The sequence below is a fragment of the Anastrepha obliqua genome, chromosome 2, assembly GCF_027943255.1.
Source record: "Anastrepha obliqua isolate idAnaObli1 chromosome 2, idAnaObli1_1.0, whole genome shotgun sequence".
In the NCBI taxonomy this organism is placed as follows: domain Eukaryota; kingdom Metazoa; phylum Arthropoda; class Insecta; order Diptera; family Tephritidae; genus Anastrepha; species Anastrepha obliqua.
Genome location: NC_072893.1, coordinates 65,451,975 through 65,596,153, shown reverse-complemented (window position 1 = coordinate 65,596,153; position 144,179 = coordinate 65,451,975). Strand labels below are relative to the sequence as shown.

The following is a 144,179-nucleotide window of genomic DNA, read 5'->3' as shown; positions in this document are numbered from 1 at the left end:
ATACATAAACCAATTTTAAGAAAAATTTACAACATTGTCCAAAATACTTGGATCACTTGGCGTGGAATTGTTCCATTATGAAGTAGTTCATTAACTGGTTTAAGACTGGTGTATGGGGTAGTAGTGCTTTAACTAATATAAAGGAGCTTTCTGGTATATTAAACGTTATAATGCTGGTGCAGAGACAGATAACTCACGTTTAGTAGGGCAGCGCCATATTCAAAATACCAGTTTCTAGCATTGGCAAAAAATAGAAGGCTAACCACTGCAGCTGTAAAGCAAAATGAGAGTAAGTCAGTTGAGAACCAAGAGTGACAGAATGCAGCGCCACCTCCGCTATTCCCCTACATCGTGGCGCAGAACTAGTAGCTTTGACTGCGGGGTATGCGCACGAATGTGCACTTAAACAAACTTACACACATACATGGTTATATATAAATACATTTGTTTTAAATTTCATATACATAACTACATGCATAGTTACATTTCTTCACATAATACTTCTCAGTTTCAGAGGCAAGTTTTTATTTCCGACCTTAAGTGCTGGCGTATAGCGTTTCCTAGACCTTGAAATGTAGTAGTGCAAAGGCGGGTGTGAATGCACTTACGTATGGGAACTGTTACAGCACACATGCATTCGGAAAGGGGGGTGCAGATACGGCTGCCGCCTTTCTGCGACACATACATTGAAGCTCTCAATATAAGTTTTATGTTAGTTTGCTTGTTTGTGTTCAAGTCGCGCAGTTTTCTATTGTTTCTTTTTTTTTTTTTGACTGCAAACTCGTGACCTTCACATTTTAACGTGCCAAATGGCAAGGTTAACAAGGTCGGAATTGTAATGGGCTAAGTTACAGCAGATCATATAACCGTTAGTAAGCAGAGCATGAACTTTATTCTTAGAGCAGAGATTTTTTATTTTCAAATTTTCACAGAAATTTAAAGCATTTCGGTTAAATTAATGCACACCTGTGTTCAAAATAACAGTAGCGCGAGGAATTACCAAGTTTTAGCAAATATTATATACATATTTTCTTATTTATATTTTGTATGTTTTTATACAAGTAAAGTGCATTTTACGAAAGAAAACCATATAACTCCAGGCTAAAAGTTTGAGCAAAATTCAGATAGGTTAGGTTAGGTTAGCCTGGTTGGCAATAAGCCGCGCATAGACCTTTTGGTCCCTAGCGATACCAGATGGAGACCGACCTCTATGAATACCTGAAGTAGACATCAAGTAGGATGTCAGCGCTTTTAGCGAATCTAAGTAGGGCTGGGAGCTCCGCTTTAGAGACGTCTTCCAGACCCTCAAACAGTGGTGCTCCCAGGCATTTTAGTCGCGTTTTTAGTAATGCCGGACAAGCGCACAGAAGGTGTTCTAAAGTCTCCTCAACATCCTCTCTGCATTTCCTGCATTTGTCCGTGTTAGCAATCCCTATCTTGTACGCATATGCAGCCAGTAGATTGTGGCCTGTTAGCATACCTATGATAGTTCTGCATTCCTTTCGCGAGAGCGTAAGTACGAATGGAGTCAGTTTTTTGTCGTTAGTCCTACACATGACTTTTGCCGTTTTGCATGTGGTCAAGTTAGTCCACCTAGCTTCCACTTGCCTTTTCATGTGGTCGTCCATTTCGTTGTATATTGTGTTTAGCGGTTTTGGTATGTCGTTCTCTTGATCAAATGGTAGCCTCACAGCACTTTTTGCTATCTCATCTACTATTTCGTTCCCCATAATGCCTTTGTGACCAGGTACCCAGTAGATATGCAGCCTATTGTTTCCGGCTAGCCTTTCTATGGCCTCCCTGCTCCGTCGAACATTTTTGGACTTAATACAATATGAGCTTATTGCTCTTATTGCTGCTTGACTATCCACGTATATATTAATTGTTGAGTTCTTTCTTGTTCTAGAGTAGGCTAGCTCCGCGGCCTTCCCCACAGCAAAAACTTCCGCTTGGAAAATACTGCTGTGGTCTGGTAGCTTGATAGGCTGCCTTATTCCTAGTTTTGAGCAGTAAATACCTGCTCCCACTCCGTCTGGAGTTTTCGAGCCGTCTGTATAGATGTGAAAAGTTCTATGGCCAGGCTTCATGCCTTTGTGCCATCCCTCCTCTTCAATTGTAGTGCGAAACCTTCTCTCCCAATTAAAGTACGGAGTCATGTAGTCCGTGCCACCTGAGCTCCACTTTCCTATTGAGCTGTGACCGAAGGTTCTGCAGGTGAATACCCCCGCAGCCATTAGCCTCCTCGCGGATTTCGCTGCCAGGTTTTCCGCCATGAGGTCAATAGGTGGCATGCTGAGTATCTTCTCCAGTGCCGCCGTTGGAGTGGTTTTCATCGCTCCTGTTATGCACAGAGCAGCGAGGCGTTGAATCCTTTCTAGCGGCATTAAGTATGTCAGTTTTTTTGTCGCAGTCCACCATACTAAGGTTCCATACAGCAATATCGGTCTGACTACTGCTGTGTAGCACCAATGCATCAGAGAGGGTGATAGACCCCAAGTAACACCCAGCATTCTTTTACATGCGTACAAAGCATTACTGGCCTTCTTCACCCTCTCCTCGACGTTGTGCTTCCACAGCAATTTGCTGTCCAGTATTACTCCGAGGTACCTCGCATAGTCTTTGAGAAGTAGTTCGTTATTGCCCAGCTTCGGTAGGTTCCACGCCGGAACTTTGTACTTCCTGGTAAAAAGTACCATGTCCGTTTTTCCGGCGTTTATCCCTAGCCCTGCGCGGGATGTCCATTGGTGTATCGTTTTGAGAGTGTTGTTCATCACATTACTGATGGTGTCCAGGTACTTTCCCGTAACTATTATAGCTATGTCATCGGCATAAGCCACTAGTTTAGGTGCCCCTCCGTCAAGTTTCTTAAGAATTTCATTTGCTACAAGTAACCATAATAGCGGTGATAGTACCCCACCTTGCGGAGTACCTCTACATGCATATTTGGTGACGCTCGCATCGTTCCACTCCGCTTTTATCTTTCTGCTAGCTAATAGCTGCCTTATCCATAGATAAACCGCGGGTTGCACGTTAAGTGACTCAATGCTGTTTAGAATAGCATCTTTTGTCACGTTGTTAAAGGCTCCTGATATATCTAGAAATACTCCTAGAGCATACTCCTTATATTCTAACGCCTTTTCTATGTTTAGTATAAGTGAGTGAAGTGCAGTTTCAGTGGATCTGCCTTTAGTGTAGGCATGCTGCGCCTTGGATAATTCGTCCGGCGCAATTGTGTCTCTAATGTATGTGTCTAAAATCTTCTCTAACGTTTTCAGGAGAAATGAGGTCAGACTAATGGGCCTGTACTCCTTTGAGTAAAGAGGGTTGCTTTTTCCCGCTTTTGGAATAAACACAACCCTCGCCTCTCTCCACAATACAGGAACGTAGCTGAACCTCAGGCATCCCCTGAATATCGTTTTTAACCATGGTACCACAAGATGGCTTACCTTTTGGAGCATGGCCGGGAAGATTCCATCCAGTCCTGGCGATTTGTATGGGTCGAAACTTTGTATAGTCCATTCTATTTTGTTGTTTGTAATTATGTTCGTCGGGATTTCGTGCACAATATCTCCTCTAGGTTCGAGATCTGCAGTGTCCGCACACCCTGGAAAGTGTGTACTGACTAGGTCTTCTAGAGAGTCCTCACAGCTGTCAGCCCACTCCCCGTTAGTTTTTCGTATTGTTCTTGGCATAGACGGATTCTTGGATAACAGTTTCCTAAGTCTAGCCACATCGTTAGTGCCTTCCATACTGCTACAGAAGTCTTTCCAAGATTCTCTCTTGGCTTTACGTATCTCTTTCTTGTATACTTTTAGCAGATCCTTATACTCTTTCCAACAGAACTCATCGTCAGCCACTTTTGCTAACCTATAGAATTCATGTACCCTACGCCTTTGTGCTCCTAATTCCCTGTTCCACCAAGGAGGCTTCACCTTGCGTCTATTACGTGTTGGAGGGCAGGATCTTTTAAAGGCTTTAACAAGCGTAGTTGTAAACAATTCAACCCCTTTCTCAAGCGCGATGTTTGTCTTGTATTTCCGGGGTATTATTGGTGTTTTTGATAGTATATCCCTATACAAGTCCCAGTTCGTATTCTTAGGATTTCTAAAGGATGTAAGCTTGTTTTTTGAGCGAAATATCACCTGAAAGCTTATGTATCTGTGATCAGAGAATGAGGGCCTACTCAATACTTCCCATTCCTGAACCATAACATGCCTGCTTGTGTAGAGTGTTAAATCGAGTACATTCTTCGAGGTTGGTCCCACATATGTTGGTTCCTCACCTCTATTAGCTATTTCTAGACTACTTTGAAGAATATAGGTAAATAGTGACTCACCTCGGTCGTTTATGTCTGCACTTCCCCAGACTGTGTGATGTGCGTTTGCGTCCGTCCCTACCACCAGAGCATGCTTCTTTCTGGCAGCTGTTTCTACCAGCTTCCGAAGTTCCGCTTGTGGTGCTTCCTCATCATGTGGCATATAGCAGGACCCAAAGAGTAGCGTCTCATCCTTGCAGCCCTCCAGCGCCACAATTCAGATAAATTTAACAAAAAAAAATAAATAAAAAAAATGTTATATATTTTTTAAAAATGACAAAAAGAGATATTCATTTGACTTGAAAGAACTGCATACAAAAATTGTCAACATTGAATAAATCTCAAAATTATGATATTGTTCCTATTCACTTATACTTAGTTCCACAAATAAACTAATTTTCAGAAAAATTGAGGTGATGCAAATCAAAAGCTGTTCTATTAATATATTCACATACCCATGCTCTCACTAGCAACAACACACACTTCCTTACTAATTTTCTCCTCACCTCCCCTACTTACATATGCTCTCACATCTCTTCTTCACGTTTCTTAATTTGCTCAATTATTAACTGACCTTTTCTCTAATGGCACACCAATCTCTTCCTCTTTGGTACATAGCAACAACAACAATTCACATTTTCATGCTCACTATTAGTTTCTAAGCTCATATTTGTTTACTTATGTAGTTGTACGAGGGGTGCCTTTTATATGTCGGGATTAGAGAACAAAAACAAATTTTAATCATCGAAAATCACTTTATTGTTTTTCAAAATATTCTCCATGAAGATCTATACACTTTTGCATGCGTTTGAACCAATTGTCTAAGCACTTTTGCCACTCTGAATGAGGTACCTCCAAAACATGCATTCTGAATGCCGCAACCGTTTTTCCGAAAAAACACGCGACCATTTGCTTGGAAGTGATTCGTGCGCGAACCACTTTTGTTGGATTTGGCTCATCTTGAAACACCCATACAGTCGACTGCTGTTTACTTTCGAGCTCACAGGTGTAAATCCATGATTCATCACCTGTCACGATGTCGTAGACGTGTTTCGAAGCCCCGCGATTGTATTTTTTGAGCATTTCCTTCGACCAATCGACACAAGCCTTTTTTGAGCAAACAAATTTTTTTGACAGTCAAATGTTTATGCAATATTGAATGTATGCTGGTCCCACTAATGCCGAAGATTGTCTCAATCTCACGATAGGTCACATGACGATCTTGTAATATCAGTTCGCGCACAGCATCAATGGTTTTCGGAACAACAACTGATTTTGGACGACCTTCACGAAATTCGTCTTGGAGTGAACTATGACCACGATTGAATTCTCCATACCATCGATAAACACTGGTCCTTGATGGAGCTTCATCGCCAAAAAATGAATTAAGTTCATCCATGCAATGTTGCTGAGTTAATCCACGTCGAAAGTTGTAAAAAAGTAATCGCACGAAAATGTTCACGATTTAATTCCATTTTTGGACCGAGATGAATCTTTTAAGTTACTGTAAACAACACAAATAGCGCTGGTATTTCGAAACGTTCTGAGTACGTAAAAGCCCAAAAAATGTCAAACTTTGCGATACAGCTGTCAGTTGCCAGATTGCAACACCAGGGTTGCCAAATCCCGAAATATAAAAGGCACCCCTCGTAAGTATTGTCGTATTTAATAAAGCGCCCTTCGAAAAGAATGGAGTTTTTTATAATGCATAAAATATATATTTTTCAAAAAATTTTGGGACCACTCCCAAAATACTTTAACTACTTGACATGGAATCACTCTACTAAAGAAGTATATGCAGTTTATAGGTTTATATGGCACTCTCCCCTTTGACCATCGAAGTCATTGTCCGAAAATTGGTGAATATTTTTAACTCAGTGATATAAGAGAAGCGTCGAGGTTTTATAGGTGCGCTAAACTCGTAGTGTGCTCATTGTCAGGAATTAGATTTTTTTTCAGTGGCGTTGTGGTTCGCTACCCTCAAGTGGCCTTCTGAAGCCGGGCTAAGCGTGTTTATTTCCATCCCCTCTCGCCGCGAGACTACTGTCAAGTATTACATCGCGAAGAGGCAGGCAAGGCGATTAACTGCCGCTGCTGTGTCTCAGTTTTCCCAGACGCCTCATGTCTTTCAGAGTCTCGGTTATCAAATCGCAAGTGGAATGCTTTCGCATGTTTCCAGCGAAAGAGATTCTGCAAAAGCTCTATGGAGTTTCCTATACATCCGCTCCTATTGAGCACAGAGCTCGGGAGTTTTTTTCGACCGATTATTATAACAGCAAAAGAATTCCCTTACATTTTTCAAGAATGAAGTTGAAGTATTAGTCTTTAAATAAATAAAATAAATAATTGACAATCACACTTCTGTTAGGTGTTTGGCCGAGCTCCATCTCCTATTTGTCGCGTGCGTTTTGTTATTATTCCACAATTGGGGGGTTTTAAGCCGACTCCGAACGGCAGTTGTTTTTTATAAGGAGCTTTTTCATACGCTCCGAGGTTTGCCATTGTCTGACGAAGGGCGACCGCTATTAGAAAAAACGGAAATTCGAACCTACGTTTTTCGAATTCCGAATGGTAGTCACTCACCAACCCACTCGGCCGCAATCCATAGCATAAGTGCAGGTACTTATTGACAAATTCTGATAGTTTATTCGTTTCTCATTTAATTTTAATAATTAATAATTTTTAATGAAAATATTGTTTAGTTTCCTAGCAAAACCGTGTAAATCCAAGTCCAAACATTTTGCAAACTTAAAAAAAACTCAACAAATTCTCATCAGAATTTCAAACTTTTAACTGAAAATTAAAAAAAAAAAACGAGTATGCAATTTTATAGCTCATCAAATTTTGATATAGCAAAATGCAGTTTTGAAGTACCCGAAAACCGCATAGATTTTTTTCCGCCGGCGCTTCTGTGTATTTTCTCCACATAACGAATACTCGAAATTTTCGTTACATGGAAGAAACACTACTTATGGTACTGAAGTCTGGACACTGAAAGTTAATGATATGTATAAACCAGCCATTGCGATTTGAAAGATCCATATTGAGAAAAATCGACTGTCCTATTCGGCTTGAAAACAGCACTTATCGCATTCGTTACAACAACGAAATTCGAAACCTTATTGGTGGTGAAAATGTAATACGTTTTATTACATAGATTAGATTAGATTGATTGGCCACATCATAAGAATGCCCAACGAAAGAATCCAGAACAGGGTGTTTGGTTTGCGTCCAATTGGAGGAAGAAAGAGATGGCTTGATGAGAAATGAGGCAAGAGAGAGATTGAATTAGAGGTGGATTGTTGATGAAGCTATGGTCCACCACAGACTGTGAAGTCAAGAGAGAGAGAGAAGAAACACTAAACAGTTTCTGGAAAGGAATTGGCAAAAAATCAACAGAATTCTTGAACTACTTAAAACTTGAACTTTATTGTATCAAAAATCAATGTGTTATAAATGAGCCCTTGATTTTGAAAGTCGACTAAGTCAAAATTTTTAAAAATCGAGTTTATCAGCTACTTGTTATCTAATCCTAATGAACTAACATAATCTGAAGAGATTAGCAGTATGCCATGAAAATTAACTCGTAAAATTGAGTGTATTTTTTGGTTGTTAAACAAAATACGGAAACTGTTCATTTTGATAGTCGACTAAGTCAGTTCGTTGAGAAATTTTGGAAAATAAATAATAATTTTGTAATGCCTTTACATAACGATTCAGGTATGATCAAGTAATCATTTAAATGTAAAAACGTACTATTTATAGTTAGTTGTAGACATTGTACTGCGAAGAAGTTTAAGTAATGCTCCCAAGAAATGGAAACGAATAAGAGCAATATCGTCTTCAGATGAATCAACTGATACTGTGAAAGTGAATTCGGAACCCCTACAAATGGAAGAAATCAACATGAAATCAAGAAAGAGGAGCCGAAATCAACTTAATTATGCACAAAATATAAGAAAAATGAAGAGAAATAGTGGAGAGGAATATGAAACAAAAAAGTCTAAGCTTGTGAGTGGTAAACTTTTCGAACATAAAGATTGCCGTTGTTCCAAGCAATGTATAAATGCAATTGGATATGAAGATAGTAAAGCAAATTTTGATTTTTTTTTTTGGATATTAGCAAGTTTTGAAAAACAGAATTTGTTTCTGCACGGTTTGGTTCGAAAACTATCAATAAAGCTAAGACGACCCAGAAATGAAGAAGGATATATGAGAAAATGTAGTTATAAGTATCATATAAATTTACGGAATTCAGAAGTTTCCATTTGTAGAACTTTTTTTTTTTTTGGATACTTTTAAAATATCTTACGGAAGATTAAACGGTGCCTTAAATGCCAAATCACCTGGAATGGATTTACGTGGCAAAATGCTTGGTTCATCTAGAAAAACAGATGAAGGTAAAATTAAAGTGGTACGAGAACATATTCTGAGTTTTCCAGCATGTGAGAGCCATTACACGAGATCACATCACACTTCAGGTCCTGCATCTTAAAGCACATTCAGGACATTACCACTCAAAAGCACGTCATAGCTTACAGTGATGCCTGCACAGGACAAAATCGTAACATCAATATAGCTTTAGTTTGGTTAAAAATTGTACAGTCATCTGATAACAATGTTGAAACTGTTGATCATAAATTCATGGTATCCGGCCATTCTTTTTGCCAAATGATCGCGATTTTGGTATGATAGAAACTAAAATTAAAAAATCGAATTATTTATACATACCTGAGCATTATTATAATTTAATAGAAGTATGTAAAAAAAAACCATTTTTGGTGGTACAAATGGCTCAGAAAAATTTCATTTCGACAAAACAACTAAAAGATTCAACGAATAATAGAAAGAAAAACACCAATGGAGAAGCTGATTTCTAAAAAATTCTCCATATAAGATGTTTTATAAAACTTCCTTAGATGACAATTCCGAATTCAAAATATTAGACCTCTCACCTAAAATAGGAAGACCTAAAATATACAAAAATATTGATTTGCCTCCATTGTACACAACTATTAGACCAATAACAAAAGAAAAACATAAAGATATGATGGATTTACTACCCTATATCCCACCAATTTTTCACAAACACTTTACTTCCCTAAATATATATTAACAAATAATTTACTTTGTTACAATGAAATGAGTTTGAATAAAATGTTAATTACTAATAAAAATGTTTCCTTGGAATAAGTCATTTATAAAGTCATTCTGTTAATTTTGAAAGTCGACTAAGTCATTTGCAACCTTTCAAAAGCACATATCCAGTTAAAAATGGTTATAAATTTCACAACCATAATAAATTCTTGTTTGTTGGCACTACTTTACTGTCGAAAAATCATTTTCCATAGTGCAAAAATATTTTTTAATCCTTTAAAACGCAAAACTCTAATTATCTCGAAACAAGGAAAATATGACTTAGTCGACTTTCAAAATCAAGGGCTCAAATCTGCATTCTCAAATTGTTTCTAAAAATTCTGGTTCACAATTATGAAAGTTTAATGAGAATATTTTGATTATTTTTTTAATTTGCACAAAGTTTGAGACTTGGATTTTGAGACATTTTTGGTAGGAGAATAAACTATATTTTTCATAAAAAAATGTTTAATAAAAATTAATTAATTAAACGTTTAAATAAAAATTAAATAAGAAATAAAAATTATAATGACAATATGAAACATCTCAATAAGTCACTGTGTTGCAGTTATTTACCGTACTGTATACTTGACTGTATACCTTGACCACCCGAAGCCTAAAATGCAAAAAGATTGCCAATAATAAAATAAAGTTTAGTAAATGCATACATTTTACATTTTACTACGATCTAATTTATATTAGAAAGAAAGAGTTTAGCTTTCGAAAACCGCAGAGGTTAACCACAAATGATTTTCATATGGTTGGTTGGTTGGTTAGAGTGGTGATTCATCCAGAATCCAACTAGCGCTTCCGCACCATTTTGTTGCCACATCCTCGTTACCAAATTGTTTAACATTTATTTACAGCAGGACTATATCCAGTCTGTGCGGTTTAGGAACCTTATTAGGTTGTTGATGTCTAAGCCAGACAGCTGCTCGAGACTCTCGAACAGCGGTTTGCCCAGGGTTGACATTCTGTCCTTCCATAGGGCAGGGCATTCACAGAGAAAATGGAAGATTGTTTCTTTTTTCTCCGGTTGTTTACAACTATGACAGTATGTGTTGTGAGGGATGCCCATTTTGGCGGCTTGTTCTCCGATAGACCAGAAGCCAGTTATGACTGCCGTAAGTCTGCAGGTGTCCCGTCGTTTCATGTTTATTAATGTCGACGATTGCTTGAGGTTGTAGGTGGGCCATAACGTTCTGCTGATTTTGCATTTCGTCTGGTCTCTCCATCTACACTCTGCAATTCGAAGGTATTTTAGGGAAATTGCATTCTTGACCGCACCTAGTGGAGTGAGTACTGGTACTGCAAGAGCGCTATTCATGGCAGATCCCCCTCTTGCCAGTTCATCAGCTTTTTCGTTACCTTCTATGTTCCGGTGTCCCGGGACCCAAATTAAGGTTACGCTATGGTTTTCACTCAAGTTGGTGAGGCTATTCCTACTTTGCTCCACTACTTTAGAGGTTGTTATAGTCGCATCCAGCGCCTGGATTGCAGCTTGGCTATCCGAGAGAATAGCGATATTGCCCTTAAAAGAGAAATCTGCGATTAGTAACCTACAGGCTTCCCCAATTGCTAGTACTTCCGCTTGGAAGACGCTACTGGTATTAGGGAGACGCACAGATTTTTCAATTCCAAGTCTCTGAGAATATATACCAGCTCCGACACCACAATCCATTTTACTGCCATCTGTATAGACTGTGGTATCGAAGTTGTTTAGAGAGAATCCCTTATTCCATTCTTTTTTAGATGGAAATAGTGTGGCAAAATTCCTATTGAACGTTGCCATCGGGACGATGTAGTCAGTCCTCACCGAGGTTAACTGAGTTTGTCGCAATAATAGACTAGCGTGACCATAAGTTTTTTCTTTCCAGCGACCCGCTTCATTTAACCTAAATGCACTCATGGTTGCCGTCTTCTTTATATGTAGGTCTATTGGAATAACGTGTGTCAGTGCATTGAGAGCCTCTCTAGGACATGATCTGATTGCACCGACCGTTATTGCACAGGCTGATCTTTGTATTCTGCCGAGTAATTTGGTATTGTACTCTCTCTCTAGAGCTTTCCACCAAACTACCGAGCCATACGTTAAAATTGGTCGTATAACCGCCTTATACAGCCATAATGTGTGCTTAGGTTGAAGACCCCATCTTCTTCCAAGCATACGTTTGCAGGCATATAAAGCAATTTCTGCTTTCCTTACCCGTTCTTTGACGTTTAACTTCCAGCTAAGTTTGGAGTCCAGAATTACTCCTAAGTACTTTGCGCTGGTTGATAGTGACAGAGTTTGTCCGTTGATATTTGGTAGGGTGAAAGTTGGTACCTTGTATCTGGTGGTAAAAAGCATAAGTTCTGTTTTACGCGGGTTTAAACTTAGCCCACATCCTGTGGCCCAAGAGTTAAGCTCGCCTAACGCCCTTTGGATGATCCCACTGATCGTATTTGGACACAGTCCTGACACCATTAGCACCACATCATCAGCGTACGCCACCACTTTTACCCCACCTCCGTCAAGTTTTATTAAGATTTTGCTGATCACACATAGCCAAAGAAGTGGAGATAATACTCCTCCTTGTGGAGTGCCCCCGTGGACCTTCTTGGTTATGTTGATATTACCCATATTAGCTTAGATGATCCTGGTTTCTAGCATGGAGATGACCCAGTTACTAACGCAACTGTCCACCTCCAGGTCTATCAACGCCCGTTGGATGGCATCTGTGCTAACATTGTTAAAGGCGCCTTCGATATCCAAGAACGCCGCCATGGTATAATGTTTGCTCTCTAGAGAGCCCTCTATAGTTCGGATTACCTCGTGAAGTGCTGTCTCCGTAGATTTGCCTTTAAGGTATGCGTGTTGTGCAGTTGATATACCAGAGCTCTCCAAAGAGCTTCTGAGGTGCATATCCAAAAGTCTTTCAAAGGTTTTTAACAGGAAGGACGAAAGACTGATTGGCCTGAAGTCCTTCGCTGATTCATGTCCTCTTCTACCTACTTTTGGTATGAAGACGACCTTGACTAGTTTCCAGCTATCTGGAATATGGCCTAAGTTTAAACACGCTTTAAAAATTTCCTCTAGCCATGGTAGGATACAGTCCAAGGTTTCCTGTAGCATCTTTGGAATGATTCCATCTGGCCCCGGAGATTTAAAGGGTGAGAAAGATTTGATTGCCCATGCAACTTTTTCTTTGGTAATAATTTCATTTGCAAGATGCTGTGGATTATATTGGCTCCGCCTAATGTTTCCCCTCTCACTTTCGTAAGCGCTGCATCCCGGAAAGTGCGTGTTTAGCAGAAGCTCTAGCGATTCCTCTGCTGTAGCAGTCCAAGTTCCATCAGGTTTCTTGACCCAAGAAGCCATTGAGTGGTCTTTGGAAAGAACACGGCTGAGCCTAGCAGAATCCCTGGTGGATTCGATTGACGAGCAAAATTCCCTCCAGCTCTCTTTTTTGGCGGCCCTGATTGCCTTTTTGTACTGTCTCCGACTTTCTCTGTACAATTCCCAATTTCCCGTCGAGTAGCTGAGGTTAAACGTTGATCTAGATTTTTCCCTTAGTTTTAAGAGCTCACTGCTCCACCAAGGAGGGTGAGTTTTTTTGCTAAATTTTATGGGGCAGGACGTTTTGTAGGCCCTACTAAATGCCTTTCCCAGTGTTATGACCCTACTCTCAAGGTTTTCCGTGAGAGTGATTTGAGAGATAGGAGTCTCTCCTAACCTATTGTTTACTGCATTTTTGAACCTCTTCCAGTTGGTTCTTAAAGGATTTCGATACGGTAGGGGTGGATCTACCTTAAGATCCAAATCGTAGAGGATCCAACTGTGATCAGAAAATGACCTTTTATTGGATACCCTCCAATTATCTACCCTTACTGAGCTATTTTCAGACAGTAGAGTAACATCAATCACTTCCTCCCATCCTCTGAAGTACTCCGTACTGGGAAAGGTGAAAGTGGGAGTGTTACCCCTGTTACATACCGATAAGTTAGTATCAATAATAAAATTATATAAAGACTCACCTCGGTCGTTTGTCTCAGAGCTTCCCCACAGCGCATGCCTCGCGTTGGCGTCGCATCCGAGTAGCAGGGTTTTGTTTCTGGTTGCTTCAAGCACAAGCCCACAAGCCTCCTCGGGCGGTGCTGGCCGATCATGTGCCATATAGATGGATGCAAGTGTGATGCTGACACCGTCAGCAGCTTCCACCTCAACGGCTGTCACATCCTGTGAACTGTATGATGGGATTAAAAATATGTTTAAGTGTTTTTTGGCTACAATACATGATCTAGGATTACCTTGAGTACGCTTATAGTACAGATTGTAGTTTCTTCCAGGGAACCCCTTCACCTCGTTGCTCCGCACCCAGGGTTCCTGAATTAAGGCTATGTCAACGTTCTCCTCCCCTAGGAGAACGGTTAGGTTGTCCGTTGCAGTTTGTGAATGCTGCAGGTTAATTTGGACAACCTTTAAAACCATTTTTATTGGTTTGCTTCCGCAGGTTCGGCGTCATTTAACTGCATGCCAGTCAGCAGTTCGCTGGTGCCGTCAACCTCATCCTGCTCCTCCTCCGGATTCGCAGAACGGAATATCTTCAGCTGGGCCTTCCGTATGCCGAACCGAAGTTTATTTTCCACTTTTTGCAGTGGTTCAAGGCTCTCTTCTGTAATTTGAAGGAGGAACGACACGCTGTGCTTTTGCGGAGCCTCCGCTTTGATGATCGACCAGTCGGCCATCGGCACTGCGCGGTTGTGAGCCTGGAGATAGGGAATCAGCTGATTGGCTTCAAACTCCATGTTTGGTATCCAAATGCGAGCCCTCGGCTTTCGTGGTATCTCGCTAGCTAGAATGAGCTTGAGCCTCAAGCCATCCCAGCTGTTCTGAATTTCGCCAATCGCTTTTTTCAGGAAATGCAATGAGTACTGGTCATCACATTTGATTACCCGGCAACCGCGAACCACTTCCACCGAGTCGAAACCTGGAGATTGACCCTCCGGGTTCGCCATGACATGGTCGACGATTATGCGAGACAACCGTGCCTCAATCTCCGACCATTTTTCAAGCACAGGTTTGCCGCGGTTGGAAGTTTCGTCCACCAGTGCCATTTGAAGGTGGTCCCGTGCCACCTCACTGAACTGTTTGGTAAGTGTGGGGACAACCGCACCCTGATCTGAGATCTTGTGCTTCTTTGCTGCCCTTTTGTTTTCGTCTTGCGAACGGTTACGTTTCTTGGCCTCTGTCTTTCGGGCGGTTTGGAATGCCAGATATTCGTCCACCACCTTTTGACACCTTGCCTTGTCAGCCTCATCTTTGGGATGAGCTTTACCTTCGGTCTCGTTCTTACGAATCCTGCCAAGGATAGCGAGAGACCTCTGGTAGAGCTTGTACCTTGATGGGCCTTTATTGGCACGCTTTTGCCCCATGGCTTTAGCGGATGTTGTCGGTTTATTTATTGTTGTTGGCGTGCTGTGGCCCACAGCTTTACCCTCAACTGCTTCCTGGCTGGAGGCCAGGAGCTCATCCTCCGTGGAAGATCCGATCCCCAGTTTGTCATGGGTGACCGATTGCTTGTCCTGTAGCTTAGTTTGTGTGTCCGTTTGTTTGTCTTGTGCTGTCAGTGCGTCCGTTTGTCTTTCCGTCACTTTGTCCGTCTGTTTCTCGCCGCTATCCGATTTTGGTTTTTTTGTTGGTTTCATTATTCTGGTTCGTACGGTCACCTGCCCCGCCTAAGGGGCTGCGCATGTCGCCATGCGCGGTGACCAAGGAGGAATTAGGGGAAATAACCGGTCGACCATGGCAGCGCCCCATACCATGGCAAGGCCACCGTTACAACCTGAGGCGGCCTGATATCAGGAGGGCTCCGTTCAAAGACAGCCTTGTTTAATCCCCCGGCTGCCAAACCCACCCAATAGGCACGGGTCGCATCACACCTTGGGTTGAGGGAGTTTTTTTAACGAAGTTTACGTCTTCGGCCTGTGTGGTTCGCGGGAGACCTACTCTCCTACCTTCCATATCTGGGAGGTGTTCCCCTATCCACCACCTGGGGACGCGCCCTCTAGGGATAACAGGCTCCCCCAAGGGCTGATTTTCATATACCTAAATAAAATAACTACAATATAATCTGTTAAGTGTCTATAAGTATGAAAAAGAAGGTAGTATGTTTGTGTTAAATATTTAAATTTACAGTTTAAAAGTAATTTAAAGATAAAACAAGAGAAAGCATTTCATACAGCAATACCTGTATAAAGGCTGCAGCGGGCAATCGAAAGTACAAAAGGAAACACTGAATTGTGTTCTACAAATCGATACGACTAGACGATGTGCATACATATGTACATATAAATAAAATACACATGCAATAAAAGCAATAAATGTGAAGAATTTTTACGCATGAAAACAAAAAGAAAAACCAAATACTCGAACGTTAGAACAGAGAGGCAAAGAGTTCAAAATTGTGAGGGTAATGGGTGAGGAATACTGCAAATTTATAGGGATCTATCGAGAAGTTAACGTGGAAATTTTCAAGCTGGTTGTTTTAGTATCTGAAATTTTTTATAAAGTATGTTTCTGATATACTTCCCTTATTTCAAGATTGTCAATATTTAGTGCGTTAAAATTTCATAGGAAGGGCTTTCTTACAGTGCCCGATCAGTTTCTGCCCATGCGTACTATTGTGACTGAGATAAGAGAAATGCATCTGTGGTAAATATACAGTGTTAAAGCATCAACTCAGTATGACAGACTTTGCGAAGAAAGTGTATTTTGCGTACTTTGGACTAATGACAGACCTTGGTGATCAAGACAAGGTTTGCAAGCGATGTATGGAAGGCTTTCGTGTGGACTGGTTTAAGTATGAAAAAAAAGTTTCTGCTTTGTGGTACTTATGGATGCCTGATATCAAAGACTTCAACTCAAACTCAAATCGCGCACGTTAAGAGGCAGAAATTATAGCGACATTTGCACACAAATTAAATTAGTATCAGGTCAGTCCATAAGTTCGTGCGTTTTTCAAAGGTGGTTTTAAAATTAATAAAAAAGATGTTAATATATTTTCCTTAATTATTTACAATGTCTTTCCAACGTTTAGGCAAATTTTTCATTCCCTGCTCAAAAAAGTGTTTGTCCTTGGAACCAAAATACGCTTCGATATCCCTTTTTATAGCTTCTTTCGAGGAGTAGTTCTTGTTACTCATATGGGATTGAAGTCCACGGAAAAGGTGATAATCACAAGGTGCAATATCCGGAGAGTATGGTGGATGCGGCATTAGCTCCCATCCGAGCTCGTTCAGCTTGCCTAATGTTTGCCTTGCGGTATGAGGTCTTGCGTTGTCGTGGTGAAACAAAACTTTGCATCTATTCACTAAAGACGGTCGATTTTTTTAAGTGCCTCATTCAGGTTTGATAGCTGATGGGAATAATAATCAGCAGTTATCGTCTGGTTTGCTTCCAGAAGTTCATAAATTCACAATACCGGCCATATCCCACCAAGTAGACAGGAGAATCTTCTTGGGGTGAAGGCCATCTCTAGGGGTCGGTTCTAGTATTTCATCTTTATCTAACCATTGGCGTTTGCGAAAAGGATTATTGTAAAGGACCCATTTTTCATCACCAGTAACGATACGGTTCAATAAACTTTCGTTTTCAAGCCGTTGCAGGAGCTGAGAACACACATTCACTATTCACTCTCTGCTGAAGGTTGGCGACGGAAAGTCTATGCGGAACCCACTTTCCCAACTTTGAAACCTTTTCCAACTGAACCAGGTGCCTGTGAACTTTTCCATGCGATGAATTTAACTTCTGAGCTACCATATCAACCGTCAAATTTGGCTCAGCTTCCACGATTTCGAGCAAGGCGTCGGAGTTAAATATAATACTTCAGGACGACCAGCGCGCGAGGCATCCTCCACGTCGCAATTACAACTTCAGAATTTTGAAAACCACTTTTGCGCAGTCCTTACACTCACGGTATCCTCTCCGTGAACAGTGTTTATTTCTGCAGCAGCAGTTGTTGCATTTTCACCACTTTTATAAAAAAATTCAAAATAAGCCTTTTATACGCGTTCGAAGATTCCATTCCGCGTCTGTCCGCGATTAAAATCACTTTTTGAATGCACAATATATCAAAGAAAATATAAATAGTTCCGTTATATTCCGCGAATAATTTTTTGTATGCAAAAATCGTACAAACGTGAAATTATGGGTAAAATACGCACGAACTTATGGACTCACCGATATTTAGATGATGACTTTGATGTTTTTGCTGCTGATGCTTCGATTTTGGGTGCGGTCTCGCACATCATCCACCGTTGGAGAAACGAAATAAACGAGATGCACGTATCATATGGTGTGCATTACTACGAAAAGGAGTTGCTGACAATATTGTCGCCTTAATAAAGGTGCAATACGAAGCCTTCGAGTGCCGAATCTCTCATGATGGAACTTAATCGGATGCCATCCAAACCGACGCTGGCATAGAACAGGGTTGCATTCTGTCGCCGCTTCTTTTCCTTGTTGTTACGGATGAGATACTAACTACATCAAACGACAATGCAGGAAAAAGAAAAATGTTATGGCAGCCGATTTCAATGCAACATCTCGCAGAGCTAGATTTTGCTGATGACATTGTTCTATTCCTTAAACGCAAATCGGATATGCAAAGCAAGCTGAATGGTCGCGTAAAATACTAGACGTAAAATCAATGCGTACGCCGCTGGACTTAAAATCAATGCAAAGAAAACCAAACATTTGGCTGTACACACGAACGATGCATTCTTCAATATCAGAGAGAAAAATATTGAAAATGTAAACGTTTTTCAAATACATTGGAAGCCAATTCACTACTGCGGAAAGCGGATCCAAAAGGATGTATCTACAAAATTGCAAAAAGCAAGAGGCGCATTTCCAAATCTTCGTCCGGTGTGGCAATCCATGCAAAAGCACAACAAAAATATGGATTTTCTACTTCAATGTTAAATCAGCCTGTGAAACATGGTGTCTGTCTGCGGAAATATTACAGAAACTTCAAGTGTTCGTGAACCGCTGCTTGAGACGCATTCTACGTATCTGGTGTCCAGACAACTGAATATCTAACACCGGATTGCATCGACAATGCCATCAAAAACGAATCGCAACTGAAATAAGAGAACGCAAATGAAGATGGCTTTGCCAGGACTGGAGACAGACCTAGAGGTTCTTGGAGACGCTGATACAATGACCTGGCAGCAAGTGGAAAATATATCCGGGAATCGCACAAAATGGAAAAATTTTACTTTGGCCCTATGCTCCGCAAAGGAGACGAAGGAATGATGATGATGATGGTGATCCACTTTTGGAGAGTTATGGGTATTAATAAAGACATTAGCTGTTGCTCAGCAGGCACGCGCGGAAAAATTTGTTATCTTCTCGGACAGCCAAACAGGCTGCAGCCTAACCCTGATGCGCAATTTTTCACAAAGATACCAGCAAAGACCTGGTTCAAAAATTGTAAGCTCGTTGTTAAAGAATATTGGCTGGCCACACTTACGATGGAAGTTACTTACACATGATTAGTGCCATCGATCCGCAGCTTTGTGAGTGGGGAGAGGTAGACTCTTATACACATCAAGTTTTTCATTGTGTCAAACTTAATCCAATAAGGAGTAATCTATTCGAAATATAAAGATATTAAATCAGTGTTGTTAATTGAAAAGGAAATTTGCTTTCTTTTATTAAAGAAGCTAACATTGAGTTTTAGCATTGCCTTACACACCACGGATCTCACAGACGGTGGAATACCCTGGTATTATGTGGATTTCCATTAAACTTAAATAAAAGCTAAAACAAATCAAAGTATTCCATTTCATACCCAAATCTCTCCTCTGCTATTCCTCTTCTTTTCGATGATGCAGAAATACCTGTGCCAACAAAGCGCACTGCTACGTTTGAAAAGATACGAAACTTATATCCAGGACCTCAAGCCTAACAGGACTCAAGCTATGGTTTTGAAGATGGCACTGGATCACTTGGTGGCCACCGTAGCCGAATGGGTTGGTGCATGACTACAATTCGAAAGTACGTAGGTTCGAATCTCCAAAATGACAGAAAAAGTGTTTTCTAATAGCCCCTCAGCAGGTAATGGCAAGCCTACGGGTGTATTTCTGGCATAAAAAAGGTCCCCATAAAAAGAATTATCTGACATTTGGAGTCGGCTTAAAACTTTACGTCGCTTCATTTGTGTGTTATTCCACAAGACACAAATAGGAAGAGGAGATCCGCCAAAATAGCCAAAAAGGATTTAAGCGCTAGACCGAGATTGTTTTCCCAGGAAAGATAAACGATTCCATGAGAGACCTGGATATTCCCAATGCTGTTGGGTTGCTTGGATCACACCTCAAGAGTGAAAGTTGATTACTACTTCGTGTTTTCTTTTTCTTTGGATCAGACATCGTGAAAAGAATTTTGTGCTTTACTTCATCCAAGAAGAAAATGTAGTATGTTGTAGCGATCTACTGGTTTTCTGGATCAATTCAAAATCCAGTATGAATCCGCTCAATGGTGTCTGTTTATCGAGTCATCGAAACGCAGCTTAGAAGCAATTTTACTCCATAATGGGGGCTTCTATGCATCCATTCCTGTTGATTGTTCTGTCGGGCTGATTATCCCAAATCTCTTGATTTTTTATATATATAGGGCAGTCGAGTTCGAAAATATTACTGGTTGATTGAGAGATGGAAGCCAAAGCGCTTGAAATTGAAATTTGAGAAGTCGAGCCAAGAAACATCGAGAAATTTGGTAACTCCTAAAACACTCAGGCTAAAACGGCCATTATATTTAAAGTTCTGGAAAGAGAAAGGGTAGATATTCCAGAAGGAAAGGAGAGAAGTAATAGAAGGAAAAAGATACGATAGAATAGAGGAATAGAGATAGTTAGACCTGTGAGTATTTTTCAGATTCTTTGGTAAGTCTGAAAATATCCTCCAGTTTGAGAGAACGAATTTTACCTATGACATCGGAACCCAAAACTCATAGCCTTGCTCTAGCAAAGGCAGGACACTCACAGAGAAAGTGCTCAGTGCTATCCGCCTCCTCCAAACATGACAAGCATACCGGGTCCTCGATGATTTCAATGGTGGTCATATGCTGACCCCATGGGCTGTGTTTTGTAATAATACCGACCATCAAGGGAGCGTCTTTCCTACCAAGTTTTAGTAGAAAGTTTGACAGTTTCTGTTCACTTTGCAGTTCTGCAGCGTTCTAGACCCGACCATCGCTCTTTATGTAAACTGCATACATAATCGCTGATCCACTTCATGATTCTTACAGAACTGATTCCGGTTATTGAATCTGGTCTTTGTGAGGTAACCGCTGATACCCAGTTGGCCAATTTATCGGTAAGTGCAGTCCCTTGAGCTCCGCAGTATCCTGGAACCCATATTCTCGTAAGTACAAGCTTATTCTGTCTGGCAACATAACTAAGCTTCCTCTTACATTGTTGAACAATCTTTGAGGGTTGCTTTGCGTTCTCCAGAGTGCAACCGGACTGTCACTAATCTATCCTGGTACTTTCAGAATGGCAAAAATTTCCTTTGGAATACACTTGCCATTCCTCCCATAACTTAATGATAATTAGTACCATCCGCCTCCAGATCCTATTTCATTTTTGGACCCATCGGTAAAGAAAATATCCGTCAAACCTCTTTGAATGTACTCTGGATTACTGTATTGCTCCCGCAATAGGAATTTAGCATTAGAAGCGCTTACTCTTCGATACATCTGGTGGAACCAGAAAAACTTCTACTTCATTCCATTCAAATTTCTCTTAAAAGACGGAGATTTGGTTAAATACTAAATATTTCCTAAATAAAAAACAAACTTTTGTGTGATGGAAATCTTCATTTATATCATTCCTTCTGGAAATCTGTCATAATGTAAGCAAAATCTTTAACTTCCAGAAGTCTTCCGATATCTGGGCCAACAAATATATCTTCAGAGATTTTATTAAATAAAAAACAAAATTTGATGATTAATTTTGCGCCACCTTGTACATACCTAGTTTGAGGAGACAAGAATCAATGGAAATATGTATTCGTTAACGCAGTTAATATAAAAAATCAAGCATCAGCAAATCGAAGCGATTTCAATAGGAAAATTAAAAAAAAAAACAAATACAACTAAATGCACTTGAAAAGAGCAGCCATTGTAAATTATTGATAATGATGTTGTATGTATGTATGATAATGTATGTATATCGAACGCTCCTTAAGAGACGAGCAAGCTGGTTTTGGCCCTCACAGAGGCTGTGTTGACCAAGCCAACACACTTTGGATCATAGTAAAGGGTTTCCCAATAACAGGTGTTATTGGTGAATGGATTGTGCTATCGGGAGATGATTAACGATTTATAATGGTCAGAATTAGATGGTATTGATCTGGGCAACGTTTATTTCAAGACGGCGCTACGTGCCACACAAGCAACGAAACGATTGAATTTTTACGGGAAAAATTCCCAGACCGTGTTATCTCTCAAAGAGGTGATCACAATTGGCCACCGATATCTTGTGATTTAACACCTTCTAACTTTTTTCTTTGGGGGCACGTGAAAGAGAAGGTCTACGCCGACAGCCCATGGTGGATTCAAGACCTCAAAGATGGAATTCGTGAGGCTATCGAGGGCAGTCACTTTGCAATTCGGTTATGGAAAATTTCATGAAAAGGATATTGTCCTGTAAGCGTGGTCGTGGTGGCCTGATGTTATTTTCTACTACTAACGGCATACCTTCCTCTTTATAATGAAATAAACATCAGATTCAATAGCATTTTTCTTTAAGTATCAAAATAACACCTCTGTTTGGAAAACCCTTTAGAACAATCATTTGAGTGGCGCTCCCCGCTAGAATATGGTTGGGTAGAAAAGGAGTTCCCGCCAAGATAATCCGTCTCATCAAAGCTCTCTAGGAGAACTCCGAACTGGCAGTGCTTCACAAAGACGATATCAGCGATCCATTCACTAACAATGCAGGCGTAAGGCAGGTTGTCCCCTGTCGCCCCTTCTCTTCGCTATGTCCTTGATGACGTCATTAGCCAACTGGCCTTACACAAAAAAGGCATCGTATGGAGTTTCACCAGACATCTGCCCGGTGAAATTCGTCGAAAGCTTCTGCTACCTCGGCTGCATCATCACGGCAGATGGTGGAGCAGATGAAGTTGTCAAACGCAGGCTAAACAAAGCAAGGACGGCATTCGGTCGAGTGCATACATTATGGGGGAGTTCGCAAATCTCCAGGCACACTAAACTACGAATATTCGGCTCATGCGTAAAGGCGGTATTGCAGAATATTCTGACCAAACACCATCAGTAATGGCGCACTGTGGAGATTAAAGAACGAGGAACCCATCCTTAGGCAAATCAAACGCAGAAAGTGGCGATGGATAGGTCACACATTAAGAAAACCACCAGATAGCATCACGAGAATGGCACTAGACTGGAACCTGCAAGGGAACAGAGGTCGCGGTCGACCAAAAAACACTTGGAGAAGATTGCGCCGACATCTCATGGGACGTTGCAAAAACAAAAGCACAGAACCGTGGACGATGGAAGAATCTTGTTGAGGCTCTATGCTGCCGAAAGGGGATAAATGCATATCAATTTTTTTGAAATTTGCGTAATCATTTATCCCTGTTATAATCGAATCATTCAAGGTATCCATAAAGTATAATAAAAAAAATCCAATGGTTTTTTTATATCGCTGGTAATTTGTAGTCGTGCAACCCGGAATGAAATATCGAATTCAATAGGAGGAAGAAAACTATGCATTTTGAGTTGAAGCTCCTCTATATGATTCTCTCATTCTCTCTTATATCATCTTCAGATTCCTCAATATCACCTTCAGTTCTTAGTATCCTCCGCCGTATAACACGAAATCTATCATTGCCATTAGAATCGGATTCATTGTTTATTTGAATATTAAGGTTACTTTTATTATAAATTTCAAATTCTAAGTCATCGCTACCACTTTCAATAAGACAATAATTTTCACAGATTTTTTTATTTGTTTTATTTTGAATTAACAGCGTAAAAATAACAAAAAATTTGAATGTATGTACAGTCGTACGATCCACTAATGAATAACAGAAGTGACTTGAATTTCCTTTACCATTCCTATCCAAAGCATAAAATTACAGTTTCATTCACTGTTATATAAACACAAATGTTTTAAAATATTGCATTTGTTATTTGTAAACAGAATAGATGCAGTTATTACGATTTGTTTTTGTTCTTATATTATGAACTGAAGACTGTTTGCAGTGTCCCCATAGTGAAGCCGTCGAGTTTGAAGAGAAATTTTAAATGGCTCCGCTACGGAGCCCTCCAGTAGAAGATGACTTGTAAACACATTTTTTCAGTTTAAAATTAAAATCCGTACATTTTTCTTCCAATAAACATCTGTTATGCTTGAATGTATGTAACTTTTATAAGCACCTCCTCCGGCCTCCTTGCCGCCGCCAATGACACCAACCAATGTACTTTTCCAGCCACAAAGGTTTAATTTACAATGTGGTCAACATTTAAGGTAACTCCAGCGGTGGAAGAGACTATGAACCGCATAAAAGGCGTTAGCTTATAACAACAACAACAATATATGTGTGTAGGTATGTATGTAAATGACCAGATTGACTTGAAAACATATTTATCTTTATTACATTTCCACAGAGAAAACATTTCTAGCAATTTTTTCCTTAGCTAAGCCCATTTCGATGCCATCATCTTATTATTGGCACATCCCAGATGTTGCGTTCTTCACCACAACTATGCATAGAAAGGAGCCATTGAAAAGCTTTCAATATTATTTTTAGCTTGTGACAAGTTGACTATGTGATATTGCAGAAAAGTTTGTGCGGCAAGGGAATGGCAAGCAGATGTCGTATGCAGTTTAGTGGCGGCATTGCTTTGTTATTAAAATGTTCTACATTTCTCGGTTAATATTGCGAAATACTGGCTTTACTCCAAAGTATGCAAGGTCTTTCACCTTTTCAATGTTTGTCCAACCGCTTGAGTTGTACATAGCTTAGGGAAATACTTAGATTTCATATTTGCTGCAGTAATAAAGTAAGAAATTTCTGAAAATATCTATACTTAGCCGACATGAATATTTGATTATTTCGTTTTTTGCCTTTTTTCGTAGCCTTCTATTTTTCTCTAGGTAAATAGCATCTCTGAGCTTACATACAATTACAAAACATGCGTAGGTGTGTGTGTATGCATACTCAACGTTGACTAGAATTATGCGTGCAAACGAAGCAGAGGAAGGTGAAAAAGCGCTTGCTGTGAAAATTTACCATTTTTGTTGGGAGTTTGTGGCTAATAGCTCAAATTTCTTATTGAAGACTTTTTTCATTAAAATTGTGTTTGTGTTATGTGGGAATACGACTGCATTGTCTTCAAGTAGCATAAACAGCACATTTAGCTTTGCAAATTCTTTCTTTAGTTAAATTTTGCCAACGAATAATGCAATAACAAATTAGCAACATGTACACCTATGTTCGCAAAAAAAGCAGCACGACATATTGCGAACTTTTGATTTAATTTTTTTATTTTTTTTTATAAAATATAGCTTATACTACCACAAAAATTATGTACCTCAAAATTTCTGACTTTGTATAAAAATTGCAAACTTTTTAACAGTTTTTTTTTAATTTTGGGTATGCAGTTTTATAGGCCATTAAATTTTGGTATAATAAAGTGCACGCTTGAAGTGACTCAAATATTTCGTGATTTTGGGCAATATTTTTGGTGACGGTCTTGCACCGAAAATAGGCAACACCGTCAGGGCAGAAGCTTGAAATAAGTCAATGAAAATGTTAAGCCACTTCAAACTTGCACTTTATTACACTAGAATTGAATAGGCTATAAAACAACAAAACAAAAAATATTCTAGAAATAAAAGTTGTGAATATAAAGTCTGACAAAAATCGGTATATCGAAAATCACGTGACCCAAAGTACAATGAAAATGAAGTTGCTTCACGATCTGCACCATTTCTCCTTGAAAGGTTGATGGATCTGTAAAAAGTAAAAAAAAAGATATGCGTTTTACGTCATAAATGTCACACTTCAAATATGTTTATAAAATTTTTTAATGAAAATAACAAAATCGAATCTAAAGAGAAAACACTTTTAAATATTTAAAAAACAACCGCATCAAAAAATATTAAAAACTGTATGAGCTATCATGCAGGCCGTGTCGGAAAAAGTAGTTTCGAGAAAAACGACTTTAAAGTTTGAGATGCAGGAACGCGCGGACCGCTCTGTACCTAGTTAATGGGCAGTAGAAGCTATAATATTGAGAATTTCCGTATGGAAATTCCACAGCATATTCTTAAGATACTATACTTGAAAATTCTGGACGTATGTAATCCCTTAAAGCTTCAAACTTCGTACAAAATTTAAAAAAATGCAACACATTTTCATACAAATGTCAAACTTTTTTATCGCATTTTTTTTTGTTCGGGTATGCAATTTCATTGGGCTTTGAAATTTGGTATAATAAATTGCAAACTCAAGAGACTCAAACATTGCGTTGATTTTTTACAATTTTTTTTCGTCGCGGTCTTTCACATTTTCTTCATGTGGGAGTATGCATTATATGAAGAAAATAGGCAACAGCGTCAGGGAAGAAAATTGTCATAAGTCAACGAAAATTTTGAAGCACTGCAAAATTACACTTTGTACAAAACCATAAATTTTCTAGAAATAAATGTTGTGAATATAAAGTCTGAAGTTATATTAGAAATTTCATGAATGTTGGAAAATGTTGCACAAAGTTTAAAAGTTGGATTTATGTGGTTTTTATTATTTTTTATTTCAACATCGGGCATTTCTGTGTATCTTTGAGTTCTAGAATGAAGCATATTTTTATAAAAAAAACTCAAATTAATTTTGAAAAAAAAAAGTGTTGTGCCCTTATCACTTTATAATGCATCGCACTTATTTGAAAAATTTCTGGCAATGGATCTTACACATAAAAGATGAGATTCTGCTCGAACTCTTTAGTGGTTAGCACGTGTAAGCCACACTTAGCATTTGTAGGAGTATTCAATTAAGGTAGTAGTCTGGTAACGTATTTTGAAAATTTCGGATTTCGGTTTTTTACATATTTTGAAAGTGCGATATATTGGTAATATACTGTACAAATTTTAGACCGAAATTCGAAATATTGACGAAATTATAGCACATACATGAAAGCGGCTCGTACTTGCGCGCGCTAAGCCGCTAAAACTTTAAACGCGTTTTTCTCAAAACAACGTTTTTCCGGATGGCCGTCGTGAAAACAAATTTTCTATCTAACGGATTGAGCTGAAATTTAGATATGTTTTTCTACACATCAATAGTTCTGGCGGGCAGTAGATTTAATTTATTTCGTCCCTAACTTTCCATTTTTTAGTCCGATTTCCACTTTAAAAAAAGGCAATTTTCTTACGAAGTCCGCCATTTTGTTATTTTTTGTCAAAATCATTTGATCTTACTACCCGCCAGAACGACAAGCACACTGATTAATAAGCAATTTGTGTTTCAGATGACCACAAGTGACGAAATCACGCCGGCCAGCCACTGTACCTCTTTTTTTGCCACTTGCTGCAGTGTACAAAAATAGTATCAAAACATTAAAAAAAAAAATTTTTGTACACCTTCTGATACCTTTAATAACATAGCAGAAAATCAAACCGATTGAATTTTATTTTCCCTTCCAAAACATGGCCTCAAAAAACGTGTAAGTTACCAGACTACTACCTTAACTCACTTAATTTTGCTCGCGATGTGAGTTTGATCTCAAAAGCAGTATTTGAGCTCAAATAGAAAATTATTTGCCAGTAAGAAGAGTTCACTTATAAGATTAACTCTTAGCCTCCGGTGTATTAATTAACCAAAATTACCATAAATTTTGGGTATAAAAAATATTCTAAATAAATATTATAATGGTAAAAATAATATTAAAGCAAGTTATTAAAAAGAAAATCTATGGACATTGAAGTGAAAATATAGTTTAGTTAGTGCTAGATAAGTTTCTTGAAAAAAAAATTAAGAAGGGTGGTGCCCTAACAAACAAGAAGTGTATATATACAATGTGGAGCAGAATTAATTATGAAAAATTGCCTATAGGAAGATTAATAAGTTGGGTAAATGGCGTCGTACGTCAATCACATTTGGGATTTTTGAACTAGACAGCTGCAGTATACAATAGAACAAACAATGAAGCGCGAAAGGTCAAAATAGGGAATGATGAAGACCCTTTTTCCATCCAAAGTAATAAAAGGGAAATAATAAATAAAGTTCAAAATAGTGAGTGATGGAAATCTTTTTTTCATCCAAAATAATCCAAAAATTTTTTTTTTAGTAAAGAAGTCATTCAGAAAAACAAAAATTGGGTAATTAATTTTGCGCCACCTTGCATTTACGATTATCCTCTGCACTAAGCTTTCAAATGGAAAAGGCTGAAGATTTTGCTGCACATCAACCTATAACCCCATATTTTTAAGTTAGGATAAGTTAGATAAACTGCTTTCAATGAGAGTTTGTTAGCTGATCGCAGAGGCTCAAATTTTCTCTCTATTAGCTAAATTTTTAAATTAGAATGGATTACACCATATACAGAATACATACAAAGGTGGTGCCCATTTCGTACCGTTATTCCGCTTTCAGTAAATTTGACGTGAACTCTGTATATATGTCGTCAGACTTGTGCAATTGATATATTCTTTTTGTAGCTTCTGTGCCCTCTATTTCTCTCATACAACTGCACCAGTGTGACGTCACGCCTCTCTGATTTGCTCAATCTTATATGCTATCCTTCTTGGACAGTTTAGAAAAGTTAAGATTTTATGAGGTGATCGCAAATTGTCCCTCTATTATCCTATAAGTCCTTAAGCCATTCTTATATTTTGAATTCTCTATCAAACCGAGATCTCTGAAGGTTTCTCGAAATGCAGCGCGTTGGAATGGACTCTATCTTTTATATATCCCTTCAGCTTTTATAGCATCTGCTCGGCGGAGTTTACAGCCCTAATTCAATAATTTTCCAAATTCTTCATCTTGAGTGAAACTTTGAACTTCTTAGAGGAAAAACACCCACGTTCTAGTAAAAAACTAGAAATGCAGATACATTAACATTGAGTTCCAATAGAGCACATGCATCGATTTTCTAATGGATGAAACGTATTCTCGCCCAGTATTGAAGGTGCGTGAAGCGTTTGAGAGATGCTGTACGTCGTAAACGGCCGGAAATGTGGGCAAACAATTCTTGGATTTTGCATGATGATAAAACGCGATCGCACCGAGCCTTAATTGTGCTGGATTATTTGACCAAACACCAAGTAAACACCAAGTAACACCAAGTAAATTCACCTGATATGGCCCCGTGCGACTTCTTTTTGCTTCCCAAATTGAAGTTACCACTTCGTGGAAGGAGATTCCAGTCGATAGAGGAGATCAAAGAGAATGCGACGAAGAAGCTGAAGGCCATCCCTTCGTCGTATGTACATATCATAGGTGGGCAAAGCTTAAGCTCAAAGTAGAGGTGCTATAACCACAACACCATAAATTTGCTGATCGAACCAACATATGGGCAGCACTGTAATCAATTAGAGGGGACATACCATAATTCCGGTTTTTCGAAGGAGTTGTTGCGCTTGCACGAACGTGGCGAATTTCCTAACATTGTGTTTTCTGATGAAAAAAATTTCCCAATAGAGCAGTTCATAAACACTCAAAACGATCGTGTTTACTTGACCGAACGCTCATATGAGAATTTGAGCCTACGTATGGCCACTCGAAGCAATTTCCCATCGCAAGTAATTGTTTGGGCCGCAGTTACCACTGATGGACGCTCTTCAATCGTTTTTATCGAGCCTGGTGTCAAAGTGAATGCGATTTATTGTCGGGAAAATGTTTTAGAAGCTGCTTTAGAGCCGTGGACACGCAAACATTTCGGTCGTAGACCATGGACGTTCCAACAGGACTCGGCACCGTCTCATAAAGTTTGTGTGAACCAAGAATGGTTAAAAAATCATGTTCCACACTTCATTTCGTCCACACAATGGCTTTTGAATTCGCCAGATGCAAATCCGATTGACTATTCCATCTAGCCCATTTTGAAGAGCAAGGTGAGGGCTAAAAAATATGCCAGTATGGATGCGCTGAAAAAAGCGATTATTCGAGAATGGGCCAAAATACCTCAAGATCACATTCGTGCAGCATGCAACTCCTTTTTTAACCGTTTGAAGGCTATAGTGGAAGGTGGTCATATCGAGCTCGGTAGTCTAGCCTAAGTGCACTAGCCTGCCATCCCAGAGGTTATGAGTTCGAGTCCCACGTAAAGCACGGTCCTCGCACTTTTCCAATTTTAGCTACTTTCCTATTTTCTAAACAAAACAAAAAACTCATTCCTCAAACTCAAAAGCTTATCCTTTCCATCCTTACTCCCGCACAATAGGCAGCGCACTATTTGCATTGCGGCTGCTAAAACAAGCAAAAACAAAGGAAAGAAAAGCACACAGTTACACACTGCATCAATGGCGCCAGCAAGAGGAAGCGGGCAGCCGCGGTAATAGCGTAGATTGACCACTTTAGCGAAGTGCTCAACCATCTGTGTGATCCTTCTGGTAGAAAAATGTGACACACAGATGACACTCCAAGCAGTAAGAAGGCACTACTTAGGACTGATAGGGGCAGGCTAATCATGTACCCTGCCAGAAATCACATAGATTAACGAAACCGAAACAAGACAAGTCTTGTCGAGGCCCTATGCTCCCGAGAGGAGTGAACAAGAAAAAAAAACAAAAAGCAAAAAAAAAGTTTACGGTATTATGGTATGACAGCTCTACTTTGAGCTTTACTAGTGCGAGCGGTGCACTCAAAACACATAGTCTTACGCTTTTAAAACTAGTCGTTGCTCTGACACCAACGAAGCAACATAAGCATCGACCATGCTGATAATTTTCTTATGCAACAATTCAATAATCCTACGGAGCGAGATACATTTTTATATTGGAACCGAAATAATTGAGTTCTAGAGAAATTTCGGTTGTGTTCATTTTAACCATTGATGCTAAACGAGAATGATGAATGAATTTGATTTGTTGAGAACGTCAAGATATCGATGTTGAAGGTTGTTCAGCAACACATTCCGTCCAGTTTTGGTCTACCAGTCCTTTTTTTCTATCCTCGACAGAACCTGTTTCTCGAATTTCGCTTACCAAACTTTGAATTGTCGACTCATTCGGTCGATTGTTTCCGATATAAGTTGTTCTTAAAGATCGACCATTTTCATAATAAGTTTCAATAATTTTAACTCGTTGTTTTGTCGCATCTGTCTGCTTGATAATTGTCAAAAATGACATAAGACAAAGCCTAGGCCTAGGAATTATTCATTACTAACATCTAGGCGTCAATTTTGAAAGATCCTTTATGTACAAGAGAATACCTGTAAAATTATAAAACAGCTTCAGTTGCTGCAGCAGAAATAGCATTACAGCAGAAATTTTACCCTAGAACTGATTGAAAACCGAAAAAGTATACTTTCATATGATGAATTTATCATTAAAGTAATAAAAACGAGTCCAAAACACTGTCGCAAAAATTTCTATTGAAGAGATACCAAACTTTGGAGTATATGAAACATAAACTCATAACTTTATTCAAAAATTCTTAAGACATATGTATTTTATTAATTATTTCAATAGATAAAAAGTAACGCGTTTAGAGCAAAAAGTTTGTTTTCCCTCATCAAATCATATCACACAATGGTTTCATTATAAGCTCGTAGATTTGCACATTTGGGGGCTGTGAGAGTACATAAATTACGGCGCCTGAAACATCTTCTGGGCGGAGAATCTTTCCATCTACCATCTTTTTCTGGCGCTCTGATATTAGCTCTGTATCCACGAGGCCTGGACTAATGCTCTGAAAGTGTATAAATTAAAAAATATTTAGAATGCAAAAAATGTAAAAGACATAAAATAGGCACACAAAATAACTTAAATAAAAAAGGATATTTTTAAACCGATATAGTGATAAAGCGAGTAGTGAATCGATCTACTAATAAACAAAAAGATCTTTAAAAGTTGGCTTTGTCTATACAACTGGTTTCCAAAATTGGGGGGAGAGTGCGAACGTAGTTTTCCGATTTATCAATTTCCACTTCATATGAAAAATTGTATAGAGGAATTGCCATGACTTCGGAATGGAATGCATAACCTGAGTGCAATAATCTGTACATACGTGATGTAGGAATGAAGTTCAGTTATAAGTCTTAGAGTTCAGTCATAACTGGAAACCTGTAACACTTCGTGGCAAACATATGCCTCCTTTACTTCAGGTCGAAGGTTGAAATCAATATCACGTTTGGTTTGCGTTTTATGCGTATTTCCCTAAAGAAATTTTTTAATGATGTCGTGGAAATTAATGACCGCGGGATCTGACCCCCGATACATAAAAAAAGTCTCTTCTGGATAGAAAAGGGTGAGTACGGCCAACAAATGATTGAATGTTCAGATCGCAAACTGATCACAATTCTGATAAATATTGTTCGTTATTCACGGCCTAATACATCGGAAACATGTTCTTGTCGAACTAGCAGTGGCTGGCCTATGTGAGATCTTTTTACAGATCAGCCACCACTATCTAACCTAACAGTGACTGGAGAGTTCTATATTGGCATCCTGAAGCACGCATCGAGCACGGGCTGATCAAATGCAACTGAAGCTGTCATCACGAGACGATAGTTTCAAACCGCAATATCCAATAACTAAAACAGTTTAGAGTTCCCTAATGAAGATTAAAAGTTGCTATAGTAGTTAAGTTCCTCGAAGTCATATGTAAGAACCAAACACACCTAAGACCTTACATTCGCATAAAGTTAATTAAGCCTGGGTGTTCTATATCCATAGGTAGACCTATGTGACGTAAATACAAGCACAGTCCTCGGTAAGGTAACTAATAAGGAATCCGGGAATACATATTAATGTGTTAATCTCCCACACGTATACCAACTAAAGCCGCGAAATAGGTTCGGTCCCTGAGCATGCAACATTACCATATAAAATCTCCAGGGGCACGTTCCTATAAATCCTTCTTGGATAACTTTTGCTGTCGTACGGTGCTATCGGGTCGAAAAAGATGACATAAATACGCTTTCTAAATTTTCAAATGCTGGCACAGGCTAAGAATTCTAGAATTTCAGCCCAAAGCTCGATAGGCATCGTTTGAAACCACTTAAAACAGGGTGGATACAAACAGAAATTCATTGCATGGATCTCACACGAGTGGACGCAAAAATAAGCTCAAATTTTCACCCGCGATTCGAATCACTTTAAAAATGGTTTATAACTGGTCATGAAAAGTGGATAACTTACGAAGACTTCAAGCGAAAACAGTCGCAATTCAGCCACCGTGAGTCGACGTAAAAAGTGGCCAAACTAGCATTGACGATGAAGAAGATTTCGATTTTTTGGTGGGATTGTCAGAAGACCATTTATTATGAGCTGATCCACTTGGAATCAGAAAACGATTGAAAATGAAGATTTTTAGAAATGTGCCCTTTAACAGACCGTTAAGCGGCTCTGAGCGAATTTGAGGGAATTACCTGATGGGCTGACGTCAAATTGAGATTGTGTTGGTGATTTACGAAAAAATCTACGAAAGGTAATTCATTGCCATCGGATTGGACGCGTATCTGCATATGTGTGAAAAATGATTATGTAAATTTCGGCTGATGATATGATTGTAATATACCAATGTAATATACCAAAAAAAATGCACACAGTCTTCGCTTATGTTTCTTCGTAGCTATCTGAACAACGACTGATTGGACAATAGATACATGCGAAGTGATCGTCCAGAATTCGCTTGCCGAACTCTCAAATGACGTGGCAGCCGAATTTCCCCTCATAATTTTCGTTTTCGCCATAGTTAAAGAGCAAACCTTGTCAATCTATCATCCTTGAAATCATCTATTATGAGCTATGCCAATATGGTCAAACCTCCAATTTCGACTTGTAGTGTCAACTACTGCACCGTTTGACGGAGGTCATCTGTCCCAGAAGTGGTCAACTTTGACAAATAGAAGAGGATCACACCAACGGCAGATCACGCACATCGAAAGAAATTCCACAGGAGCTTCAGTTATGGTTCCGTCTGCGACTGGCACCAAGTGATTACCCAAGTGACTTGTCTCTGGCTAAAGATTTTGCTGACGAGAAATTATCCTCAAGAGAAGCTTACGGAAAATGACTGCCATAATTTTTTGCCAATATGGACGAGGGTTGCTATGAGCGAGACGTAGTGAAATTATCTTTAAAGTGTAAACAAGCATTCAAACACAACAATGCATATTTCATTTAAATCTGATCATTGTAACTGTGCTGTCTTCAATGGCATGCAAAAACAATGGATTTCTTTTTACGGCAAAACTGGAACTCCATTCCACCATTCTTCTCAGCATAAAGGTCAGACTAAACGTTTCCTTGTATAGCAGATTTTCTCTGTTATCAAATCAGAAACTCAGCACTTTTCCAGCTTAGGGATTGCGCTCAGAATACCTTTTTGCAATTTACCTTCTGATAATTTTCCATCAGAGATTTGCACTTGCAGCCCGAGAGGCTGCTGCGACTCGCATAAAAATGTGAATGAAGTCCAGCCCAAGAGGGATTTTATTCCTGTAGGTGGGCAAGTTTTCATCAATCCTCGGAACCAGAGGCATTTTAGTTTGCTATGTATATATGTATCATATATGAAGCAATTGAAAAAGTTCTATTCAACAAAGAAAAACTGCTCATAAAATGTAGATGAAATGGATGTCAGAAATAGATTCAATTCATTACCCCTGAATTTAAATTTGTGTAACACATCAAGGCGCACTTCACAAATAAGAGGAGGAGCCCGATCATGCACGCAATAAAGGGGTGTAAGCTCCAATTATAAAAAGTCCTCCGACTAATTTCAAAATAATCTTTGATTCTGCAGGTCAAAAATCAAGTGATCACTGATTCATTTTAGAAAGGAGCAGTCGAACAAATGGTATTAAAACTTGATGGAGATCTCATTCTGAAACTTGGGGAAATTACTGAACATAACCTCAGCTATTAACTAAAATAAAAAAGTCTTTGCGGATGTTTTTTATAAATTAAAAATCAACATTTTTTAATGAAATTTTGAACAAAAACAAAAATTTCATTCCAAGAAGTTTTAAATAAAGTGATGAAATTACACCCCGTTCTGAAACTTGCGGAGATTACTAGGCATAGGATTAGTTTTCATAAAAATAAAAGGGGATGTTTTTCATAAATGTGAGAATAACTTTTTTTTTACTGAACCTTGAAACAAAAAAATTTTTATTTTTTATTTTTTCCAGAATTTTTGTTTTGCATTTTTTTGAGAAATTTTTTTATAAGTGTCTGAGTTTTTTAATATATAAATTATAAAAATAAAAAATAGAAAATGTTTCACTTTAAATACCAAAACCTCTAACCTTGCACAAATCTTAAAATTATTAAATTAAAAAAGAAGAAAAAAAAAACATTTTACTTCTTATTATACTAAATCATACAAATAAAGTTATGGCAACTCGTAAAGTTGTGAAACATCATTATAGTATATGCATAGTATCAACTATTAACAAAAAAAAGAAGAAAATTGGATTTACGTTGGCGCACTTCCCCAGGCCGTCGAAGAAAGGAGCGCCCAGTGACCTTAGTCGTGTAGCTGCCAAGCCCGGACATTTACAGAGAAAACATCAAGAAATGGAGCTCCATCTTTTCTGCGCTTTCCTGAGAAACAATTTGTGCAGTTCCCCTTTAACAACTGTCAGGGGGATGCCGATGACCGAGTAGGAGGTCTCTGAGGCCAATTCAGTCCCCTTCCTGGCACGCTCATCAGCAATTTCATTTCCCTCAATGTTCCTATGTCGTGGAACACAGATCAGAGAAATGTTACCTGCACAGCCAAGAGATTTGATCTCCTCCCTACAGGAGTTTACTAGTTTCGTTCGACACCATGGCGTCGTCAAAGCCTTAATCGCGGCTTGACTATGGGAGAAAATGTTAATATATCCCTCGCTCCCGCATTCCCTAAGCGTTTTGCATGTCTGCAGGATCTCCAAAACTTCTGCTTGAAAAACACCAGCAGTGTTCGGTAGTTTAAAGGAGATAGATAAATTGGTTGATTTAAAGAAAACCCCTGCTCCGACTACCGATTCCATCCGGGAACCGCCAGTGAAAACAGAGGTGCAAGCTTCGGTGCATATTTTCCTCTCGATCTAATCCTGCCTATTTGGAAAGATTGCCCTAGCACGACTCTCGAACTCTAGTTTGCGGATAGAGAGATCTGTTCGAAGTTCAGAGAAATACGATGTTAACTGCCCAAAAATGCTACCATATTCCTTGAGAGATTTCCGCCATAGACCAAGCATCCACACGTTAAAATTGGCAGAACCACTGCATTGTACATCCACCACAGGACCTGTTGCTTGAGTTCCCATTTTTTATTGAACATAGATTTGCAAGAGTAGAAGGCTATACTGGCCTCTCTTACCCGATATTCAATGTGTAGTTTCTAATGGAGTTTGGAGTCAAGTATCACTCCAAGATACCTAACTTCCGATGAGAGTGAGAGAACGTGGTTTTTTAATTTGGGAAGTCGAAAGTTGGAGGATTATATTTTCTGGTAAATAGTACCAGCTCCGTTTTGTCAGAATTGACTCGAAGGCCGCAAGTAGCAGCCCAGCGTCTGGGTACATCCAGTTAGTGACCTTTCCAAAATCTCAGCCATGACTGAGGGAAACGGTCCCAATACCATCACGACCAAGTCATCGGCGTATGCTATTACCTTAACCCCACCCTTATTATTAGCATTAGCAGAACTTCGTCAATAACAACTAGCCAAAGTAGGGGCGAGAGGACACCACCCTGCGGCGTCCCCCGTTGAACGAATCTAGTGACTTCTTGCCTTCTTGCGACCGCATTAACTTCCCTGTAGCCAAGCAGGGACGAGATCCAGAGCCAGCTAGGTCTTTCCACCTCTAGTTTATCTAACGCAGTGACAATTGACTCCGCGCTGATATTATTAAAAGCACCTTCTATATCTATGAAATAATTACATTAAAAAACAAATGTTGGTTTGCCATTCTTTTGAGATGCTTGTTTGTGATGGATATCTTGGCCTATAGTGTTTGCGCTTATTTGACCTTTGACCTTTATCATCACAACTTGGGACCATTACTTCTCATTTTTACAGTGAAGGTTACATCTATTGCAGTTCTCATAAATCTAACAAATGTTTCAATCTAAAATACGAAAATAGTGCTAATAGTTGACCTTTGACTTTTAATATATCGCAATCTGGTATTTATTTTTAATTTTAACGTAAGCATTTTTCGCTCAGGATTCTCAAATCTCAATTAACCTTGAGTTTAATGACTTTTTAATTTAATCCATTTCTATTTTACTTTAATACAAAATTTCCTGCTGAATATTTAAATTAACTCTCCTACCCACCAAAGTAGCACAATTTATTTTTATCTCACTTTTCGCTCGATTCCATTTGAATTTCACTTTTACTGCACCACATTTAAGATCTGAGTAAATTGAAATTTAAATCCTGCCTCTCCGAGTACCTCCCCGCACCCCCAATCCCACTCACCGTCACCTTAACACGCGTGCCCAACTCTTTGAACTCTTGACGATAAATCTCGTTAATCGCAGTCAATGCGAACTTGGTGGCTGGGTAAATGTTCAAGGTCGGCATGTGGCCCGGTACCACCGGCACCTTGTGTCCGCAAATGCTATTTATCAGTATCACATGACCATCGATGCGATGCGCCCGCATAGCAGCAAACACATGTCGCGTACAATTGACCACGCCCATTACATTCGTTTGCAGCATCTCTTGCACATCATCCTCCGGCATGGTAGCCAATTGCCCAGTACGTAAGCAACCGGCATTGTTGACCAACACATACACCGGTCCATGGTCACGAATGATGCGCATAAATGTTGCTGCCACATCCTGTGCATCGGCAATGTTGCATTTAATGGCGTGAAGGCGGGCGCGCTGCTCGGCGGCGGGGAGCTCTTGACGCAACGCCTCGACGCGCTCGAAACGTCGCGCCAAACCGATAACAATTAAGCCGGCAGCAATTAGATCGCGCACAATGGCGGCGCCAATGCCCGAACTGGCGCCGGTCACCACCGCCAATTTCGACTTTAATTGCTCCATTATTGTTTTAACGTCAAGATTGAATTGAGTTTAAATTTCGCTGATTTCTTTATTTTTTTTTTTTGCTTTTTTTGATTTTTGTTCTTTGGTTTATTGAGATTCGCGCAACTACTGTGCTCGCAACCGACTCGGGCGGATATGGTAGTTTTACTGCAATGGAAACTTAACGCGCACTACTTTTTAAATACAAAACAAAAATTTACGTGCAAAATGTTGTGTAAGGCAAATGGAAAATGGAAAAAAAAAACATTATTAATCTCGGGCTTGTCATTCGCGTAACCACGAATGCCACAAAATAGCTTTGGAAGCTGTAATACTCGTAAACATTTAATCCGCCGCTATCAATTTTCACAATTACTTACATATCAGTGACTTCACATCACTTTTATGTAAGTGGGTAAATGGGTAAGTGGGTGAAAATGTGCGCAAACATTGATGCGAAGAATTTCATGAAAAGCAATAGAAAATGCAATAGTGAATTAAGTATTTTTATAAGGTTCGAGATGCAGTTGGGATAATGCATACAAAGATACAAATATTAATAATAAAAACACTGTGCAACACATTTTTGTAGGGTGAGAAATTCCGTTGCAAAACAATGGCGTCGAGGGAGTATATCAAAACCCCCATTGGGTGCGACCCATACAGCCATTCCAAATTAAACGAAATGTGATGCTGCTGCAACATAGCCTCCGATTTCGCTAATACTTTACACTTGGGCTGAATTCATCCCAAAACTGACGGAAATTACGTAATTTAAAAAAAATGTTGGCATTTTTTTCGAGGTGGCAAAAATCAAAAAAGTCCCTAATAAGGGGTGCTAAAACTTATAAAGGGTGATCAGACTGGAGGTACCTTTTCCAATAAGGTATTTTTGGCAGATCACGCGTGACGACAGTCACATACATTTTTTTAAAATTCATTAATATTTCTTCATGAAAAGCTTTACGCCTCAACAACATTTACAAATTACTTTTATTACGAAAATCGACACTCTGTAAAAAATGTTCATCTCGCGCTCGGAATTCGCAATTCGTTTAGCGATGAGGCCCATTTTTGGCTTCATAAGCAAAATTGCCCTACTTGGGGTGAAGAGCAATCTGAACTGATTCAAGAACAGCCATTACCTCCATTGAAAACAAACGTTTGATGCGGCCTATGGGCTGGAGGAATCATCTTGAAAGACGAAGCTGGCGCCAATGAATCAGTGAATGGCAAACGCTAACGCGTCATGATAAATGACTTTTTGATGCCGGAAACTGAAGCCGGAACTGATTTGGTTCCAACAAGACGGCGCTACTTGCCATACAGCCCGTGAAACAATGGATTTACTGCGTCGTCGTTACAGTAAGCAATTTATCTCTCGTCTCGAACTAATGGATTGGCCACCAAGTTCGTGTGATATCACACCTTTGCACTTTTATTTGTGGGGTATGTAAAGTTTGAATGATTAACCAGCTTCGATTGAAGCATAGGAAGCCAACATTACTAAAGTTATTCACGAGATACCGACCGAAGTCCTCCAGCGAGTCATTCAAAATTGGTGTTTGCCGAATTACGGCGCAGTTGCGGCCAACATTTGAAAGGGATTATCTTTAAAAAATAAAGTTCATGAATGGTTCTACAATTCCAATTGGAATTTTCGTGTTTTTTTTTCAATGTAAAATCCGATATCTCCAAACTGATCACCCTTTATATTTAATTTTGAACATTTCGGTATAGAGCTTTTAAAAATGAAATGTCTTCGGCTCTTTTTGACAATTTTATAACTTTTTTAATTTTTTGGGATGCCCTTAAAAAAAAATTATGGAAAAAAATTGGAAAATATTAAAATACTTTGAGAAAAAAAATTAAAATTTTGATCACCCTTTATACTTAATGTTGAACATTTTAGGGTACAGCTTTTTAAAATGAAATATTTTTGGCTCTTTTTGACAACTTGATAACTTTTTTAATTTTTTTTGATGCACTCAAAAAAAGGATTTATAGAAAAAAATGTAAATTTTTTGTTAAAATTTGTGATGCTTTTTTTCAGATTTGTATGTTATTTGTTTCATAAATAGCTCAAAATATACCTAGTAATACTTCCGGATTATTGAAGAAGCCCTCATCTTTATATTTTACTATAAACGCACACTATGAGTTTTTTTCCATCAAAACTAAATAATTTTTTTTTTTTCATTAAACCAAATGTGCACAGATCTTTTTTTCACTACTGGTCGGCAGTGTAATGGAATGAACAAACTCTAAGACACAATTTTAAAATATTATCCAGCTATTTATCATTTACTTCTAGACATGACCCGAAATCAGAGAGGCAGCCCATGTGTACAAAATGCAGCTCTACACTTACACGTACATATATAAATATATTTCTAGCTGTAAAAGATTTAACGTTGAGGGTGCTTTGATAAATCTGCAACAGCAAATTGCCAAATATATATAATACAAATGTATGTATGAGTACAAGTAGAAATAAAACAACCAGAAAAGAAGCTACCACAAGACGGTCGCTTTAAACCTTTCGAAACATAGCTGCCTTGTCCAGCTTAAAACAAAAACAACAGCAACAATTTAAGTAGTTAGTGAAGGAGCAAAGGCTGTGCCCTGCGTCCGTGAAAGCCAACAATCCCATAAAGCTAAGTATGTTTCGTACATATGGAGTGGATTTTAGTAAATGCTTGCTTGGTCAACGCCTCAAGATGCTACCAGTAAATGTGGATACATACACATATGTATGTGCATAAGTACAAATACATTCATTAGGTTGAGTCGGATTCTGTACTGGAGAAAACATTCAAAATTCAATTGTTGCAGCTTTTGTTTCAAAGCATTCCCTGGGAAAATTGTGAAAGTGCAAAAACGGTTTTGCGAAGGTAGGGATAAAGATAGAGATAGAGATAGCGAAAGAGATAGAGATAGAGATAGAGATAGAGATAGAGATAGAGATAGAGATAGAGATAGAGATAGAGATAGAGATAGAGATAGAGATAGAGATAGAGATAGAGATAGAGATAGAGATAGAGATAGAGATAGAGATAGAGATAGAGATAGAGATAGAGATAGAGATAGCGATAGAGATAGAGATAGAGATAGAGATAGAGATAGAGATAGAGATAGAGATAGAGATAGAGATAGAGATAGAGATAGAGATAGAGATAGAGATAGAGATAGAGAGATAGAGATAGAGATAGAGATAGAGATAGAGATAGAGATAGAGATAGAGATAGAGATAGAGATAGAAGATAGAGATAGAGATAGAGATAGAGATAGAGATAGAGATAGAGATAGAGATAGAGATAGAGATAGAGATAGAGATTGAGATAGAGATAGAGATAGAGATAGAGATAGAGATAGAGATAGAGATAGAGATAGAGATAGAGATAGAGATAGAGATAGAGATAGAGATAGAGATAGAGATAGAGATAGAGATAGAGATAGAGATAGAGATAGAGATAGAGATAGAGATAGAGATAGAGATAGAGATAGAGATAGAGATAGAGATAGAGATAGAGATAGAGATAGAGATAGAGATAGAGATAGAGATAGAGATAGAGATAGAGATAGAGATAGAGATAGAGATAGAGATAGAGATAGAGATAGAGATAGAGATAGAGATAGAGATAGAGATAGAGATAGAGATAGAGATAGAGATAGAGATAGAGATAGAGATAGAGATAGAGATAGAGATATGAGATAGAGATAGAGATAGAGATAGAGATAGAGATAGAGATAGAGATAGAGATAGAGATAGAGATAGATGAGATAGTGATAGAGATTAGAGATAGAGATAGAGATAGAGATAGAGATAGAGATAGAGATAGAGATAGAGATAGAGAGATAGAGATAGAGATAGAGATAGAGATAGAGATAGAGATAGATAGAGATAGAGATAGAGATAGAGATAGAGATAGAGATAGAGATAGAGATAGAGATAGAGATAGAGATAGAGATAGAGATAGAGATAGAGATAGAGATAGAGATAGAGATAGAGATAGAGATAGAGATAGAGATAGAGATAGAGATAGAGATAGAGATAGAGATAGAGATAGAGATAGAGATAGAGATAGAGATATGGATAGAGATAGAGATAGAGATAGAGATAGAGATAGAGATAGAGATAGAGATAGAGATAGAGATAGAGATAGAGATAGAGATAGAGATAGAGATAGAGATAGAGATAGGATAGAGATAGAGATAGAGATAGAGATAGAGATAGAGATAGAGATAGAGATAGAGATAGAGATAGAGATAGAGATAGAGATAGAGATAGAGATAGAGATAGAGATAGAGATAGAGATAGAGATAGAGATAGAAGATAGAGATAGAGATAGAGATAGAGATAGAGATAGAGATAGAGATAGAGATAGAGATAGAGATAGAGATAGAGATAGAGATAGAGATAGAGATAGAGATAGAGATAGAGATAGAGATAGAGATAGAGATAGAGATAGAGATAGAGATAGAGATAGAGATAGAGATAGAGATAGAGATAGAGATAGAGATAGAGATAGAGATAGAGATAGAGATAGAGATAGAGATAGAGATAGAGATAGAGATAGAGATAGAGATAGAGATAGAGATAGAATAGAGATAGAGATAGAGATAGAGATAGAGATAGAGATAGAGATAGAGATAGAGATAGAGATAGAGATAGAGATAGAGATAGAGATAGAGATAGAGATAGAGATAGAGATAGAGATAGAGATAGAGATAGAGATAGAGATAGAGATAGAGATAGAGATAGAGATAGAGATAGAGATAGAGATAGAGATAGAGATAGAGATAGAGATAGAGATAGATAGAGATAGAGATAGAGATAGAGATAGAGATAAGATAGAGATAGAGATAGAGATAGAGATAGAGATAGAGATAGAGATAGAGAGATAGAGATAGAGATAGAGATAGAGATAGAGATAGAGATAGAGATAGATAGAGATAGAGATAGAGATAGAGATAGAGATAGAGATAGAGATAGAGATAGAGTAGATAGAGATAGAGATAGAGATAGAGATAGAGATAGAGATAGAGATAGAGATAGAGATAGAGATAGAGATAGAGATAGAGATAGAGATAGAGATAGAGATAGAGATAGAGATAGAGATAGATAGAGATAGAGATAGAGATAGAGATAGAGATAGAGATAGAGATAGAGATAGAGATAGAGATAGAGATAGAGATAGAGATAGAGATAGAGATAGAGATAGAGATAGAGATAGAGATAGAGATAGAGATAGAGATAGAGATAGAGATAGAGATAGAGATAGAGATAGAGATAGAGATAGAGATAGAGATAGAGATAGAGATAGAGATAGAGATAGAGATAGATAGGATAGAGATAGAGATAGATAGAGATAGAGATAGAGATAGAGATAGAGATAGAGAAATAGAGATAGAGATAAGATGATAGAGATAGAGATAGAATATATTAGAGCCTAAAAAATGGCAAAATAACCAAAAAAAAAGGAAGTTGTTTGGTAAACGACTTGCTGTTGTGGAAAAAAAAAAAAAAGGAAGTTGTTTGGTAAACGACTTGCTGTTGTGGAAAAAAGATTTTTTGGTTACATCAGGTACAATTAACGCCGATTAATATGTGAAGTAAAGCTTGTCCACATACCTTTGCCTTGACTTTACTATATGCCATTACAGCAAAACTTCCATAGCGTGATTTTAAGGAAATGTGTCAATTCTGATACCAAAAAAAGCAAATCCACCACACTCCACTAAGTTAAAGCAAATTGATAAATACTAGGCTCTTGTAAGTCCCCCATCCGTCACGCTACTTTTACGACGTTTATCCATTGCGTGGGGTCCAAATTTAAATTAATTACATTTAAAATATTTTCGATTTCACTATAAAATTTCTGTAAGAAAAATTACACTGTGCGACAGTGATATTATACTTTTATGGAGAATTAAAATTCATAGAGTTGTGTGAGTTTTAAAATTATATTTTTTTTTACTAACTTGGTATGTAGGGATAACTGACGCTGAATAGGAATGAGGGCGTGTTTTGATGCATTTTTATAGATATAATATTTATTGGAATATATATGTATACATAACAGTACGGTGTGGTACGGTACTGTGCTGCATACAACAGAACTGGTTAGAACTTTCAAAGGGGGGGTGAAGTGTACGTTGCTTCTTGGGGGAATGCACACAGAGGCGTATGGCAGTTGTGCCAGTAGCCTAAAGACCGACCATTGTGGTAGAATGCCACTCCTGCACGAGGTGCCCCTGCTTTTAACTAGAAATGCGGGATCTAGAGAAGCAAAACTCGAAAAAACCCGTAATCCTAGGTGTAATTCGAACCGTGCCTATAGGATGAATGGCACTACGTAAGTCTGTCTTATAACGGTGACCTCCAGATATCGGGCGCCCTCTGGTTGTAATTAGCCTTACCGCGACACCGAGGCACTGTCGTGGCTGGACCTTCCCTTCCCCTTTACTCGTGGGACCACATGGCAGCGTCAAACAATAAATTATTAAAAAGGGCAGGCGTGCCTAATATAAACCAGGTACGACCTTTCGGTAAACAGTGGCGAACTACCAACAACATCGCAGGCAGCTAAGGGTAACCAATGCCCTCCAACTGCCAGCGAAATCAAGGATATGGACGTTGACGACATGGCCCTGGGGCCAGATGGCAAAGCTTCTGCAATATCACCAGAAGAAGAGGAGAAACTACTTTCTTCTCCCGCTCGTGACTCAGGAAGAAAGGATGAAAACAACATGCGGTTGTGTGGGGCCGCCAGAAAGCGTCTAAAGTACTTCCTGAGAAAAGGTCACAGCATTGACGAGGCAAGAGAGCTGGCTCAAAAACTAGCTGATCTGAAGCGACAACGCTCCAGCAGCACCACGGCAAAGCAAAGATCCCCTAAGCGTGCCAATTTAAAGGCGAGCTCTAGTGTTGGGAGAAAGGCAGACGAGACTACCGAAACGGAAGGACCAAAGGCAACAGTGCCTAATCCAGAAGTCAAGGTAGACTCAACAAAAATGCCTTACAAAGACGCGCCGTGTAGCACGAAGTTGGGAATAATACCTCCTGACTATCCAACTACAATATGGTCGACGGAAAAACTAACGGCCATACAACATGCTATCCTGGAGGCTATAAGGAAAAAGCAGACTGGTGCTGCAAAGCCCAAATTTAATAGTTGCACCTTTCGCCCAGGATACATAGTTATCTATCGGCTGCGATGATGCGGCTAATTGGCTAAAGGAAGCAGTTCCTAAGCTGAAACCGTGGAAAGATGCACAGCTGAAGATTGTACAGGAAGCAGATATACCGCGCCCACAAATCTTCGTTGATCACTTTCCAGAATTGGACAGCACCTCAACTGAGGATATTATTAGCCTCCTTGATTGCCAAAATGAATGACTGGCGGGTGCTCAACAGAGTGCGCAAGGTACTGTGGTAGAAATCACTGTTGCTATCGACCCAATCTCCGCAGAGGTCATAAAAACATTTAATAATTGGCTGAACTACGGGTTCGGTAAAACCCAACTTCGGCCAAAATCTAATGGCCCGCCCAAGGTTACCGAAAAGGACTCTGAACCTTCGGTGAAACAAAGCTCGGAGGAAGCGGGAACTTTGACTCCAACGGCTTCAATAGCCCAGGACGATAAAGCCAGTTGCTCCAGACACGAGGCAGAAAAGCCAACAACAACCGGCACATGGCGCCATAATGTGGCCGAGAGCATTCGCATGCGACCCCCGCTGCAGGCCAAAAAAATAGCGCACAGCCACAACAAGGCTCGAAGAGAAGATCAGATGTCCGCTGAGGAAGCAGTCCTGCTGAAAAGCAACCGAGGTAAGAAAAAGGCAGCCATTGCCAAACGAAGGATCACTAGATGATCTGGCCAAAGCAAAAACCTCATAACAGCAGAAGGCAACTCGGATGCCTTCAAATAAATCTCCATAACGCAAAAGCAGCTTCGGACGTGCTTACGAGGAGATTTAACCAAGAACTCTTGGATGTAGTTTTCATTCAAGAACAATGGGTACGTAAAGGAGTCGTTCTGGGACTCCAGAGCGTAAACGGTAAGTTGATATATGCTGCTAACAAAGACCGTCCTAGAGCGGCGTTGATAATAAATAATCAACTAACCTTTATCCCAATTTCACAGTTTATTACAGAAGACCTGATGGCGATTTGGGTAAAAGTGGCAAAGGTGAGCATTAGGTAGTACTTGCCTCCGCTTACCTGCCAGGAGAGAAGGTTACTGCTCCAACAAGGGAGGTTATAGCCCTGATGGAATACTGTCAGCAAAAAGTCTCCGGTGGATCCTCTGCTGTGATGCAAATGCGCACCACACAGCGTGGGGGAGCACCAACATAAATCCAAGAGGTGAGTACCTATAATATATCTATCCTAAATCGAGGCAACGAACCGAATTTCATTAATGCAATCAGGGAAGAAGTCCTTGACATCACTCTCGCTAGTCATAATGCTTTGTCCGAAGTCTCAAATTGGCATGTGTCAGAGGAATCATCTATGTCGGATCACAGACATATTAGATTTGATATAGGTGCGACCAAACCACAAATGACAATTTACAGAAACCCCAGAAAAACTAATTGGGACTACTTTCACTTTTGTTTAGAACAAAGTGTTAACTGCTCTAAGCGTCACATTCAGCTTATATCTGAGATTGAGTTCGAATCGAGCGAACTAATTACATTCAAACATAACATCGGCGTTTCACGAAAGTTGTCCAGTAAAAATGAAAAAGCCACAAAGAAATGTTCCTTGGTGGAATAGTACACTTTCCGACCTGCGTAAAGAAACAAGAACCTTATGGAACAGAGCTAAAGCATCGGGGGACTGGTCCTCCTACTCAACAGCCCTAACCAACTACAAAAAAGAATTGAGGAAATCTAAAAGGGCTACTTGGAGGAATCATTGTGAAAAGATTTGTAGTCTTCCGAATGCTATTCGTATCCAAAAAGCCCTATTAAAAGATCACTCAAACGGCATTCGTACCCCGAAAAAGCCAGATGGAAGCTACACAAGGAAACCAGTCAACTTCTGCTGGACACTCACTTCCCTGGATCACTTGTGCTAGACGAGATCTCTGTGCCGGTAGAAACTACTACATCTGCGAGTGCTGAGAACTTAAAACTAGCAAGCAAGCTATTCCATGAAAAGCGGGTACAATGGGCGATATCAACATTCAGCCCATACAAATCTCCTGGACCTGATGGGATATTCCCCTGTCTTTTACAGCAGCGTGCACACTATATTATCCCTAATTCGACCAGAATATACAAATATTTGAGATATTATCACGCATTTCTTTTTCAATAGAAATATGAAAAAGCTCTCAAGTGCACCTAAGTTCACACTGTACATTGATTAACAAAAGAAGTTTGTTATTATAATTTATTAAAACGACAAAGTTTTATTGTTTTGCTTCAATTTGTGAGAAAGAAATGTGCGATAATCGCAATAAGTTTTGTTTCATATGTGGTTTGTGGATCATTGCTTGAAGTTACAGAGTAATAAAGCTCTGGTTGATAGCTACAACGATTTCTTTAAGCTTACATATAATACTTCTGATCGCTGGTATGAACCAGAATTTGTTTGTACTGAGTGTTCAATGAAATTCAAGAGATATAAATCAGAACGTTGCCAGAAAAGTCGAATTTCCTAATATTCTCCGATGATAAGGCATCATTAGTCTTACCATAACCCAGATGACTGTTATTTTTGTAAAACGGACGTAAACGGTCATCATTATAAAACTCGAAAGCATATAAAGTATGCTGATGTTGCAACTGTTAAGAAACCCGTAGTCTTGGACGATATGATTGTATATCATCCCCCTGTCAACGTATCAATATATGCCCTCGCTTAGTTCAATCGAAACTTTCTCCACTCACAAACTGTTCACTTTCGACTGCGTCCGCATTCTTTGACATACGGGTTCCTGGTCACAGCGACTTTGCGGGAAAATGTGACATGGGACATGTGAGGTGATTTCCCCGCGAAGGAAGAGATTTTCCCTGACTACCTGCGGTCTATTCCTGGAAAAATGGGACTCGCGCCAACTCAGCGAACGCTGGGCAAGTACACAAACTTGTAAGGTCGCTAAATCCTTCCGGCCACGTGTGGATCGGCGGCGGTTGGGCGAGCTTCTGAAGTGGACAAAATCTCAGCGCTCAAATCGAGGAATGCATGATGTCAGACTTGGAATTACCTCGAGTACTTTTTGTGTCGGATGTATGGAGGATGAGGAGGAATCATCTCAGCACCTTCTCCTTAGTTGCCGTGCTCTGGCAGGATTAAGGGGTTACATGGGTTTCGTGGGTTCAAAAAATCGATGTTTTTTTTGGTTTATTAATTTCTACAACATCTCAAGAATATTATTCTAAATTTTTAACACGAGCCGAATAATCGTTTCGGAGATACAGCCTTTGGAAGGTGTGCGCTCCAAGCCACTTTTATTGTTACTCAAAACTTTAAACGCGTTTTTCTCGGAACCGTGTTTTCAAAGTCGGTTGTCAAATGTTCTCAACCGATATTGGTGAAATTTTACACAGGTGTGCGAGACACAATTTACTCGTGTAAAAAGTTTGAATTAAATAAATAATTTTTTACATGGAAAAAAAAATATTGAAAATATGCCTTTTTTTACACGACGCAACCCATGTGACCCCTTAAAATCTAGGCATCTTGGCTTTTACTTCTTTGCTACACCTGCTGATATAGCTGGCGTTCACATTAAAACTCTGATGAATTTCATCAGCAGCACCAAACGGCTAACGCAAACGCAGCACAGTCATCGTTCTAAACCCATCCTCCTAACCATCCCACCACCACCTATCCCCGCCCTCTCTTTTCATCCCATCGGTTTTCTCTTTCACTTTACCTCCTTCACAACGGTATCACAAAGGACAAATCCGTTTATCTTCGTCCAAATGTGCCCTTCGAGCGTTAGGAATAATGTTTTATATGAAGCGGACCACTAGTTCAAAAACTTTTGTATTCTTGTGTTCGACATTATTCGACGCAGTCCTTATGTATGTTTATGCCTCATTGGGGCACAATTTTTCGAAATAAGGACATGAACGGTTTTTTTTTTTTTTTTGTAATTTCTCAATATTTATTTCATCAATTAACTATTAAATTCATAATATGTATATATGTTTCACGGTAATATTTATAAGTATGTATGTATATATGTATATATAGATACTAAGTATAACACATGCATTGATTTTGTTGACTTACAACTACATACATCTTATTTTCATATTTTTAACACCCGCTCGCCAGAATACATTTCACTAACTTGCTCACCAAACCACTAACCAATCTTAAATGAATCTATGGTGCTTAGTTTTCTGCGTAAATTTCATCTCAAACCAATTCAAACTCAATTTTTGTTTTCTCTAATGAAGGAAATGTGTGGTTGTTGGTGTAGTTATTTTTTTTTTTTTTTCTTATTTCGCAGTATATTTATGTATTATTTGCTACTATGTAATTGTTTCCTCATAGGTAGCTAGTACTTGACCTTAGTCCCTTTTACACAGCATTTTTGTGTCAACAGCAGTTGCATGTACGTATGTATGTATAGACACACACGTACATGTTAAAAGGTTACGTGGATCCATACACTGCTCTTGCGCGTTATCACTTAAACTCGTATGCACTATTGTATATAGGTTTGTATACTTTTTTTCGGATTTTATTTTTACATATTTTTTTTTTTTTATGGAAATATCGTCTAGGTATTGTTAGTGTATACATAGCGTTTATGGGTATTTCTAGCTGATTAGTATGCATTTTTGTACCCCTGCGCAGTAGTGCATTAGGGTATTTTATATCTTAACAACTGCTAGTAAACAGAATTTATTCATATGTACATAAGTCAATATTGCTATTCAGATTGTGAGAAAATTTCCGAGTAGCTGGGAAATGTTTTAGCTTAATTACTTTAAACACCTCATACACGTCCAAATTTTCCATTTCAATCAACCAGTCGAGCAACTTCTTGATGGAGATTACTACATACACACGCACACAACTACCAGAGTGATTTCATTTCTGCAGCGAGTTTTAGGTAAGCTTATGGAGAGAAAGAGAATAGCAGTGCAATATGGTAGCATGCAGTAGAAAAGGAAAAAGAGAAAATGAGTGAGAAATCGAATGACGAAGATTTACAAATTGAGAGCAGAAAATCGCTGTGTGCATTTAGGAAAGTTCTGCAGGTTATTAAACCTCTCTTAGCTTCCTAGGCACGCATTTGAAGTGAAAACAAAAATATATGTTTTTTAACTCACTAAAGCAGTTGAGGTGTTGATTCTGAGTAGATTTCCCCTCGGTATTCCTCGAACAACTACAACAGTATAAAGGGAGCCAGCAAAGTTGAGTCTCATCACACGGATTTCTATCGAGAACACCCCAATATTCAGCAAAAGAAGTAACCGACGTAGAAATTTTATTAGCAAGCATTAGCATTGTCAAAAAAATATTTTGACTAAATTTTAGCAAATTTATTTACTAACTTCTAGGCGTAACAGACACTGTATCTTTCCTAGGCACATCTCTTTTCCTCGATATTTCTCCGAGAGACACTTTTTTATTATATTTTTTCAATATTTCAACTGTTTCATCGAAGTAGGCATTACAAATATTAATTTTACATAAAAAGAGTGACCGGGAAATTGTCGAAAATTGTCTATAACTGAATTGTGAAATATTTTATTTTTAAGTAAAACCTGAAGCAAAGTGGAAAAGAAGAAATTTGTATTATTTTCGGTCTTTAAAAAGTCAATAATGAAATTCAGTTTTAGTTGTAGTGGCGCCCCCTCCTAACTGCGAAAGGTTTTTTTAGGATTTCAACGAAAGCAGGAAATTTGGTAGTCCAGAAAAAATCAGATAAATCAGGGAAGTAGTTGTGTTTTTATGCGTCCTACCTATTAAGTTCCAGAAAATATAAAATTTTAGTATTTGTATAGCTTTTAGCGTAAAGCAAAAAGTATATAATAAAAAAGAATTGCGCAGTAAAATATTTATGGAATTTCAACTTACTATTTCACAGCGGAAATGGTTTTTTTCAATACCCGTATCTACTTGATCCTTTTTTTTTTGATATTTACAAATGTACGCCTTACTTTTCCGCGTTACTAGGAGTGTTTCAAGTTATCGATTTTAAGGTGTTGCCGAATGACTGCTACGGAAATTTTTACTTATACGTCGTTAATGATTCTTCAAATTTAAAAAAAATTGGACTTTATGTCAGCTCAGTGAAGAAAATGTAAACAGGCTGATTAAGCGAGCACAGCAAATTTGCTACCAACTACAATTAGCTACTCAACTGATTGATCAATAAATAACTCTGTGTATGGGGTACTTTATGTTCGCGCGCCCTACTGCAGCATTCAACAGCAATATTGGACTAGTAATAAATAGTATGGATATTACACTAGTTTACAAAATTTTTTCTTTTTTTAATTACATGAATTTGATGGGAGGTGAATTTTTCATGGATTTTACTCTAATCAAAAGTTATCGGGAATGTTTTTATGGATTCGAATATCGTGATTTCGTGAATGCTAATTTTTTACATAATTATATAATATTTGAGAATGTTAAATTTTAGAAGGTAGGCAAACTATTAATAAAGGCGAAAATATTTGCAGGAAATAAATGATATGAAAAATAATTGTATACATAATTTGAAGGACTTAACTTATCACAGATGTTAATAATTAATAAGAACGTATTGATTTTTTTTATTTTTTTTATTTTTATTTTTTTTTTTTTTTTTGTTTTGAGACTGAATTTGTTATTTATTAGTCGCATTGGTTAAATAATTTTTAATTTAAATTTTTATTTTATAGCTTTGTAATTCTTTCTTTTGATGAAGTGATACTTATAATGAAAATAGCCAAGGTAGCAAACATGATCAAAATTGTTGGCTAAACATTGCTTCGAATTTGTAACAGTAGTTAGTAATTGCGTTTTAATGACAAACAAATTTATAGATGCGGCGTTTAATAACTCAGAAACACACTAATAACTGTACTTGTGCACATAAAGCGCACAGCCCATCCCTTTTTGTGGTACAGATCAGACAGACCAATTTAAGCTCTAGGAATTTCACTATCTGTTTCACATACATACCTACATAACACAAAAAAAAGAAACATAGTAGTTCAATTTACATTTTATATTCGGTATTTGTGGTTTTTTTCTAATGCTGATATTTAATAAATTTTCTTTCGCTTTTTTTGCAATGTATTTTTCCTTTACTTTTATTTGAACTGAAAGTCGTTTAAGGTTGCACTTAAATTCGTCTTACAATAACAACATTCAGATACCATTTTTTGTTCACAAATTTATGTATAATATATAATATTTTTTAAGTCTTGATTTTGTTCATGCACATTTTGAAAGAAAGAAAACATTTATTAAATATTTAATTTGTAATATTTTTTGAATTCTTTTTTTTTAGTTCTATTTTTAATTTTTAATTTTTTTCAATACAAACGTCATACAATTAGAGTTGCTCTCTCAATCATTTTTTAATGCTTTATTTTATTTTTATTTTAAAATTCGTCGAATTACAATTAAGCCTAAATTTTTTTTTATTCATAGTTCTTTCAACAACTTTTAGTTAATAAACTAATTCAGCTTTATGTGTATTTATTTGAGTTTATTGGAGTGATGTCAATTTTGTTAGTTGTTTTCTCAATTTTCAGTAAGCATATTTGTTTACCTACATGTATATGTGTGTGGGTGTGTGTGTATATGATAGTTATGTAGCTTTGCTCTTACATTAATTAATTTTGCATTTTTCTGTCAAAGCTTCTTGCAAGAAGCACAAATTTTTATGAATGATAGTTATTTTTGAACAGTAATTTTTTTTATTGTTGTTTTAAGATTCTGATGCGTGATTGTGCGCTGCTAAGTTCTATATAGCGCTTTTTTCTCCTTTATTATTGCATACACACTTTCTGAGAGACTTGCATTAATATTTATGCTCCTAATTGTACACTAACTCAATGTTCACACAGTTTACGCGTATACTACTATATGTGGGAATGAATAGTATGCATGTGTGTGTGAGTGTATGGATCGCATGATTTGCCCGGCAGAATGTTGTTTTTTTTATAACGTATTATGAGAGCGTTCGGTTGTGTGTTGTTGTTTAATTCTCTTCTCCAGTTCCATGTGTGACTAAAACAACAATAGTTAAATATATTTTTTATGTACTCATTTTAGTAAGCCATGAAATCTAAAATTACATTCAAACTCGTATTTGAAACATATTATTTTTGATGGCATGTATTTAGGTATGTATATTTGTCACAAATACCGCAAAATCAGTACGTGAGTGACTAGAATTGCACCAGTTGCAAAATGTAGAAATATTAGATAGAAAACAAATATTCTTCAACTCTTTTAAAAATGAATGTTTCAAACGTTTAGAGTGCACGCAAGGCGGACTAGAACGAATGTGAAAATGTTGAATATAAACGGAGAGGCTGAGAAATTAAAGAGCGTACTGAAGTAGCTGATCAATGTGGGCTTTTTATCTATCTTAAATATGAAAGATTCCACTTTAATTTCTTTTAATAATAATCTTCAGCATTCCGTGGAGGCACTGTAATTAAAAAAATGCTAAAAAAGGATTCCAAAAATTCTTGTTTAGCAAAATTAACTCCAAAATATGAGATTGTAAGAGGTTGAATTTTGCAGTTCTGTCTCATAGAACAACAGTTGCTTCAAAAATTCCAATACCTACAGTTGCGTGCACGTGACGGTGTTGCGCATTTTTTCCATATTAGAAAATTGTATGCGTTCCTTATATGGATAAAATGCTTAACGCTGCCAGGGGAAAGAATATCAAAAATCAAAGAGGATTTGAAGCGGCTTCAAACTTGCACTTCATATAATAAAATGTAATGGGTTATAGAATTGAATTTTTTGAAATTTTAGAAATTATGATTTCGCAATTTTAATGCAAATTTGTCGAACTTTTGGAAAAATTTACAAAATTTTAAACTTCGATTTTAATGATATTTGCTGTAATGAAATGTATATAAAAATAGTTTATAAAAAATGAGAATTAAAAAACAAAAAGCAAAGTAGTCGAAACTGATCAAAATATCGCGTTTCTAATTAGTTGCACGCAACTGTGTATGTGTGTATCTTATATCAGTGATGATAACTGATACCGAAATTTCGGAATATTTGCAATGTAATCCCATTATCTCGGGACTCACACCGTACCAAAGCTTTCTTAAATGAGTAAAATTTATATCTTTATTTTATAGAAACGGAAGCATTTTTAAATGCTTCTCAAAAAAAATTACACGGAATAATCAAGATAAAAAACTTTTGAAATTTTTTGTTTTAAATAGCACAAAAAAATGTTTAAACATTAATCAGTTAATGGAATAATAAATTTCTTAAATTGATTATTTATTTCAATTTTAAGTTTAGGGGGATCGTCCACTTGAAAATGCATGGATACTTTCTATATTATTTATATATAATATATTTGAATTAAAAAAGAAAGATCTCGACGCAGTACAACAAAGCGAAGCCACACAAAAAGAGACATAAGAAGATGAGCCCCTAGCATGAGGCTGGCTACAAGTATGATGGACTCAGAAGTGAGCTTATAGAACTGGTCTATTTCATGGACGTCGTTCTGTGACCTTCCGAAGCAATGCAGAAAGTAGTCCCGGGAAGTAGAGAAGGGGAATTGTTTTAGTGGCCATACCACTCGCCGCAGTAAACGACGGTTGTTGTAAGTGCGAAGGTATTTTGAACCCTACTTCACCCACCAAAAAATATATTAATTTAAGCTAAAATAAAAACCAAGTAATTCAGTACAAGTTGCTACCACAGACGCATACATCTGTACAGGTATTGCCTTTTATATTCAAAGTAACGTTCACACATATCCAGATTTGCTAAAAAGTTGAGGTCAAAGTAGCTTTTTTTACTATAAAAAGATATTTTTCTGCCTCCATTTCATTTCTTGCTTTGTAAGAAATTATAAATCTCGAAAATTCCGGGGTTGTAAGCAAATAGTGCCGGGATTTTCGGGCATACCGCAATTACGGGATTTTGATATTTTTTTTAAACAAATAATGCCGGCTAATTTTTTCAAAACCCGAAAGTGCCGGAACCTCATTGCCGAAATTTCGGGATTACCTTTTTTAAGAGGTGCTATTTGTGGATTACGAACGGTGACTAATTTGCGGCTATGTTAGCCGATTTATGCTGCTGTTGAAATTCATCAGATTTTTGATATCAAGGTCTGCTATGTCAGCAGGCGTAGGAAAAAAGTGAGAACCAAGATGGTTAAATCTTAGTGCCGTGAGAGCGGGGCAGCTAAGCAGTAGATGCTGCAGTCTCATCCTTCATACAGCTGCCACAAAAAGGGTTCAAAGTAATTCCGAGTCTCTCCGCATGTATACCGCGCGCATAGTGCCCCGTGAGGACTCCCCCGGTACTATTTGGTTACAATATATTTTTCGATTTCGAATTCGATTTATAAGAAAATACTAGAATTCCGTCATGGAGAGCTAGAGATTCCTAATACCAACGAATATTACGGATTTCGGGACTTAAAAATACCCCAATCCCGAAATTTCGGGATTGAGATTTCTACTATTAGCACATACCGCGATTTCTAGAACTTAAAAAGTTATCCCGAAAGTTGGAGAGCTAAAAAATTAATCCCTAAATTTCGGTATTTGCACCTCTAATGCATATAATATTAAATATTTAACTACTTAAAGTGTGCTCCTACAACATTTTAACTCATTATATGTATGTAGGTTTGTTGATTGAAGTGAAAAACTAGAAACTAATATATACCTTATAATAAATATGTTCATATGTATGTATGCATGACTCATAAATATACTCATTCTAGATATTAATTTGTAATAACAATTAAAGCGTTTAAGTTATATAAATATACCTGATATTTGCATAAGTAATTAATTAAGTAAGTAAGTAAGTACGTACATAAGTAAATATTAAGGTCAGCAATTGAGTAACATATTCAGTTACATTCAGCTGTGAATGCGAGCGCAACGCTGAAACATCTTATTGTCAACTAATATATGTGTGTGTGTATGTGTATTACATGCGTATGTTTTGCAATTTACATATGTAGGTATGTGTCTCGTATACCCCTCTCTTTACAGTGCTTCTATCCAATTAGCAAACAAATAATTTTTATGAGTTCACTTTTGTTCTATGAAAGTCCTATAACAATTTCCTTTAAATACCCTTTAACTACGCGCAATATGCAGCATATAATACTATATTGCTTCGATGTGGTTGGTCTTCAGCGCCTCTGCCAGTGTGAGCTCAATAATTTCCTTACGTTTTTCTTTCCTTTTTTCTTTAATTTAGTTTAATTTACGCTTATGATTCATTATGTTCCTTCTGCTATGCTAAGTTGTGTGTTACCTATGCATACATATTAAGTACATGCATGGATTCTCTATGAGTTATCAACTACTTATAACGAACTCAAAGGTTCTAGAAATGCAGATGCGTATGTGTGTGTGTGTCAACAAAAATTTATGTGTCAACAAAATATTGCCGCATTACTGACTTTTTAAAATATATTAACTATGCATGTATGTATGTATGTATATGAATTTTTAACAACTTCTTTTTTTTATTATTTTTTTTTTGTTTTTGTTTTTTGTCTTTGTGTTTCAAGCTTTGGTTTTTCTGCTTTTATGAATTATTTCTACATTAACAAGTATCATTCTAGTGGCCTTGGCTTATTTTTTGTCTCTATGTATGCGCTGTATGTACGTATGTATTTTGAGTATATATATGTATGTATGTATTGTAGTTTTTTTTATGTACGCTATACCTTAACTGCCCTATCGCATTCTTAATTCGAATCTGTATCCGAATCACTTGGTGGCACTGGAGATGCCACTGGTTTAGGTGCTGGCTCCTCACGTATCGGACGCGTAGCTGCCAAGTAAGCATTTGTGGATTCGCCATGTGTGGTCTCAATGCCAACCCTGTAAGTTAACATGAGCGTTTAAAATAATGCAATAGTGGAGTTGAAATGTTAGAAGCAATGAAAAAGATCGCAACTTACTTGTATTCGTGCCTTGCCAAATAGCGCACATATTTTTCTGGCGGCTCATCGGCATCCGAGTCCTGTACGCTCACCGAACGCACTGTCGTATGTGAGACTTGTGTCGCTGGCATTGTGAATTCGACGAAGGCATAGGGTGCCAGTTCGCTCGGTATTTGATCGTAGGAGGTGAGTGCCATGCGACAAACCAATTGATGTGTAGTATAAGCGCCTAGAAAATAGTGACATCAGATGAAAATATATTTTTTAGTCGAAATTATTTATGACTTTTGAAATCTTTAACGCACCTTGTCCCTCTTTTGGCAAGCGCGGACAACGCCAAACGATCGCGCGATGATGATGTTCATATTTCGCCTGCCCTGAGGTGACCTCGATTAGTGACTCTTGCAGCGTATCGACTGCACCCAAAATGCGTTCAATGCCTTTAATTTTGCCGGTACGTCTGTGGGCAGACTTGACAGAGCCATACCTAAAAATGTTTTTTTTTTTTTTTTTTTAACTTTCGTTTATTTGCAATCTATTTTTAAAATAATAAGCAAATTATCTAACTATTAACAATTTGACTTATATTATTGAGCTCCATTGAGGTTTAACAACACGGTGACATTGTTCAGGTGTACCATGGTATCGGCGAAAACCAAATTGATGTTCGGGTATGACCTTATTTTCTTTCAGTATTGGGAATACTCTGCGCAAAAATAGTCTTTCGAATATTTTGGAGAATATTGTCAATAAGCTGATTGGTCTGTAAGAGGATATTTGATTTTCAGGTTTTGCCGGTTTAAGGACCATAACTATTTCGGCGCACTTCCACTGTGTAGGAAAATAGTTTAATCTTAATATTGAGTTATATACCAGAGTTAAGAACATAACTCCTTTTTTCGGCAAACACTTGGCTACTTTGGCGTCAATTTTATCATATCCAGGAGATTTGTTGTTACACAGGTTTTTAATTTCAAAGCGAATTTCATTCGGTGTAATATGTTTGATCGGTAGAGATAGTTGACATGGGGTATCGAGAAATGCTAACACATCATCATCGTTGTTGCTTTGGTTTATAAACGGAGAAAACATTGCCTCTAAATATCTAGCATATGCACAAGCCTTACTCTTGTCTGTCCTACACCAAACGTTGCCACAATCTTTTATAGGCGCATTTCTCTTTTTGGGATGTTTGAGATATTTTGTAGCATTCCAAATCTTATGATCATCAACATTTCTATCGTTTAGGCTGTGTATATAATCTGATACTGATTTATTTCTAAATTCTTTTAGTTTTTCTTTAACGTCAGTTGTTGCTTTATTTAGAGCAGTTTTGTCTCTTGGACTCCTAGTAGTTTGCCATTTCTTTCGAAGGCGTCTCTTATGCTTAATTAATGCTCTTATCTCTCCACATACATGTATACGGCTACGATATTTGATCTCATTACCTTTTTGGGGAGTAGAAAAAAAGGCCGCTTCGTGGATTTTATTTGTGAAATATTCGACTGCATTATCTAGCTCAATTGTTGTTTTAATTGAAATATTAAGTTCCAAATTTTGGGTTAGCCAATCTTGAAAAATTTTTATTTGACTCTTACTAGTTAATGTTTTGTATTTCTGTTGCCGTAGGCTAGTTAGAGTGTCGTAACTGATAATGACTGGAGAGTGACCTGAGCTGAGTTCTTCAGAACTGACAACTTCCAGTAATTGGGCTGGGATACCATTGTATACAGCAAAATCTAATAAATCCGGAATTTCCGATGGATCACTCGGCCAGTAGGTAGGCTCCCCCGTCGACAACGTTTTAAAATTATTTTTAACAATACATTTATAAAGCTCTCTTCCTTTTGGGTTAGGAGTACGTGAGCCCCACCAAGGGTGCTTCGCGTTATAATCGCCTCCCACTAGAAATCTAGGTCCGAATGAGTTAAACATGTTTTCGTATTCAGTGTTTTTGATAGTATGCCGTGGAGGTGAATACAATGCATAAATTTGTAAGTCAGCATTGTTTGCTTTTATTTTGATTCCAGCGGCTTGTATTGATGCGGTTTGTATTGGTTCTAGCATATCATACTTTATACTAGATCTTACAATTACAGCACAACCAGCATATGCCCTATTGCTTGGATGATTACATGTGATTATATCGTAGTTTTTAATTTTGAAAAATGTTTTGGCTGTAAAATGAGTTTCTGAAACTAACATTATATCAATAAAATTTTCGTTTAAAAATACTTCTGTTTCATTAGTGTGACAGGTTAAGCCATTGGCATTCCATATTGCTAATCTCAGGTTTACTTGCATAATTTATTAATGAGCAGAGACATCATATTGAGTAGGGTGTTTGTTAACTCTATTTGCTTAGTAAGTAGCTGCTCAATTTTTTCCATTGTGTTTTCATTATTCTTTTCATTGTTATTGCCTGTACCTTTTACAACATTTGCATATGAGAGATTGTTGTTGTTGTATTCATTGCAATTATTTTCAGTATAATTAGCTTCATTACCCAGATGAGTGTTATTTTGTTGGTTGATAATTATATTCTCTTTGGCGCGATTAGAATAAACCGGTTTCTTGCGAAGAAGTTGTTGGTATACAGCGCAGCCTTTGTAATTTGCAGTGTGATGTTGGAGACAATGAACACATGTCGGTGGAGAGTCTTTGGGTTTTGTGCATTGTTCCGTTGGGTGCATTAAATTACATTTAACACATTTATATGGTTTTTTGCAATATGACTTTGTGTGGCCGAACTCTATTGAACGATATCACTTGTTTGACGAGGAGGTTCAACTCTAATTGTTGCATTATTCAGATGTCTCATTGCGTATATTTCTTTGTTGTTGTCTTTCGGTTCCAAATCAACAAAGAACATTGATAGCGGCTGTTTATTTATTCTGCTTTTAACATTATAAATATTCCGGACTTTATGACCTAGCTGTGTAATTGAATTGGTAATTTCTTCGATGGGAGTGGAATAGTGAATTCCTTTTAACACTACTCTATATGATCGTTCTAGTTTTGGTTGATAAGTGTGATAACTTATTTTGCTTATATCTAGATTTTTAACAGTTTTTCTGTAAGCCTCAATGTTATTTACCACAAGTCTAATTTTTCCATCTGTTAGTGATTTATAACTAAACTCTTTTTTGTCAATTACACTAGAAATGTAATTTATCATTTCACTTATGTTCGATACCCCTGGAATGATTAATGGTGGTGGTTTTGGAGTAGTTGGCTCAGCTTCTTTGTTCGCTGCTAGATTTTCATCGTCGCCAGCTTCCATTTGATCGTCATCATCGCTAAGTAAGTGGAATCGATTCGGATGTATAACAAACTGCTTTTTATTTTGATGTAACTTAGGAGACTCTTCATTGACACGTTTTGCAGATTTAGTTGGTACATTTTTCCACTTCGAAACAATATTGTCACTTTCATCATCGTTCTCTCCTGATTCTTTCATATTTTTATTTTTTATTTTTATTTAATTTACTCTCAGTCACTTTGTCAATAGCGGAACACAATATATTTATATATTGAGAAACACGTGTTCGCTCGCGCGGTCAATCAACGACTTGCACCTAAAAATGTGAGCAAACTTTGCATATAAGTATTGTAGAAGAATGGATTGAAGTTTTTAATATCTATTTTTGATCTACAGCCTGTGTCAGAAGAAAGTAAACGGTTTTTTTCTTGTAACTTCAAGATATATAATATACATATATATCGTTCTGCTTTTTGCTGCATAATAGTCCCACTCAAGGTCTACGACGCCGGTGCTAACTTAGGTTGGTCTCGTTGGAAACTTTCCCGTAGAGGCAACCAAACAAAAAGGAGTGAGAAGTGCACGAAGCGTTTTGAGGCGCTATTTTTATGCACGCATTCGAAAGGGACGAAATTATCTTACGCCGCGGCTGCAAAAATGATTAAAAAATCAAAAAAGTTTGGTGCGATGTAGAATCAGCGGTATAAGGTGTACAAAAATGTTAATGACTTTTCCTAGCGCGGCTTGAAACGAGTGACGACAAAAAAGCAGGATAAAGTGATCGTCCAACTTTAAAAGCGGGAGCCTTCCTTGTGACTACACCAAGCCCGCACAATTCTTGCTAAAAAGGGAATAGATGTGAGTACATATCAACACCATCGAACCGTCCCACATCATCAAAACCACTGCTCTCAGAAAAACACTTTGAGAAACAACAAAACAAGAAAATAGCGTCATAGTTTTGAACTGGCCTTCCCAGTCCCCAGACGCCACCCCATTGAAAATGTGTGGGGAATTATAAAAACACATTTTGCCGGAAGGCCGGTCCATGATTTAAAGCAACTTCTACGTCAAGTTCGCAAAATCTAGTCCTGTTTGTCGACGAGCTACGCAGAAAAGCTGGTTCAAAGCATGAAGAAGATGCCAGGTTATACTCGACAACGATGAAGACTACACGGCTTATTGAGTAATTGCGACTCGTACTTTTGTACATATTTTCATGTAAAATTTTAAATATTCATATATCTTTTATGCTTCATGAATAATCGCGGGTCCTTTTTTTCTGACACAGACTGGGGTTGAAAAGTCCCGGTTCTAACACATAGTTCTTTTGCATTCACCTATTTTTCAGTTAGTATTAACCTTAAAAAGACGGCTGATAAAATTTAATGATAGTCTAATCATTAGTTCGTGAGTTATTGTGCTAAGAGTGGCGATACTTTTGTTCTTTTCAAAACAATGGATCAAAAAGAATTTCGTGTTTTAATTTTACACTGCTTCTTTATGAGAAAAAATACCTTTCAAGCGAAGCAATGGCTTGAAATGTGTTATGGGGACTCCGCCCCATCAGAAACAACAACAACGCTGGTTTGCTTATTCCAAAAGTGGTCGTAGAGACATCGACGATGTACAACGCAGTGGACGTCCATATGAGGCAGTAACACCAGAAAGCAACAAAATTGTTTTGAGTGATCGAAAAGTGAAGTTGTGTGAGTTGACATCGTGAAGATATCAGAAAAACGTGATGGCTTTATATTGCATGAGCATTTGACTATGAGAAAAGTCTGTTCAAAGTGGGTGCCGCGTTCGCTCACTTTCAAGACAACGCACCGTGTCACAAGTCCATTAAAACAATGGCAAATCTACATAAATTGAACATCAATTTGCGAATTTTGCAGCGGTAGCATCACTCGGCCATTTTTCTTGGAAAATGCTGCAGGAAACGCTATTTCGGTCAACGGTGAGCCCAACAGATGCATGATAAATCATTTTTTTTTTGTGGTTGAGAATTAAAGAAATGGACTTGAACAAATCTTAGTATCAGCTTCATGGCGAGCCATGGTACAATCGATATTTTGCGCGAAAAGTTCAGTAAACGTCTACCAGCCGTCTCGGCACTGTCAATTTGCCGCCTTGGAGCAGGAATCGAAGGTCGGTGAATATCGAGCAAGCCAATCGTGAGATAAAGCCAGAAACTGTCTCCAAAGTCTTTGGAAAACTGGGTTAATAGGATATCCGATGAGTACGGGGAAGTCAGATGGGCCAACCACGTGAACTAATGAGCCAACCACGTGAATTCGTTACCCCGACAATCGGTTCTACGTGACCGGACGACCCGCATTGACTATATACCCGGCCAAGGACTGTCACTCCAGCAACACTTCCCGTACATGTATGGGAAATATTTTTGCTGATGCAACAACAACAATGTGAACGAGCCAAATAATAAGAAATAATGGGAAGATTTTCTATTACAAAGAAACCAATTATATACCGCGAAAATTTGATTTTTGTTAATTTTTTTAAAGAAACCAATCCATGAACTACCCTGTACACATTTAATTTCTAGTAACTGCTCTCCCTCTTACCTAAAGTGCTTCTCTACGCGGAATAAGTAGATCCAACATTCCGGTATGGGAAATCGCACAGAGACATCTTCGCATGGTATTTGCCCCAATTTGCGTGAAGTAAAGCCCGGCACAAGTATATCGGCACGCAACTCGACCTTATTGCCGGTTACACACCAAGTGGCTTTGAGCTGTAATGGAAGTTCGCGATTTTTGGGTGGACGCACGCGGAAACGTAGTAACTCTATATAATTCGCATCCGGTGGCTGGAACCTAGTTTTCGAAATATATATTAGAAGCAACAAACAATAACCAAATTCAAAATTACTCACTTAATTGTACGCGTCTTCTCATACTCGTCTTGATTAACCACACTATGAAATTCGACAGCTTCTAATCGTATCCACTCCTCGGTGGCTACAGGTATGATGTCGTGTCTGCCCACCACTTCTTTGCCCTGGCGCCACATATCATTCACGCCCAATTCGATAGTGGGCATACCTGAAAGTTTATCACATCGGTTTAGTCTTAGCTTTTGCTTTTAGTTTCTCCTTTTTTGTTACCTGTGAGAAAAGCTAGAAAGAACAGACGCACACGCGCTATTTGTTTCAAAATTTTGCCCTCATAGTCCTGCTCTACAACAATTTCATCGACTGCCGTCACCTGTACCTCCTCCATTTTATAGGTTAGCGCGCGTTCACGCAACGCCGGCAAACGGAAGAGTGCCTCTTCGATACATACCGAGAACTGTTTCATGTCTTCGTAGTTCATCGATCCAATCTTAAATAGTTGCGATGATTGTGGCGCATGTTCAACAGGTAAGCCCAACTTTTTCAAATCACTTCCAAACTCCTTCACGCCCTCGTAATCGCCCGCAATGGCATATTGTGCAAATTTTGTAAGTTTATTAGTGATCCGTTCTGCTTTAGTCACTTGTCCTGGTCGCACACCGGGGCGTTCTTTATAGAATATGTACTGTAGCTTTATGGTGAAAATCTTTCCAAACTGATCGTACTGTTGTGCGCCGATCTCGGAGACAGAATAGGAGGGCTGAAGGGGCAATTCTTGGAATGGTTGCTTGTCTGATGGCTGATTGAGCAATTGCACGACAGGCACATCGTTCTGTATCACCAAGCGCACAAAGATTTTCTTCCAGAACCTCTGGCCGGTTATTTTCTTTTTGTTCGGTTGTCGTAGTTGCATTTCCCAACCAGGTCCGACATAATTCAAACGTGGAAAATCTTCGAGGGGCTGTGATACGTCTTCATCGAACAACGGTGTTTGTGGTGTTTCCTGGGAATCAGTGCGTTGGACCTTATTTTCGCCACTTTGAGCTGGTGCTGGGAAGCCTGTATCCTCAAATGGGTTAACAGCAGGCGATGTATCGCTTGAGAGTTGACCGCTGGTCGCGCGTGCCGGTGGCGGTGGTGGTGCCAATTGCGGTGCAATTGCGTGTGTGCTATCACCTTTAGGTCGGATGACAACATTAAATTCCTTGTCTACAGACTCCACAGATTCAGCGCGAACGGGTGCTTTCATTGCGTAAAACTCATCATCCTCATTTTCGAAACCATCGGTTGCGCCAAAGGCGTTGGTGGTTGCAGCAGGTGAACCAAATGCGCTATCACCCCAAGCTGAAATGAAGAAAAATTGCTATTTTTACTTGATCTAAAAGAAGAACTCCTAGTAAATCACACTTACCATCTCCGCCCGATGGTGTCACTGCACCAGAACCACCACCAAAGCCATCAAGTATACTTATATTATCCTTCTTAACGGAATCAAATTTGGCGGAGAAAGCATCAAATTCATCCGGTTCACTGGCGAAGATATTATTAGCTGTGTATGATGGTGCCGTAACTGCCACTGTTTCTGGTTCAGCATCCACTGCAAAAATATTCATTGGCACAGCAGAAGTTGTGATCGTATCCGTCGCTGTAGTAAAAATATTCGTCACTGCTGCAGCGTCCATATCGTCGACTGCAAAAATATTCGTCACCACAGAAGTTGGTGGATAGGTCTCTTCTTCCTCATCAGGGCTAGCGAAAGGATTTGCAGAAGCTGCCCCACTTGCCACTGCACTGGCGGGTGCAAAGTCCAAACCTGTATCCATTTGTTCAAACTCACTATTCTGCTGTTCGGTAGTAGCGTCCAACGATGATTCTGGCACGGCTTGTGTGGTTGCCGCAGATTCTGTAGGAGGACTATGATCGGAATCAACCGATGTATTTGCTGCGGGTTCTGCAGTTACAGCAGTATTTGCTTCGATTTCTTCTTTCTCGTCCTCTTCGCCTTCGGGACTTGGCTCCGTTTCAATGACTACTGGCGTTATAGGTTTTACAGGTGCTGGTTCTGGTTCTGGTTCATCTTCATCGTCAGATCGTGGCAGATCTTCTACAGTAGTTATTTCAATATCCGGAGTTGGGGCACGCGGTTTAGTGTTGTTGATTACTAATTCCTTTCTTTCAATGTTATTTATCATCGATATGTTTAGGTCTGCCGCCTGCGGTTGGCATGTAATATCATGTGTACTCTCATCAGGTCGTGTTAGCATTGAGCTAAAAATAGGATCTTCGCCTGCATTGTCTTGTTCATCAGCCGGTGCTTCAGTTGAAGAATCCAAAACTAGATCATCGCTTAACAGATCTGGTTTAGTCATTGGTTGTGTTGGTTTTTCGAATAGACTTAATATATCTTCCTTTGTCTTTGGCGGTGGAGGTTTGGGTGGCTTGGTTGTGCCAAACATATCAAATAGGTCCTCAGAATCTTGTGGCTCAGCAGGCTGAGCGACTGGTTCTGGTGCTGGTGGAGTTGGTCTTGGAGGCGGTTGATTATGTTGCGCTGGCACACCACTTGGTGGTGCCGGTCTCGGTGGCAAAGGACGTGGAGGTGGGGGTCGCGGGGGTTGCTGTTTGGCCGGTGATGGCATTGGTGTGGCGCCATGTAAGCTAGGAATGGCCGTTGGCACCCCAAATGGGTTGTCGGCACTATTATTGCCACCACTGCTAGTTAAGTCCATGTCAAATCCTTGCGTATTGCTCGACGAAGCACTATCGGACACATCTAAAAGATCAGCCAAACCTGAATCCGGTGTAGGGCTGGGCGAATGTAGATCACGCATGGAAACAGGGCTTGGCGAACGAGTGGCCGGTATACGTCCGAGCAACTCTGAGCTTGTCTCCTCCATTTGATTGGAAACTGTATTAATGAGTTCCTGTGTTAGCGGTGGCACTGGTCTGGGCGGTGGACCTCGCTTAGAAGTTTCATCTTCTTCTTCAGCGGTGGACTTAATACTGAGCGTATCATCTTCCGCTTCAATAGTTGTGCCAAAGAAACTCATTGCTGGATCAATATCAGATGCAGGTGCAGGACCCTCTTCAGGTTCATCTCCAAAAGCGAAAGGATTCGATTGACCACCAAATGGATTATCCGTTATCTCCGCTACGCTCTCTGCACCATCGAGTTTTGAAAAGAACGGGTTAGCTGTTGCGTCAGCATCAGCGCTCCCCAAATCATCATCCATTAAGAATGGGTTCGCCATGTTGCTTTTCAATATATTTGACTTAGAGCTCTTGAGATTTACGATAGTTTCGAAATTAGCGCTCAATAAGCTCGCTCTCTAACAACTTAATTTCTGTAGCGCCTGGTGCTAAGTTCTCTGCAATTGAAGTATCGAATGGATCAACTTCTTCGGGGAGTGTAATTTGCTTCACAGGAACAGAAGGCGTCAACACCTTGTCGCCCAGACCTAGCTCTTGTGCGTCTGTCTGAGTATCAAGCACACCAGTGGTGATTTCTGGTACTGTGGCAGGCAAAAGTTCACTTTCCAAAAGCTTAAGCTCTGCCCTGCCTGGTTGTAGGTTAGACGCAATCGATGTATCGAAAGGATCTATGTACTCACAACTATCGTCTGGTATATCTTTACTCTCCTGTGATGGCGTTAACACTTTTGCTTTTATGTTTTCTCTTACAGTCAATAGCTCTTCTGCCGGCACCGGTGTGGGTGGCGCACGTGGATCGAAATCGGGATCGGATAGACTATGTTTAAGTGTACTTTTTTCTAATAGATCACGTTCGAGATGTTTCAGTTCAACCTGAGAAGGCTTTGTTTCTGGTACATACGATGTGTCGAATGGGTCTTCAGACTCTTTATTTTCACAAATTTTCGCTGTGGCTCCACTAGGTGCGTAATATGGTGTCAATGGCTTCTTGTTGCCTTGACCGTCATTCGCAGCCCCGAGTAAGTCTTGTGAGGGAACTAAAAAGCCGACGCTTTTTGACTGAATGTTCAAACTTAAGGAAGACTTGCGACGAGCAGTGTCAAAGTCAACAGTCTTGTTATTATTTTGTATTTGAACAGGTGGTGCCGGCCGTGTAGGCGCCGGTGCTCTCGCAGTTGTTACAGCTGGAGTCGGCTCTTCTGCGCGTGGATCAAAGTCGGGATCACTAAGTGAGTGTTTGAGATTAGTTTCAGGCAAAAGTTCTCGTTCTAAGAACTTCAACTCAGTCGCCTTGGGCTGAACGATTGCACTGACAGCTGAGGTGTCGAATGGATCAAAGTCAGCAGCGTCTTCTTCGGCTTCTTGAGTAGGTACTATAGGGGCAGGACCAACCTTAGATAAGTCGGTGGCACTGCCACCCAAAAGATCTCGTGTTGGTTGTGATAGTAAGCTCGCAGCTGGTGGTGGAGGCTTGACGGGCGGTCCTGCTTTCTCCTCGGCACGAGGATCAAAATCGTCGTCCTCCTCTAGTACGGTAGTCTTTTTTATAACTTGCTCAGCGTATGCAGTGTTAAACGGGTCGTCGTCAGCGTTATCGTATTCGTCGTCACTCACATAAATAGCACCAGCTACGATATGCGGACCACTGGCAGGTCGAGCCGGTGGAGGAGGGCGTGCTGGTTTAACTGAAAAAAAGTAATATAAATGTCATAGAAATAAGGATAGTAAGAATTTAGCAAAAGACCTTTGCCGTCCTCTCCTACAACTCCAGTTTGTTCCTCGGCTACTTGTTCAAATTCTGCCCAATCAGCGTCTAAAACTTCCGAAAGTACTTCCGGCTGCGGAAGTGGTATCTGAGTGATTACTTTTACTTCGTCTTTCTTTGTCAAGGATTCAGCTGCTAATTCAGCAAACTCATCATCATCATCGTCTTTAAGTGCATCGAATTCCGAAAAATCCGGTATACCGCTATCAGCTTCAGCTTCTTCCTCCTCTTCTTCTGGTTTTTTGTGTTGTATCAAATGCAAATGTAGTGAAACACTTAAATCAATAGGTGCATCTGACTCTGGCACATCATCGTCTAACACATCGAGTAAATTCTTTTCCGGTTCCGCAACACTTATTTCAACCTCTTGGTCGGCAAGATCGATACTTTCACTTAGAAGCAAATTTTGTATACCCTTTCGTAGCTTACGTTTTGGTTTAGCAAGCGCAAGAGCGTGCTCACGATCTACACGTCCTGAAAGGACTTCAACTGCTGCACCAAGACTCACAAGTTTCTTATTACCCTTTGCTTTATCGGCGCCGACAATAACCTTTTCCGCATACGCAGTATCGAAAGGATCCGGACCGTCGTCAAATTCTAATACCGGCGACTCGGGTACAACAGCTAACTGTACTTCACCTCTAGTTATTGCTTCTATATAGTCGGTAGCAAAGATGTCATCGACTTCTTCGTCCTGTTCACCTTCAGATTCTGATAGCTCAACAACGGCTTCAGCTAATTTGTCGCGCTGTGCTTCGATTTCAGCAGCCTTACGGCGCTCCTCCTCTAAGCGCTCCGCCTCACGGCGAGCTGCTTCCTCTTCCTCGAGACGCTTCTTCTCCGCTGCTGATGGCAAGCGTTGATAGAAAGATTCCTTTTTGATGCGATCTAGCTCGTCCTGAGTTTTATGAAGTATAGAATCAACACCCGATGTAAGAGCCTTAAATTTGGCCCACTCTTCGTCCTCGGCGGCGTTCTTTGCAGCTACTGCTGGCGCTGCAGCGCCGTTACCACTTGTGGCCGCGCTACCCTCTGTAGCTTCTGTTGGCGCCGGTGCAGAGGTCGAAGTGGATGCAGCAGTTGGTGCTAAACCCTCAACGTCTGATGCTGCGTCCGATTCACCAGCGTCCGATTTAGCAGCGGCTGCCTCCTGTTTGGCTCGTAACTCACGTTTATACTGCTCGAGTTCCTCTTCGGTGAAGAGCTCTTTATCCTTTTTCGACTTCTTCTTTTTCTTTTTTAAGCCTTTTGGTAACTTAAGCATTCTCTAATTACGGAGACATCGATGTCGGTCTGAAAACAAGTGAATAGGGAACTTTTAGATTGTGAACCACTGAAAGTAAAGGAAGCTAGTTTTGTTATTGCTGTATATTACAACATTCTTGTAAAACTATGAATGTATGTGTGAATGCACATATACTCGTATAACAGGATATCAAAGCATTTTGATTATAGGTAATATTTAGAGAAAATGTGAAACTTGTTTAGGCTCATGAGAATACACGTGTATGTACGTATGTGTGTAAATTCGATACAGTGCCACCGAATTTGGATATTTTTTTTATTAAAATCCGTCTGTACTTTTTCGTCGAGAGTCTGGAACAACTACCCGACTTAGATGTCGACAACCTAATAAGGTTCTTAAACCCCACAGACTGGATATAGTCATGCTGTAAAACAACCTTTAGAGAAGTTGGTAACGAAGATGTGGCAACAAAATAGTGCGGAAGCGCTAGTTGGATTTTGGATTAATCACCACTTCGATCAACCAACCAGGCTTCCCCTTCGCCCAAATGGCGAAGACATCTAACATATTTTCACGTTAAGCTTGAAATTTGGTATGGAGTCCTTTTCTAGTGAAGCCCTCTGCACAAGGCTAGATTGGGTAAGCAGCTCGAGAGAGTAAAAAAGAGTTGAAGTTATTGAAATCAGAGAGACACTGCGGACTAACCCTTCTACTGCTAACGGACCGCAATTAAGTGGTGGAGTACATGCGTCATTTGGACTACGCGCTCTCCAAAACTTCGAATTCATCACTGATGGGATTGAACGTATGCACTTACTTACGGCGACTCGAATTGGATAATTTTTGCTACCATCAAGGGTTGAGTGCGAGCTTTGGACATCTAAAAGCGATACACAATGACCGATACAAATGAAAGGGCGATCCATTGATCTCACGTTGTGTTCTATCGTGCTGTCTAATATTAGGTTTTGCCGGCCAGCTTTTGCTTACTCTGTTCTAGACCAGGCGTCTGGAATTGGTTCATTTTTGTTACCATCAAGGATTGAGTGCGATCTTGTAACATGTAAAACCGATACACAATGAAACTGCTTCCAGAGAGCTCGAAATTTTCGAGAAGGTTTGGTAGAGACATATGGTAACAGGAGATCCCCATTTTTTTAAATTTATTCTTCCGGCCTACGGTAAGAATGAAAGAGCGATCCATTGATCTCACGTTGCGTTCTAATGAGCTATCCTAATATTGGGTTTTGCCAGCCATATTTTGTTTACCCGTTCGAGGAGCTCTGCGCTAGGCCAGAGTTTACAAGAACCAAAGAATACACCCGCATTATGTGAAGTATTGAAGGAGTCAACCTTCTTTTATATTTCATTTTCCACGCATTTACTTTTTAGCAATCAGATACAGCCGCTCTTGGAGTTTTCGAGAGGAAAGTACTTCGCAAGGTTTTTGGTCCTGTTCGCGTTGATGACGATTATCGCATTCGAATGAACCACGAGCAGTAAGAGCTTTATGGAGATGTTGACATAGTCAAACGAGTCAGCCTGCAGTGGCTGGCGGTCGATGGTGAAGCGGATGACCTCGTGTCCGGCAAACTGTGCCAAATTGTCCGGAGCCAAATTGATTGGCTTAAGAAACTGGAAGGGGTGTGCGGGATGCAGAGATACCTGGCGAGACATTATTCGACAGGCTGAAACTCGGTAACGGGTTGTTACGAACTATTAAATAAGAAAGTAAGTAATTATTGTAGGTAAATAACAAGCGGGGCTCACTGTGAGTGCACCAGATATTAGTCGAACAGTATTACGCGTCTCTTTCGGTCGCATTTGAATACTGCCCTATCAAGTTCATATGGGAATTGTGTGGCTAATGAACAAACCAGCTAGCCAGGTTTCTCAGGCTTCGGAGGTTTCCCGGGACAAAAATTATGACTGCATGCGATGTACCGTCAGAGTGGTGGGTCCTAAGTGAGCTTACCTAACACTGAATCAATAAGCTTACATTTAATGTTGCCAATTCTTTTCTAGCTAAATAATGATCAAAGGCGATTGAGAGAGTTTTCGAATTAACCTAAACTGCAACTCTTTCTATTAAGTGGAGGCATTTAACCAGACAGTCTCCTCTGTCAGAGTTCTTGCTGTAAGACACAATATAATTTCAGTAGAGGGCGGGTGAACGTCACCTCTGGATCTACTTCTTAGTTGTCCAGATTTTGCAGGGCTAAGATTTAGGAACCTTCGTTCTCATTTTCTTTTCTAAACATTCTCCTCATCTTCTGGTTAGTGCTACCGCTATGAACGACGCTAATATAAAGGGTCCGCCATATAACTTTACGGAATTAAAAATGCTGCAAAAAAGAAACTACTCAATATTTTTCCAAACTGTTTTTTTTATTTTGAAGTACAATCCTTCCGATTAATGATGGAATACAACTTCATTCATATGGCTGCCTTGGCTAGCCATGCACTATCCCATACGATCGGTCCAATTTTTGAACACATTTTCGATTGTATGCGGCTGTATTTCAGCTATGACATCGCGTATGTTGGTCTTCAGTGCATCAATTGTTGCTAGTTTGTTAGCATAACACTGGTCTTTGACGGCACCCCAAAGATAATAATCCAACGGCCTCAAATCGCAGCTCCGAGGCGGCCAAACGATATCAGTTTCATTCGGTGCTTTTCTTCTTCCCATTGCCGTACGTAATTTTCGTACACATTCTGCAATATTACCATGATTTTCAAAGAATGTCGCAATATTTCCCAGCGTTCTTTGAGCGTATACACAACCATTTTCGTTCAGCGGAAGAATAAAACTAATTTTCTGTCAAATCAGATGACAGCTAAGTGTTACCATTCTTCAAATAATACATAGTTCAAATCCGTAACGATAGATGGCGGGCCCTGTATTTATTAAATCTGATGAGCTCGGTGCCAACAGCATTGGATTTTGTGCCCTAAGATTTAAATGGGAAGGATTTCTGTAATTTTTCTTACAAAATCTCATTTGATAGCAAAAATACAACCAAAGATTTTCCGGTCTTCCACTTTTGAGAACAAAAAATCTTGAACCGGATTCCAAGCCATATTCTAACAGAAGGAAAACAACCAAATAAGTAGAAGGGGTTTTGGATTAGAGGTTGACGACCAACTGTGGCTAATTACGTTCGTATTAACCGCTTCAAGCTACTGATGGGTTTCAGCAGGTGTGTGATACTTAAGCCCGTAGTATCTGCAAGTGTAGCAAAAAAGCGAGAGCTCAGATGTCAAAGTATTTGCCCGATGAGAGCAGGGCAGCTAAGAAGAAGGTGCTGAAATGATTCCACCTCATGCTCCAGACAGCTTCTGTAGAAAGGACGTGAAGAAATCCCAAATCTCATCGCATGGACACCCAACGAACAATATTCGGAGAGGATACCTAACAAATTCGAAAGCTGCGGCCTTAGAAGTTACCTCAATCGCCCCCGAACTACCCGGAGACAGAAGGATCTCGCGACTTTACACGTTTGCACATTACCCCAGCGCTCGCCGAGTTGACGCGAGGCTCATCTTTCCAAGAGTAGACCACAGGCTCTGAAGGGAACCCCAATCCTATCGTTTTGTAATGAAAACGGCCCCAGGGTCCCTTGTCTAGCCAGCTCATCATCCCTCTATACCGCAGTGACCAAATGAGCCTAATATCGAAGTATTTAGCTGCAATCGAGAGAGAGGTCAGGCATTCCTCGACTAATTTCGAACGCACAAATTACGAGCCGAAGGCCCTAATTGCCCCTTGGCTGTCGTTGCAAATATATACTAATTTGAAAGAAGGCAGATTTTAATTTTCGTTTTCTTTATTTAGTAATATTTATTTCAATATTCATAACTCTGTGGCACTGTACGTGTGTATGTATGCGTGCATGTCTATTTTTTAGATTTACATAACCACTCAAGACATGTCCTTTCGACGATTGTTAATGTTCAATAAAAGCAATTACACTTATGCTGCATAAGTGAGTGCATTGTATACATGTATGTATGTATATGTATAAAGAAACAACCAAAGAAAAACTTAAACAATCTTAAGCTGACCTTGAACTAAAATTGAACTTAGCCTTCATTCGACTTTATCTACGCCTCGTCTCCTTCAAGAGTTTGAAATGCATTGAAAATCTGAATTTGCTAACTCAAACACACATACATATAAGTATGATTGTATACATACCTATGTATATGTATGCTCACATACAAAACATAAGTATAAATATTTGATGACAGCTTTAACTGAGACTTTCATGAACTGCGACTTACACTTAGCTACATACATATGTCGGCATTTATTTGTACAAGCATTCGATTATATTTAAGGAGTTAAATTTATTCTACAGAATTCGTTTATATTGGTTTTGTATACCGCTATAATGACTTTATGACTCACCATTCCCGTTGACCTCAAACACACTTGTCCATTTTACTTATTACTCTCCCAATTTATTTAGAATGATTTTGACATTTGCCAACTTCCTTCATAAATTTGTTTTTTTTTCACTCGTTCTTTTTTTTTGTCTTTTTTTTACGGAAGCCGTTAGCCTACCAACACCAACACATTTCGATGACCATGGTAAAGCTCAGAATTTTCTCCAATTCAGTCAAATTCACCATCGTGCACTGACAAATATTTATACAACACATAAACACTTTTTCCACCACTAGCATTGGCCGCCACTGACAGTAGCTCGGCCATCAATATTGCAGGGAGAATACAACATATACAGAAAATAAATATGTATGTATGTAACCAGTTATGGGGAAAAGTGTTAAAAAAGCATCGGACAAAAATGATACTCGACCACGGATGGGTACATGGAAATCTACACTCGGGATTCGCTACAGCCCACGACAGAGGGGAAAATCGATTTTTACACTCACGAGCACACATACACACTGCTACTGCTGCATAGGGATGTGTAAGGGAATTTTTTTTTATTATATTTGGCAAAGGTTTTCAAATGAATATCTAAGGGATTCAAGACAATAAATTTAAAAGGAAATTATATCGGTCTTTCACAAAATAAAATCAATAAATTGAATTCCAAACAAAAAGAAAAACAATAAGAGTAAAAATAAATAACTGAAATCAGCAGGAAATAGAAATCCTTTGGGTATGTAAGGAGTGTAGAAAACCAAGGAAAAAATGTATTCCTCCACACAATTTTTCCAATTTCTTCAAAGTTTCTTCAATTTAACTTTGCAGGAAATTGTTCAACTTACGTCTCTCAACGCTTACTGATAAAATGACTTATAATCGAATATTTTCAAATCGTTTAGCTTTCTTTTAGATGAAAATGAAATTTATTTTTACACTTTTTTCACACTGCCTTTGTAGCACGTCTCGGTCGAGGTTGTCGTAGTGCACGCAATATCGGGAAAACTTTGACTGAATGACGAGCAAAATCGCGAAATTTCACACGCACCACAATGCGCTTTGTGCAAGACTCCTTAGCGAGCTTAGAGTGTGCTAACCGTCGAAAGCTATGGCTCAAGCTTCAGACAAAGTTACTCAGCGAATATCTAAGTATTGACTACTTGAAATGTGTTTGAATTTTGTACGATTTTAGAGGATTTGAAGTCACGACAAGAATTTCATTTCTAACATTTATCCAATGGACCTGCTTTGTATAAATTTTCTGTTGAGAAAAAGTGCTTTGTGCGTGTGGTGAATTTGTGTATTTTAAAAATGTTACGTGTATTTGTCATATATTAACTTTTGTATGATTGTTGCAATGCGCAGTCGCAAATATTTTTTGTAGAGAAATGCATGATTCTCTATTTAGTTCTCGTAGTGCTTGAGGTGTCATGTAACACCAAATGTCAAATAACAGGGTTGCTTTTTCTATGTATTTTACGGGTTTTCTCGAGTTACACAACAAAAATTTATTGACTAAGATCCTGTTTCTTAACTAACCTCTAACTTTATAAGTACTTTGTGGTGGCGGTAAGCGCATTTCCTTTCTCTCAAGTGTTTATTAAGCTACTGGGCCGATAAACAGGGTCCGGCGGGTCTCGAAGTGCAACCAACTTCAGACCGCTCGCGATGCTGATGCACGCGCATAAGCTGTCTGTTAGTTGGCTAAATGACAGTTAAGAGTACTGTTTGCAAGTGCGCGGAGGCATTTTGCCGAGAGTAAATGCGAAAAAAGAAAATCAGTAATGGATTTCAAATGTAATCGTGTGATTGCGTTATATTTGGTTGGAAAATCACAACCAGCCATTGTTCGTGAGCTCGAGCACCTTAAAATAAATAATGTTTTTAGTTATCGGACCATTACTCGTTACAATGATACTGGTAGCATCGCGAAACGTCATGGAGGTGGTCCTCAAAAGACTACAACGTCAAGTGAAATGGTTCAAAAAGTGAAGAAGCGACTTTTTCAAATTGAGCAATTCGTAAACTCCCAAAACGATAGAGTTTATTTGACCAACCTTTCATACGAGAATTTGAGTCCTAGATTGGCCACCAGGAAGCAGTATCAGCAGGCGGAACAAAGATGTAAGGGTCAAGATGCCTAGATCTTAGCCCCACGAGGGCAGGGCAGCAAAGAAGAAGGTGCTAAGATGATTCCTCCTCATCTCCATACGTTCGACGCAAAATGGATAGTGTTTGTGAGAAAACCCACGAGGTTCGAGAACTGACATTTTGTCAACCTCAGAAGCTCGCTCGACAGACCCCGATCCACACGTTTCCAGAAGGGCTTCGCGACCTTACAAGTTGGAGTACTTTCCCAGCGCTCGCTGAATTAGCGCGAAGCCCATCTTTCCAGGAACAGACCGCAGTTAGTCAGGGAGATCCCAAATCTCTCCCTTCGCGGGGAAATCACCTCACATGTCCCTTGTCAGGCCAGCTTATCCGACTCACAGTTTCCCGCAATGTCGCAGTGACAAAGAACCCAGATGGGGCGTATGTCAAAGAATTCAGATGTAATCGAAAGTGGGGCCAGGCATACCATGACCAGTTTTGAATGCACTGTCACTGACCCGAGGGCTCTAATTGCTGCTTGGCTGTCGGATTAAATACTTACTTTCTTGACTATTAGTACGCCTGTGAGCAGCCAAACAGTTGCTTCCTTGATTGCGGCTACCTCTGCCTGGAACACACTGTAGTGGTCCGGTAATCTGAATTTGAGTCTGACGGGGAGCTCTTCGCAAAAAAAGCCTCCACCAACCATTTCTTTCAACTTCGATCCATCCGTGAACAATTTCACCAGGGCCTGTCTCCAAGTGTAGGTCCCCGTCCACTCTTCTCTTGATTGAATGTCAATGGAGAAAATTTCGGTTGAACTAAGAAAAGGTATACATTGATCCATTGACAGGGATATGAACTCAAAGTTTCTAAGGACGCTTGAGTGCCCAGAAGTGGGGTTGAGCCTATAGCCCGAACCCCTCTGCCTGATTGGGGCATACAACAAGATTGGCTAATAAAAACAGCTCTAGGCGAAAGGCCCTATCTTTTGCCAATTGCGCCATTGCACTCATACAAGGCGACTGCTGCCTTCCTTGCCGCTCTCCTCAATATTGGGCTTCCATGTAAGCATACTGTCAACGATAATATCGAGGTACTTCTTCTTGTCAGAAAGCATCAGAGGAGTGCCCCCTACTGAGGGAAGTTGAGTTCTGGGTATTATATATTTCCTCGTAATAGGACCAGTCGTCTTATGAGGATTCACCGACAGGCCGGAATCCGTTGCCCATCTAACAACTACGTTCAGATATCCCTGCATCAAATCGTACAGAGTATCCACAAATTTTCATCTAACAATTAGTGCCACGTCATCCGAGTAGGTAAACACCCTGCAGCCCCTTCTCGCCAGCTGCTCCAGCAAGACATTCACAGCAACAACCCAGATAAATGGGGAGAGAACACCACCTTGCAAAGTGCCCCTACTCATCTGCCCGCAGATAGAAATGCCACCCCACTCTGCGCCGACTATTCTGCCGCTAGATAAATCTTGTAATCTGTAGATAAATCTTGTATGGTTGGTTGCGACCCCCAGTTTGCCCAGAGACTTAACGATTGCCTCTGAGAGGACGTTTTTTAAAGCCTCCCAATATCGAGGAAGGCGCTCAAAGACAAACTGTTTCTGATATAGAGACTCCTCAATCTCTTTTACATATTCCACCGATCTAACCTTGCAATAAACATATTGGGTATGCGGCAGCCGACCCCGAAGAAATCCGCTTCTTATGTGCAAGTCAATAGATCTCTCAAGGGTTTTCAGCAAGAAAGATAAGAGACTGATTGGCCTAAAGTCCTTAGGGGAGACATCATCATCATCAACGATTCCTGTTTCTCCTACTGGAGCATAGGGCCTCAGTAAAACACCCACATCTGGTTCTATTTTTTGCAAGGAGCTTGATTTCGTTCCAAGTTTTTCCTGACGTTTCAACTTTCTTCTGGACGGTTCTCCTCCAAGGTATTTTTGGAGGGCCAACCTTGTGAGCACGTTGTGGATTTCAATCCAATGCTTGACGAGAGATTTCATTTGCGTCCTTACGAAGCGTATGGCCAATCTACCTCCACTTTCGCAGTTTTATATTAGCTACCGGCTGAATTTTGCACCTCTTGTACAGATCTTCAATATCCTGCGAAAACATCTGTTCACACAGCTTTGAATTTTGTTTTCGACCCAGTTATTTGTGAGCCAGGTTTCCGATCCATACAAGACTACGGATAGTACATTTGTCTTAAAGATTCGTAATTTTGTATGTAGGCTGAGGATGTTCGAAGACCAGATGACTCGGAGCTGTGCTTCACTTTATTTATTCTAGATATAACGTCTAGTTTCGCACTATCTTCAGCGGCAATGATACTACCCAAGTAGGCAAAGGTGTCAACGTTCTCAATTTGATCACCATTTAAAATCTAGAGGATACAATTTTCATGGGCCTGCACTCAATGAGGTTAAAGACAGATCGTCAAATTTATCCTGCATGTCGGTGTGTTTGATGGAGAGAAGGCATATATCATCAGCCCAGACAAGCTCCTCGAGATGTTCATAGCAGTTCCAATAAATACATGCGAGCTGGAAATACCAAATCGACGACGAGCTGACTGCCCTTGGCGTTTCTAACTGGCACACTTACCTGTATGAGCATAAGTGATCACGCATGTTTTGTGTGAATTCACTTTTTTTCACTATTTTACTTTAAGGGGGGAAGCTGGTCTAGAGCGCAAAAAATGGGCATATTTTATGAATTTATTTTGGCTCAACAAAGGAATAAATCGAAAATCTGTGAAATAGGTTTAATAATATAGCTTTCATGGTACAAATACAAAATTTTTCGTCTGAATTAATTTCAAAATGGCCGCTGTCCAGCAGTTCTCCTAAGGCGCCTTTTTTTCTAGTGGGTCCATTGCCGAAGACGTAAACTCCTTAATTTTTGTCCTGGATCAAAAAATAAATTTTTTTTAGTTTCTATATAACAACAGAAAGAGACGTACGTAGGATTTTTTCGATATTTTGTTTTTTCGCGAGATGGTGCACGTTTGAACAAAAAGTTTCAATTTTCACTATAAAGAACGACATAAAATTGTTGATTAAAAAAAAAAACTATGTAATATAAATAAAAAATCCTACGTACGTCTCCGGAGAAAGGTATTTCGAATGTATTGTCAAAATTTCGTAAGAATCGGTAAAGATTTGTTCGAGTTATGTCTTCGGCCAGTTTAAAAAAAGTGATTTCGAGAAAAACGCGTTTAAAGTTGTAAGTAGCGTTCGGGGCATACCTGCGAGGCACTGCCGTCGAATGAAAAATTTGGGCATTTAGACATTTTTGCTGGCATCCCTCATTTGGTATATTATTTCTAAGACCCTAAAGCACCTTTTAAGACAAAAAAAAATTTTTCGATTTTTTCAAAATTCTAGACCAGCTTCCCCCCTTAAGCAGAGTGTCATGATCTAAACACATATTTTTTTTTTTTATAAGTAGGGAGTCATGGTAGATTAGCTTAGGTTAGCCTGGTTGGCAATAAGCCACGCATAGACCTTTTGGTCCCTAGCGATACCAGATGGAGACCGACCTTTATGAATACTGAAAGTAGGCATCATGTAGGATGTCAGCGCTCTTGGCGAATCTAAGCAGAGCTGGGGGATCCGTTTTTGAGACGTCCTCCATACCCTCAAACAATGGGGCTCGCAGGCATTTTAAACGCGTTTTTAGTAATGCCGGACAGACGCACAGAATGTGTTCTAAGGTTTCCTCAACCTCCCCTCTGCATTTCCTGCATTTGTCCGTGTTAGTAATCCCTATCTTGTACGCATGTGCAGCCAATAGACCTGTTAGCATACCTATAATAGTTCTACAGTCCTTTCGCGAGAGCTTAAGTACGAATTGAGTCAGTTTTTTGTCGTTAGTTCTACACATAACTTTTGCTGTTTTGCATGTGGTCAGATTTGCCCACATAGCTTCCACTAGTTTTGTCATGTAGTCGTCCATATCGTTGAATATTGTATTTAGCGGTTTTGGTATGTCGTTCTCTTGTTCAAAAGGTAGTCTAACAGGACTTTCTGCTATCTCATCTACTATTTCCTTTCCCTACCCAGTAGATATGCAGCCTACTGTTTGCGGCTAGCCTTTCTATAGCCTCCCTGCTTCGTTGAACATTTTTGAACTTAATACAATATGAGCTTAAAGCTTTTATTGCTGCTTGACTGTCCACGTATATATTAATTGTTGAGTTCTTTCATGCTCTTGTGTAGGCTAGCTCCGCGGCTTTCCTCACAGCAAAAACTTCCGCTTGGAAAATACTGCTCTGGTCTGGCAGCTTGATAGACTGCTTTATCCCTAGCTTTGAGCAGTAAATGCCCGCTCCTACTCCGTTTAAAGTTTTAGAGCCGTCATCTGTATAGATGTGAAGAGTCCTATGGCCAGGCTTCATGCCTTTGTGCTATCCCTCCTCTTCAATTATTGTACGAAACCTTCTCTCCCAATTAAAGTACGGAGTCATGTAGTCTGTGCAAGCTGAACTCCACTTTCCTACTGAACTGTGTCCGAAGGTTCTACAGGTGAATACTCTCGCAGCCACTAATCTCCTCGTCGATTTCGCTGCCAGGTTTTCCGCCATGAGATCAATAAGTGACATGCTGAGTATCATTTCCAGCGCCGCCGTTGGAGTGGTTTTCAAAGCTTCTGTTATGCACAGAACAGCAAGTCGCTGAATCCTTTCCAGTGGCATTAAGTATGTCAATTTTCTTGTCGTAGTCCACCATACTAGGGTCCCATACAGCAATATCGGTCTAACTACTGCCGTGTAGCACCAATGCATCAGAGAGGGTGATAGACCCCAAGTAACGCCAAGCATTCTTTTACATGCGTACAACGCATTACTGGCCTTTTTCATCCTTTCCTCAACATTCTGCTGGTAAATAAAATTAAAATGTTGGGGCCGCTACTCACGAATTTTCGATTTTTGAGTTATGCATCTTCTTCCAGCAAAAGAACGATAAATATAAAATTGATAATTCAGATTTGCAAATAAAGTCAGTTAAAAATACATAGACATAACTGTGAAAACTATATTCGTTTTATTAAAAATAGTTAATAAAATGATTAACATTACACAGCTTTTTTATTAAATATTAATAATTAATAAACTTTAACAATTTTTAGAAAACTTACTTTACATCGAAATGTTACATATATGTACATACGTATGTATGCAAATATTAAGGCAATTAACAAGACACATTCCATTAATTTTTTATTAAATTCACTTATTTGTAGACGACCCTAAAATTTAACCTATCTCTAATAATTCCGACTTTTCGCCGTGATACTGAGAAAAAAATTGTCCATTTGTTCCATATAGTATCTACCTGTAAGTACAATACAATATTATAGCCTCAACACAGCAACTTTTTGCTATGGGATACTCCAAAAAGACACTTAAGTATACAGACATATTTGTGATTTAAAATTTAATTTTAGACTCGAAACGGCATTGGTCGCCCATCCACCATTTCTCAATATTCACATATGTTTGTGTTTTTTGCGAATTCGTTACACTGTGCAATTTCGCACAGAGATCACAAAAAGGCGAACGATAGCTGAGACGATAGTAGCGACGCCACCAAAAATAGCGCATATATTCCTCTGGATGGGTGGCCACATATTGAAGATGTGAAGCCAGCTCAGCGACGTTCTGGAAATCTTCGGCATTTATGACGGAATTTGGTGGCACGAATCGGCTGTAGTCGGCACCGCCAAACACAACTGGAATCACATTTCGTCTCATTATGTTGTAGAGTTTCTCGGTCACGTAATCGTTGCAAAGTGAGTTTTCAAAAGAAAAATAAAATTTATAGCGCACATCCAAAAGTTTATCGCATTCATTTGAGCTGCGTGGACAACTGCAATTAAAAAATGTGTACAAGTTATTGGGTATCTTAAGGGGGAAGCTGGTCTAGAATTTTGAAAAAATCGAAAAATTTTTTTTTGTCTTAAAAGGTGCTTTAGGGTCTTAGAAATAATAAACCAAATGAGGGATGCCAGCAAAAATGTCTAAATGCCCAAATTTTTCATTCGACGGCAGTGCCTCGCAGGTATGCCCCGAACTTACTTACAACTTTAAACGCGTTTTTCTCGAAATCACTTTTTTTAAACTGGCCGAAGACATAACTCGAACAAATCTTAACCGATTCTTACGAAATTTTGACAATACATTCGAAATACCTTTCTCCGGAGACGTACGTAGGATTTTTTATTTATATTACATAGTTTTTTTTTTAATCAACAATTTTATGTCGTTCTTTATAGTGAAAATTGTAACTTTTTGTTCAAACGTGCACCATTTCGCGAAAAAACAAAATATCGAAAAAATCCTACGTACGTCTCTTTCTGTTGTTATATAGAAACTAAAAAAATTTTATTTTTTGATCCAGGACAAAAATTAAGGAGTTTACGTCTTCGGCAATGGACCCACTAGAAAAAAAGGCGCCTTAGGAGAACTGCTGGACAGCGGCCATTTTGAAATTAATTCAGACGAAAAATTTTGTATTTATACCATGAAAGCTATATTATTAAACCTATTTCACAGATTTTCGATTGATTCCTTTGTTGAGTCAAAATAAATTCATAAAATATGCCCATTTTTTGCGCTCTACACCAGCTTCCCCCCTTAAAGGTATGGCAAATAAAAGGTGATTTTTTAAGAGCTATAGAAAAGTTTTTCAAAAAAACACACGTAAAATTCAGAAAAATGCATGAAATTTTTATTTAAATGGATAGTACAGTCCATATAATTTAATGTTTGAAGATTATTTTATGCAAATATTGACCGCGACTGCGCTTCAAATGGTCCATTCGCTTAGTCCAATTTTGGCATCCTCTTTCCAATGCTTCGGCCGGTATCTCACATATAAATGCTTTAATGTTGTCTTCCAATGCGTTAGTTGAAGCAGGCTTGTCTGAATAGGCATGAGCTTTAACATAGCCCCACAAAAAGTAATCTAAAGGCGTTATATCGCACGATCTGGGTGGCCAATTGACAAGTCCCGAACGTGAAGTAAAATGTTCACCGAACTCGCCTCTCAACAAGTCCATTGTTACGCGTGCTGTGTGGCATGTGGCACCGTCTTGCTGAAACCACATGTCACGCAAGTCAAGCTCTTGCATTTTGGGCAAAAAAAAGTTGGATATCATTTCACGGTAGCACTCACCATTCACAGTTACGTTACTATTCGCAGCATCTTTGAAGAAGTACGGTCCAATGATACCTTCAGCCCATAAATCGCACCAAACTGTGACCTTTTCTGGATATATTGGTAGCTCTTGTAATTCTTCTGGCTGATCTTCACTCCAAAATCGACAATTCTGCTTATTTACGTACCCATTGATCCAAAAATGAGCTTCGTCGCTGAACACAATTTTTCGATAAAAAAGTGGATCTTCGGCCAACTTTCCAAGAGCCCATTCACCAAAAATTCTGCATGCGGTAGGTCGTTCGGCTTCAATTCTTGCACCAGCTGTATTTTGAAAGGCTTCACACCTAAATCCTTTCGCAACATTTTCCACGTTGTTGAGTAACAGAGGCCCAATTGTTGCAAACGACGACGAATCGATAATTGATGGTCATCATTAGCACTGGCCGATACAGCTGCGATATTTTCTTCAGTTCGCACTCTACGTAAGCGTGTTAGTGGTTTGATGTCCAATAATGTAAATTTGGTTCTAGTCACAATAGCTCGAATAACCGCTTCAGTGGGTCGATTAAACTGACCCTAAAATGGAAGAAGCGCGCGATAAACTTTCTTAACAGAACACGCATTTTTATAATAAAATTCAATGATTTGCAAGCGTTGTTCGGTTGTAAGACGGTTCATGGTTAAATTATAGACCAAACTGAAGATGTTTGACAGTGAAACAAAACACGAAACGTGCGTCAGCTGTTTAAACCAACTGTTTAAAAAGATAATAGCTAAAAAATCACCCGTCATAAAGGCTGGGACAAAGCTACAGGGTCCGACACTCGAAGTGTAACCAATTAAAAAGGCCATAAATTTATTTTGGAAAATTACTTTTATTCAATTCAAATTAAAAAATGTGTGGAAGTAATACAAAATTAAGAATAAATTTACTTTTGCTCGATATGACCACCTTTTGCCTTGACTATGGACGTGAGACGGTCCAGAAACGAATCGCAAGCTGCCCAAATGTGACTTGCAGGTACTTTGGCGCCCTCACGGACGATGGCTTTTTTCAGCATCTCGAGACTGATGAATCTTTTAGTTCGGATGTTGCTCTCCAAAATAACCCAAAGAAAATAATCCATCGGATTCACGTCGGGTGAATGTGAGCCCCATTATGTGGACGTTATGAAGTTCGGAACGTTGTTTTTTAGCCATTCTTGGTGCACTCGTGCTTTGTGAGACGCTGACGAGTTCTGTTGAAACATCCATGGTGTGCCACCGAAATGTTTGTCTGCCCACGACTTCAAAGCAACCTCCAGAATACTTTCCCGATATTTCGCATTTACCTTGACTCCAGGCTCGATGAACACGGGCGCCCATCCGCGGTTACAGTGGCCCAAACCATTACTTGTGGTGGGTGCTGCCTCCTGGTGGCCAATCGATGACTTAAATTTTCGTATGAACGATCAATCAAATAAAGCCTATTCGTTTACGAATTCCTCAATTTGAAAAATGTTCTTGTCAGAAAACACAAAGATCGGAAATTGCCCGCTTTCGACTAAGAAAGCAACTCCCTCGCTCTATCAAGTCTGACTTGTTGCTGCTTTGGTATGAGATCATGCGCTTTTTGGATCTTATAAGGCTTGACTTTGAGATCAGATATTTTCAATTCTTTCGCCATTTGGTGGGCACTTCGTCGTTTTGACCACTTTTTTATAAACATATTTTACAAAAATTAGAAAATTTCCACAAACTTTTCATCACATGGGTTTCGATTAAAATCTCTAGAAGAGTTTGTGGGTGGTATAGAGTTTTATAGCTTATTAGATTTTAGCACAATCAAGTGGACGTTTGGAGTTGCTAAAAACTCCCGTTAATTTTCATAATTTTTTCTTTTAATTTTGTTAAACATTTTCCCCATTAAAGCACGTACGAATTTTTTTTTTATATGAAGAAAATTATTAAATATTTAGGGTTAATGTGACACTACCCAATGTGAGGCTACTCTGCAAGAAGCATTAAAACAGTCTGAAGGAAATAGGTTAGATTAGGTTCAACTGATTGCCTTGCAGTCCCGCATAGAGCGGTTTGGATCATAGGGATACCAGATGAAGTTCATTAGTTTTGTGTTTCGAAGTAGTCCACCCACATGGTGCCTGTTTCTATTGCGAATTCAAATAGACATTTCCAACCTAATGCTGAGATATCTTCCAATCCATCCAACATCTGGGAGCTCCAGATATTTTAAACGTGTTTTGAATAACGCAGGACATAAATCATACTCCGCAAGAGCGTGCAATAATTGTGTCAATTTTTTTCACCAATAATCGGTTGATAGTGTTGGCGTAGCGTAAATATCGGCGTCGATTTCCTAATCGGGTCACAGCAACTAGGCAAACATTCTGACGCTTAATTACATGACTCGAACAGATTGGAACCGTGCGAAACTTTGTGGGGTGTGGCCACCACCGGACTGTTCATTCGGTCGAAAATATCACGGCTGTCAATGTCGCTGTGAGCGAAGAAACATCAACCAGCCGACGGGGCACGCAATTGAGCATCACCAGACGGACCCTACAGCAAATTTTAATGAAAAACTTCCACATGTTGCCGTACAAAGTGCAAATGGTGCAACCGTCAGTCGCATGTGAATTACGGTCAAGCCATCCTCAATCTCAACAACGAATGGGACTATTTCATGTCGAAAATCATCATGAGCGCATTGCAACTTACAGGGCCATATGATAAACGACTTCTTAGTGCCGGAATTGGATGAGGCGGTGTAACCGCACTCACAATCGATACTGTGCAGAAAGTCATGGGAAATGCTACAAAACGAGCACAAATGTATACCAACACTACTTTCCAGGTAACGAGATTTAGTAAAAAAGATATCAGGATTCAGGATATTTCTCTGAGTCCAACTTCCTTAATAAATTTTCATATTTATCCTATTTTATTGCGTTTTATTTCCTTCTCTAGTGAAATGTGTTTACCCAGGTATTTGTCTCGCTTACACTTCAGTACTGAGCACGATGCCAGCAGATGTTTGGTGGTTTCATCCTTCCACCTACAGAACCTGGAAGTTCCAAGATGATGATTCGACCTGATGCCCTGTGATGCTAATATTCCGGTGATGATTCTAAAATTACTCATATTTTATTCCATACAATCTTTAAATAGGTTTATGTTAAAGCTACCTTTCACTAATTTTGATTGTGTTAAACCCGGTAAATTGTCCCAGCATGATATTCTTTGTCTCTCCTCTACTTCCTGAATAAGGGAGAAGAAGTTACCCTTTCCTAAGACACAATGGCTCTGAACACATAAATGGTGACGCTGCCACTTTCTTGGATAATTTATTTAGCATTTCGTTCTCAGTATTTCCTATGGGCCCTGGAATCCTTCGGTTACGTACTTGATTATTCAGGTATAGAATATACAGCTTATCAAGACAATCCAGCTCCAGTTTTCATGTAACCTGGAAGGATTTGAGAGCCTCAATTGCTACCTGGCAATCAGTAAGGGTGGCTAGGTATCTGTTGTTATAGTTGCGTTTAAAGCTAAAGCGAACGCTTTTTTCAATTGGAAATATATTTCTATGATTGCCTGGTGCTTCCGAGTATCTTTTCCCAGGTCCACAGACACCTTCACATTCCACGGTGAGAGATCCACCCGGGTAGCATGTTATTATGTTCTGGTTCATCCTGTTGGTTTTAAAAAACTCTTCCCAACTCTTTCTCTTGCCCAGTCCAGTCTAGAAGCGTTTGAAAAAACTAAAAATTTTTAAAAATCTAACTGCCAACGAGGAAGTACGTTAAGTTTTCTAAACAGATGTACAGAATGGGAAAGGATTTAGAGAGGAGAGAAAACCGTCTACAGTCATCCAGTGCTGTTGATGTAGCGGAGGAGAGAAAAGGGATCTAGGCTGGAAAATTTCATCAAGTCATCCCCAAAGGGCACACTAAGGAATTTCAAGCGCCTAGCCGCCAGAGACGGGCATTTGCAGAGAAAGTGTTCCACAGTCTCTTTCTCTGCAGGATCCCCACAGCTTCTGCAATAGGGGTTGTACGGAATTCACCAGTGACCAGTGATCACCGCAATGAGTTTGGAAATTGAATGGGCATCCCCCCATCACCTTAAGCGTGCGGTTCCTATCGTATTGAGGCCATAGTGCTTTTGAAATAGCACACGATGAGACAGACCTCCATCTGTCTTGCGCTTTTTTTAGAAAGAAATTGTGTAGTTTCGCTTTAACGACGGCCAAGGGAATACCGATGTCTGAGAAGGGGGCAGCTGGAACCGGTTCTGCCGCCCCCTTTCTGGCAAGCTCATCGGCAATTTCATTTCCCTCTATGTTCCTGTGCCCAGGAACCCAGATGAGGGAAATGTTTCCTGCACGTTCGAGACATTTGAGTTCCTCCTTACAGGAGTTCACGAGAAGAGAGCTGCAATACGGCGACGACAGTGCCTTGATTGCAGCTTGCTATCGGAAAAAATATTAATGTCTCCCTCCCAACAGCGATCCCGAAGCATTTTGCAAGCCTGCAGGATCGCGAAGACGTCTGCTTGAAAGACGCTGCTTGTCTCCGGCAGTTTAAAGGAGACCGAAATGCTGGCTGATTTAGAGTAGACCTCCGCTCCCACTCCAGACTCCATTTTGGATCCGTCATTGAAAACAAAGGCATATATATCCGCACCAACTGTCCCCTCTCTGCAATCTTGCCTGCTCGGAAAGATAGCCCTAGCACAACCCTCAAAACACAGTTTGCGGATGGAGAGGTCGGTGCGAATATCAGAGAAGGAAGGGGAGATCTGCTTCAAGATGCTACTATGTCCTACAGGAAGTTGTCTCCAAAGGCCAATCTCCTTCAGCCTAATAGCACTCTGAACAGCAATGGATTTAACCTGCAGAACCACAGGAATTACGTGGAGAATAACGTTGAGCGCAGCGATGGGATATATTCTACAGGCACCAGTGATGCCCACACATGCTATTCTCTGCACTCTGGGTTGCTGGGTTAATGGGTGACAATTTATTAGCCGAAGTTCTACCCCAGCAGGGGTATCTGCGAAAGGCAGATATTTCTTGTGAGGAGTTTTTCCATGGTAGAGATACACTCGGAGGATTTCCCATTGCCTTTCACGGGATGACCGATTTAAGAAAATAGTGTTTCTATGATTTGGTCTCTCATGCCCGAGCTTTCGACAGATTTCCGCTACGGCGGCCACCACGATCTCTTCTAGTTTCCCTTAAATTACGTCAACGCAAAATTACGCTCAAAGTTCCACTCGTTTCTTCATAATTTTGTATTCTATCATCTTTGAATTTCAACCAATGCAGTTCTTGTTTTTGTCTGAAAGCAATACTCATTTTACTCACCTGAAATTTCCGCATTTGCCATAGATGTCAACGTCAATATACTCCTGTAATGCTGCTGCCAACTTTTCTCTCTTCGACAATGTCTCGCAGTGCGACACAAACCAAGCAGCCATCCGCGTCTTGCCTTCCCACACTTGCGACACGCTCGTTTCATTCCATTCGGCTGGTACTTGCCGCCATTTGGCATGAACTGCCGGCGCTACTAATTCACCAGTTTCAATATCCTCAAAATACTGATAAGGCCACATTATATCCGAATCGAGTCGATAGCTCATAGTCATGTTGTAGAAGCCAGCCTCATCGGTGAGCGCATGCTTTGTCTCACCTGGCGGTTCCATCAAAGCAAACACATATTGTTGATGCGGCGACCGTCTTCTAGGCACTGACTGCAGCAAAGGAAATGGCTGCGCTGTATGGAAGAGCACTGCATCGAACATTTCGATGGTGGGCAAGAAATCGCGATTGTTCGTCAAGTCACAACGGTACTCGTGACATTTGAATTCGTCGCGAAAGTAGGTGGGTCCCATGCTGTCCTCGCCTAAACCCCAACGTTCGTCTCCAAAGAAACTGTTCCATAATAGTATAGTGCGCGGCCGGTCAGAGCGCCCTTTTTCCGCCACTTCATTGTCGATTTGATTTTGGTAAGCACGCAAAATTTTATACTGATTGAATGCGGGTGCATTAATGATCAAATGGTTGATAGCCACAAAACTAGCGAATATTCCAAGACTTATAAGAATGACTAGATACTTTTGCCGTCGCAGCGGCATAGTGTCGTTCGTTACTTGCGCGGCCGATTTAACTGAAGTTGTTTGAACATTGGCACTGCCATCATCGAGTAAAGGCGCGTTGACGTTCGAATCGAGTTCAGAATATAGCATAGTGGCGCAAACAAATGAATGTCTCGTTTCAACCAACACTTTGTATTTACACGAGTAATAGACGAAATTTCGATTAGAAACTGATAATATTTAGTATCGATAGTAGTGCCCAAATTATCTCACTGCCGCAACCCGCTCCGCACAATTTTCAGGCCATCGTTGAACAACTTTCCAATTGATAAGATAAGTAAATTCCATTGGCACTAATAAATAGAAAACAAAAAATCATAGTCAAAATCTTGATTACCTTGGAAGAGAAGTGTAATAAGTGTTTGTACATGTATATGTGTGTGTGTACATACATTAAAAAAATATGAAAACACGTTGTTCACATGTATAAGTACATACAATGAAGTAGGTAATTTTTGTTTTTGGTGTGTAAATACAAACAATTGCAGGAATTTCATTCCCCAGTAGTAAAGTAGGAACTGCATGTTTCCAGAATAGCATAGAACTAACCCATTTTGGTACGGTACCAGAGCCAAAACCCCCAAAATTTTTTAAACGAAATGTTTAACTCCGACTAAGCTTTGGCTTGTCTTATCATTGACTACCCTTTCAAACACAACATTTAGTTTAAACATAAATTGAAGTAAATTTTTCTTATAACCAAATAAATATTTTTTATTCATTTTTAGAAAATTTCACACTTTAAAAAGAGGATTGAGTTTCTTAAGCGTAAATTTACGCCTATATTTGTTTATTTCAATAGCCATTTTTTCTATAATGAGAGAAGTTTTGCTTTTAAGTGTAGACAGGGCGTGAAAGTCGGTTTGTAAAATTTTACACATAAACTCCAAAAAAACGACATCATTTTTTTGAAAATTATTAAATTATTTCTGCGTTACATACAAATTCTCAAAAAACAAAAACCAGAATTTATAGTTAAAAAAATTGAAGATTTTGATACAAATATTAAAAAAAAGGGGGCTTCGTCAGAATTTTTTTGAGATTCTTCGCAATTCTTCTTCCTCTAAAGTTTTACACCCAAATAAATTGTCACGAAAAACCCAAATAATTTATTTTTCGAAAAAATTGATGATTTTTGCTTAAGCTTACATTAGAATTTTCGGAAAAACTCCTGTTTCTTTTAAATTATTATAATGTCAGCTTCTAAAATTTTACACACAATTTACAAAATAACGGCTTATACCATTAAAATATCGGCCTCTAAAGTGTCACACCCAAATTTTAACGAAAACCCAAAAAAAAATTTTAAAATGAATTTAAGTTTTAAAATTAAAAAAAGGCTAAAAGTACTGTTTGAAAATGTACAAAGAGAATTTACGCCAGAATTTAAAAAAAAAAAAGTTAAAATATGGGCCTCTAAAATTTTACTCACAAATTTTCTTGAAAAAACCTTAAAACTTAAGAATTTTATTTGAAAATTAACAAAATTGCAGCTTCAGCAGAATTTTCAAAAAAACATGTGTTTTTTTTAATTATTAATATATATCGGCTTCTAAAATATGACACACAAAGTGAAAAAAAAACAAAAAAAAAAACAGGTTATTGTTAAAAAATCGAAGACTTCGGTATGAAAATCAACAAAATGGCTGCTCATACGAGAACTTTTTTTTTAATTTTCACACATCGGCCTCTAAAATGTTACACCAAATTTTCACGAAAACCCCATAATTTATTGTTATTATTTAAAAAAAAATCAAAAATTATTTTTGAAAATTTACAAAATGGCGATTTATACCAGAATTTTGGAAAAATTATTTAAATATAAGGTTCTAAAATTTTACAACCACATTTTCACAAAAAAGATCAGGACGCGGGTTAACCCCGAATTTTCGAAAAAAGCATACATTGTTTTTAGTTTTTAAAATGGCCGAATAATCTCACGGCGCGGCGACGTCAATTGGGGGTTATTTGAAAGAAAAGGTGTACATCGATAAGCCAGCAGCAATTCAAGAGCTAAAGGATGAGATAATTCAGCACATTAATGGCATAGAACCTCAATTATGCCTCAGCGTCATCGAAAATTTGGACCTTCGGATGGAGGTGTGCCGTTGAGGCCGTTGAGGCCGCGGTGGCCATTTGGCCGATATTTTGTTCCATACGTAATTGAGCCATACCAATATTATCATAATAAAGAGAAATTACAATAATTTTCTGAAAAAATTGTATTTTATTCAAAATCAACACCGGCTCTTGAAACTTAATCACCCTTTATTTAGTTACATTTTTTCGGATAAACCGAAAACCAAAAACAAAATTTTTTTCAAACAAATGTTTTCCAACTAAAATTTTACTTTTTATCGAGAGTTTTTTTCTAATTCTTTTCCTTATTTTTAAATATATTTATTTATTAAATTTTTTGGACGTATATTTTTTTCGGGTAGACAGAAAGCCAAAGAAAAAGTTTTATTTTAATATATTTATTTATATTTTTGTCAGATAAACGGAAAAGCAAAACAAAATATTTTTAAATAAATTTTTTTCAAGAAAAATCTTATTTTATACTGAAAGATTTTTTTCTAATTGTTTTCCTTCTTTTCAAATATATTTATTTTTTTCGGATAAATAGAAAAGTAAAAACAAAATATCTTATTTGTTTATTTATATATTAATTTTCGGGTACAGAGAAAACCTAAAACAAATTTTTTTTTCAATATATGTATTTTATCTGAAAACAAAAAGAACAGTTTGCAAAAATATTTTTCCTCATTAGCTTAGTCTATGTACTAATCACTGAATTATTAATATTTCAAATTTTTCAAATAATTTTCGGGTAATTTCTTAACATACTCAAGTCTACAAATATACGAAATTTCAGAAAAATAAACACTATCCAAAATACACGAGTCACTTCTCCATTTTAGTTTCTATTAAGAATCGGTTATAAATAAAACTGTCCACTAATGGGCATAAATTACAAAGTCACCTTTGACGACTTTTATGTACTCACTTATACATACATAAATATGGCTCCATAAAAATTACCACTGAATTGGTTAGTTATTGCTTTCAGCTCACGAATGCCTTTGAGTCGATTAAGTTGATTGTTTTTGTTAAGCTCATTACTTTCACTGCCACTCCCACAGGTAATGTACGAGTGCATGGTTTAAAAATAGGAGTGGACAATCAAATGCGGAGCGATAAAGCAAAAGATAACAAGCGAGCGACGAACGACGACTATGAATATGTCACTGAGAGTGTTTGCTACACTGAGGCGCACTCGAAGGAAAATAAGTGAAATATTGATGAAATGGTAAAAGTGAAATAAAGTTGACATATTTCTATTAAACAAAATAAAAATAGAAGGTGATTAATGTGTCAACAATTACTAGAACCGCACGCACTTTTGTACAATAACAATTACGCACTGGAATATATGCATGCAGTGACACCTCGATATAACCAACTTGAAGAGGATGAGGAAATGCTTCAATATTTGTGGATGTAATTAAATCTAAAGAAAGTTATTAACAAATTTTTTTCAAAGATTTCAAAGATTGTGACCTTTATAAATTAAAAAAAAAAAACACGACTGAAGAAGAAAATGGGTACCAGTGTTAAGTTGGTATGTCATCAGGTAGTTGGTATGCCACCAGGGAATTATAAGGCAGACAAATTAGCAAGAGAGGGTATTACACCCCTACCTTGGTATGGAGATTGTAGGTATATACCTTCTCAACCAACACGAGATGTGTTGATAGTCTGACAAGTAATGCTACAAAAAGTATTTGGCCGAAATGGGGCGTCAGGCGCTACTTAATCGGTCAAGGAAAAACGTCTCTATGTTAGTTGATTTGATCACAGGCCATTGTCTCCTAGGTCGACATGCTCAAAGATTGAACGTCTAAGGACTGTCACTGCCCGTGCTATAACAACAAAAATAAATTAAGGTGTGTGTGTGCTGATATTTCACAAAAAAATTCTTACTAGTGCAGAAAATCTTTAAAAAATAAAAGAAATATATTTACTTGTGAAGAAGAGCAAGTAGCAGCGTATAGTTGGAGCAACGAGCTACAAAAAAATGTTGTTATTACGCCGCCAGACAACAATAATGAAGAACTCGATGACATTATCCAAAAATATATAAGTTAACACGAGTAACCAGCTAAGCAAAAAATAACAGTAGGCAGCGGAAACGTCGATGCACGAAAATATTGCGAGCTATGCCTCGCGACGTAATACGATTCCTTGCAGTAAAGTGCAAGACCAGCGTCTTTGGAGCTTAGGGCTAGCTTACGTTTAAGAATTAAGGGCATTATTAAGTCAGTTGAATTTGGGAAATAAATGCCGGCGGTTATCACATCGCTAAGTACTAATTCGCTCATTTAAGCGCAACACCGCGTATCATAAAAACACTGTGAAGAACGCTTATAATTAATTTATATATGCAAACAGACTTTCATCCGGTTTTTTAAGCTAGACTCTCTTTCGCTTGTCGGGTATTTAGATACCCAACTCAGGCAGTCAAGCAAACAACAATCCGGTCTCTTACGTAAACAAAAGGCAGAGAAGCCAAACTGCTTAAACTATTTCGCTCCGATTCTTAATTTTTTTAGCATTCTAAAAAATGTTGTGAGTACAAATATTTTTAATTTTTAGAAATCTCGGATTTTTATTTGTAAAAAGGAACAATTAGTAATCAAAATTTCGTCTTCCCTTCGAAAAGACTCCATCTTTCTTCTAATAAATAAATAATTGGCGCGTACACTTCTGTTAGGTGTTTGGCCGAGCTCCTCCTCCTATTTGTGGTGTGCGTCTTGGTGTTGTTCCACAAATGGAGAGACCTACAGTTTCAAGCCGACTCCGAACGGCAGATATTTTTATGAGGAGCTTTTTCATGGCAGAAATACACTCGGAGGTTTGCCATTGCCTGCCGAGGGGCGACCGCTATTAGAAAAATGTTTTTATTAATTTTGCTTTCACCGAGATGCGAACCAACGACCTCTCAGTGAATTCCTTATGGTGATCACGCACCAACCCATTCGGCTACGGCGGCCGCCCCATCTTTCTTCTATGGTTAGGAAATATCATCATCATTCACCATTTCCGAGATATCGTCTTTTTCGCAAATATTGTCTTACGCATATTAAAATGGTTAATGGGTTCAAAAAATGTATGTCTTTGCATATGGATGTCTTTGCATATTTTGGGGAAAAAAGAATAGTTAGGTTAGATTAGGTTGACCTGACTGACTGAAAGCCATCACATAGACCTATTGGTCCTTAGTGGTACCAGATGGAGCTTGACCCTTACGTTTCCTTGTAGTAGGCTTCTTATAATAAGCCTAAATTGGACACATCCAAGCCTACGCAGACGATGTGGGCGTATTAATCTCAGGACGATCACTTGAAGTTATATGCAATAAAATGCAAGTAGCTCTAAATATGATTGAGTATTGATGCGAATTGCATGGTCTTTCGGTGAATCCTACAAAAAGCACCTTAAGGCTTTTCACTAGGAAACGCAATATGGAAGGCCTGTTACTACCCACATTGAAAGGGGTAACACTGCAACTGTCTTCTGAGGTTAAATATCTAGGAGTAATTATATATAGTAAACTTACCTGGAAAAGACTTCTGGCAGTGTAAAATAACCTTTTGCTGTACATCACCCTAATTAGACCCATTATTACATACGCCTCTGTAGTATGGTGGAAAGACACAATGGTTAATTCCAGAGTAAAACCCCTAAACAGGCTACAGAGAAGTGTGTGCTTGGGTATCACAGGTGCCATGAGCACAACATCAGGTGATGCCCCTAATGCCATTCTGAACTTGCAACTTCTAGATCTTCAAGTTCGAAAGGAAGCAATGAAGGCGGCGTACAAGCTCAAGTTAAACGGAGTCTGGGGAAATGAAGTAAGCACTGGCCACTGTCAGATATACCACCAGTTGTCGGAGCGGTGCACACTGTTCTCGATCCCGGTGGACAATCGGGTGCCTGTCGTTAGCTTCGGTAGGAAGTATGATGTTTTGATTTCAGATAGAGATCAATGGTTAAGTCCAGAGAACCTATTAACGGGATACCAGCACACTTTCTACACCGACGTATCCAAAACCAGCGATGGAAGCGGATCTGGATGGTACTTAGACGAAGACACTAGTAACTCCTATGCCACAGGACAGATGGCCACGGTATTCCTTACGGAAGTCTATGCCATGAATGTGGCGTACTGGCTAATTGAGAAAAAGTGGCGGGGCGACAGTATTGGAATTTATAGTGACAGTCAATCAAAAGTCCTTGCTAACCTACGCTGCTCTTCGAAGTTAGTCGGTGAATGTAAGACAAAACTGAACAGTGTTGCTAAACACAACAAAGTTAGTCTTATTTGGGTGCCTGGACATTGTGGTATTGCAGGGAACGAGTTAGCTGATAAATTGACAAATGAAGGCTCTGCAAGTATGCCACTAGGCCCTGAACCCTTTCTAGGTGTCAATTCCGCATGGATTCAGCTATGGATTGACGACTTCATGAGGTCTACTCACAGAGATCGTTGGTCTGAGTTGAACTCGTGCGGAGTAGCCAAGTGCTTTGTGAAAGAGCCAAACAGAAAAACAGCGACCTTCCTGCTAAAACTCAGCAGGAAGGACCTGAGAGTACTGGTGGGTGTAATCACAGGGCACAACGTATGTGGTCAGCATATGGTTACCATGGGGGTCGTGGACAGCCCGATATGCCTATCCTGTCTTGAGAATGACGACACTGCAGAACATTTTCTCTGTAGCTGTCCTGCATTTGCCAGCATCAGACTTAGGATATTGGGCTGCGATACACTGAGTATGGACAAAGTTCATACTCTTCTTCTTCCGGATCTCTTAAAATTCATCAATGAATCCAAGAGATTTGTGGAAGAGTGACCTCAAACTAATCTATCCGTTTTTACCATCCACCTTCTATTTTTCCTATCTCTATTCTTTCTACTGATTTCTATTCGGGTGTAGTACAGTGGTCTACTGACTGAGTGCTTGGACTTGTCCAACCCCCCACAAATCTAATCTAATCTATAATAAGCCTGCGTCTTTTGCAAATCTAAGTAAGCTGTGAAGCTCTAGTCCCGAGAGACATTCTCACCTCTCATATTGTAGAGCTCCTAAACATTTCATGCGGGTTCTAGCTAATGCAGGGCAACAACATAGAAGGTGTTCAAGAGTTTCCCTCTCTTCTAGTCCATTGCAAAATCTGCAGCTATCCTTGTTTGCAATTCCCATCTTGTATGCGTGTGGCCTGCGCTAACAAATTATGGCCTGTCAGTATACCTAAGATAGTTCTGCTTTCCTTTCTAGAAAGGGCTAGTACGAATCTAGCGTATTTATCTGCATTCTGCGTACACATGATTTTCGCCTCCTGTCTATCTGTGTTTTCATGTCCGCAGCGATGTCATTGTATACCGTATTTAAAGGTTTCAGTATGTCCCTGCTAGTGCTATTTCTACAGCCTTTCCTACCGCAAAGACTTCTGCTTGAAAAATACTGCAATGGTCAGGGAGCTTAATTAGCCGCCTGATGTCCAGCTCTGCGCAATAAATCCATGCTCCAACCACGTCCATGATTTTCGAGCCGTCAGTAAATATATTAAGTGTATTGGGGCTAGGTTTCATTTCTTTTTTCTTTCTTCTATTGCTGTTCGGAATCTCTTCACCCAACTGTATTTCGCAGTCAAATAGTCCGTATTGGTCCGATAACTCATACCTATTCAGCAATGTCCGAATATTTTACAAGTAAATTCGCCTGTTGCGTTAGAATACTTAAAAAGCCTAAAATATTTTCATCGCTAATGAATCAGTAGGGAGAACAAAAATCTTTATAATCTAATTTTAATGGAGAATCTTTTTGTGTACATTTTTGGCCGTCTCAGTATCCGAAATTGCTGTCAATATTTTTCAAACGAAACAAAATATCAGCTTAAATATGATAGTATCTCACCTCAATTCAAATAATGAAATTTTACCAAATAAAACTGTATATCAATGGGTCAACCGCCATAAAACCCTGATTAGGCACCAAAATACGTCTTTTTATGCCAGCATATCAAGACCAAATTGCGTGTCTCACATCCATCAGCCCCTAAAGAAAACTTTATTTAAAACCTTTATTAAAAACTTTTATTAAAACCTCATTTTTGAGATGCTTATTTCGAAGTGAAGTGAAAAAAGGTGCAACCTATTTTGGATCTGCACAAAAAAAATCGATTGAAAGTCATGGAAGATATTTCGGAGATCAATTAAAGCTAGCTTTATCATAAATATTTTATGATCTCTTTTCCTTTTTAAAATTCAAATCGTCTGCTCGTATTTGGTCAAGCTGCTTGATTGGCGCAGTTGTGTGCACTTACACTTATTATTCAACTTCGCTTGTCAACTAATTTTTTTAATAGTTTCGTCGTACTCATTACCCCAGAATGGTTACCGTTCCAGGTGGCAATTTGTGACAGTAATAACATGTTTGCTTTTTTACCATGCATGTTTTTATGCAGGTATGAGTATGCGCGAGTGTGTACGTGCTCATAGCCCTAACAGTTCAGCCACATTATATTAATTAGACTCAGTGGAACATTAAGCCATGTCCTTGTTGCTTGACTTGTACAAGAATTTCGCTATTTTCACTTACTATACATGTATTTGTATGTATTAGGGCGGGTCAAATTTTTCGACTTCGTTCCTAGCAGATTCGGACTCTATATAGAAATATAAGAAAAAAAGTCCAAGTGGAGCTTAACTCTGAAGTCAATTTCAAGTACTCGAAATTTTAAAATAACATCACAAACAAAACTGCGGCTGCCCGCAATCAGACTGAGAGGATCGGGCTACAAGCTCGACCTCAGTTATGGGCACTCAAGTATTGTCAGAAACTTTGGATACATTTCCCTTTAGTCCAAGTGGGACATTGTTCACTCACATTCATTCAAGGGAAGAGTGAACAGGGGCAGCATTTGGAGGCAAGGACTGGTGGATCTGTTCACAGATGGCTCGAAGCTACATAGAAGAGTTGGGGGAGGAATGTTCTGCGAGGAGCCCCTAACAGACGCATTGTGTTCCAAGCAGAGGTAGTCACAATCAAAGAAGTAGCTAATTGGCGGAAATAAATATCTACTCCGACAGACAATACAGCAATCAGAGACCTGGGCTCGCTGGCGGTGCCCTTAGAACTCTTCGAAGAATGCCTGACTTTACTTTCGATCGCAACAAAATATTTCGATATAAGGCTCATTTGGGTATATTGCAGGCGACTTCGAGGCAAATAAGAGACTTGTGAAGTAGTTTCTCTGCAAAAGGAGAGGATTGGGATCGCCTTGATTACCTGTGTTCTGGGCTAGAAGAAGGGACTTCGCGTCAGCTCAGCGAGTACTGGGCAAGTACAAAAACGTATAAGATCGCGAAATCATTCTGGCCACATGTGGAACCAAGGCGCTCGGGGGATCTTTAAGGTTAGCAAAATATCAGATCTCGAGTTTCGTGAGTTGCGAGATATGCATGCAATGAGACTCGGTACTACTTCGAGTCTTTTTCGCGTCAGCTGTATGGAAGCTGAGGTGGAATCATCTATTAACCACTTGAAAGACTTCATCAACAGCATGAAGCGGTTAAGACAACCGTCATCCACAAATCGCTCTCCAATTTTCCTTCCCCTCTATTAGTTACCTCCTCCTTATTTCTCCTGGTATCATGGCGGCCGCCGTAGCCGAATGGGTTGGTGCGTGATCACCATTCGGAATTCACTGAGAGGTCGTTCGTTCGAATCTCGGTGAAAGCAAAATTAATAAAAACATTTTTCTAATAGCGGTCGCCCCTCGGCAGGCAATGGCAAGCCTACGGGTGTATTTCTGCCATGAAAAAGCTCCTCATAAAAATATCTGCCGTTCGGAGTCGGCTTGAAACTGTAGGTCCCTCCATTTGTGGAACAACATCAAGACGCACACCACAAATAGGAGGAGGAGCTCGGCCAAACACCTAACAGAAGTGTACGCGCCAATTATTTATTTTATTATCACAAAAAAATAATTTAATTTCTATGTATGAGTGCGTTCTCTCTTTGAGCAACCATTTTAACCTAACCTAACCGCAAGATGGCGCTACAAAGCAAATGGTTGTAATTTTTTAATATTGTAATAAGGGGTGAAAAAGGTACAGTGTTGAAAACATTAGCGAAAAAATTATCCGAAAAGACACGAGTCGGTCGTTCAGGATATCGAAGATTCAATAAAAGCTCCATTTTTCTCACCTGTACAAACGCGACAGCAGCGAAAATTAAACCAAACTCAGATACTCGAATTCCCATCTAAACCCCAAACAACAGGCCCCACCGCAGAGTCTAGCGGTTTGAAAAAAGAGACTGCTAAGCCAGGCACTTCGCCTAAAAATGTCGATGTTGCTGCTACAACAACAACTAAAAAGGTCAAACAGGATTCTGAAAGTACCATGAAATGGGAGCCGAAAGACTGGCGTTTGATGTTGGATAATATCCGTATAATGCGCACTGTCGATGCACCTGTGGACACCATGGGATGCCACAAATGTTCGGATGATAAGGCAGATGAAAAGACGCAACGCTTTCAAAAACTTGTTGCCCTAATGCTCTCAAGTCAGACGAAAGATGAAATCACCTTTGATGCCATGCAACGGCTGAAAAGCAATCAAATGACACCGCGAATCATTGCAGCCATGGAGAGAAGCAAACTGGAGGAATTACTAAAACCCGTATCATTTTATAAAAACAAAGCGAAATATTTACAATTGACTTCGCAAGTACTCATCGATAAATATGACAGTGACATTCCAGGCACCATCAAAGAATTGGAAGCATTGCCAGGGGTTGGTCCGAAAATGGCGCATTTATGCATGTCAACGGCATGGAATGAAGTGACAGGAATAGGCGTAGATGTGCATGTGCATCGCATTACAAATCGTCTAAAGTGGCTGCCTAAGCCTACAAAGGAACCCGAACAGACGCGTATCGCATTGGAATCGTGGCTACCACGAGATATGTGGCCAGAAGTCAATCATTTGCTAGTTGGTTTCGGCCAAACAGTTTGCAAAGCTATGCGTCCACGTTGCATGGAATGTTTGAATAGTGGAATATGTCCAGCTGCGCAATGTAAAAATGTAGTTAAGTCTATAAAAACTGGTCCAAAAATATTATTGATGGACAATGATGATAGTAAGGATGTGACAGTCACAAAAAGATCCAAATTGCAAAATCCAAAAAAAATTTCAATCGAAAATGGCCGGTAATACGAACGCAAGTTTGAGCAAAACTTCTTCATGCCATTCCTATTGTTTCAATCATAAAAATCAACTCATTCATAAAAAGAAAGCGACTGTACACACCATCTTTTTGTCGCTGCATTCGACAGCCAGAAAAGTAGCTGCCTATATGCCGCGCTGTCTGAATGTGGTATCCCCGCAAAACTAGTACGGCTATTCAAAATGACGTTGACAATACCAGAAGAGCTGTCAGAATCGAGAAGGACCTCTTCGAGCTGTTTGATACCTTACGAGGTTTCAGACATTGGGACCCGCTATAGTGTGACTTCTGCAAAAGATGCTGGAAAAGATTGTGCGAACTGCAGAACTTAATCGCTCAAGCAAAATTAAAAATTTTAAAAGAGGGTACAATAGTTGGCGTTTGCTGATGATATTGCCATCATCGGGCTTAATAACTTCGCTGTTTGTTCTGCCTTCTCCAAACTGGATAAGGAGGCAAAGCAAATGGATCTGGTGGTGAACGAGGACAAAACGAAGTACCTCCTGTCTTCAAACAAGCAGTCGGTGCACTCGCGTATCGGCACCCACGTCACTGTTGACAGTTATGATTTCGAGGTTGTAAAAGACTTCGTTTATTTAGGACCAGCATTAACACCGATAACAATGTCAGCCTTGAAGTCCAACGTAGAATTGCTCTTGCCAAGAAGTGCTACTTTGGACTAAGAAGGCGATTGAGTAGTAAAGTCCTCTCTCGCGAACAAAACTAACACTCTCTAAGGTTCTCACCGTCCCCGTCCTACGTTCGGCGCAGAAGCATAGGCGTTGACAATATCGGATGAGGCGCCCCTTGGAGTGTTTGAGAGAAAGGTTCTGCGGAAGATTTTTGGACCTTTTCACGTTGAAGACGGCGAGTATCACAGGCGATGGAACGATGAGCTGTGGGAGCTTTACGACGACTAGACATAGCATAGCGAATAACGATCCAGCGACTATGCTGGCTGGGTCATGTCGTCCGAATGGATACAAACGCTCCGGCTCTGAAAGTATTGGAGGTAGCGTCTTTCAAAATTAGGAGTACTCGAAATAGGTTAGGTTAGATTAGGTTGACCTGACTGACTGAAAGCCATCACATAGACCTTTTGGTCTTTAGTGGTACCAGATGGAGTTTGACCCTTACGCTTTCTTGTAGTAGGTTTCTTGTTTCTTTCGCAAATCTAGACCCTAAGCTTTGAAGCTCTAATCCCGAGAGACATTCTTACCTCTCATATGGTAGAGCTCCTAAACATTTTATTCGGGTTCTAGCTAATGCAGGACAAGAACATAGAAGGTGTTCAAGAGTGTCCCTCATTGTTTGCAAGTCCCATCTTGTATACGTGTGCCGCTACCAAATTGTGGTCTGTCAGTATACCTACGATAGTTCTGCTTTCCTTTCTAGAAAGGGCTAGTACGAATCTAGCGTATTTATCTGCATTCTGTGTACACATGATTTTCGCGGCTTTACAAGTGGCTAGATTATTCCACCTCCTGTCTGTCCCTGGTTTCAGTATGTCGCTTTCTTGTTCGAATTGTATGTATGTAAGCAGCGCTTTTGGCAATCTCATTTACAATATCGTTTCCGGCAATGTTGTTTTCTTAGAAATTTTATGTAGAAGCCGAATCTGCTGGAAGCGGTGCCGGGAAAAATCCTTCTGTACAAATTGGCCCGCCCTAATGCGTGTACAGGTATATCGGTCAAAATCGGATAAGCGGCTGTCGCGCCAATCAAGAATATGTGCATATGTTTGTAAATATTTAGGTGCATGTGTTAGTGCATTTATGTACAAGTTGATTGATAGTTATTTGTTGATGTGTGATTTAATGGGTAGAAATAATTACTTCGTCTATACTAACATGAAAACGCTGTTACCCATACATGCATACCTATGCATCTCACGCAAGTCTCTAAGGTACCATAACTCAAAATCGCGTTTGTACTCGCATAGCAGTGATATGAAAAAAATATTAATAACTGGATTTATCTTCTTTCGTTTGATATCCACACCAATACCATAGAATAGTATTTAAATTAGTCCTTCAAAATGCTAAAATTGAATGAAACTTCACGTGCATATATTTTTTTCTGGATAATAAAGAAAATTATCAATCTAACTACTAAAATCATCAATTTAAATAAATAAAATAAAAAATTAAATTAAATTAAACAAAACCTTTAATTTTAATTTGGCATACAAACGTGGCTAATGCTACGAAAAAAATATTCAAGAAATATAACAGCAATATTTAATTGCTTGTCGCAAACTGTTATTCACGTTATTATTTTTATTTTTTTTTTTTTATTAATATTATTTTTAATTGTTTGCAAGTAAGACCGCACTGGGAAAGAACTAAGGCAATTCTTCTATCAAACGGCAATCGACATACTTGAATGCTCTTTCAATTTAATTAATTCATTGTAATAAATCGAGAATTCCAACATCTACTCGTGACAATACAGCCATTGTATTTCTTGTATGTACTTTAAATGTATGGGTGCGTAAATAAAAATAAATGAGTACAGTGCGTAGCCGAAATATTAGGCACATTAAACGATTTACTATCAGTTAAAAATTTGCAAAATAACGTAAGGTTTTTTTCGTACAGAAATTGTTATACGTAGCCACTTTTGCGAGCCTCAGTAAGCTCTGTAATCTTTGTTCAGCAAATATCTATTGACCCAAGTCAACGGCATACGCTGCAGGTGTCCATATTTCCTCAACTTGTGTAATCAAGGAAATCCACAAGAAAAAAAGGCTAAAGTAATAAATGAAATGTTTGATATTAATTCCAGAAAATTAATGATTAAAAGGCCTCGCCGACATTTACAAAAACGGCAGCTTACCAGCAACATTAAATTGGGCAAACAGGCAATTGAAAATCACTCACATAAATCGGCAAATACTCACAAAACGCAAACCGAATTTTTGTCAAAGCAAAATTCCTGAGTTACCTCCAGCGGATTAGAGTAATTGACCATTAAAAAACTACTTTTGGGGAAATAACTGCGGCGTTGGAAAAATCTGTCAAACCGGCAGCCGCCATAATTAATGACGTTGCTGTCAGCGCCTAAGCTGGCAATACAAAGATTAGACAGAGTAGACTATGAAGAACTACAACAAAAACATTATTTGAAGATTTTTTTTGAATTTCATTGTGGGTTAAAGCAAAGTGTGGTTGAGGTAAAGGTGGAAGGTGGAAAGAGGCAGGCATAGCAAGAGAAATGATCTCTGCAGTCGTTAGATGTCAAACAATTTTACTTTCCCGTCCGAAAAGTAGTCTGAGAAAAAAAAAGTTTTCGGTAATAAATTTGAAAAAACAGAATTTCGATAAAAGGAATGCAAATCAATTTGAAAATCTAATTTTCCCTTGCTAGCTTTGCTCAAGCAAGTGCTTTAAAAGAACAAAAATTAAATGGATTCATCAGTGAATCAGTTTTTTCTAAGCTGAAGGCCCCACGTATAGATCTGTTTGTTTATTTTATAAATAGCCACACTTTCTCTCATAAAAAATTAAGAATTCTCCACATGTATAGCCTTCCGTTCACAATTCGCTTATCTGCAACAAATTTTCCACAACACGCTCCAAAATTAATTTCACCCAAACTGAACAGCCAAATATCAGTTTGGGGAAAAAGAAATCCATTCTTTGTAGATGGATCGATAGATAGTGATCGATAATTCGTAAAGTATCGATCAAACAATTTAAAGTTTATGCTCGTGGTCAAGGTGACATTTCACACTAAAGAAATTTGTTTGCTATTTTTTGTTTGTTCCATTCAGTTGTGAGTTACAGGGTGCTAACAATGGAAGTCAACAAAGAAAAAATTCGGTATGTTTTACAGTTTTTCTTTGATAAAGGCGAAAATGCAAGCCAGGCCGCTGACATTGTGAATGTTGTTTATGGAGCCGATACTGTAACAGTTAATTACGCGCAATTTTGGTTTCATCGATTACATTCAGGCATTTTTGATGTTAACGGAAATCTCGATAAAATCACAGAAATAATCCCAGTTGACCGCTATGTTAGTAGTCATAGCATCGCTCATGACCTAAAGATGGACCACAAAACAGTTTTAAATCATTTGCGCACAAAGTAATAGTTTTCTTTTTCCCCAAAATAATATTAAATTTTAATTTTTTCTATCATAAACTCAATTCTCTCACCTTGATCAAAGTTTTTTTTCGCTAAATAATAGCAATCGTAATTTAAATTCATAAAAAATGCTAATAGTTTCAAAAATTCTACTGCAAATCACTTTTTGGAATTAAAATATTTCTTTTTTTTTTTAGTTCTTTACCCGCCAGGCTTTCCACCTCTAACGGTGATTTAAGGTACCACATGTCTACAGGCTCGATGCAAATGATTGGAGAGCGCCCATCTGCGGTTTACAGTGGCCCAAAACATTACCTATAGCGGATACCGCCTCCTCGTGGCCAATCGATGACTCAAATTCTCCTATGAACGGTGGGTCAAACAAGCCCAATCGTTTTGGGAGTTTACGAATAGCTCAATTTGAAAAATTTTCTCGTCAGAAAACACAATGTTCGGAAATTCACCGTGCATAAGCTACGCGAGCGGTCTGAAGTTGGTTACATTTCGAGTGCCGGACCCTGTATTAACGTCTCACACTATCGGTTTTTGATTAACTATTCTTTTTTCGAAGCGTTGTACAATTGCACTTATAAATAATTTTCATTAGATAATTTAACTTTTAACTATCACTTTAGATGGTTCCATCCATAAGAGCTTTTCGTCAGGAATTGTGCGATATTCGATATGTTGCTTTTACAGATCGACCATTTTTACAATATGTTTCACGTTAACATTGTTCTATCGTGTAAAATTTTCTATCTGTATATTTGACAGATGTCAAAGATGACATAAGAAAAGTACTGTCTAGAAATTATGCACTACTGAAATCTAGGCATCACTTTCGTCATATATTTATATAGGGCGCTTACAGGTAGCAGTTTTATAGGCCATTCGAATTTGGTATAATATTGTTGAGGTGTTGATCATTTTCTTCCACTTAAAATACTTCCGAACATGTGAAGCAGATATTTTTTATGAGGAGCTTTTTCAAAGCAGAAATACACTTGAGTATAAAATAATAGTGTAAACTTGGCCATTCGTCGCGTATTATTATATTTTCAGTAGGTATATATACAAAGTATTCGATGCGGTACCAGCTGGTGGTAGCAGAGGAAGAGGAAGGCCTCCTCTGCGTTGGAAAGATCAGGTGGAGAAGGACTTGGCTTCACTTGGGGTGTCCAATTGGCGCCAGTTAGCACGAGAAAGAAACGACTGGCGCGCTTTGTTAATCTCGGCCAAAATCGCGTAAGCGGTTATCGCGCCAATTAAGAAGAAGGAGATATATACAAAAATAACTAGAATTGTGAAAATCTGTTTGCAATAAAAGACTCGACTAACAAAAAAATACAATTTCGACACTGCAATCTCAAGCAGTGAAAGAATAAAATAAATAAATATATTGAACAAATTTCCTATTTCCTTCCCGGCACAATATTTGTTCTCTTAACATTTTCTTTCATTAATTCAATTAAAACTGTAACACAACACACTTAAACTTACATATGCATTATTTCTCATTACGAAAGCATTTTTTAGAAACACAAATCATCATCATGAATACAGTCGTTAATACATACATACATATGTATGTACATATGTGATTTAGCACGTTACTAATGTTTGTTTTCGCGGTCACTCCACGCCTTATGCTGAAAACAGTGAAGCCCGTAAACGCAATTCCGACCCAGCTGATTGCTCTCTCACCACACAGTATTGCCAAGCAGTACATTTCGAAATCATTTACAAAATAAACTTAGAAAAATGATAATTTTTGTTAAAATAGCTTAAAAACACTGTTGAGTAATGTTAATTATAGATAAATGAACTTTTTGCATTTGTTGGTTTTTGGCTTTGGTTTATTAAACAATGAAAAATTGTAACTGATAACGCGAAAAGTGTGTAAGCAAAAATATCAATGGCAACATTGTGTAGATACAACCAAACACATACACACACAAACCGATGTATTGTGTAAATATGTAATTAAAAGAACGCAGTTCTTCTCGGGGGTGAGTTTTTGTGCACGGTAAGGGCATGCGGTAAGGAATTCCGTGCGGTCTTCACTGTTTTCAGCATTAGGCGATTAGTAAATGTTTACAAAGCGAACTCACGCACACACACAGTATCTCCATTAATATTCAATTGCTAATACGCATGGTAAAAACACGAGTAATTGCCGGCAAGCTGCAAACAAGCAACACAAGCTATGTACTTACTTCATTCTATTGGCAAGAATAAAAGCAATATGATTTGTACGACTGGCTGTAAAACAAATGTTTAAATGTTAATCACAAAATTTACTCAAGCAGTTCTAAACACCAACAGCAGCAAAATTGAACTGTTCTAAAAATGGGCAACGTGATTGCCTGAGACTACTATGCGTCTAAGGCGTCGGCGTAGATAAACGTAAAAATATGTACATTTGTATATGTATATTTGGCTGACGTAACCGAGATCATGACAGTGGTTTCTTTACGAAAAAAATTAAATTGTGTTCGTGATATATGAAAAAAGTCTACATAGCCACCGGTGCTATCTGAACAACGACTGATTGGACGAGTGTGCGAATATGTGTGAAATGGGCGGCAGAATTCCAGTACCGAGTACTCCGTTACTCTCATAATTTTGTTTTTCACCATATTGGGTGAAAAGATTTCAAAGGTGAGCTCTTTAACATATTCGTTATTCGGCTCTGAGCGAATTTCAGTGAATCAGGTGAGTTTCATGGACTGGCGTCACTTCAGGTGTGTTTACAAAAAAACTGAGATTGTGTTAGTAATATGCGGAAAAAATTAACGCAGTTCCACACATGTTGACGAGTGTGGGAATATGTGTAAATTGATCGTGCGAATATCGGCTGCCGAATCCCCAAAATTTTCTTTTTTATCATAGCTAACCATTTGCTCTACGCAATAAATTTAGTGCTTTTTTATACCCAAAATGCGAAAATTTTTAAGTTTCGAGTTTGTTTCTTTTTTTTCTTAATTCTAAGCTACCGAAACTGTAAGTTAAAAAAAAAACTGTATTATTAAACAGAAGAAGGTAAAAAAGGTCGCTCTGAGAAGATTTTAGTGTTAATGAAAATTTGTTGATTCTTATAAAATTTGATCATTTCAAAGTGTAAATTTAATTTTTTGTTCCTTTTAAGGTTATGCAAGAATATTAAATGTTCTTCTCTCAACTTTTCTTAAGATCAAAAACCTTTTTACACATTTTAAAAAGAGTTTGAACTTACTGAATGCGAATTAAAACCATAGAGGTTGAATCGTTTCTTTCAGTCCTAAATCCTTAGTGGGACATAGGACATAAGAGGTGTATTCATTGTAGAAATAAGCAACAAAATACTAGAAAATACTAAAGAAAGAATAATAACATTTTTACAAAAAGAGTACCTTATCTAGTTACATATCCTCAAACATAGCAAAAAAATCGTTCACTTAACAAAAGAGTTTCGCTTAACAAAAAAACGAATAAAGTAAATTGTACATAACCATAACACATTTTAAAAAAACAATTTATAACGCATACAAAGTTCTTTAAGTAATTCAATAAAATATTGGTATTTTAATTTCTTTAAATAGGCATTTTAGTGCGTTTTTATATCCAAAGCTAGGCAACAATGCAGTAGTAAGAGAGAGATTTGTCTGCTAAAAGCAGGAAAACACAAAAAACAACTGCAATCGCGAGCAATGCTACCAGATGTTAAAAAAAAGTAAAGTTAAATAAAACAGAATGAATTATAGAACTAATTTTTAAAAAATGTATATTTTACAAAATTATAAACATTACATTTTAATTAGAACAGGCTAGAAAAATGTCATGAAGAAAGAACTAAAACTCCGAGACTAAATAACAGAAAAAAATGCTAAATCAAGTTACGAAAATGGTAATCTGGCACTGTATGCACTAGTATGCTAAAACCACATAACTCATTGTCAAATTCGCTGAGCGCAAAGTAACGGTACCACGATAGGCGCCATCTCATTATTCTTTCCATCATGGAAAAATTAGTGCACTTTGCTCTCATCACTCAATAAACAGCGACAGCTAAGAGAATTGTAATAATTTTTTGAAGTTATGTCAGACTGATTTGAACGAAATTAGCGTCTACCATCATTAAGTTAGTATAATCTAGCATCTAAGCAAGAATCGAAGCGGTGAATAAAACAAGGAAAAAGGCCAGCAAAGATTTTCAAACTGGAAAGCCCATATCAAGGATTAAGGTTATCATTTTCTGGGGCACCGAGGAGATTTTATTCACTTACTTGCCTTAAATTGCTTGCTTTAAGGAACTACACTGAACTATTGGCCGCTAATTTACAGGGTCAAGCAAATGAGGCAGTCGTACATAATACCGCTATATGCCTTGAAACCAACACTCCGCACCATCAGTAACTTTTTCCTCCTTTTCAAATGATTTAATTTGCGTCCGGTCTTTATTTGCGTGAGCGAATCTGCTATGCAGGCGTCAAATTGACTCAATACTTTTTGGAGACTTGGACTTGTTTAAAGATATGTAGTTATTAAACGTTTTTTGATTGTTTTTAGAGGAAAAAATGTTCTTATAAGAGAATTCAAAAATGGTATTTCAAATATTTAATTATTTTATCTTTCGACGCACATAAAACATACGCCCATGAACAGCTGCTTCTCTCAAGTTTTTGGAACTAGCATTCGGTGCCCGAATCATCGCTAACATTAAAATCACTTTCAACTTTATTTTCAACTGGTAAATAATATTCTTAACCATCCACATGAAATTTATCTGAATCATCGGTTGAATATTGACGGGAAGTTATAATTTAATTTTTCTAAAATATTTTTTCTCACGTATGAATAGTGTGTTCGCGATGCAAATTATTATTACGAGTTGTGAATTAACACAAATTTTGTCAAATCGCTTTCGCGGTGTCCAAGGGACTTGCAAGTAAGGGGAAATTAGTAAGCATTTTATTTTGAAAGGAAATTGCAAGTTTCTTGCTGGACAAATATTTAACTGCAAAAGATGGCAAGCAAGAAAAATAGCTGATGTAGCATATGGTTGCATTTTTGTCAATAAAACCGCTGTGTCTGAAAAAAATTAAAATTTAGAAATATGTATAGGGATAAATGAGTTATCAAAAGAAATAAATAGATATAAATTTATTCGAATTATTTAGTTAATTACAGTAATTTAAAAAATGTCTTATTCTTCTTTAAAAGAGATACCCACCAAAAAATGCATATTCATTTTTGGAAAACCGTTTGGCTGTTAATTTAATTATAATAAATATAATTGGACGAGAGAATTGGCATGCAACCGTGACAATCAGCTGTCATTGACACTTGCAAGTATTTGGAAAAAATTGCAAATATCTCGCTTTGGGAGAGAGAACTTCAAACCTCTTAGGAATTTCTTTGCTAATTATTGTAATTCTTGCTGGACTTTTACACGAACAAAGTTATACACTCATCATCTTCATGATTGTTGGTGTGACGCTCCGGGCTGAACCTGGGCCTCCCTCAATAAATTCGACCAAGAGTCTCGATCGTTTCAGACATACTCCAGTTTTTCAGCGCAAAGACCTTGACGTCGTCATTAACTGTATCAATCCAAGATTTTCTTGGCCGACCCCTTTCATAAGGCATATACTGCTTACAATTGTAGATCTCATTTTGTAATTTCGTTTGGGTCCATCCTCAGAACATGATCAGCTCACTTAAGGGGTTATATACAGTAAGAATTTTCAAAAAATCAATTTTTTTTTTATTTTTTATTTTTTTTTTTTTATAATGTACATATATTTAAGAGTACACACAGAATATTTAATATCGTTCTGGTGAATATTTTCGAAGTTACACGCAAATTTGAAGAGGCGTTTTAGAGTGCTTGAAAGTGCTTTTCAAACATTTTAGCAAAATGGTGTTTTTATAGTCGGTGACCAACATTACTCGAAAAGTCGGGTGCGGCAGGACTTGGTGCATTCCGTTTTGCGGTTAAAGGAGTACTCTCCTGGACAACACCTGTTTTTCTAGCTGTTGCGGGGTGTCACCTCCGACTTCTTTCGTTGATGTGTCCGGCAAGAGACGACTTTTACCGGTTTTCTCAGCTCGAATCCAACCTTTTCTGCAGTTTTTCATAACGTCGAATAGTTCGTCAAGCTCTGAAACTCCGGTCTTTATTTCCGTGGAAGTATTCCTACTCTTCAATATAACTGCTTTCATCTTCCTAAGCACTCTCAAACATTTCTCTACCGGTTCCTCTTCTTCAGCTCGCATTTTGAGAATAAACTCTTGTCGCGGAGATGCAGTTTTTCCCCGTTCTGTGTTTGCGTTCTTTGCAGTTACAGGGGTACGTGACGGCTCATTGGGCGCATTTGCAGTATTTTTAGCCTCTAATTCTTGAGGCGTCATTTCAGCTCCTTCATTGACCGTCTTTGATTTTCCTAAAGTTGGCAATGATCCACTCGTAAGAGGCAAATTCGCTTTTTGTGGTGGCGAGCAAAGCAATCCAGGTTTCTTTACGAAAGGGCTCTGCTCTAGATCTCCATCAGTAATGGCCACTTTCTGACCAGGATCCAAGGCAGCTGGTTACTAATATACAACGAAGCTAACACATCGGTAGAGCGAACTGACATCACCCCTTTGAGGTCGCAGGAGGAAAGCCATAACGACCTATCCAGGGACTTCCAGTGCGCCCCGTTGCATACCGGACACTGACCAACACACTGCCCAATATGGGAACAGACATGTGCTGGATTTTGTCTCTTAATTTTCTAGCTAACTCTTACAAAATCGCTGAAACGAGGGACATGTTGACTAGGGTCCGCGGGATCATCGTACCCGTCACCTCCTTGTGGGAGATGCACTTTCGGGGTTTGCTTATTCCTTCGATTAATTACTAGATTTAACATTACTTTAACGAAATCTGTTTGGTTTTTTACTTTCAGAGAATCCAGTTCAGAGATATAGTGGTCACTGCAGAGGAGCTTCCGGAGATCAAATTAATATTTCCAAATTAATATTTTTAGTAATACTAAGTCTTAAAATACAGTTAAAAGATAACATAATATGTGTACAAAATTTTAGATCAATAAATTTAAAAGTTTTCTCAGAAAAAATCTGGAAAATTCTCTTTTCTTCGGCCTTCTATTTGTATATAACCCCTTAAGACGCTGAAGCTTGATGTAGTCGGGGATTTGGAAGTCGTTTAGTTCAGCTACGCATTCATCGTTGTAGCTTAGGACTAACAAAATAGGTGTGCGACATTTTTACCAATTTTTGCTAATATATTTTACTTTTGTTTGATTATGATCTGTTATTTTTTTATAAAAGTTAGATTTATTATGCAATAATAACCATGTAAAACTTTGTTCAAAAATTATGAAAATTCTGCGAATTCCTACCAATATTTAAAACTTTTTTATTACAATTTTTGGTATACAGTTTTAAAGTACATTCAATTTTAGTATAACAAAATGCAAGTTGCAAGAGGCCAAAAATTTCCTGTGATTTTTCATAATTTTTTTGCTGACAGTATATAAAAAATTATTAAACGTACCAGATGAAGGCTAAAAAAGGTATTGCGGGAACAAAGATTTTCGGACAACAGTCAGTTAAAAGTAGCCGTAAAAATCCATTTGAAGAGGAAGCTAAACACATTTCTTCTATTACAGGGTCCAGCACTCGAAGTGTAACCAATTAAAAAAGCCATAACTTTAGTTTGGAAAATTACTTTTATTCAATTCAAAGTGAAAAATGTGTGAAAATAATACAAAATTAAGAATCAATTTACTTTTCCTGGATACGACCACCTTTTGCCTTGACTATGGCCTTGAGACGGTCCAGAAACGAATCGCAAGCTGCCCGAATGCGATTTGCAGGTATTTTGGCCCACTCGCGGACAATGGCTTTTTTTATCTCCTCGAGACTGGTGAACCTTTAAGTTCGGACCTTGCTCACCAAAATGGTCCAAAGAGAATAACCCATCGGATGGTCAATTTGAGAGCCATGATGTGAACGTTATGATGTTTGGAACGTTGTTTTTTAGCCATTTTTGGTTCACTCGAGCTTTGTGAGACGGTGCCGAGTCCTGTTGAAACGTCCATGGTCTGCCACCGAAATGTTTGTTTGCCCACGGCTTCAAAGCAACCTCCAGAATACTTTTCCGATAATATTTCGCATTTACCTTGACGCCAAGCTCGATAAAAACGTTTGGAGAGCGCCTATCTGCGGTTACAGCAGCCATTACCTGTGGCGGGTGCTGCCTCCTGGTGACCAATCGATGACTTAAGTTCTCGTATGAACAGTTGATCAAATCAACCCTATCTTTCTGGGAGTTTACAAATTGCTCAATTTGAAAATTGTTTTCGTCAGAAAACACAATTTTCAGAAATGGACCGCTTTCCACCAAGCGAAGTAGCTCCTTCGCTCTCTCAAGTCTGACTTGTTGCTGCTTTGGTGTGGGATCATGCGCTTTTTGAATCTTATAAGATTTCACTTTGAGATCATTTTTCAGTATGCGGCGGATGCTACTATCAAATATTTTCAGTTCTTTCGCCATTTGATTGGCACTCCGTCGGAGATTTCGCTCAAGGCGCTTCACTTTTTGAACCATTTCACGTGACGTTGCACCTTCAAGACGTTTCGCTATGCTACCGGTGTCATTGTAACGAGTAATGGCGCGATAAACAAAAACTTTATTCACTTTAAAGTGCTCGAGCTCACGAACAATCGCTGGTTGTGATTTTCCAACCAAATATAATGCAATCACACTACTACGTTTGAGATTCATTACTGATTTTTTTTTTTCGCTTTTAATCTCGGCAAAATGCCTCTCTCTACGCGCTTGTAAACAGTACTTTGAACTGTCATTTATCCAATTAACAGACAGCTAATGCTCGTGGATCAGCTACGCCAGCGGTCTGAAGTTTTTTATACTTTGAGTGCCGGACCCTGTAGCATACGGGTATTATATTTCAGTCGAGAGGTATTCCAGCGAGACATCAAAAATATAAATAAACCAGGCTATGCAAAACTTATCAACCGATCCTCGTATATGTACGCACATTGATATATATATATATATATATATTAAATACATAATAGACAACTATATATATATATATATATATATGTAGATATATATATTTACAAAAAGCAAACACTATTGTACTTCACACATTCATGAAAGAAGGTGCAAAATGCGGCTTTGCTTTTGTTAAAAATGAAAATACGTAAATACTTCAAGTGGGCATTTATTTACATTACGTCATCATGCTAATGTATGTAATATTCGTATTTGAGTTATTATCATATTCTGCCTTTACTGCTAACTAACATCGTGAATTAGCATTAAAAGTGAAAACACTAAAAATGCACTCAATCTGACACTGACTGCTGAATGATCATTAGCATCATATACATACATACATACATACAAATCCACACAGCTACACACATTCGTATAGAAATGAGTAGGTATACAAATAATGATTTCTCTTTAAACAAGCACGAAGTCGTTTAGTTTTATTGCACGAAAATCGGTTAGTTCTGAAGTGGTGAGCTTTTAGTAATTTAGAATTAAAACTGGTCCGCATATCACTTCTGCCCCACATAAGCAACTGATGGGTGGATTTCATTCATTCCCTTTGAGGGTAGTTCGAAATTAGTAAGAGACTCGATTGTTGATGTCCAATACGCTTGTCACAGCTATGACATTAGAGCTCGCCTTTGTTAGGTATTTGCCTGAGCTTCGTCTCTAATTGGTGTTGTGCACTCTAATGCGGCGCAAACGGTTTTCAATAGCGCCATAAGCATTCACTAAATTGAAAGGTGTACAACTTTATTCCAAAACAAAAAACGCCGACCTGTTTGTAACTAGAAACGAGCAGCGTAAATTTTGTAAAAAATATGTTTATCAATCAAAATATTCGCCACCAGTTTTGTCATTATTTTAAGGAATATCGTTTAGGCAGGTGGTGTGACTGCTTCTTTCATCACCAAATGCGTTTTTAAGAAGAGATCTTTTTTTTTGTCGGATCGGAGTAGCAAGTACAGCACTCAGACACAATTATGTCCATTGTACTGCACTCAGGTTCATTTCTTAATTTTCTTTAAATCCACCCGACCTCCGAAGAAATCTGAGTAGATCTTGTGGTGCCAAGGAGCCAAGGTGGTCGCTTCTTAACACATCAGTGCCAAAGGCCTCAAGCCTGATTCGAGCGAAGGCCGGGTAGACGCACAGAAAGTGATTCGCCGTCTCATTTTCCTCACCAGAGTGCATATCTGAGATGCCCACATTTTCCATGTGCTTTTTCCATAGAAAATGGCCCATCATCAGTCCATCAGAAGTTGGCATCAGAGCCCATCCTAGCTAAAGAGTCAGAGGTCTCGTTATCCACGACACCCACGTGTCCCGGGACCCATGTTATCATCAGGCTATTATGTCTACCGACATAGTTTAGCCTGGGTTTACAGAACTCGACTACCCTTGAAGTGGTTGGGGGGCTGTCTAAGACCATGGGCGCAGCTTGGCTATCGCTGAGAAAATCTATAGATTTGCCTCGCTATCTGTTTTCCACAGCAAACTGTATTGCTTCTTGAACAGAGGTGTATCCGCTTGAAACACAGATGCTTGCATTCCAAAAGCAAAATGCAGTTTTGAGAAGCGATAATATAGGGTGGGCCATGTAAAATTTGCCTTTTGAATCGGCTATAAAAAAAAAAAAACTAATCGATATTTTTTCAAACTTTGTTTTTATTTTGAAGATTGAACATTGTCATTTATGAATGAAAAATAATATCGTTCAAATGACTGCCACGACTGGCTTTACAGTAGGTCTATCGATCAACCCAATTTTCAAGCACATTTTCGATTGTTTGGGCTCCAATTTTATGAATGGCAACTTCGATTTCGTGTTTTAAAGCATCAATCGCTGGATGATGACTGGCCAACCCAGTTGACTTAGGTTTATCCGCAAAATTGAAACTCGAAATTAGATCCAAAAACTAATTCTTTATTTTATAAAAACGTACAATATTTAGACCCGAGGCAAAAAAAGGGCGACGAAAGTAACTTGCTTAATTTAATTACAAGTACCGGGGGAGCCGTGATGGCAAACGAAAACGAAAACTGTATAAAACTGTATCGAAAGGTGCGTGGCTGGTCCTTTTATAATGGTTTTGGGCACCGCTATCCCTTTATCGATGTTAGGTGAAGGGGAGATCATGCGAAGACGATGCGACGTGGGATTTATGTATTTTTTCGGCATACATTGTATCGATGTGCATGTATGTTGTTGGCAATGCAGATGTACTAAATTCTGCACAAAATAATGATCAGTTATTGATAACAACAATGTGTAAAGCAGCGAAGAGCGAAGTGAACGATGAAATGAAATGTGAGCGATAACAACAATATGTAAAGCAGCGAAGAGCGAAGTGAACGATGAAATGAAATGTGAGCGATAACAACAATATGTAAAGCAGCGAAGAGCGAAGTGAACGATGAAATGAAATGTGAGCGATAGAGAAGTGAAAGGAATAGGGTGAGCCCAAAATTGTGGGTGATGCGAAAATAAAGTTAGGGTGAGCCCAAATTGTGCGAAAATAAACCTTAAACCCTTAACATCCTCCCCCGGTTGGAGTCAACTACTCCAAAATAATCAGCAAATTATACTTAAATTATACATAAATGCTTGTGTGGACAAGTTGGGTACAACTTCTAAGTGTACTGCCTTAGTTACAAAACAAATAAATACTGCAATATAAGACTTAATTGGTGAACGGCCGCGAATTCGTTGAGTTATAAGGACAGGTCCACAATAATCCACTCCTGTCACTTCGAACAGGTAAGTTTGCTGGACTCGATCGGCTGGAAGATGCCCCATAATTTGCTCAGCAATAATTGGGATAACATGGCGTGCGTTTGTTATCCAGAACTTGTCTCTCAAAATGTTTTGGAGCGTTTGGACTCCGGCGTGCAAGTGATGATGATGAAAATGTCGAATTAATGTATTTACAAATGCGTGTGATGATGGAAGTAGAATTGGATGTTTACTGTTAAAAGGCAATAATGAATTTTTAAGTCGCCCTCCAACTCTGAGTAAGTTCTTATGCAAGAATGGCGACAATGCAATTAGCTTTGAGTTGCGATGTTGTTCTCCAATCTCAATGGCGTGGATGTCTTCTGAAAATGAAATATATTGAATGTGTCTGCATATCAATTCTAATGCTTCATCCATTTCAGGTGCCGATATGTTGATGCAATCATTAACTGATGACTGCTTTCGACATCCACGAATAAATCGACTTACATAAGCAAAAATTCTCAGCAATTTCATGTAGCTATTAACATACTTGTGTTTACTAATGAAGTCAGAAGTTGGAATAGCAATTAATGCAGTTCTTTGAAGCCGCTGTTCTGGTAATTCGTTTTGTGATACATGCACTGCTGAAGGCCAATAATCACAGCTCTGTTGGATAAATTCTGGTCCGTGCCACCAAAGTGTATTTCGTAAAAGTTCGCTGGCACATGCTCCACGTGATACAATATCAGCGGGATTCTGGTCTGTTGGTACGTGATTCCAGGAAAAGGTTTTCGTTAATTGCTGTATTTTTGCTACCCTGTTGGCCACGAAAACGTTGCATCTCGACGGTTCACCTGCTATCCAAGCAAGCGCAATTGTGCTATCTGACCAGCAGTATACATTTGCGCCAGGAAGATTGAGTATGTTGTTAACTGCTGACATCAGTTCTGCGGCCATTAGGGCTGCACAAAGTTCTAGCCTAGGTAATGTAATCTCTTTCGTTGGTGCCACTCGAGATTTAGCACAGAGTAGTGACGAATGCTCACCATATGCATCACTCCATGCTGCATACACACATGCTCCATATGCCTTAGTGCTTGCATCTGCAAATGCGTGAAGTTTAGTATCGATATCAATATTAGCATACCTGGGTATTTTTAATGTTTGTAAAAGCGGTAGTTGTTTATTGAATAGCTCCCAATGAACCTTGATCCCGGGTGGGACCTCATCATCCCATGGCGACTTCAGCTTCCACAGTTGTTGCATCAAAATTTTGCATGTTACAATCAACGGATTGAGGAGACCTATCGGATCAAAAAAACTTGCCAATTTTGATAGAATTGAACGCTTTGTAGTTTTAACGGTATTATCCGCTACCAAATGAAATAGAAAGCAATCCTCAACTGGTGACCATTTTAACCCTAACGTTTTTACAAACTCAGTGTCATGGAAACGAATTGTCTCTTCTTTGTCTTCTGGTAAAATATCGGCAACAATTTCGGATGCGTTAGATGCAAATTTTCGTAAAGGAAATCCCGCGCAATTCAGTAAGTTTATGGTTTGATTTTTGATTTCGATGACCTCGCCGATACTAGCTGCGCCACTTATTAAATTGTCTACATAGAAGTCGCTTAATGTTACCTTTGATCCGATTGGGTAAGTTTTCGCTTCATCAATTGCCAGCTGTTGAAGGCATTTTACAGCAAGGTACGGTGCGCAACTAGTTCCATAAGTAACTGTTTGTAGCTGATATGTGGTAAGTGGTTGTTGAGAGGTAGGGCGCCAGAAAATGCATTGCCATTGGGTATCTCGTTCGTCGACCCAGATTTGCCTATACATTTTGGCAATGTCAGCCATGATGACATATTTGTGTCTTCTGAATCGGGTCAAAATTGTGAATATCGTATCTTGTAGCTGGGGACCAACTCTCAACATGTCGTTTAGGCAATATCCATTTGAGGTTTTGCAGGAGGCGTCAAAGACTACCCGCAGCTTAGTAGTCGAGCTGTCAAATTTTGTGACCCCGTGGTGGGGAATATAGTTTAGGCGATTTCTTGGTGAATATTCTGAATTAACTGGAATCATATGCTTCATATTGATATATTCTTCCATGAATTCATTGTAATCTCTGCGAAGATTTGAGTTTTGGTTCAGTTTGGATTCTAACGAAACCATTCTTTTGCCTGCGGTTTCTTCTGAAGTACCCAGGTGATGCGGTTCTTCACGAAATGGAAGGCGAACAATGAACTTGTTGGTAACGGGACACCTGTGAGTAGTAGAGCTGAAATAGGATTCACATTCGAGCTCATCCGATGATAGAGTCGACGATGACGATGCTGGAATGTCTTCGATTGCCCAAAACCTTTCCAGGAGCTTATCTAAAATGGACTCTGATGTGACTGATGTGAATGCTTTGTATGGAGGTGATGGATCAGCTGCTGATGTTACGTGCGCAGGAATTGCTCCTGCAACCACCCAACCAAATTTGGTATTTTGTATTACTGGACCATTGAGACGTATTTGGCCCTTACTAAGTATCTCAAAAAATAATCCTGCTCCAATGAGTATGTCAATTTGTCCTGGTATGTTGAATGTCGGATCAGCGATGGAAATGGTATCTGGAATAGAAATGGTTGACTGATCGATGCGACGACTAGGTTGACATGACGTAATGGATGGTATGATTAGTGCATCAATGGTAGCACTATACTCTTTGGTTAGAGATTTAATCGTTATGCAACATAAATGTTGCGCCTTTGCTCTCCTTTGACCTATTCCACTGACGTCGATATCTACGCCCTTTCGAGTTACTCTTAAATGTTGTGCCAATTTCTCCGTGATGAAATGCAGTTGAGATCCGGAATCTAGCAGAGCGCGAGCTCGGATGCTCACTCCCCGAGAATTAAAAACATGAATAATTGCTGTTCCAAGAATAACTTCTGATTGATCGAGACTCACCTTAAGAGCAGATGATGAGAGCAAACCTGCTCTTGGTGATACGTTGGTAATGGCTGAATCATTTCGATGTAGTAGTGTATGATGTTTTACATTGCAGTGTTTACAGAGATGGACTGAAGGACAATCATTTGATTTATGACCTGATCCAAGGCAATTCAAGCACAAGTTCAGTCTTTTTACACAGTTATATCTTGCAAGTGGATCCATTGCACGTAACGTGTCGCATTTGAAGGCATTATGACGGGGAACCGCATTGCAAAATTCACACTTTGCTTGTTTGGTACTCACCATGGCCCATTTTGCGTCACGTTTGTTGTGCCTATGTGTTGTTAGCTGAGTTCTTGGTACGAGTGTTTTAGGCTGCCCGGCTTCCAAAATATCTGCAATTTGACAACGACGTTCTAAGAATTTTGCTAAGTCCTCCCAAGTGGGCAGTTGAAAACTCATGGCAGTTGATCGCTGATCAAACAAGTGGGTAACCTCTTCCTCCCACTTGGCCTTCGTGTCTGTATTGAGCTTTGAGGATACCAGATGCAAGAGTATGCCATCTGATACTTGCTGATTTGAAGCTAGTGATTGCACAGCTCGTAAGTTGGTATTGACGACGTCTATGAACGCCCTCATCGATGATGCATTCTGCCTTGTTTCTCCCTGTACTTCGAAAATATGTTGGATATGAGCTTGGAAAATTAGCCGCTTGTTTCCATATCTAGACTGTAACAGATCCAACGCCTTGATATAATTTTCATCGGTCACCTCAAACGATTGTATGAGGCTAGCTGCTGAGTCGACGAGACATGATCGGAGGTACTGAAACTTCTCGATGTTTGCTAATTGGTTGTTGTTGTGAACGAGCGCTAAAAACATGTTGTAAAAATCCATCCAATTTCGATGATGACCATTGAATTTCGTGAGTTGAAGTTTCGGAAGGTTGACTCGATGTGACGGAGATGCAATCGCTGTGCTGTTGAATATAGTTTCTCGGCGTGCGGGGTTAAGCACATTTATGCGCTGCACTATGATTGCCTTCGCTGCACAAAAGGATTCATCGAATGTATCCCGATGTGGTTGATTGAGTTCTTCATCGTTCATTAGCTCCAATTCTGATTGTAGATGGTGAAATGATTCGTACTGACGTTCCAGTACCGATAATTTTGCCTCGAGCTCGTGCACGGAAATACTGCTAAGATGCGGAAGTATGCGTTCGATGTTGATTCTATCCAGAATTTGTTGACGCTGTTTGACCTTGATGCGGTACTCATTTTGCGTTTTCAAATGAGCAGACGCATCATTACCCTGAGACCACACGGATTGGGAAGTTCGTGGTGTTCCCGCCTCATGATGCACCGAATCGCTTTCTCTAAAGGGGGTTGTTGATGGTGGTGACGTATCCGCAGGTATATTGTGAGGCTCCATTTCCAATACTTGTATGTGATGATTAAAACTTAAGTCAATTGGTTGACAACGATGGCGATGGCCAGCTCTTCAATCCGGCTCGAAGGACCAATTTATGGATGATGACTGGCCAACCCAGTTGACTTAGGTTTATCCGCAAAATTGAAACTCGAAATTAGATCCAAAAACTAATTCTTTATTTTATAAAAACGTACAATATTTAGACCCGAGGCAAAAAAAGGGCGACGAAAGTAACTTGCTTAATTTAATTACAAGTACCGGGGGAGCCGTGATGGCAAACGAAAACGAAAACTGTATAAAACTGTATCGAAAGGTGCGTGGCTGGTCCTTTTATAATGGTTTTGGGCACCGCTATCCCTTTATCGATGTTAGGTGAAGGGGAGATCATGCGAAGACGATGCGACGTGGGATTTATGTATTTTTTCGGCATACATTGTATCGATGTGCATGTATGTTGTTGGCAATGCAGATGTACTAAATTCTGCACAAAATAATGATCAGTTATTGATAACAACAATGTGTAAAGCAGCGAAGAGCGAAGTGAACGATGAAATGAAATGTGAGCGATAACAACAATATGTAAAGCAGCGAAGAGCGAAGTGAACGATGAAATGAAATGTGAGCGATAACAACAATATGTAAAGCAGCGAAGAGCGAAGTGAACGATGAAATGAAATGTGAGCGATAGAGAAGTGAAAGGAATAGGGTGAGCCCAAAATTGTGGGTGATGCGAAAATAAAGTTAGGGTGAGCCCAAATTGTGCGAAAATAAACCTTAAACCCTTAACAATCGCCTCTGGATGTTTCGCATAGCATTTGCCCTTAACGGCTCCCCACAAAAAATAGTCCAACGGGCATAAATCACAGTTCCGAGGCGGCCAATTGATATCGGAATTCAAAAACGGTAGCCAAAAGTTCGAGTGTAACTTTGACAGTGTGACAAGTTGCACCGTCCTGTTGAAACCAAATGTCGTCCATGTCATCCTCTTCAATTTTTGGAAACAACTCGTTCAGCATGTCACGGTAACGCTCGCCATTTACTGTAACCGCGGCTCCACGCTCATTTTCGAAAAAAATAGATGATGCCGCCAGACCAAAAACCGCACCAAACAGTGACTCGTTGTGGATGCATTTGCTTCTCTACAGCAATGTGTGGATTCTCTGAGCTCCAAATCCGACAATTTTGCTTATTGACGTAGCCACGGATGTGAAAATCAGAAAAGAAGAAGAAGACCCACTTGACTCTTGATTTGATAGGTGGCTTGTTGTGCAAAAGTGACCAGCGGCCAATTTGTTGGTGTTCAAGCTGAATACCGGGAAGACTCAGCAAAAGGAATGGAAACAACCACCATTTCACCTCAGTGATTTTCATAGACGACTTATTCTTATTTTTGTTTTGTTAATTTCTCTTTTTTTGGGTTTTTTATTTCTGTATGAAATTGCGTATTTTTTCCAATTTTTGTTTCTTTCCCAGCTTCTATTTCCTTGTGTTTGTTTGAGCATAAGAATTGCGCTGATTTTATTCGGTAATTTCTGTCAATAGAAGACTAAGATTTGTCAAGTTTTTGCCATTAAAAATTTAAACTTCGAGTGTGAAAATTTATTTTTGGAAAAGTTGAAAACAATTAGCCCATATCATTCGAAATTGATGAAAAAGAGATCTATTGTGCAAAGTCGGACCCTATATTTTAGGGATTTTTAAAAATTTTACCACATTCTAAGGCTTATTGTTCCATAATTTTTATGAATACACGGCAATACCACCAAGGTGGTGTAGTCTTTTTCTGCCTAGTGCAGGTCATTGACAAAGGATACGTTCTGAATTTTCAGTGTCCATTTCACAGAGTCGGCAGATGTTGGTCTGAGAGCGATCAATTTTGCTTAAGTTGTATCTCAGGTTACAGTGGCCCTTAAATTAATCAGTTAAAAGTCTTAAGTCTACCCTGCTGAGCGAAAAGCGCTTATCGGAAATTTCTCTGTCTGGCGTTAGGAATTGTTTCGCTTGTCGCTGACCGATAGAATTCCGCTAGCGTTCAACGAATTCCTCTCCTCCAACTTTCTAAGAAATTCGTTAATGTGGCCTTGTGTAAGTCCACAGAAAGGCTCAGGACCAATTAGAAGCATGTTTGTCCCTTTTTAGCTAATGTATCAGCCATTGCATTTCCCTTATGTCCCTCATGTTCAGGAACCCAACCTAATAATACTGCGTTCAAGTTTCCTAACCTGTTAAGAAAGTGCCGACACCATTTTTACCATTTTTGAGGTTATTACATCTGACCATCTGAAAGTATCTAAATGTGGGCTTCTCTCGTTTTCCTACGGAGACATTATATTTACATTGATATTGCTAAAATACATTCCAGAAAATATTTCAATGCTGTAATTTTAAAAAACAAATATATATATTTTAATTACATACAGGGTGGCTGATGAATTTTGCTACATTAAGAAACTCAAATAACTTTTTTTTTAGTGTATGGAATTCATTTATTTTTTTTTTTTTTCAAGTTAAAGGTCATTAAATTTAATTAAATGTAGCTTAACTAGTTTTAAAAATAATTGAATTTAAATGCCACCCATGCTCGTTGACACAAGTGCGGCATCTTAGTAAAAAGTTGTTCATTGCTGCTTTGAGAGTTGCGACAGGAATAGCCGCAATTGTTGCCCGAATGGATTGTTTTAGTTCATCCAAATTTGTTGGCTTTGTTTTATAAACTTCTTGTTTACATAAAGCCCACAAGAAAAAGTCAGGTGCAGTAAGGTCAGGCGACCTGGGGGGCCAACGAAATTCGGAGTTTCTTCAAATCAGGTTATTGGGAAATTTTCGTCGCAACTCTGTCATAACAGTCTGGGCTATGTGAGACGTTGCCCCATCTTGTTGAAACCACACAGAGTTGAAAGGAATTCTCTTTCGGCGTAGTTCTGGATAGAAAAATTCTTTCAGCATTTTCAAATAACGGTCTCCAGTAACCGTAACGGTGTGACCATTTTCTTCAAAAAAATAAGGCCCGACAATACAGCGTGAAGAAACCGCGCACCACACTGTCACGCGAAGAGGATGCAATTCCGTCTCGTGGAGTATCTGTGGGTGAGAAGTACTCCATATTCGACAATTTTGTTTGTTCACATTGCCGTTTAAATCGAAATGGGCCTCATCAGACATGAAAAGGCAGTTTAACATGTTTTGGTCTTCTTCCACCATTTGCAGGATCTTCTGGCAAAATTCCAAGCGAATCGGCAAGTCTGCTGCATTCAGTTTGTTAACCATTTGAATTTTGTAGGGAAATAAGTTTAAATCTTTGTGCATTATTGTTTGCAAAGACTCTCGGCTGACACCAAGTTGAGCAGATAAGCTTCTTGTTGAAACCCTTGGATTGCTTTGTATAGCTGCAGCTACAGCAGCGATCGTTTCCTCCGTCCGAACTGGTGGGTTTCGATGATAAGGCCTTCTTGCGACTGTTCCTTGCTCAGCAAAACTATTCACCAGTCTCATTATGGTCCATCTGCTCGGGGGATCGCCGCCAAACATCCGCCTGTACTCTCTCTGTACCAAAACTACGGACTCCAGTGCGTGATAGCGGCGGACTATCCAAAATCTTGTTTGCGTGTCCCAGTTATCCATTTTAATAAATTTTAAAGATCAATCTGCAAATTAAAACAAAAATGGAACAGATAACTTAAAAAGAAAAAAAGTTATTCAATTTTTTTTTGGTAGCGGCTTTCATCAGCCACCCTGTATTTATAGTGATTTTTATCAACTTACAATCTCGGTACAGTACCCAAAATTATAGTATGGGTTTGCTACTTTATTTTAGGTAACATATAATTGTGGAAAAAGAATTCAGTGTTTGAAAATGTTGGTTCTTTTATTGATGGTTTCATCGTGCAGTTAGGAAACATTTTTTAATTTATTGTATAAATATTTCCGAATTTTTGTATGCGGATCAAAGTAAAAACTCTACTCTGGCATAGCTAAAACTATTTATATCTCTATGATTATTATTATGAAGGAATCCCTTCTTGGATTCAGAATATTTCTATGAGCCCAACTTCCTCAATAAGTTTTCGAATTTGTCCTATTTTATTGAGTTTTATTTCCTCATCTGGTAAAATATGTTTACCCAAATGTTTGTCCTGCCTAGGCATGAGTACTGGACACTCGGCGATTTCACCTTCCTTCCTATGGAACCTGCAAATTCCCTTGAAGTATATTCCCAGGTTAATCAGATGATAACTCAATCGACAATTCAAGCTTTGATGATTCTAAAACTGTTTTTATCTAATTCTGTAATTCTGTTTAAAGATACCGATTATTGAATTTGATTGCAATATATCTGAATGTTATACTTATTTTATAGTATCGGACCAAGAAAAGTAGTAGAAGTAGAAAAGGATGGAACCTGAAGTTATTTTGCAAGGTAATTTCGAAAAAAAAACCTTTTTGGTATCAGGGCCGCTTTTTACATTTTTCATTATATTTTTAGAATTTACAGTCAATTTTTAGAGTATAATACATCGATGTATTCGAGGTCAATGGTCTTTGGACCAAACACGAACCGTATTCTCGAGCCAAAAACCTCGAAGATATGTGACTTTAAAAAAATGTAGACCAAAATTTACAACACTGAATATGCATATCTCAAAATCATAAATTCTTTTTTTAATTTTTCGTCTAACTTCTTATTAGGACCAAGTCTACAAATAATATGCGTATGCACATATTAGTTAGTGGATAAAATAATACTCCAAGTTAATTTATCTTCTCCAAATTAATTTACCTTCTACTCAATTCCAAAAACTTCTTATTTCTATATTTTAACGAGGATTGTTTAAAAGTCCGTAAAAGTGAGAGAGATGGCACTACTGGCGCGTATCTATTATTAGTATTATATTTAGTTCATAGCATCTCTTGGAAGAACACCCCACCAAGTTTTAGTGAGATCGGCTTGTTCCTTTGCGTCTGGAATTCATTTGAATCGAAGAAGTCAATTGATTTTCCTTTTCCATCACGACAACACACCAACTCACGGCTCAGAAGTTGCGGTTGCGAAATTAATGGAAATAGAGGTCCAACTCGTTTCACATCCCCCCCCCCCCCCTATTCTCCAGACTTGGATCCCTTGATCCCTTGAATTACAATTTGCTTCCCAATTTGAAGAAATGGCTGGCGGGACAAAGATTTTATTCAAACGAGGAAGTGATTGCAGAAACGAATGGCTATTTTGCAGACTTGGACGAATTCTATTATTCGGAAGGGATCAACATTCTAAAACAGCGTTTCACGAAGTGTATAAACCCAAAAAGAGACTATGTCGAAAAAAAAAATTTGCCCCAAATTATTAATTACTTTTTATTTTTGGACGGACTTTTTAAACGATTCTCGTGGTTCTAACAACCGAATTTTATGTGAATTCATGCATTTTTGCTTGGGGGTATATTCGAATTTGACAGCACGCCGATACAGGCTTGATATTGTGACATAGATACATAGAATGAAAAAATGTTGTACACTTGTCAAAGTGTAGTCGTGAGCCGATACCCTGCTCTCACTGAATTTAATAGATGCAGCTGTTTTTTACCTTGTTTTGCTTACAAGCCGGTTTGCCCTTTATATTATCTTTAATTATTGTGCTTACATTCAGCCTTTTTAATTTTGCACACCAAAAATTGGAAACTCGCCGGGGTTTTATTACACATTTTATGCCTGGCAAATAGACGTAAATTTCTGTCAGCTGTCTTAAAGAAAAATATTACTTGATAGTGTAAGGTAGGTGTAATAGAATGAAATGTATTTAAGTATATTATATATAACATTTCAATAAAAAAATAAAAAATAAAAAAATTACACCATACGTAGACTGCTCTTGAACTAGTAATAATGTAGGCTCAAAAGTACTAGTTCGTATTTGGCAATATAACGCAGTAGTTCATGTTATGACTGGGTAGTGGCAGCATTGTATGCAAAGAGTAATTATGGAAAATTTGCGTGACACATTGTGGCCAGGTCAATTTGGTTGAACTTTAGCACGTTAGTGCATACATTCATACGTACATACATATGTACATACTTGTATAGGTAGAAACAATATTGACATTCTTTTTACTGCACACATACACACATATGTATACAAACACTTGTAAATATTTATCAAGCAGTGTCTATTGTTGGTATTTGTAACTTTTTCGGAGAATGCTCAAAATACGAGGGTCATACGGTCATACCATATGTCAGATGTCGTGACGTCATACAATACATAGGTTAGTTTCATTTATAGATTCAGAGGTAAGTTTTTATATCAGCGTAAATTCATTGCTTCGTATTTTTCGACAAAATGAAGAAAAGCAATATCAAAACGCAATTTGCTTATTACTTTTGGATGGAAAAGTATGTAAAGAAATATTAACGAAGATGGAGCTGTCCATGACGAACCTTCGCCGTATATAACAGCCATAAGTGCAATCACAATTTTCATACTTGGAGTTTAACTTCATCTCCCAATTCGTGTGTAGAGCAGCGGTTAGATATTAATGATCTTACGCTTGAAACTGTAGGTCCCTCCATTTGTGGAACAACATCAATACGCACACCACAAATAGGAGGAGGAGCTCGGTCAAACACCTAACAGAAGTGTACGCGCCAATTATTTATTTTTTTTTTTTTATTCCACAAGTCTACTTATAAAAGCAATGCGGAATCCTTTCACAAAGCTTTTTGTTTGTTTTTGACCGACCCTAAGTGAATCAATACTACATTTCTTCTTCTTCTTAATTGGCACGATAACCGCTTACGCGATTTTGGCCGAGTTTAGCAAAGCGCCCCAGTCGCTTCTTTCTCGTGCTAACCGGCGCCAGTTGGACACACCAAGTGAAGCCAAGTCCTTCTCCACCTGATCTTTCCAACTCAGAGGAGGCCTTCCTCTTCCTCTACTACCACCAGCTGGTACCGCATCGAATACTTTCAAAGCCGGAGCGTTTGTATCCATTCGGACGACATGGCCCAGCCAACGTAGCCGCTGGATCTTTATTCGCTTCGCAATGTCTATGTCGTCGTAAAGCTCATACAGCTCATCGTTCCATCGTCTGCGATATTCGCCGTTGCCAACGTGCAAAGGTCCAAAAATCTTACGCAGAATCTTTCTCTCGAACAGTCCAAGCGTTGCTTCATCGGACGTTGTCGTCGTCCAAGCTTCTGCGCCATACGTTAGGACGGGCATGATGAGAGTCTTATAGAGTGTTACTTAGTCCAAAGTAGCACTTGTTGGCAAGAGAGATTCTACGTTGGATTTCAAGGCTGACATTGTTATCGGTGTTAATGCTGGTTCCTAAATAAACGAAGTCCATTACAACCTCGAAATTATAACTGTCAACAGTGACGTGGGTGCCGATACGCGAGTGCGCCGACTGTTTGCTTGAAGACAGGAGGTACTTCGTTTTGTCCTCGTTCACCAACAGACCCATTCGCTTTGCAGGATGGTTCCATGTGTAGAAGTCCACGCAAGTGGGGAAAGTTATTGATCGCCATTCACTTGGGACGCCACGTATCCTCTGGGTAGCAGGGCAAAGTATTCCAGGATAGCTGGTTGTGCGCTGGGTTTGGGACCCGCCACTTAAAAAGCCCCCCCAATGAAAACAGCAACAAAGCCTCGGATGAGAACTTCCTCATATATTAATGATCAGATGATATTAATTCCACAGTGAAGGATGCCGTGTCGCTATTATAGAAGCCCCGAGCAATCAATCGATACGGACTGGAAATGATTGAAAGCATAGGAGGTCCGAGTGATGTTTTTTTTCCTTATTTAACAAAAAAAGAGAATACAAAAAATGTGTGTGTAAAAACTTGAAGACTCTATTAAAACTAAACTCTTACATATTCGGATGTCTTGTAGACTTAGAACCTCAATCATCTACTTTTACAATTTTTCATCGCTTATCAGTTACACAAAATGGTTGGATCACATCGGGAACTAGAGAGAGAGAGGCTTAAGTAGAAACAAGTGGTATCACATTGGATCTCTAGACCTAAATGCGCCCCTCTGCTTTCTCGTGGAGAGTAGCAATCCCCGTAACCTAGCATAAGACGGCAAACAAAAAGTTTCAAGGATAGAACTAGTTTCTACAGAGACAAATGTGGGAATATCTTCAAATGAAGATTCAAAATGATAAACCCTTTCCAATGTTTGTGGATGAAATTCTAGTCTTATCACTCTACCAAGACGAGAAGAAAAAACACTAATGTGGTTTAAAAACAACAAAACCCTCGGAGCTGAGGGTATACCGGAATTCAAAGTCGGAGGCCAAGAGCTGGTAAAGAGCATATACAACCTATTTGACCCGGTGATTAGTCTCTAAGTATATAATGTACAATCCGTCAAAATGGTGATCCCTAATTCCAGCAAGATAATTCACCTCAATCTTGCCTACAATATCCCATCGGCAGTACTAAACCAATTGTTTAGGTCTAATCAGTGTGACTTCACGCTTGACAATGCCAACCTAGACCAAATTTTTGCACTACGCCTGAACCGGAAATTTCCCTAGATAAACGTATTGGTACCCGTCAGTTTCTGTTTGACCGTAAATTCGCTTTTGATAACACGAACAGAAGCTGCCTTTACGAAGCCGTGTCTAAATTTGCTGTCCCGGCAAAACTTGTTCGGTTATGCCGAATAACGTTGAGCATCACCATCCGTTCCTTCGAAATAAGATAGAACTTCTGGAAGACCCTTTTCAATAAAACGACATTTTAGGCAAAGGGATTCACTTTCAGGTGACTTCCCATTCACTTGTTAATTCTTGTGTCAATTCTTGGCTTCACCGCCAGAGAGTCGGAGCAGTTTTCTTTAAGATAGAGAAGGGACAAAAGAAGTTCGTCTAGTGCTAGGCGAAAACAAAATAAAGTACCATCTGACAAAACATTCCTTCATCCCAACTCAGCTCTAATTACGGGAGCTGGGTCTGGATGAAGTACTGTGATGAGTAGAGGGCCCAAAAGGCCATGTAGTGGAATGACAAACCTCAAACCAATCTATGCTATATCTTCCGTCTGGGAACCCACAAAAGATTGCACACGTCACTATTGGCAGGCGTTCTAAAAGACGCCCTTCTTAGAAAGCAGCATAGATACCGTCAACAATGTCAGCCTTCAAAGCAGCGAGGAATAACTTTGCCAACATATGCTATCATGGGATCGGTAAACAACCGAATAGCAGGGTTCTCTCTCGACAAGCAAATCTCTCAACATAATTGTTCTTTGATATGGCGCAAAATCGTAGCCAAACAAGCACTAGAAACATTTAGATGAACTGTTCAATGTAAAATACCTATTCAACCCTCTCTTCGTGAAGTGATGAATTGTACAATCTTTATAATTTCATGGAGATAGTAAAGTGCACAAAACTTCAACGACTGCTATGGATTGACCAAATTATACATCAATGATGCTTTAGCGAAAATACGTATTACTCATTTAAGCATTCATGGGTGAGCAATGGAAGTAAGGTCCCCCCGAATATGGTGGAGAAACACTAGACCGCACTTTATGTCTTGTTTTATATTTGTTTTAACTTTCCAAAGCGGACGGCTGAACCTTTTTGGTCTCGGCTCGGACTGTGAAATGAGAGCAACATGTCTCGCATATTTGTTTTTCATGGGATGAGGCCAGTTGACCTGATAATTGTAGTTACCGAAGAAATCGTTATTCCAAATGAAGCTGTGAATAAATCAATAACGGCAAACCGAATAAACCGGCCGGAATAGAAAATTAGTTACCGAGGAAATCGTAGATAGCAATCAAGTTACAGCCAAGACAGTGGAATATTGCAAGTGCAGCTGTGATGAAGTCAAAGGCGATAAAAGACAAATACGGTAATGGACTAGTAACGTATAGTCCTCATAGACTTTTTGCAGAAAAAAAACACCATGACAGGTCAGTACTTTAGTGAATTATTCGATATATTAGAAAAGAAAAAAAAGAAGGCACATTAGAGCAAAGGGAAAAGGATGTTTCACCAGGAGAATGCACCGGCATATTCATTAGGGATTTCTACGGTCATGTTGTGTGAACTGCAACTACTTCAAAACTCCTATAAATTTCAAAGTGCCAACCAGTCTATCGCCTATATGTTTTTGGAAAACATTAAGCCCCATAAGGAGTTCTAAGCCCTACGTAGTAGAAGACAAATGGGTACTCGGCTGAATAGAACGAAAAAAAAAACACACCAGGAATACTACAGCAGGTCACAAAGTGAAAACTTAGGCCTCTTAGAACCTTGCCTGATATTGTCTACTGAAGGTTAATGCAGATCTCTTTACCGAAATATTTTGTAGAAGGTGTTGTGAAGACGAAGTCAAACAAACGTTTTGTTGAGAAAACGTGAGTGAGACGAGAAAAAAGGAAGTCATTTCAAGGACGCACAAAGCGAGCGCGAGTCGATCACAAATGGCTAAGATATGTGCCACACATCATGTAAAATCGAAGAATGATAGATTGCAAGATTGCGACATGCGCGAGAGTATTTCTTGCTGTGACGTAACAATTGAACAAACAAGGAATAGAACGGCACAGTATGATAATTTCGGTCGTAACAATAAAAATTTAAAATAATGCAATGAAATGAAAACAAATGCCCAATTATCCCGTCAGTAAATCAGCTGATTCTGTCAAATTCACTGAGAGTAGTGTAGCTGTTCGCGGATGCCACCACCTGCTGTATTCTTTCCAAAGTGTATCAAACTAGCTCACCTCTCAGTAAGAGACATTTTAAAAACTACAATAGAAAAATGTTCAATTAAACTAAAATATTTGCCCAAACACATATCGAAAATTCGAAATAAACTCGAATAAACTTTTTGTGTCCCTAAAATTTTATCTCACATATAAAATAAAAAAGTATTCTTACAAATTCAAGTTCAGTTGGGTTTTTTGAGCAAAAGCTGTTAAATAACTCCCAAATTTCGTTAAGAAATTAATGTTTCAAGCCAAAAAATCTCTTGTTTTAACTAAATTTAATGCCCAGTTACACACGCAAAAAATATGTTTCATTCAAAAAAAATATGTTTCAATAAAAATATTGAAAAACGGAAGATATTTCACTATAAAGAACTCGATCACAAAATTTTCAACATTAAATAATATTGAAAATTTTTATTTTTTTTTTTTTTAATTCTCTCAGTTTTTTAAAAGTATATTAAAAAAGTGCACAAAAGTATTAAAAATAACCGAAGATTTTCTTCATAGAAATCTCTTTACCAAAATTTTCAACACTCAATAAATTTCAAAATTATTACATTCTTTTTTTACTTTTTAAGTTTTCAAAAAGTATATTTTAATCCAAAAACTAAAAATAAATATAAAAAAGTGTTAAGTGTTAAAAAGCCGAAGATATTTCTCTATAAAACACCCTGTACCAAAATTTCCAGTATTCAATAAATATCCAAATTATTACATTGTATTAACTTTTTAAATATTTAAAAGCCTCTTTTAGTCCGAAATTAAAAAAAAATATATATAATAATATCACAAACTCAATACCAAAGTTTTCAACATTAAATAAATTTAAAATCTATTAATTTTTTTGTTTAATTTTTTTAGTTTTTAAAAAGTATATTTTGCTCGAAAACATTCAAAAAAATGATAAAAGTAGATAAAAATAGCCAAAGATATTTCTCCATAACAAACTCTATACCGAAATTTTCAACATTGAATAAATTTCAAAATTATAAAAAATTGTTTGTTAACTTTTTAAGTTTTTAGAAAGTATATTTTTTCCAAAAAACAATTGTATGAAAGTCTTAAAAAGAAACAAAGATATTTATCAATAAATAACACTATAACGAAATTTTCAACACTAAATAAATTTCAAAATTATTTAATTTTTTTCAACATTTTAAGTTTTTAAAAAATATATTTTATTCCAAAATATTCAAAAAAACATTATAAAAGTGTCAAAAGGAGCCAAGATATTTCTCTATAAAAAACACTAGAGCAAATTATGCACCATCAAATAAATTTCAAAATTATAATTTTTTTTTTTTTAATTTTTAAGTTTTTAAAAAGTATATTTTATTCCGCGAAATTCAAAAAAAAAAAATATAGAAGTGTTAAAAAAAATCAAATATATTTCTCCTTAAAAACTCTGTACCAAAATTTGCAATATTGAATATATTTTGAAATTATAAAATTTTTTTGTTAAATTTTTAACTTTTTTTTAAATATATTGTATCCCAAAAAAATTTAAAAAAAATTATAAAACTGTGAAAAAGTACCTAAGATATTTGATTATAAAAACTCTCTACTAAATTTTCCTATATTAAATAATATTCAAAATTATTAATATTTTTTCAAAATTCTTTCAATTTTTAAAATGTATGTTTTATTCCAAAAATTTCAAAATAAAATTTATAAAATTATTAAATAAAAAACAGAACCGAAGATATCTCTCTTTCAAAAAGTCTATACCAAAATCTTCAACATTTAATGAATCTTAATATTATTAATTTTTCCACTTTATTATTATAGTCAAGCCTACAAAAAAATCAACTTTCAGAAAAATTTACAACAATGCCCAAAATACTTGGATCCATATAAAAAGTAACTGCAATATTTTGTAGTCCGAATTTTTATATTCGCTACTGTAAATGCAATAATATACTAAAACGATAAATTGTGTTTGTATGTGTTATTCTTCTAATTAGCATGTGCTAATCTATAGGTGCAGCGCATATTTTTTATGAGGTGTTTGGCCGAGCTTCTCATTCAATTTGTCGTGTGTGACTGATGCTGTACCATAAATGGAGTGGCCTACAAATTTATGCAGCCTCTGAGAGGCGAAAGCGAAGCTTTTTCATGTCGGAAATACACTCGATTGTTTGTCGATGAGAGATGGTTTAACAAAAAAACTTTTTTGTGCACTTGTTCTCACAGCGAGCATCGAACCTGGCACGAATATAATAATAGTCACAAACATACAACACGATTACGAGCACTGCAAAATAGGGGTGGGATTATTTTCGAATAATATTCGAATAAATATTATTCGAATAAAAGGAATAATACTATTCGTTTCAAATAATTCGAATAGTTCATTATTCGAATACCTTACTATTCGAATACCTCACTATTCGAATAGTTTACTATTCGAATACCTCACTATTCGAATACCTTACTATTCGAATACCTTACTATTCGAATACCTCACTATTCGAATACCTTACTATTCGAATACCTCACTATTCGAATACCTTACTATTCGAATACCTCACTATTCGAATACTTCACTATTCCAATACTTTACTATTCGAATACCTCACTATTCGAATACCTTACTATTCGAATACCTCACTATATATTCATTTATATCAGGGAGAAAATGCTTTTAAAAATATAAAAATTACATTGGCCCTTCTCATGGTGCTAATCAGTTTTTCTCGAATTTTGAACATTGTGACTTTTTGATTTGACCGCTTCATGTTTCAATTAGCTAATATGATAATATTTCTTTGGTATTGTTCTTGATAAAACATCGACAGGTATACATACTTATATGTATGTGCATAACTAAATGTGCATAAAAACATCAGAGCGTTTCTAAAAAAATATTTGGTTTTCCCTCGTAACAATTCTTGTGTTTAGACGCCTTAATATTAATATTAGGGTGGCCCGCACCGCACTTTTCAATTTCCCATATAAATTCTATGGAGAAATATGATTTCACATTTTCTATGTCCGCATCGGTTTTAACATTCTCGGTAACGGATCGAAATAATGGTTTTCTCTCAAACGATAAATATGGAGCCTTAAAATCTTCTTTTGCTTAATCTACAGATTTAGAAGTTATTCAAGGCCAATAATAGGATAGAATTATATATGTACTTATTTATGTACACATGCAGATTGCTTTGAAATTGGATTGATGCGCAAATGCATGTGTGTATGTATCTATGTATGCATGTAATTTCAAAAAATTACGCAATAGAAGAAATTAAATAAAAATATCACTTACTTTTTGTTGCTAATGTGTGTACAACAGATACATGACAACAACAACAGATACATACATGACATATGTATGTATATGTACATGTACCTACCCTGCTGAGTGGTCAATAGTAGGTAGATATTTAGTAAATAATAGTAAATGGTTTTTGAAGTATTTATGTACGTATGCTTTTGCTAACGCTCTTCCTTTTAAAGTAAACAATTTTTTTTAATTCGATAATAAAATATATATTTTTTATTTCTCTTAAAAAGAAGTCTGAAATAGATTACGTATTTCAGTGTCACATGCAGTTTATTGCCTGAAATGTCCATATACATACATATATAATTCTCATCGCCAGTTACCTAAGCGTATGCATGGTCGTAGGACTGTCTGCACTCGTTTATCGGGCTTAGGTCAGTCAGTAGCAGGTAGAGTATATGGGTATATGTATGTATGTGCATATAATAGTACTGCGAAAAGCAAAAAACCTAAAAGAAAATAATTTCATGCCTCAAGCAAGAGTAGTCCGCTAATCTAAGTAAATATTTACCAAAATATGAAACAAAAACAAAGCGCCGACACAATAAAAAGTAGGTAGTATTTTCATTTAACACGTTCCCTGTACGCTTAGCCACATATGGTTCAGTAAACGTGCGCCTGATAAGCACTGATACGTTCCTGAGCCATATGTGTGTCAGCATAGAAAAAGTTCCCTGAACCACATGTGTTTCATGAACATGCAGAAGCAAAAATGGACCATATGTGTTTCAGGTAGAAATACCCTGCATCCGTTTTTTTTGTTTAGTTATTATTATTACTAAAGCTATCCTATGACTACAAAAAAACAAATTTTTCAAAAAACCCTGTTGGACTTGACGGTCAATTTTGCATTTTTGTATTGGGACAGGGAACGTGTTAATATAAGCCTTTGCGTGGTTTTTGAATTTGCATACATAGGTACATGCACTTGTACAGAAACCGATTAGTAGTCCGCTTATCTAAGTAAATATTTACCAAAAATATTCGAATAGTGAAGTATTCAAATAGTAAGGTATTCGAATAGTGAGGTATTCGAATAGTAAGGTATTCGAATAGTGAGGTATTCGAATAGTAAGGTATTCGAATAGTGAGGTATTCGAATAGTAAGGTATTCGAATAGTAAGGTATTCGAATAGTGAGGTATTCGAATAGTAAACTATTCGAATAGTGACGTATTCGAATAGTAAGGTATAGTTCGAATAGTTCATTATTCGAATAGCATTATTCGAATAAACGAATAAAAAATTCGAATAAATATTATTCGAATTACGAATACCTCTCGAATAAAAGATTTTATTATTCGAATAATTTTTATTCGAATAGTCCCACCCCTACTGCAAAACGTTGCTGATAAAAACTCTACACCATAAAAACTAAGCACATGCACATTCATGTCAAATGTTTGTGTTTGAAGCGCACACTTACAACGCCTGCAGTTATTTAAACTGTGCGGTTGCATGTGAGTGAAAGAAACAACATTTTTTCTATAATCAAGAGGCGGCCATTTTAAGATTTCATAAACAAAAATGACGAGGTAATTAAGATTAAAATTGCATTCTTGTGTAAGCAATAAATCTTTCTAAGCTAAACAGCGACCGCCAAAAAACTTGTTCCCAAAGAGGTGCTGGAACTCTTCAACAGAGATGGAAGGTGTGAAAAGCAGGTCGAGTTGCATATGTATGCAATAATTTGTAACATTCCATACATTTTATTATAATATTTATTACATATTACATTAGTTTACAGCCAGAAACAACGCGAAGAACCAGACCATCCAATTTCTAGTTAGAACCTCACCAGTGTTAGAGCCAGACTATCCAATTTCTATGTTGCACCGAGCAAATTAATTAGCAAAATGGTTGAACGCGCGGGCAGCTGGAACGCGGTAGAGAAATACATCGAGAACGTATTGAAAAAATGATTGACCTCGTCACAGTGCAACAAAGTGAAGCCGCACAGATAGAAGCACAAGAAGACAAGCCTATAGCATGAAAGCTGGCTACAAATATGGCGGAGCCAGACGTAGGTGAATAGAATTGGTCCTTTATAGATGCCGTTCTAGGCCCTGCCGAAGTAATAAATTTAGAAAGCAGTTCTGGGGGGGGGGTGTCTCCCCAGAAGGAGAGCAGAGATTGTTTTAATGGCCACACCACTCGCCGCAGTAGACGACGGTCGCTGTAAGTGCGAAGGCATTTTGAACCTTACCTCACCAACCAAAAAAAAAATCCCATTTCTATGTATGTAGTTAAAAGCGGGAAGTGAGTGCGGATTTTTTTTTTGTGGCTTCTTTAATATCTGAATATCTATCTAGACATATTAGGCTTACAAAATAGATATTGTAAAATAAATTTCTCACAAAAAGTTCATATTTTTGCAAAAAAATTTTATTTTTTAACTATGAAAAATATGTTGAAAATATTTCATTTTAATAAAACAATGAAGCATTAACAAAAAAAAGTCATTTTCGTGCCTTTAATTTCATGTATAACCTGTTTGTATGGTCAACCCTTTATTTTTTATGATCCTTTTTATTTCAGAACATTTCAGTACTCTAAAGCAAAGAAATAAAAACTTTTACTAAAAATGTTATCAGGCAATACTGTTTTTCTTGCAGCACAAAACGTGGACAAAAGCTAACTTTATTCATGTCGCGGCACTTCATTGAAATTGCGTGTATCACTTTCCGGCAACAGATTTCGAAATCGGGCTAGATTGGAAGAAGTCGAAGTTTTCCAGTGCTGCTTTTCCGATAGGCATTTTGCATTGCTGAATTCCGATACCCTTTGGTTGATGCCTCTTTGCAAAGAAAGTAACCCCCTTTTTTATTTGAAATTGTATCTGTATTTGAACGAATTTTGATCATTAACTGATTGTCGTGTGCTTCATCTGAAAAAAATTGTCCCATCTTAACCCTCCGCTGGACACATTTTTTCAAACCTTCGGTTGGTCTCCTAGGTCTGGCCACACCCCTATGTATGGGAATATGTGGCAAATGCGCCACATTTACATGGTGAAGTGCAAAATAAACAAAACTGAGCCAAAATAGAAACGACAGGAGCTATGTTCTGATAGCTTCGAGTTTATTTATTCAAAATAGTCCAGCCTCGATACACTGTTTTGCGCGATCTAAAAGTTTCTCGAAAAAGTGTTTCAAGTCATTGACCGGAATGTCCTTCAGGATGTCGGTACAAGCCTTTTGGATGGCCTCTACAAACGCAAAACGTTTTCCTTTCATGGCCAAATGCAATTTTCCGAATAGATAGAAGTCACAGGGAGCCATATAAGGCGAATACGGTGAGTGATTGATGGTTAAAGTGCGATTTCTAGGCAAAAAATCAATCACAAGAGTGCATCGATGAGATGGTGCATTATCATGCAATAAGCGCCAGCTTCCTCCTTCGCAGTATTCAGGGCGAATTCGACAAATGCGATGCAACAAACGCTTCAAAACGCCAAGATAGAAAATTGCATTGACGGTTTGGCCCGTTGGTACGAACTCCTTGTGGACAATTCCCTTGGAATCGTAAAAACAAATGAGCATCGGCTTGATTTTTTACCTCTCCAAACGCGATTTTTTGGTGGTGGCTCGTCTGGGACCTTCCATTCGGCACTTTGACGCTTAGTCTTAGGTGCATGTTGTAAAGGAAGTTCTCGCCTTTTCTGGCCTCTTTAATGAGGTCTTTCGAAAGTTGAATTCAGAGCAATTTTTGGTTCTCACTTAACTTGTGCGGCGGAATGAAACGTGCACAGACCTTTCGTAAACCCAAATTATCAGTTAAAATACGATAAATCGATGCTTTGGAGATATTCAACTCCGATTCCATGAATTTCAAAAATAATTTCGGTTCATTTTTGATAAATTTACGAACAATTTCGATGGAGTTTGCAGTGATTACTGATTTTGGACAGCCCGTATGTTCATTGTCATTTATGTCCGCACAACCATCTCTGAAACGTGTAAACTACTCATGAACTCTGGCACGAGATAGACAATTGTCGCCGTAAACTTTCTACAACAATTCAAATATTTCGGTAAACATTTTACCGATTTCAAAACATAATTTGATATTAGATTTTTTTTCGAAACTCATTTTTTGTACCGATGACACAAACATGCTGACACTTTAGACGCAATAACTTCGCTTCCACTGAACCGAATGTCTCAAAACTTTCACTGGAAGTCAACTAGGGATGTAACTTCCAACGCAGTAACTCATTAAAAAGATGGCGCCATCAAAAACATTTTTATGACGCCAGCCTTGTTTATTTTCGACTTCGATTAATTTTGAAGTATCTCAGGTATATATTTTTAATTTCTTACATTTTTCATTGGTTTTGGCATGAGCTACCTACAGAAGTAAAAATAATCGCTGAAAATATTTTGATTTGTGAAAAAAAAGATTTTCTTGTATTTTTCTTTATTTTGACTGTTGAAGACAAAATGTTCATTACAATAAAACTTATGGTACATATAAGATAATATTTATTTGTGGATTCGGTGGAAAGCCAGCAAACTGGATTTTTGCATACAATACAATAGAAACGAGTCGACGAAGCTTCTCTCCTCCTTGTAGACAAAGACGACAATCTCTCCTATTTGCGAGTGTGAATAGTGAATTCAGAAATAACGGCTGGATTATATATATACATATATACTTGGCGCATACACCCTTTTTGGGTGTTTGGCCGAGCTCCTCCTCCTATTTGTCGCGTGCCTCTTGATGTTGTTCCACAAATGGAGGGAGCTACAGTTTCAAGCCGACTCCGAACGGCAGATACTTTTATGAGGCGCTTTTTCATGGCAGAAATACAATCGGAGGTTTGCCATTGGCGGCCGAGGGGTGACCGCTATTAGAAAAAACTTTTTCTTACTTTTGGTGTTTCACCGAGATTCGATTCTACGTTCTCTCTCTGAATTCCGAATGGTAGTTACGCACCAACCCATTCGGCTACGGAAGCCTGGATTAATAATACGATTTTCAATTATTACAAGGAGCAAGGTATTCAATAAAGTTGTCAAAGAATTTGTGTGAGAAATCCACTGGAATGGTTAAATTATAAATAAAACAACAAAAGCTTACTGAATTTCTGCTTTTAATCCATTTGCCTTAGCCTCAGTATTTCATGGCATCCTGACTGGTACTACGTGACGTATGATGAATGTGAATGTGAATTTCAAGGTTTATGATTTTTGTTTAGTAATAATATTTGTAAAATGTAATATATTAATCACATGTATTATAATAAACTAGTTTTGTTAAAAGCTTTAATACTTTGTTCTCAAATGTATATTTCTTTATTGCCGTCATAACTGATAAAGCACCCTACAAGACGCCGAGCGTCATCTAATCAATCTTCTGTTGTTCAGCGCGAATGAAATCTGCCTCAGCATTTACTATCAGGCTTTTAAGAGTGATGCGACAGAACAATGGCAAGTATTTGTATGTATGTGACTTTTGCATTTCATTTTTAATATTCGTATAGACTTAATAGCTGCCTCGCTCATTCCTCCTATCAGGCCTGCATGAAATAGTAATCATATATGGCTGCAATAATAATCAAAATTGTTATATGAAGCCGTCAGGCATCTCTGAAACATTAATCATAGCTGAGCATTAAAGCATGTATGCAATTAATGTATAATCAAGACTGAGGATTGGTGTTGAGTATCGTATCACGAACTTGTGCGGTTTTGTTGATATTTGCATCGTTCAAAATCAAGAACCCTTCTCGATAGTTATGATGTTTCTTACAGCTTTTCAATAAGTTCCTTTAAGAACTAACAAAATTTTTAATTAATTTATATTAGTGTATGCGATTACTCTTACCTGCCATGAGTAAAATAGTATTTCTAGCCCTCACTGCTTATTGAATCACACGTGGTCTGCTTCCAGCCTTGGTACCGACTTGATATCTTTTTAAATGTAAATTAAAACCACACCTATCACTATATATAAGTTTCACTTTACTATTAGTGGTGCACTGAGCAAACTCTTCCGTATTAGCTTTTCTAGGACTTAGAGTATCTGGCGAGTTCATTGCTGCATTTTTCATATAAACAAATTTGTGAGTAATTCTCAATTCCCTTAAACCATTTTTTACTGCTGTTTCATAAATATAGATTTTTTTTTTTGCGTTCAGGAATGTTATTTTTTAGTAATATTAACTTCCAATTCCAAACCAAACTGAGTCCAAAATTTTTTTTTTTGGTAAATTTCTAACCCAAAAACAAAAAATGCGGATAAATATGTAGAAATTACCGGCAGCTCTGCTGTGTAAAACGTGCATGGCGATACCTTTTAAGTTCGGGAATAAGTTTGTAGCGTTTTTACCGAAGATAAAACACAATAATTATATCAATAAGCTAATCAATTATATATTCGCCGTTGTTGTTTGCAACCTCTTCCCACCTCTCGATCAATTTTTTGATGACGCCCGCCAAAAAATCGCTTGGTCTGGTGCCAAAAAAGTTATTGGGCCAGTTTTCAATTACCTCTTTGTCATCGAAGGTAACGCCCTTCATTTGGTTTGACAGGGAGTGGAAAAGATGGTAATCTGGAAGAGCAAGGTCCGGATGCTGAAGGACCTCCTATTCGAGCTCTTGAAGTGCGGATTTGACGACTTGTGCAACATGAGGCCTGGCGTTGTCGTGAAGGAGTACGGTTTGACCAAGTCGATCAGGTCTTTTCAGTCGAATAGCCTCATTCACGCGAGGTAGCTGGGCAATGAAGAGCTCATTGTTGGCTGTGGCATTCTTTTCGAGCATTTCCCAGTTCACAATGCCCTCCCAGCCCCACCACGCACATATAATGATCTCCTTTTGATGAAGGCTCGGCTTGACTCTCACCTTTGGCGTTACTCCTAGAGCAACCCACTGATATCTTTGCTTCATATTGATGTATACTCGTAGGCACCATTTCTCATCTCTCGTGACAATTCGGTACAAAAAGCGCTGTTTATGATCGCGTATTGCTAGATATCGGGCGAAATGCTCTTTGTTTTTTTCTTTTTTTGTTGAGATTGATTGAGAATGATTGAGAATTTTATGATCGCAGTTCATTTTTTCCGCTAATTCTCGACTGGTTTGGCGACCGTTCTTCTTCTTGAAAAGTGAATCCAGCTGCGCGGACGTGTCATCGGCGTCAAAGTCGCCATTTTTGAATTTTGCAAACCATTTCCGCCATAGCCGAATGGGTTGGTGCGGACTACCATTCGGAATTCACAGAGGGAACGTAGGTTCGAGTCTCGGTGAAAACACCAAAATTAAGAAAAACATTTTTCTCGCCCCTCGGCAGGCAATGGCAAACCTCCGAGTGTATTTCTGCCATGAAAAATATCCTCATAAAAATATCTGCCGCTCGGAGTCGGCTTGAAAGGGTAGGTTCCTCCATTTGTGTAACAACATCAAGACGCACACCACAAATAGGAGGAGGAGCTCGGCCAAACAGCCAAAAAGGGCCCAAGCTGTTTGACTTTTATGCATTGAATTAAAAAGTTATTATTTTTTGGTTACAAATAGATTTCCGAATTTTAAAATGTTGCATTCTTTATTTAAATAAAACACGCAATTGTATTAATGGGTTAGGGGTAGTCAGAATAATCAAAAAATGTGATCTTCTTTTGCATTTTCTTAAAGTATAATATCTTAAAAATATTGTGCGAAAATTTGTAGTGAATCCGACAAATACTTTTCGAGTTATTCAACAATTAACAAAGTGCGCTCGGGCGCTCCGAAGCGTTCGAGAGCAAGTAGGTGGATGCTGCACACATGAAAGTGGCAGATAAGAGCGCTAACGATAACACTCGAGAAGGTAGAATGGTACGTAGGCAACAGCAAATCGTTATTTTGGAAGGTGCTATAACTGCTGAAGAATAGATGGCACAGGAATAGATGACACAGTGTAAGCACGTAAATCTACATAAATCGATAGCAAAACTTGAAATGCGCTTTTCTCAAAACTATGTTTTTTGAAATGGTGATCACTGTAACTTAAAAACCACTTGGTAGATTTCAATAAAATTTATACTGCTTTTGAAAAACATAAAAAACGAGTGCCAGGTTGAAGGATTTTTTTTTTTTCAAAAATTTCGATTTTTTTTTAAACAATTCATTATCGGTTCTTTTCTCGAACATCTGAAAAATATTTCCTAAGGCCGTCATATTGTTAATTTTGAAAAAAAAAAACTTCAATCAGGCACAAGATTATCTATTAATAAAACTATGTAGAGTATCTTCACTTCACTTTCAAACTTCTTTCGAATTCTTTGAATATATTTTTAATAGGTAAATGAACTCAAACTTAAATTATGTAAACCATTTCAATTTACTCTACTCTTTAATTTCAATGACATAATTCTTTTCCTTTTTTTTTTTTTGAAACCCGAAACATAAGTAAACACATGGCACACACCAAATACATTTTTTTTTTGTCATATGATACCTCACTCCAAAGCAAAACCATAGCTTACGGTGAAGTAAGTCTACCTAAGCAAAATTTAAGTCAACCTAAGCAAAATTTTATTGTATAGTATTTTTATGAATTTATAATTTTGTTATTGATTTCTACTTGTAACAATGTTTGGTTGTAATTATATATTTTATTGATGACAAGGCAAAAAGAAATTATAAAATAAAGCCATTCTATCAGAAGGCGGGCAATTCAGTCTTAGCCTGGTAGTTGGATGGCAGTCATTTGCACTAACTAAATAAAAAGAAATCTTTTATTTAAAAGGAACCTTTAGTCGGCAGGTTTGTTCTAAAGCTCTTCCCTGAAGAAAAGTACTTTTCAACTAATTTCTCTTGCCCGATTGATTTTAGATTAATCTCCAAGAACTGGTGATGATCACCGCAAGGGACTTCTGGAGAAACGGGCTCCACACAAACAGCGATAACTTTTACAATTTTGTTTTTTGAAATTTTCCTAAAGTCAAGTCGAAACATGATATATTAAAGCTATGTTTTTATTTTCGTAAAATAAAGCAGTTGACTAGCAAAAAAAAATTATTGAAAATCATAATTTTTTCGGGCCTCTGTCTACCCCTAACCCCTTCAATGCTTTCCGCTTCTTGCTGCCGAAAACATTTTTCCTGCTGGAGAATAATAGCAAATGATGTTGTCTCACTCATGCACATGCAACCCAACCAGTTTAAACGAATGACTGATCGTTGCAAGCTTTCACTTCAAATGCAAACAATTCCCAGTAGTGAAAAGGGAAATTACCAGACACTCTAGTTAATGAAAGAAGAAATCATGCTACTTCGAGGATCATTAGAATCGAATGTAATATGTAGTTATAAAATGAAAGCAAAAATTTCAATGTGTTAATTTTCAAAATAAAACCTTTTTGCCACATTGACTGCCAAACGAATTTGTGAAAAGTCTGCACTGACATCCAAACATGTTTTTGTACGACATGGCTCGATATGACGGAACTAGAATGGCGCTCTGAAAATGTAAGCAAAAATATTTGCAAATATCAGCCTACTCTGAAACCATAAAAAAATTGCATTCAGTATTGCACAACAGTGCAGAATAATTTCAAATGTGCAGCCAACCTCTCTCTCACGCTTTGGGAGTACATATTAGGTGTGTACATTAAGCTTCAAATTTAAAGGTGCGCTAAAGCTCGTAATCCTTGAACTCATAGTAAACTCACATTTTGAATCCTTGATTTATCAAATTTTATTTACTTTTGCAATTCGTCTAAGTGACAAGTCACTTTTGCCACAAATCAGACTAAAATTTTCTGTATCTGTTATGAACCGCCACAGCCGAGTGGGATAAAAATCGATTTTTTTTTTGCATGTTATTGTAGTAAAACATTTCAAAAATACCGTGTTAAAATTTTAAGTCAATCCGAGCAAAACTTTTTAAGTTATAGAGCATAAAGCCGAGCCGCCTCAAGCATCTGCCGAGATAACTTAAAACTTTAAACGCGG

At 38.3% G+C, this 144,179-nt stretch overlaps 5 protein-coding genes and 1 pseudogene across 8 annotated transcripts; 1 reads left to right on the top strand and 5 right to left on the bottom strand.

Annotated features, from left to right (window-relative positions):
• Positions 1-31,170: 31,170 nt before the first annotated feature.
• Positions 31,171-37,848, bottom strand: LOC129237599 (farnesol dehydrogenase-like). Its single transcript, XM_054872433.1, has 2 exons — positions 37,109-37,848; positions 31,171-31,375 (listed from the first exon to the last, which is right to left on the bottom strand). The coding sequence occupies exons 1-2, from the start codon at positions 37,682-37,684 to the stop codon at positions 31,199-31,201; spliced, it is 753 nt and encodes a 250-aa protein (XP_054728408.1). The 5' UTR covers positions 37,685-37,848; the 3' UTR covers positions 31,171-31,198.
• Positions 37,849-56,223: 18,375 nt separating this feature from the next.
• Positions 56,224-66,156, bottom strand: LOC129238913 (protein stoned-B). The gene is made up of 7 exons (XM_054874142.1): positions 64,307-66,156; positions 63,169-64,239; positions 62,938-63,106; positions 62,627-62,878; positions 57,082-57,263; positions 56,795-57,005; positions 56,224-56,714 (listed from the first exon to the last, which is right to left on the bottom strand). Exons 1-7 carry the CDS (start codon positions 66,144-66,146, stop codon positions 56,579-56,581), a joined length of 3,861 nt encoding a protein of 1,286 aa, XP_054730117.1. The 5' UTR covers positions 66,147-66,156; the 3' UTR covers positions 56,224-56,578.
• Positions 66,157-66,188: 32 nt separating this feature from the next.
• Positions 66,189-74,228, bottom strand: LOC129238912 (protein stoned-A). Of its 2 annotated transcripts, XM_054874140.1 has the most exons (4): positions 74,085-74,228; positions 73,252-73,481; positions 67,571-68,884; positions 66,189-67,511 (listed from the first exon to the last, which is right to left on the bottom strand). In XM_054874140.1, the coding sequence occupies exons 3-4, from the start codon at positions 68,853-68,855 to the stop codon at positions 66,202-66,204; spliced, it is 2,595 nt and encodes an 864-aa protein (XP_054730115.1). In that variant the 5' UTR covers positions 68,856-68,884; positions 73,252-73,481; positions 74,085-74,228; the 3' UTR covers positions 66,189-66,201. The 2 variants fall into 2 exon arrangements, with proteins under 2 accessions (XP_054730115.1, XP_054730116.1); XM_054874141.1 differs by lacking the exon at positions 73,252-73,481.
• A 6,144-nt stretch (positions 74,229-80,372) lies between these two features.
• LOC129237566 (alpha-(1,3)-fucosyltransferase C) lies at positions 80,373-106,377 on the bottom strand. The gene is made up of 4 exons (XM_054872389.1): positions 106,169-106,377; positions 105,558-105,706; positions 87,882-88,929; positions 80,373-81,220 (listed from the first exon to the last, which is right to left on the bottom strand). The coding sequence occupies exons 3-4, from the start codon at positions 88,760-88,762 to the stop codon at positions 80,782-80,784; spliced, it is 1,320 nt and encodes a 439-aa protein (XP_054728364.1). The 5' UTR covers positions 88,763-88,929; positions 105,558-105,706; positions 106,169-106,377; the 3' UTR covers positions 80,373-80,781.
• LOC129238178 (endonuclease III-like protein 1) lies at positions 92,043-100,022 on the top strand (annotated as a pseudogene).
• An 8,607-nt stretch (positions 106,378-114,984) lies between the features above and the next one.
• On the bottom strand, positions 114,985-120,999 carry LOC129238757 (uncharacterized). Of its 3 annotated transcripts, none has more exons than XM_054873919.1 (2): positions 118,378-120,999; positions 114,985-118,311 (listed from the first exon to the last, which is right to left on the bottom strand). In XM_054873919.1, exons 1-2 carry the CDS (start codon positions 120,218-120,220, stop codon positions 115,703-115,705), a joined length of 4,452 nt encoding a protein of 1,483 aa, XP_054729894.1. In that variant the 5' UTR covers positions 120,221-120,999; the 3' UTR covers positions 114,985-115,702. The 3 variants fall into 3 exon arrangements, with proteins under 3 accessions (XP_054729894.1, XP_054729895.1, XP_054729896.1); XM_054873920.1 differs by having other exon boundaries at positions 116,086-116,226; positions 116,354-120,999; XM_054873921.1 differs by having other exon boundaries at positions 116,119-116,226; positions 116,397-120,999.
• Positions 121,000-144,179: the final 23,180 nt, after the last annotated feature.

Excerpts from the sequence above, each read along its gene's own strand:
- LOC129237599 (XM_054872433.1), bottom strand. The coding sequence starts at position 37,684 with ATGGAGCAATTAAAGTCGAAATTGGCGGTGGTGACCGGCGCCAGTTCG. Across the intron at positions 31,376-37,108 it reads GCACGCGTGTTAAGGTGACG|AGCATTAGTCCAGGCCTCGT; the intron begins GTGAGTGGGATT and ends ATACACTTTCAG.
- LOC129238913 (XM_054874142.1), bottom strand. The coding sequence starts at position 66,146 with ATGGCGAACCCATTCTTAATGGATGATGATTTGGGGAGCGCTGATGCT. Across the intron at positions 57,264-62,626 it reads CGCGTAGAGAAGCACTTTAG|GTATGGCTCTGTCAAGTCTG; the intron begins GTAAGAGGGAGA and ends AAACATTTTTAG. Across the intron at positions 57,006-57,081 it reads CTTGCCAAAAGAGGGACAAG|GCGCTTATACTACACATCAA; the intron begins GTGCGTTAAAGA and ends ACTATTTTCTAG.
- LOC129238912 (XM_054874140.1), bottom strand. The coding sequence starts at position 68,855 with ATGCTTAAGTTACCAAAAGGCTTAAAAAAGAAAAAGAAGAAGTCGAAA. Across the intron at positions 67,512-67,570 it reads TGTAGGAGAGGACGGCAAAG|TTAAACCAGCACGCCCTCCT; the intron begins GTCTTTTGCTAA and ends ACTTTTTTTCAG.
- LOC129237566 (XM_054872389.1), bottom strand. The coding sequence starts at position 88,762 with ATGCTATATTCTGAACTCGATTCGAACGTCAACGCGCCTTTACTCGAT. Across the intron at positions 81,221-87,881 it reads GGCAAATGCGGAAATTTCAG|TTGTCCACGCAGCTCAAATG; the intron begins GTGAGTAAAATG and ends TTTTAATTGCAG.
- LOC129238757 (XM_054873919.1), bottom strand. The coding sequence starts at position 120,220 with ATGGAGCCTCACAATATACCTGCGGATACGTCACCACCATCAACAACC. Across the intron at positions 118,312-118,377 it reads ATTATTTTTTGAGATACTTA|GAGCAATTCCTGCGCACGTA; the intron begins GTAAGGGCCAAA and ends GGGTGGTTGCAG.